We start from the raw sequence: 120057 nt of genomic DNA on the forward strand, positions 1-120057 counted from the left end.
CACTAATCATCAGAGAAGGGCAAATTAAAATCACAATGAAATATCACCTCACACCTGTCAGAATGGCTATGAATAAATCAACAAACAACAAGTGTTGGTAAGGATGAGGAGAAGAGAACCTTCGTGCACTGTTTGTGGGATTACAAATTGATACAGCCACTATGGAAAACAATATGGAGTTTCCTCAAAAACTTAAAAAAATAGAAGTACTTTATGATCCAGCGATTCTACTTCTGGATATTTGTTGGAAGAATTCCAGAACACTAATTAAAGAAGACATATCCTTTTGTTCATTGCAGTACTCTCAGTGGTACATAAGGCCTGGCCAGAACATATCTAGCTATGTAATATGAAAAATAGAGACACTTATTGAAGGTACCAAACACAAGAAGCATTGTATGTAGGACAATGACACCTCAGTTCCCTTCAAAGTTATGACCTTCTTGAGGAAATCTGGTTTAATGGTAGCAGTTTGAATCAAGTCATTAGCAACTGCAGCACGATATTCCTTCTGCTCTGGTAGCAGGAGCTGCAGAATTGATTTGCCATGACAAGTGTCATGCCGAGATCCTGAGTCAAAATCTTGAGCACGGTGGTAATTGGAATCCCCACATGAGGTTCTAGCTCTCGCGCGGTCAGCCACCGATCTTTGTTGATTACAACCCACACATGTTCAACATTCTCAGGTGTTCTCCTTGTTGCAGGCCTTCCAGAACATGAATCACTTTCAACAGATTCTTGACCATCTTTGAAGTGTTTGTGCCACACTTTTATTTGCTCTGCGCTCATTGCATTGTCACCGAAAGCCTTCTGAATCATCTGAATAGTTTCTGTGAAGGAATGTTCAAGCCTAATGAGAAATTTGATGCAGATTTGTTGCTCTACTCACTCAGCCATTTGAATTCAAGGGCCACAGAGTACATGTGCTCACTCAATGGCATCTACTGCCCCCGAAGTTGTTATTGTTCACGTGTTGTTATTGTTCACGTGTGAACATTCCGGTCTACTCTCTTTGGCTGCCAGGTTACGTTGATGTTGTGTAAACTGTTCTTGTTATATTAAGAATGGCTGGACTTTTTCTGGGCATGCAATGGAATATTACGTGGCTATTAAAAAAAGTGAAATCTTACTATTTGTGACAACATGAATGGACATAGAGGGTGTTATGGTAAATGTAATAAGTCAGAGAAAGACAAATACCATATGATTTTTCATATATGTGGAATCTAAAAAACAAAATAAACAAAACAGAAACAGACTCACAGATACAGAGAACAGGTTGTCAGGAGGGAGCGGGGATGGAGGGCTGGGTGATAAAGGGGAAGGTATTAAGAAGTACAAATTGACAGCTAGAAACTAGACACAGCATGTAAAGTACAGTATAGGGAATATAGTCAATAATATTGTACTAATTAACTATGTATGGTGCCAGGTGGGTACTAGATTCATCAGGGTGACCACTTTATAAGTTATATAAATGTCTAACCACTATGCTGTACACCTGAAACTAATATATTGAATGTCAACTGTAATTGAAAAATTAAAAAAATAAAAAGAATAGCTCTTTATGCAACCATCAGGCTACAAATATGTTGTCTTTTGCTTTTTTACCCTAACATTCTTTTCATCCCAAAGTTATATCTTTTTTGAAAGTCTAATTCATTTCCTTTCAGGCTTCTGGGTTTTGTGTCTTGTTTAGAAATGCCTTCTTCACTTCAAAATTATTTTGTGAAATTACATGATAATTTCTCTTAGTGTTTTCCCAAATTTTTTGTTACACTTAAGACTCTAGTCTATCTGGAAATTATCTGAGGAGAGCCATCAGCTCTAATGTTTGTCTTTTCTAACCTCGACTCCGTGATCAATGATCCAGCTTCCCGGGAGTTTCAGAGCAATCCAGGTTTCCCAGGTCCTTGGAGATGTAGCTGAACCTGACTTTATTGACACATTGTTGGTTGTGACCTTGGACCCCCTAAGTCCTCTCCTGCTCACTGAGTCCTTGGTCCAGACCCCAGGGGAGCATCTGGGCAGACTCCTTTCCTGAGGGACACGTGGCCCTGCAGAGATCTGGATACCCATGTGTCTCGGTCATGGGCTGCAGCACTTCCTCTGTAAGTTCGGCCCTGGCTCTCTTCCACTCTACCTCCGCCCCCGACCTGTGCGCTGCCTGGCCAGCTCTTCCCCAGCAAATTTGCATCACGCAGCCGAGGGAGGGCTCTGGAGGACTGCTTCTCCGAGCCATGGTCCGCTCGGCCGCCCCCCTGCTCCTCCTGGCCATGACTCTCCCCCTGGTGGGGTCACCAGGGGCCCAAGCGTCCCAACCTGTGAGTGAGACTGAGGTAAGGACCCCGGGAAGGTCTGCAGAGGCAGCACTGAGAAGATCCGGCTGTGAGAGGCAGAGGGATGTGTGGGATGAAATGATAGGTGGAGGGGAAAGGGCTTCCCCAAAAGGCCGATTTGTTATAGGGTCGCCGAGAGTTCAGTCTGTATTCCAGAATGTGGGGACAGCTTTGTTTCTTTATTTGCATCCCTGGGAACCTCAGGGATGCCTGCTGCACTTTGGATAAAGGCTTTTCCATCCAAGCTTGCAATTTAAGCACGAAAAGAGGAACTTTCCAGATTTGGGGACCATTGGCATAGAGGAGAGGAGAGAATCTGAGGAAAGGCAGCCAAGTCTAGATTAGTACATTTTCACCTGTGTTTGCTCCCACGTGGTCTCTCTATCTCTATCTCCACCCATACCCTTATCTAGAACCATATCTGTTTTGGGGTAGACATCCACATACACACACTATTTTGAGCAAAGGGGGTGTTGGTGAGGAGTAATTTACAGGAACCGGGGACTAAGGGAAGATGCTGCCTCCGCTCACCCCAGTGGCCAGTCCTGTGGAGGGAATGGAAGTCCCCAAGCCTCTGTGCCCCAGCCAGCTCTGCCAAGCCCTCCCCCTGGATCTCCAGACCCAGCCATTTCAATTAGCCTGGAGGCACAGGGACAGGAAAATTCAGGAAGGAATTAAGCAAAGCATGTTGACTCTCCGGGGTGTGCCTGGTTCCTGGGTTCAGGCCCTGGCAAGTCCCTGGAGATGCCTCCCTTGAACCTCCTGCCAGAGGAACCTGCCAGAGCCTACTTCCCCCTCCTGATATTCCACTTAATTCCATACAAAAAAATAATAATAAAACATTTTTTTTAAGAGGACCTTCCAAGAAACTGTGTCACGCCAGCAGATTGGCCAGGCTGGCCACTGGGCCACTTGGGGAAGAAGGTGTCCCTGAAAGAAACGTGGGGTCAGCTTCTGCTCAGGGGTTTCTCCTCTGTGCTCTGTCCTAGGGACCCAGTCAGGTGGGAGGGGAGCCTGGGCAGCAATTGGACCGAAACATTGGAGCAGGTGGTGAGTGGATGGACGAGGAGCGGGAGCAGCGCGTGAGGGGAAAGAGAGCCCCCGGAGAGGCCGCGGCGTGGGGCGGTAGGTGGACAGAGAGGACCGGACCTGGCACTGGCCAGGCAGACCCACCCCCCGCTCTCTAGCGGTGAGGCCTTGAGAAAATCACTCATCTGTGAGAGCCTCATCTATAAGAGGGGGGTTGTTGGGGGGGTGTCACAAAACAGAGTGTTCCACAGCTGGATGAGGAGTGATTGTTCCTGGGCCCTGACTGGGCCTGGACGGGCTATGGGGAGGCGGGACCTGCTCCTGGCAGTGACCTGCTAAACAGGGGGAACCGGCCCACGGCCTCCCTGCCTCTCCTCTCCAGCCACGCCCCCTTCTCCTGTAGAATCAGTCCTGGCCTCCGGCTATGTGCGGCTGGACTTCTCCGACGAGACTTGGCCCGCCGCACTGTCCAGGCCCCTGACTCTGCCTCCTGCCTCCGCTTCCTCTGCCCCAAGAAGCCTCACTGGCCTCAGCCTCACGACAGGTAAGGGGGAGTTCCACTGGGCCCTGCCTCTCAGGGCCACCGATTGCGTGGGAAGGGCAGCTCAGAGTGAAGGGGACATGGGCCTCCCAGCCCTCCTGCAGCCCGCTTGCCGGAGATGCTCCCTATTTCCTGGAGGGTCTGCATGGCCCAGCTCCTTCCTCACTTTCCCACCTGACAGGCCCTTCCCCTCCTGCTCCATGCCCCCATCTTCTAAACAGAGGGCCCAAGGGGCAGATGATGGGGAAGCTGGACTTCTCAACCCCGCCCCCAGATGCCTTCGGGAGTGATGACCTCCATTCCTTTGAACCCTAGCTGAGGAGGCAGCTCCGGGTTGCTGTGACTTTGGGATTGTTCCAGATACCCAGCCCCAGACCTCTCAGGCATCAGGCTGTGGCTGGTACCGCCGAGGTGGCTTCTCAGACAGCCAGCTCACCTCTCACTCTCCTTCTCTGTCACAGAGTGTGCCACCAAGCCTGATGGACTTGCCTACTGTGCTTGCCTGTCTGGGTACCAGTGGAATGCCAGTGTCTGCTCCCGCCACGATTCCTGCCAATTCCTCCACAACCACCGGCCCTGCGGCTGCCTTGTCCTCAGCCCTCCAGAAGCTGGGTACTGCCAGCTACTGCCACCTGGTGAGGAGAATTGAGAGCTTGGAAACCAATGGGCCCAAATGAAAGAAACCTCTTGTGTTTTTTCCTCGCTGACCCTGCATCTCTGCCAGCTGGCCCAAGCCCAGTGGCTCCCCTGGGTGGGGGTCGGGGGAGACACCAGCCGTCACAGCAGATCACAGGCCCTGGGCTCGGAACCTGAGAAGTGAAACTAATGAACAGCAGGGCTCTGGAGACATACCGACAAGGAGAGAAATTTTCTTGCTGGGAGAGTGGGGGTCCTAGGTCAAAAAGGTTCCCTGTTTGGTTCCCAGTGACAGATGGGGTCTTCCACGCTGGACTACAGCAGCCACACTCCTCCAGGGACAAAATAAAATTAAAAATACTAGGTGGGGAGGGAGCAAGGAGGGATGGGGGTCAGAAGGTGAGGGAGTGCCACAGCCTAGCTGCATGGGGGCCCGAGAGTTCCTGCTGCAATGGCCCCCTGTCCTCTGCCTCCTTTCAGTCCCAGGCACCCTGAGCCTGGACTCCTGGCTGCAGATGCCTGGCAACACGCTGAACTTGACCCTCCTCACGAGCCACGAGACCACCAACCTGAACTGGTTCCTGCAGCGCCACATGGGGAGCCCCAGACCCATCCTCCTGCAGCCAGGGACACATGTGTCCCTGTCATCTAGCCAGGGCCAGACTGTCCTCAGCATTGTCAACATCTCCCATAAGTGGGAAGGTAGCCAGCCTGTCCTTCCCGCCTCTTCTCTCCTCCTTTCCACTTCCTCCTCCCTCTCTCCTCCTTCCTTCTTTTCTCTTCTCCTCTTCGTCTCCCTTTTCATCTTTCTGTTTATTCATTTTGGAGAAATAAAGGCTAAGCATCCCATTGATGTGAAAATTCATAAGGGAAGAATGCTGAAAATATAGCCTCAACTTTAACTGAGAACAGACGAGTACTTTTCTTCAAGCTGTTGAAATGGTAGGGGATAGTGAGGAAGGGCCTCTCCTAGAAGGAGAAAGTTTCATTTTATTTATTTATTTTTTTAAGATTTTATTTATTTATTTTTAGCGAGAAGGGAAGGGAGGGAAAAAGAGAGGGAGAGAAACATTGATGTGAGAGAGAAACATCAATTGGTTGCCCCTCCTGCATGGCCCAACCTGAGAACAAGCCTGCAACCCAGGCAAGTGCCCTGACTGGGAATCGAACTGGTGGCCTTTCAATTTGCAGGATGATACCCAACCAAGTGAGCCACACCAGTAAGGGCAAGACAGGTTCACTTTCAAATTCATGGCTACAAGCTAATAAAAAAGGGTCAGGAGCCTCTTCTCCAGATCTCTTCTTCCTCCTAGAAGTCCTTTTGGGGGCAGGGATCTTTCTTGCTGAGGTTAAGCAGAGACTAGACTAAGAAGATCCTGTGTCTGCAGGTGAGTACAGGTGCTGCTTCGAGGCCCAGGGATTCAGGTGGGAACTGCACCAGGTAGTGAGGGTGCCCCTGCAGGCGGCAGATGTGACTCGACTCCCGGATCAGCTCTCCATCTCCTGTGCGGCCTCCCCTGGCTTCCAGCTGCGCTGCTGCATCCCCCCCACACCTCTGGGCTACCTGGCTTCCTGGAACCTTGGCGAGGGCAGCGAAGGTATGCAAAGGGGCCACGGTCAGGCCGGGGTGGGGCAGAGGCTGCAGTTCAACATGCGAGTTCCAGGTCCAAGTCCAACACAGTGTTTACGCAATAGGGAAGCGATTTTCAATCTTTTTCACCTCATGGCCCACATCAACTAATTACTAAAATTCTGTGGCACACCAAAAAAACATATATTTTGCTGATCTGACAAAAATATATATAAACTTTTGATTCGTTCACACCAGACAGCTACTGTTGGGTTGGCTGTTGTCATTGTTATATTGGGCAGTCTAAGGGGAGCGAAGTCAGTGCCCCTGACTAGTCAGGTGTTACAGGTTTTAAAAATTCCTGTGGTACACCGATTGAAATTCTCTGCGACAGAGCAACCCCAATTTTATCGATACAAGAATAACCACGTGAGTGTCGATAACTTTCTGCCAAATGCTTTTATCCATACCATCTCCTTAAACTCTCTGGGGTTCATTTAACGACAGTTCCATTTTACAAATGAGGAAACGGTGGCTGAAGTCCCCAGGCTAGTTAGCGATCCCCAAGGAACTTCACCAAAATCCAAGCTTTGCTTTCAGTAATTTCATGCCCTCATACTACTCTGCTTTTGCCCGATGTTTCCTCTACTTCTGAAATTGCTAGAAGGACTGAGCCAGCCAGCCTGGGCCTTCGGGGTCAAGGTCTGCCCCTGGTCCCGTGACTGACGGCTCTCTTCTCCCATCCCACCCTCAGCCTCCTTACTCAACCAGCCAGATGACCAGTGCCTTGTGCTGGCCATTCAGCATTGCCCGACAGCTGACACCACATACACTTGTGACCTGCAGAGCCCAGGACTGACCCCTCTCAGGGTCCCCATCTCTGTCTCCATCATCCAGGGTACGTGGGCCTTAAGGTCCAGCTGGCCGACCTCCCACTGGCCTGCCCTGGGAGCTCCTCCTTGACATTTCGCTGCCCCGGGCAATGCCTGCCTTGGGTTTCTGCCCAAGGAGCAGCTCAGCTAGACTGCAGTTGCTGAGCTCTCCCCAATGTCACTCTTCAGATGAAGACACTACCTGCCCTGAGGACTCCTCAGCTGTTGCCTGGAACGTCACCAAAGCTGGCTACGTGGCACAGGCCCCATGTCCTGTGAACAGGACGGGCATGGTGAAGAGGACGTGCGGGCCTGATGGAGTCTGGGGACCCATCCACGACAGCTGCACAGACAGGGGGCTCCTCGCCTTGTTTCAGAGAGCCCAGGTAGAGCTTCTCGCCCCGCTGCCCACGTGGTCCACCCTCCATGACCTGCCCCTTCCTCACTCAGGACCCAGCTTTAGAATCCTTTCCTCCTGAGGCCCAGCCAGAGGTTATTCCGCTTCTCTGACTCGGAACCCTAGCAGAGCCAGGAAGTAGGCATGGGGGCCCTAGAATGGCCAAGACTCTCATGGCGGGGAGGGCACTATTCCCAAGCCTTCATCTGTCAAGGGTCCCTTCCACTAACATTGGTGTCAGCTGTACCCACACGGCTCACTCTGCGTCCTGATCCCCTGGGTGGGGCGGGGCTATGGGGAGGAAGGAGCTGGATGGGGGAGGAGGTGGCCCCTCTCTGGTGAGGACTTGCTCCCCCCACACTGGCCCCACTCCTGTCGTCTGTCCCAGCTGCTGTGGGAAGGCCAGGGCTGCCCTGCTGAAGAGGTACCAGAGAGCCTGGCACAGCTGCTAGAGGAGACGGAGGTGGTGCGCTCGCCCTCTGACTTACTGGCACTGCTGGGCACCATGACATACCTGGCCAAGGTGGTAGCAGACACCAGAATGCAGCTTCACCCCAGTGCCCTGGAGGTAAGCTCTCGGAGCCACGGCAGGTGCCAGCTGGGTAGAGGGGGCTCGAAGTTTTTCACCTGTGGGCACTTCTGCCCCTCTGACATCACCATGGGCTGTCAGACGACAGACCATTCTAGAGTCTGAGTGTCTGCTCCAGTGGTCCATCTCTGCTCTTGGACACCAGTCTCTAAGGCCATGGAATGTGGAGAAGACTTGACGCCGAGAACACAGGGGAGACTGAGGACGGTGTGTGTTCACAAGAGTTTAGGGTATACATTCACACACAGATATGTGGGTATGACATGAATCACCCCTACACATGAGCAAGCACTCACAAGGACCTGCATGAAGACACTCAAACACAATTGGCTTTGCTGGAGTCCCCTAAACCAGCTCTCAGTGTAGGCATCTGCTGGTGACCCGTAGGCTGCAGCCAGAAGAACAACTAGGGCCTATAACACTACACACCCGTCGTGTCTGGGAATATGTATTGCACGTTGGTGTTCAGACGTGCGCGTGGCTCTCTAATTCAGGACACTGTGCCCTCTATCGCCATTCCTACTTTTCAAGCCTGTAGGGAGTCAAGAAATCGAAGAAGACCCCCTGAGGGCCTCAATGACCCCTAGGGATGGCGGGGGAAGAAGTGTTGTCAGATGGAGGGGTGGGATGTACTTCAGGAGACCACGTGCTTGAAGATGCTCCCGTGGTTAGCTGAACAGCGCCTCCATTCTTCCTATCTAGAAACGCTCCCTTGAGAGGCCTACCTTTTCCCCGCTTTCTCTCCAACCTTAGGCCTTGCAATGAACGAGGAAAGGTAGGTCTGGGGGCCTCTGTACCCTAGTGCCCCCAGCTCAGTGCTGTGGGCGCTCGCAGCTGGGACTCATCTATCTCTCTGTTGGGTGCCACAGGCTCTCCTGAAAACCACTGACAAGGTCCTAGACATGGACAACAGTTCCCTGTGGACCACGGCCCAGGTCCAGACACCCTCGGCGAGCTCAGATCTCCTGCTGGCTGTGGAGACCCTGGCGTGCAGCCTGCGCCCACAGGATCACCCCTTCAGCTTCGGCTTGCCCAACGTGCAGATGCAGACCCAGCTCCTCAGCCCCACGCTTCCTGCTGACTACAGAGTCTCCTTCTCCACTCAGCCACCTCTGCAGGCACAGATCCTCAGACGCTCACTGGCCCCCCTGGTTACTAGTAACAATAACATCACAATTACTAGCCTGGTGCTGCGAAAGCTGGACCACCTTCTACCCTCGAACTATGGGCCAGGGCTGGGGGACTCCCTCTATGCCACTCCCGGTCTGGTCCTCGCCATCTCTGTCATGGCAGGTGGCCAGGCCTTCAACAAGGGAGAAGTCATCATGGACTTTGGAGATAGAGATAGCACCCTTCACTGTGTCTTCTGGGACCACCATCTCTTCCAGGGCAGCGGGGGCTGGTCAGAGGAAGGGTGCCAGGTGCAGGCAGCCAGTGCCAGCCCCGCCACCCAGTGCCTCTGTCGGCACCTCACTGCCTTCTCTGTCCTCATGTCCCGACACACTGTTCCAGAAAACCCCACCCTGGAGCTGCTGAGTCAGATGGGCTTGGTGGCCTCCATTCTGGCGCTGCTTGTGTGCCTGGGTGTGTACAGGCTGGTGTGGAGAGTTGTGGTACGGAACAAAGTTGCCTACTTACGCCATGCGGCCCTACTCAACGTGGTGCTCTGTCTGCTGGCCGCAGACACCTGCTTCCTGGGAGCCCCACTGCTTCCCCCAGGACCCAGAAGTCCACTCTGCCTGGCCGCTGCCTTCCTCTGTCATTTCCTCTACCTGGCCACCTTTTTCTGGATGCTGGCTCAGGCCCTGATGTTGGCCCACCAGTTGCTCTTTGTCTTCCATCAGCTGTCCAAGCGCCGAGTGCTCTCCCTCATGGTGGTTCTTGGCTACCTGTGCCCCATGGGGTTTGCAGGTGTCGCCTTGGGCCTCTATCTACCTCGAGGGCAATATCTGGGAGAGGGGGCGTGCTGGTTGGATGGAAAGGGAGGGGCGCTGTACACCTTTGTGGGGCCGGTGCTGGTCATTGTGGGCCTGAATGGGCTGGTACTAGGCATGACCATGCTGAAGTTGCTGAGACCTTCGCTGTCAGAGGGACCCCAGGTGGAGAAGCGCCAAGACCTTCTGGGGGTGATCAAAGCCCTGCTTGTACTCACACCCATCTTTGGTCTCACCTGGGGGCTGGGCCTGGCCACTCTGCTAGAGGAAGCCTCCATAGTCCCTCACTACATCTTCACAATTCTCAACACCTCCCAGGTGGGTGATAACCAGGTGGCTGTGCTTTTGCTGTTTTAGAAGTTCTAAATCTCTGCCAGTCCCTTCTCAAGGCGGTGTCATGGTGGAGCAGAGGAAGTATAGCTTGGGAATTTTTTTTTTTAAGATTTTATTTATTTATTTTTAGAGAGGGGAAGGGAGAAGAGAGGGATAGAAACATCAATGTGTGGTTGCCTCTCATGCACCCCCTGGCCCACAACTCAGGCATGTGCCCTAGACTGGGAATCGAACCTGCAACCCTTTGGCTCGCAGGCCCGCACTCAGTCCATTGAGCCACACCAGCCAGAGCAGCTCAGGAATTTTAGAAGGCATTGGTTTGGGTCCCAGGTCCTCCACTGACTAGCTGGATAACTTTGGACAACCCTCTCTGAACTCTGGTTTTCTTATCTGGGAAATAATACCTGGTTTTGCCAGAGAAGTCAGGGAATTGTCAGTATCCAACCCTTTGATATCCCCTTTGCAACCAGAGCAGTAAGAAAAGCACCAGAATGGTCCTGTGCACCAGTGATGCTGATGTACGGAAGCCCAAGATGGGAAGCCTCAGAACAAGAATTAGACAAGAGGACAGAGGCGAGGGAGGAGGGGAGGAAACCAGCTGATTTCGGTTCGGTCCTCCTTAACTCACTTATCCCCATCTCCCTCTTTTCAGGGTGTCTTCATCTTATGGTTTGGTTGCCTTATGGACAAGAAAGTGAGTCTATGTCCTAACCACCTGACTCCCATCCGAAGGCGGGGGGCTTTGGCTGCATAACCAGGCGTTTCTCTCTCTCTGCAGGTACAACAGGCTTTACGCAGACGCTTCTGCCGTGCCCCACCCCCCAACTCCACCATCTCCCTGGTGAGTCGCTGCCTTCAAATCCTTCATTCTCCCCGAGAGCAGCTCAGAAGCAGGTGATCCACAGCCCTTCCCAGAGGAGAAGGGTGCAACTAGAAGCTGAGAGCAGATTGGGGTTGTTTTCTAGAATGAGGCTGTTCCAGGCTCAAGCTCTCCACAACGCAGAACGCAGCCCAGTCAGAAATGTTAGAGTCAGGTTCCCCGGTTCCTGATGACAACCTGGGCTCCTGGTGACTCTCTTGTCCTGGTTTTTCCATCTGAAAACCTGCCCCCAGTTACTATTTGAAGGGAAGAGACAGGATCAATACATGGCAGGCCTCACTGGAGCTGAGAACAGAGTGCCTAGAATTACTGCGGCCCTCGAAGCAGGGCAGGTGAGAATGTGAAAATGGACACAACCTCACCAAAGACAATAATCACCCTGCCACTGGGCCTTTTCCTCCCTCCCTAGGCCACAAGTGAGACCCACATCCTGGAACACAGCAAAGGAAGAAGTGAAAATGCCAGGTGAGGATGAAGCTTTCTTGGGAGCAGAGTGAGCAGCTTCCTGGCAAAGCTCTTCACAGACAGCTCCTCTTCATACGCCTGTCCTAGCCTGAAGGGTGGAAAACAGCCTTTGCTGGGGTCGACATTTCTCAACGAGCTGAGAAGGTGAAGGCCTTAGACAGCAGAGATGGTAGCATCTACTATTGCTTTCCCAAAAACCTGGAGGGAGTTTAACCACCACCGACTCTTGACTCAGTTCACTCTGAAAATTCCTTTACACACTGTCAAATATTTAATTATCCTGAAAAATCCTTGTGTTTCTTTTTTCAAGATTTTATTTATTTATTTTCAGAGAGAGGGGAAAGGAAGGAGAAAGAGAGATAGAGAAACATCAATCAGTTGCCTCTTGCATGTCCCTAAGCTGGGGACATGGCCCGCAACCTAGGCATGTGCCCTGACTGGGAATCAAACCAGCAACCTTTTAGTTCACAGGCCGGCACTCAATCCACTGAGCCCCACCAGTCAGGGGGGAAAAAAAATCTTTGTTTTAAAGGAATTAGCATGAGTGAGCTCGTTGACCAGAGGAAGGGGAATATGCCAAGGTGGGGCAAGGTCTCCATTCCCCAGCCCAGAGCGTCAGGGCAAGCTCCCTCATGGGGAACCACATGTAATAGCCACGTCCCTCCAAAGGAGTGCAGGCTGTGTGTCTGCATCCCCCAGGACCGGCCTTGACCCAATGCCCCGAACCCCTCCCTCCCTGCTCCTAGAGCTCCGCCCTCCCGAACACCAGGCTATGCTCCCATTACTCACACTCATCTCCCTTGCACTCACCTGTCCCCACCCCTAAACGATCCAAGCAGGAATAGCGTGAAAAACTAGCTAAAGCTCTCTAATGAATAAACCTGACTTTGCTGCAAAACTAATGAAAATATCAAAGTTCAAAATAATTACAAGTAAAACCATCTCAACCAGTTTTTAACTAATCAGCAGTTTACGTTACAGATATAGTTGATAAATGGTTTTAACTCTTCAGTGATTTCTGATTATTCTTTACAGTTACGAAGAAAGGGTGGCTTAATTGACAGGAACTGTGATCTTCCAAACATTAGAGGTGAAAGGCAGAATTTGGTTTGTTTATTGTCAAAGTTTACAAAAAGGTGAAGTCAATGAGCCCACTTTCTTTAACCTTTAAAAATATCAATATAAAATTAAGTTTCACAGACATATGCATGTATTACAAAAAGTCACTGATATGAACATATTTGTAAGAAAGCGTTGTTAAATTTTAAAATAGAGAGAAAGGTACCACAGGCTGCTAAAATTTAAGAAAAGAAGACAACAAACACATTTAAAAGTGACAGGATCAACCCTAGCTGGTGTGGCTCAGTGGACTGAGTACCGGTCTGCGAACGGAACGATTGCTGGTTCCATTCCCAGTGTAGGGCACATGCCTGGGCTGCAGGCCAGGTCCCCAGTAGGGGGCGCGCGAGATGCAACCACACATTAATGTTACTTGCCCTCTCTTTCTCCCTCCCTTCCCTTCTCTAAAAATAGATAAATCTCTAAAAAAAGAGACAGGTTCAAGCTAAGGCTAGATATAGAGAAGAAAGATTTAAGAAAATCCTCTATCAGACACCAAGACATCTAGCTGAATTAATTTATGAGTTCACAATAGATAATGACAGGATTCTGAAAAACTTTTAAACTAGATAAATGACAAAATTCTGATAAACGAATCTTTGTTAATTACAAATTTCATGAGTATTTTTATAAAAATGGAATGGGGACTTTTCTGTTTAAATAAAAATGAATACTACATACTGTTGAAAATATTTTTCTTACAAATGCTATACCTTCATTTAACAATTTGTGTGACTATTTCGATTGTGCATAAACGGGCCCAAATATTTCTCTAAGTGGATTTCATCATTCTTTCACGTAGAAGGTATCTAGTCGTCAGGACAGTTGCAACATCTCTATGCCTGGGGCTTGTTGCAGCCCCAGGGGAGGCAGGTGGCCACTGAGACAGCAAAGGCTGCCTTGCTGGTTTCCCCGGCAACACAGACATGCCTCAAGGTCACTGTCACTTCATTAGTATATCAGTCTTGAGTTTTTTAGTTATAAAATTATTTTTGGAATAATTCAAACAATACACTTCAGAAGCAGCAGAGACTCTTTTTCTGAGTATGCTTTGTAGAAGTATGTTCTCATCTTCCTTCTCAAATGATTGCACACACTCAAGTGCAAGCTCTGCTGGTAGTGCACGCACGCACACACACACATACACACACACTTTAGAATTAATAAATGAAACGGCATTAAGCCTTTGTTCCCTTGTCTCACCATAAAAAGAAAAAAAAGGACTGAAAAAGAAGGCTCTGGAAGTGATCCTTCTTTTAATAAGTGAGATTTAGCAGCAATTCCATTTCTAACAAGATGGCTTAAGGAAATAAGTAGGCATGTAAACAGATAAATGTACAAAGGATGTGCATTTCAGTGTTTACATCCTCAGAAAAGAGGCACAAGTTAGGATATATCCACACAGAGGAACGCTATGTGGTCACTAAAAACGATGTATTGCTGTATCTACTGACATGGAAAAATATTCTAGACTATTTAGCGAAGAAAACAGAAGGGTCCCAGAACAGCATTGTACTAGACAGTTTTGCTCCACATATCCAATAAATACATGTGCATTGAAAAGATAGCAAACTATTAATAACGGGTATCTTTAGTTGATTTTTTATCTTCTTACTCTATAATTATTGAATTCTTTCACAATAAGCATGTGTTTTTATATTAGAAAAGTAATAAAATGATTTTAAAACATTCCCTTTGAACATTTTGCATATTCAAAAATAGAAACCTGTGCCCTGGCTAATGTGGCTCAGTTGGTTGGAACGTTGTCCCATAAACTGAAAGGCTGGGGGTTCAGTCCCCGGTAGGGTCGCATACGGGAGGCAACTGATCAATGTTTCTCTCACATCGGTATCTCTCTCTCCCTCTCCCTCTCTCTCTCTCTCTCCCCCCTCTTTTCTCTCTTTGGAATAAAAAAAAAAAAAAACTTGACAAGCAAAAAAACAAAATGCCCTCTGGAATTTAAGTTTGTATGGAAGTGTGGACATGAGGGGTTCCTGAGAAAACTTTGAGCCCCTTATTTGGAGTTATTTGGGTCAATTGTTTGGTCACTCATGCTCCTTTAAGCACAAAAGGGAAAGGGGCTCCTAGTTGAGTCAACCTGTCTTAATGCTTCTCTTTCACAATAACGTTCTCGGGATAGTATTTCTACTGTTTTGGTCCTTTCATTCCCACATCCTCCCATTTCCTCTCAATCAGCGATTTTTTTTTTTCCTTCACTGAAACAGCAGCCTATAGCAGCTCAAGTGCCAAACAAACCAGAGGGGACACAGGCAGAGGGACTTCTGAACCATCCGTTAAAATCTGAGAAAGGTTAGGAGACCTTGATACTGCTTCTCAAGTCCTTCAAGACAGACCAGAATTTGAGAGACTTGGAGGAATCGGCATAGCTCAGAAAGGATAGGGGGGAAAGATAGGCTGAGAGCTAGGATTACTAGGATTCTTCTCTCTGGAAAGATAGAAGCAAAGAGGGCAAGAATTTTTGTCTGTTTTATTGGTTGCTGCAGGCTCAGCACCTAGAATAGTGCTTGATGCATAACACTCAGTCAATAGGTATTTGCTGAATGAATGAGCTATACGGACCATGGGAAGAACATGAACTTTTACTCATAATCAGACCATCAGAAGCAAACAGCTGGAGCAGGGATGGGCCAAAGGGAAAGGCAAATCTTTTGAAGTTTTAATGAAAATGAAAGAGGATGAGGGAAAGTAAATGCTCCACTCCCAAATAAATTATTTGGTGGAAAAAAGGATCTAATTAAAGCTTTACATGAAAAAAAGAGACACTTAAGTTGGGGTCTTTAATATCACCTGTTTATCGAAGAATGGAGGCATCTATAGTATAACAAGTGATGCCAATGAAAATAACGTGGCTTACTCTTACATGTATAGGATGTTTTGAAGTAGTATGTAACCGGTGCAAAATTGGGTGAACCTATGACCAGCCTGGGAGCTGCAACAGAACTTGAACACACTGAAGCTCTGCGCTCCTCTCCAGTCCAACTCCATTGCCCCTGCCCCACCGGTGACCTCTGTTCTGGACATTTCCCTTACCTTTTTTCCTAAAAATTACTTTTAATTGTGGTAAAACACACATAAAATTGATGACTTTAACCATTTATAAGTATACAGTTTAGTAGTGTTGTAAGAACATTTACATGGTCATGCAATCAAGCTCCAGGACTCAACTTTCAAAACACAAGCCCTGTGGACATTGAACTCATTCTCCCTCGTCCAGCCCCTGGCAACTACCCTTCTACTCTATGTCTCTATGAATTTGGCTACTTTTGATGCCTCATGTAAGTGGAATCACACAGTAGTTGGTTTCTTTGTGTAGGGGGGCTTATCTTAGCATGTCTTCAAAGTTCATTCATACACATGTGACAGGATTGCCTTCCTTTTTAAAGCTGTGTAGAGTTCTATCATATGCATATTATTGTGTTACTTTCCGTATGAGCAACTCCAAACCTACGTTTGCCCCACCCTGTACGTACATCTTGTTGACATTTGGGTTGCTTCTATGTATAGGATATTGTGAATAACGCTATAAACACAGATGTAGATAACCTCTTTGAGACCCTGCTTTCAATTCCTTAGGGTATACGAGTATACCTAGACATGAAATTGCTGGATTATATGGTAATTCTACTTTTAGTTTTTTAAAGAACTGCCATACTGTTTTCCACAGTGGCTGTACCATTTAACATTCCCACCAACAGTGCACAAGCGTTCCAGTTTTTCCACATTGTCACCAACGCTTGTTACTTTCAGGTTTTTTGATGGCAGGCATCCTAATGGCTACTATCATTTCCCTAATGATTAGTAATGTTGAACTTCTTTTGATGTGCTTATTAGTCAGTTGTATACCTTCTTTTGAGAAATAACTATTCAAATTCTTTGACCATTTTAAAACTGTTTTATTTCTAGTTAATTGCAGGATTTCTTTAAATATTCTGAATATTAACCCCTTACTGCATATATGACTTGCAAATATTTTCTCCCATCCAAAGGTTGCCTTTTCACTGTCCTACGATGCAGTTAATTTTGATGAAGTACAATTTATATATTTTTCTTTCCTGTGTTTTTGGTGTCATATCCAAGCAATCAGTGCCAAATCCAATGAAACGGGAAAATCCAACTTTTCCTGTTTTAAGAGTTTTATAAGTTTAGCTCTTATATTTAGGTCTTTGATTCATTTTGAGTTAATTTTTGTATATGGTGAGAGGCAGGGGTCCAACTTCATTCTTTTACATATGGATATACAATTTTCCCAGCATGATTTATTGAAAGGACTGTCTCACCCCATTGGTTTGTTTTTTTGTTGTTTTTTTAAAAATCATCACCTGAGGAAACATTTATTGATTTTAGGTTGCGGATTTAACCCCTGGTCAGGGTACGTATGGGAGGCAACCGACAACTGTTTCTCTCTCTTTCCTTTCCACTTTCTTTAAAATCAATAAACATATTTTTTAAAATTAAAAGAAATTAGATTTAGTTCAGTTGAGCAATGGTGGGAGTGGGGGGAAGGAGGTGTTATTCTAAAGCAGGGCCCTCTATTCCTAGCAGCCTCATGGTTGACAAAAATGGTTCAGTTACAAATGAAGATTCAAAGGCAAAATCTGCCCCTAAGCCAAGAGACCTTTTGTCTCAATAAAAAAATAAGGCAAATAGTTCTCCAATACATCTCCACTTTATTTAAAGGTTAACCAACATAGTATTTATGTATCTAAACATTTACCATAAGTTTTCAGTGATGTTTATATTCTGAATTACCTTTCCATAATTAAGTTAATTTAGGCACATTGGTTTGTATTTTATAGAAAACACCTGGCTTTAGGTCACATATAGGAACGAGTATAATCTGCAAATGTTACAAAGATGATTTCAAATTTTAGCTAACCTCTTTTTCAAATTTCAACCGCTTGTTCAGTCTTTAATAAAAATACAGAGCAAAAACAAATGCTTAAATGTAACACCTGTGAGATTCTGGTGACTAAGACATCCCTGAAGGAGCAGTAAGCCGTGATTATTGGAAAGCTCAGAACTCTGCCAAGGCTTAATTGCAAAGTATTTAACAGAAGGCCACAGATTTTGTTTTCCTAAGTGGAGCTAAGACGTCATTTAGTAATGCATTGAAATGGCATTGCCTAGTGTGAGTGTTGCACAGAAACTCCAGGCCACAGCTTCTTGATCTATTTTGGATAAGCTTCCACTATCATTGCATGGCCCTGTGAAGGAAAAATAAGTTCCATTAGAGCAATGAACTATGAATCTGGCCAGTACGGAGGCATCAGAGAACAATAGGAAAAGTACAGGCTTTGGAGTTTGATGCTGGCTCTGCCATTCAAGTGCTGTGTGATCTTGGGGAAGCCATTCTGAACCTCAAGTTCATCTACAGAATTGTGCTCATGGTGCCCACTTCATAGTGTTTTTGGGAGCACAAAATTAGGTAGCATATAATACACACACACACTTCTATACATATAAACATGCATACATATATACATCAGAGTCTGTCTAGTAGAGTCTGATTGCTAACAGATGCTCCGTAAGTGGTTGCTATAAAAATGAGAAGCCACAGGGGGCTTTCTTAGCTGCACAAAAATAAACATAATATTATGAATACCAACAACAGTAAATTTCTGGATTAGAAAACTGAGTCTTTGAAAGGTTAAGTTACTCATCCAAATCCATGACACTATTAAATAACAGAGCCAGGATTTGAAATCAGGTCTAGATGATTTCAAAGACTCTCCTTCACTATCCTACTCAGATGAAGATGATCCAAGGGCCCCCAAAGGTAAGAAGGTAGAAAGATCCTTCTCCAGCTCTCTGCACAGTGTTGTGCACTAGTTATCTCCCTAGTTGAAACCAATCATACAAATTTATAATTTCATGAACCTAAAACCTATCTGATAATCACGGTCATTCTATCTTTCGGACTGTGATTAAATCAGTTAATAATAGCCTAACTAATGCTCGGCTACTTGGTTCAATCCAGTACCCATAAATATTTACTAAGGAACTATTATTTATAAGGCACCAAGTTGAATGCTGTGGTGGTACAAAGTTTTGTTTGCTACATGGCATCTGTCCTCAATTTAGTATACACTATCACTCAAAACAAGTCACTAAGTACCGTGATACAGGGACAAGCAAACAAAAAAGAACGGATGGAAAGGTTTGACTGACTTGGGATTACTAGAAGGGCTCTGATAAGGCAAGCATTTTCTTCTCCAGCTTTATATAAAATGCATTGGTTTCATGTCCAAAATCTTTCAGATGGCTCTAGATCAGTGGTTCTCAACTAAAAGTAATTTTGCTCCTCACCCTCCCCAGAGGACATCTAGCAACATCTCGAGATACTTCTGGTCGTCCCAACTACGTATATACGGGAAGGAGGCTTTTGCTATTGGTATTCAGTGGGTAGAGACCGTGCTAAACATCTCACAAGACATAGCATAACCCCCCACAACAAAGATTAGCTGGCCCAAAATGTTAATACTGCCGAAGTTGAGAAACTCTTCTCTAGATTCACAATGGATTCCTCCTCTGATCTAGTCACGCTTATATCACTCATTTGGCTCCTGATGAAACAATGCCAAATTTAGTCTAATTTCTAAGATGCATCATCTTTTTTCTCACTATACTATAAACTTCTAGAAGGTACTGGTTATTAGTCTTTGTTCTTCCACAAAAGCATCTAGTATTGTGTTGTTTATGCTCTATGTGTGAGATAAACCAATTAGGGAATAAGTACTGCAAACTGAAGGACATGAAGCTTTTTAACCATGTACTGCACACAGCGCTATGCGCTGGATATCTTCTTCATTTAAGCCTGGCATACAAAGCTGAGAGGGAGGACTCTGGTTCTAATTGACTATGGCTTTCTGTAAAGGTTACACAGATTAAAAAAATGCTTTTGATCATGAAGTCTAAAGTGTTCCAACCTATAAATAACTGACCCCTTGTTTCTTCAAAGTCTCTGAAGAAAAGCCATAAAAGCGTAAAAATATAAAATGTTTATACTTTTACATATCTAATTTACTTATCTTGATTAGCAATAGGAAGTTTCTATAATCTGAAGGAAAATCAAATCTGTTTCCATCAGAGTTTAAAAAAAAAAATTACAGCCAGTATTCTTTTTGGATTTTACTCCCAGAGTGAAATGCTATAGCAGGTAGGAAGCTGTACCTGCCTGTACCACAAGTAAAGCAGGTAGAAAGAAATCTGTAAAATAATATAATTTCTCCCAGTTAAATAGCAGTCAGCTATCCAGAGGTAAATTAATTCTCTAATTAAGGTATTATTCAGTTCTCGAGAAAGATAGTTTACCTCTTAGAGAGATTTTGTAGAAAAGTTTCATAAAGATAAGTGACTAGATAAACAAATAGTTTTATTATTAATGAAGAAAATATATTGAAGTGTGAATAATCAGTGGTAAGGGAATTATAGGTGACCTAATTTTTTTCTATATACTTTTATATTTTCCATAATTACCATAAAGAGCACATATTACTTGTATTTTTTAAAATGTAAACATTTTTTTAGGGAAAAAAAATAGCTTGGATTTAAACAGCATCTTCTTTCCAAAGTAGTATCAAAATTAAAGTTGTACCCCACCCTCCAAAAAATAGGCTGCTTTTTTTTCTGGTTCCATGTCATCAGAAATATTACTCTGAAAATGTTTCAAAATAAACCAAATCAAATATTCTTGGATGAGCTGGGTTCTTCCCCCAAGAAAATGACTTTCCAGAAGCTCCTGTGAAGCTGCTGTGACATACCTGCCCTCCAGCGGCACACGCAGCCACTAAGCCAAACTGGCCGCCTTCCTTCCGTAATCTGTTGGCAGCTGCCATGACCAACCGACAGCCAGTGGCTCCAAATGGGTGTCCGAGGGACAGTGACCCACCCCAATTGTTAAACTTCTCCAAGGGAGGTGATCCAACCTGGCTCACATAAAAATAGACACAAATATAAAGATGAGTTTACTAAAGAAAAGAATCAGACCAGGCCATTAGAAATAAGAAGTAACAGAACTGGAGAGAAATAACTAACAAGATATATCACAAATTATTTTACTGCAAAAATTTCTAGGTAAATCCTGAAAGCCAAGTGCCCATTTATTGTTTGTTTTCTTTCCTTTTTTTTTTTTTTGGTGGGATGTGTTCACAGATTTCATCTCAGTGCCCCCAAATTTATTTATGTATTTCATTTCTTTTTCATCTAATATCTGAATGGGAAGAACAAAAAACCTAAAATTTTGCTTTTATTTTTTCCTAAAGAATTTTGCGACTAAGAGACATATCTAAGGAAACACAAAATTCTTCATAAGAGAAGTTCTCTACATCATGTTTTTACTGGCAGGTAACTAAGCTCCAAATATTAAAGTGCTTTGGAAGGTCAAGCATATTTTGAATCAGAAACTTACCTTGGTTTTTCTACCCATGTAGTTTTGTGCAAACCAATCAGAATCCATGGCTTTTAAATTAGCCAAAATCTGACCCTAGAAGGGAAAATAATTCAATAAGGACCTTTTTCTTAATGTTTCTCGAGGCTTCCTTTTACACATGAGTTATCTAACTCTAAAGCTGAGCAAATTTTTGAATCAGTTTTCATTGAAAATTTCCTAAAGAAACAATTTGGTACTTTTAAAGGGCCTTCCTTACCTTTAAGAGACAGCTGCAAAAGGCATGACTTTTCACACTTAACATGTGGCCCCAGATTCTCTCCCTTATACCCCTCCCCTGCCAGCAGTGCCAGCGCTTCGCACGTAAAGCTCCACGTCCATTTTATTCCTATTACAAACCACACCTTATTCTCTCCCACAAACGCAGACTCCATTTATTATTACAGTTCTTTAAAATGACTTACTGAGAAAGCTTCATGAAATTCAAAAACATCAATATCATTCATTGTTAATCCTGCCCTTTCTAGAACTTTTGGAGTAGCATATGTTGGTCTGAAAAGAAAAAATAAGTAGTAGGTAAAAACTTTAACTTTTAACCTAGGAGCTCCTTCACATTCCCCAATCTGAGCTCTACATAGGTACTGAAATACCCTCTCATCCACAGACTCTACTGGACAAATATTAAGTGTTGGGGATCCAACAGTGAGCTGAACAGACATGGCCTCTGCTCTTATGCAGTTCATATCATAGGGTCAGGGAAACAAATAATAAACAAGTAAACAACAGAAAGACAAACTACTCATGTGAAGAGCTAGAAGAACAGAGTTCAAAGGCCAAATCACAGGAAAGGGCATGGCTAGTCTGAAGAACATAATGGAAGCCAGTCAGCACAGAGCCTTGGGAGGGAGGGGGGGTAGTCTAAAACGAGGCGGCTTTTGTAAAAGGCTCTTCTGGAGACTGTGTAGCAGAGTGTGTAGCAACATGAAAAAATACTTATACATGTTAATAAAAGAGGAATACAAAGTTATATATGTAGATAACTAAGTAAAAATTACAGGAATAAGTAGACAGAATCCAAACTATAACATGATACACCAACATTGCTTCTTGGCATCTTCATAAGGACAAGTATAAAATGATACACCAGCACAGAGGACTATTACAGTTTTTTAAAAAAATCCAACACACAAACCAATTATAAACTCGGGGCTTAGCATACTTTAGAATCTGTATAATAAATACTTGTGATTATGGCCCAAGGATAGATACACTGTCACCTACCCAAGTAAAAGCTGATCCTTTGGATCTTGAGACACGTACACAAAATCTCTGGGAAAGAAAGGAGAGGTTAGCTCCAGTAATAAAATAAAGAAACCCGAAGTGATTTATTTCAACATTTACTTTACCTCAGATATGCCTTCGGCTTATAACCCATGGCTAGAGCTTTTTCCTCTGACATAATCAACATTGCAGATGCACCATCGGTCTAAAATGTTAATCAGAACAATGACGTTAAATTCTTCGGCCTGTCCGGAGGTCCTACTATAGCCATCTTCTTCTATGTTCTGTTCCTGAACCTACCAACTAGTTACAGTTATATGGTGATTCTATATAACAAAACCTTTTCATTTTCTCCATTACTAAGTCACAATTCAAATATCTACACTACAGAGTGTTTGACCCATTTTTGGAGGATGTTCAAAAAGTACCATAATTGCCACAATGGACAAAGAGAGTAAGTATAAATACATATATATTTAGAAACATGTATTTATAATAAACAAAAGTTGTTTGCTTTTGGCACAGAATATCAGTAATTTTAGGCATTAAAACAATTTCTGATTTACTTATTTGTTTGTTTGTTTGTTTGTTTAGCTGCTTCCTGCCTGTGGCTTCTAGGTGATATTCTTCCACTAATAGTTCCAAAGCAAGCAAACCAGTGGAAGAAGAGAAACAGGCAGGCGGCTGAGAACATGAGAACCATGGTCTTCCCTCTTTGGAAACAACCCTTATGCTTTTTCCTAATTTATAACTGAGATGTTGGAGAACAAAGAGGTACCACTGGAAAAAAGCCCTTTACCAAGACTTCAAAAGAGCTAAAAAAAAAAAAAAAAAAAAAAAAAAAAAAATCCAAAATTCCATAGAAAAGGGAATTACTCTGTAGAGCTTATAAAATAAAAATAATTTCTACCACATTGTACCATATTGGTGTAACTCAGTAACGCCGAAGAGACCATGCAGGCACCACCAATAGGGCGGCCACAGAGCCTGGAAACATTGCTTATTATACATAGTGCGCAGTTGATGGACATCACATTAATACGTTCAATGCACCACTGTGCAAAATTGAAATGGATATGATGCAGCACACAATTCCAAAAACCCATGTATCTGTTATGTATTGCCTCTGATGATTTGTATTTCTGGTTTTCAATAAATAAACCTGCACACTCCAGAAGTAATCAAGGAGCTTCAGATCTGCAAGAGCGTAGCCCACACCGTATGGCCCTGTGATCGATCCAGTTTGGTTTTGGAAATGATCATCTAACCAGTCCTTCACCACTTGGGCTTAACGGGGTGGTGCTCCATCCTGTTGGAACTACTCCAGGCACCCTCTTCCCCTAGACCAACAGCAGCCATTAAACTGTCACTTACCCAGGCCAAATACGTCGAACATTAGCCTATGTTTCTGGACGTTATGTCCAGGTAGGGAAGCTACATTATAAAAGAAACACAGACCAGGTGGACTATATTCAGAAGATTAAACCCAAGGTGGTAGGAGAAGGGAAATCACACCTCACAGGCAGAACAGAATGAATAGGGATGATTAAATGAGGGAGAGCCAAAATACAAGGAAGGGTAGGAAGCTACCTACAGGTAAGTAAAATAACAACATAACATGAGGGTATATTTATTTCATGATAGGAAAATAATTTGGGAATATAAAGCATTATTTTCTAATAATCAGAGCTAGAAGAGTTATCTTGTCACTCTGCTCACTTTCCATGTCTTATAAGACTCCCCAAATTCATATCTCCTATGTTCCAAAAACACCTTTGCTCTCTAATCTCCTTGATCTTTCATTTGCTATTCCCTTTGCCTAGAATGCCTTCATATATTTCTTCAAATGGCTTGTACTCTTCTCTCAAGATCTGCTTCTCAAGTATTAACCTCCTCTGAAAAGCCTCTTCGACTCCCCCGAATACGTTATCTTCTCCAACAGCCTACCCTTAGAGCCATCACAGTGCTTTCCCACTCTATTATAATCACCTGCTCTTTTTTCCTCCAGTGCCTCGCACAGGCAATCAAAAATTTTTGACTGGTTAAGTGTTTGAAGACAACAGCCTTTTGTATCAGAACAGTGGCTGGACCAGATGACTCTAAGGCCTTAAAAACTCTGATTCCATTTGAACATTATCTTTTTAATGAATATATTTTTAAGCCTCTATTTTTAATACAAACAGATAGGCCTACTTTAGGTTTTTCTATAGAGAGTACACAAATATAAAAGCCACCAGTAAACACATAGTTACCAGGAAAGAAGAATTTGCAGCTGTCACTGTGCCATAGGGCTTGATAAACGCAGGTTTTAGTTTGCCCATCTGCTCCAGGGAGGAAGGACGAATGCCATTATCTTTGGTAACTGTATCTTTTCCTATAAAAATATAAACTTTTTAACTCTAAGGAACTACAAGCATTATATATCTTCTCCAGAGAAATTAGAAGAATAGCCCTGGCTGGTGTGGCTCAGTGGACTGAGCATGGGCCTGTAAACCAAAAGGTTGCAGGTTCAATTCCCAGTCAGGGTACATTGTCTAGGTTGCAGGCCAGGTCCCCAGTTGGGGGTGTATGAGAGGCAACCGATCGATGTATCTCTCACACACTGATATTTCTCTCCCTCTCTTTCGCCCTCCCTTGCCCTCTCTCTAAAAGTAAATAAAATCTTAAAAAATAAGAAATAATAATTATAAGAACAAAAGAAGTGTAAACCATACCTATTAGCTAAAAAGAAAATCTTTTACAGTTATCAAGATATTATCAAATTTTAACCTAAATCCATAAAACATTAGGAAAAAAAATCTAAGTAATTTAACAAAAAAGAAACACCCTATTTTCTTAAGATAGTCATTCACATTTGGCTATTTTATACAGAAATCATATAAATGAAGAAAAAAATAGGCATGTACATAAGAACTAAAATATATCAGGAAGATATAAAAGGAGGCTCATATAAAAACTTCTCTTTAAAATGTTTACCTATTGTGGCCCTGACTGCAGTGGCTCATGGGGTTTGTCATCGTCCTGCAAAGCAGCAGGTCGCCAGTTCAATTCCCAGTCAAGGCACATGCATGGGTTGCAGGTCACGTTCCTGGTTTGGGGGCATGCTAGAGGCAACCTATCGATAAAGAGAGGGTTTCTCCCCCTCTCTTTCTCCCTCCCTTCCCTTCTCTCTAAAAATAAATAAATAAAATGTTTACCTATTGTTACAACATAAATTGAAACTTGAGTCCAGGTTTAAGCATAAAGGCTGAGTATTTTGGAAACTGAACCAACGTATTAGCTGAAAAGCCTTTTGGGGTTTTTGGAGTTTTAGAAGCCATTCAGACCTCCCCAACAAATATCATGCAGAAGCCCCCTTCACAAAGTAGAGCCAACTGTTTTACCTGGGACTTTGAAGGGTATAACATCAGAAAGGAGTCCTTCATCCTGTGCCTTCTTGGCCAGGCTATGCGAACGCAGTGCATACTCATCCTGTTCCAGTCGAGAAACAGCAAAGGCAGCAGCCAGTCGGTCTGCAGAGTGGCCCATGGTCTCATTGGTAGAGAACTCTGTCACCCCAGGGAGCTGAGAAAGGAGCCATATGGGATCAGGTACACAGTTAACAGGTGTGATACCACACCCAAGCTTATTTAGGGAAGTTAAAATCTACTATCAATCAAGACCAAGAAAGCGAAGCTCTAACACAGCATCTCTAAAAAAAGCTTACAAACTCAAATTTTCCAACCATTACCTTTTTTGTTCCCACCTTAATCATATTTCGTTAACTGTGCCCTGTAACTATCAGGGTATAAATGAACCTATGCTGCTTTACCCAATTCTAAATCTCAGCAGCAGGCTGTTTTGGAAACACAAGTCTTTATGTAAGAGTTCACAAGTCTTACCTCAGGTGCTAGGAAATTCAATCTGAATTTAGAGATTAAAGATAGTCGCTGACCCACAGTCTTAGCCTTATTGAGATCAAGCATCATTTTCCTCATTTTCCTTGAATGACGAATAGGGATGTCGGACATTAACTCTACACCACCTGCCACGATCACATCGGATTGGCCAGAAGCAATCAAGCCAACACCTACAGGACACAAGTCAATGGATACGAACATTTTTCACAGAAATCAAAAGGCCATTGACAATTTAAGCTTCCCAATTTAAAAGTTGTATGACAGTCATCAGCATTGTACAACATTTGTAATTAAGCTCTTTATCTTTTCAGAGGCATTAAAATGATTTTTTAAATAATTAAAAATACATTCAACACACTAGAGAAAAACAAGTTTCATTCAGGCCACATGAACATCTGGAAATATCCACAAACAAATCATACTCTAAACCAGAACCTTCAGCACAGTTCATATGCTCCCAGTTTTAGTTTTCAGATATTTTTACTGTAAAGAGAATTTCAATTTCTACTATAAGCCAAAGAAATTCTGGCTTTTGAGATGTAAGGCAGCCCCCTTCCTCTTTATGGCCACTGGCAAGCATTTCGTTATTTCACCTGGGAGTGACCCCCTTCTGGGTACAGTGAACTGCCCCAGTTGCTGCCTCTGGCTTCATTCCCTGCCATGAATGGGGCAGGCGGCCCAACCTGGCCTTCATGTTGCTGAGAGATCACAGGAGCACCATAGCTTTCAGATTTCCTATCTTTTTACCATAAGGATTGATGCTACAAAATGTCCCACAGTTTTACTCAAGTTTGTTAGGAGAATTTGTAACTAATAATAAAAAATGCCAAGCTGTGGGGAGAAAGTAGAAGAGAGCGCTGCACTGTCTAAAGCAGTGACTTATCACTATGGCTATGGTGGAGGGTGGAAGGCCACAGTCTCCAGAGCAAAGCATCATAACCTCCTCCTCTAACTTAGAAGGTTATAAACCATTCATGCCTCAAATTCAGAAGCACCCCCTAGAAACATACTCCTCCAGTACAAATACAAAAATTTAAATATTACCTTATTTTTTAAAAAACACAAATTCAGAGATTTGTGTCTACCATTTACTTCTGTTAAGAGTATTTTTTTAATGATCAAATCAAAGACAACAGAGAATTACCGTGCACCTTCTGCTTTCAGAAAAACATACCTGTGGTCATGGCTTGATTGGCAGAGATGCAAGCCATGGTGACAGTGTGAGCCGGAGTCTTGTCAGAGAAGCCAGCTCCAAGGGCAGCCTTCAAGGGACACAGTGAATGAAATGATCATATTACATGTAAATGATGCTTTGAGCACTACTTCTCTGTGTGGTGAGTCAGGAAAGGGTTTGATTTTAATATTCTATATAGTAATATTTAAGATAAATCATGCCCATCACAGAAGTGTTTTACTCATGTTTCGTCTAGCTATTAATTGATAATCACTCTGCAAAACTCTTGGTAGGAAGTTTCCAGCATGGTATACAAACCTACAACATCTCATCTGGTTTCCTAGCAATGCTTTGCTCAGAGTTTTCAAAGATGTCAATAATTTGATTTTAATGTATTTAAATGTTCAAATAAAGTAAACCTGTTAAAAACAGTTGATGAAATGGTAAAATATATCATAGAGTGGGGTCCTCATGATCTGAGTTCCTACAGTTCAAAGGCTTAGAGCAAAAGCTAAAGTCATCAAACATGAAAATAACTTACGAAGACCTGGCCACTCATAAGCCTCCCTGCCAATGTCAAGTCAAATAGGGAAACTGGCCAAATATCCAGGAGGTCAGGTCGATGAAAAACTTTGGGAAAAGTTCCTGAGCCACCAGTGAGCCTCTGACAAGTAAGGGTTAGACCAGTTAATGCCTCACAGACAAAGCTGGTCGGGAGGATGACACAGGGGGGCTTCCAAAGAGAGCAATTTGAGGGGCCTCGAGAAAAATGGAGACCCTATGTCAACCTTACAAAAATGACCTTTATTATAATGGCACAGTAATGTTAAACATGAAATGAGCACATCTATTATTTTATGATACTACTTATGGGGGATAGCCAATAAACCAATCAATGCCGGACTGCATGGTTTATGTAAAATGAGTGCATAGGTGCAACAATAAAATACTTTTCATAATATTAAAGGGTCACTGTAAAAATAACTCTCAACTCCCCAGACCCCCACCATCCCCACTATGAAATTCTGATCTCCATTAGGGGAATTAATTTTTAGGGGAATTAATTTTTAGGGGCCTTTTGTGAAACTATTTATCCTCAGAATCCAAGCTCTCCTATACTTTGGTAAAATAAACATGTTCCCAAAGTCTAAATTAAAGAGGTTCAATGTTACTTCACTGATTTTTATCTTTATATTCATACTATCTCTACACTATTTACCACAATTTATAGAAATATAAATATGTTACAGGACTGTACATGCCACATGACCTTACGCTGGTCTTTCCAGGTAGGTCAGATACCAAGTGACCAACCGATTTTGCTGAAAACTACCTCCTGCCAACTGCACATTAGCCTCTCCATGTAAACCAATCCAAAATGAAGAGAAAGGCAACTCTTCAGGGGGCGGGGAGAGCTGCTCAGTGGGGCAAGTGTAAAGGGCACCCAGGTCATAAGAGCCAATGCTCACAAGGTCCTTCCTAGCCTGTGTGACAACACCCTTGGCTCCAGCTGACTCTCAGGACAGAAGGAGCTTTAAATAGAAGTGGTTGCTGGTGAGCCTCATCCACATGCTTCTTCTATTTAAAGTCTGAACAGCTCTGATGGCAATCTTAGGCTCTACACAGTACACACTAAGGAGCAAGCGGAAAGGTGCCTCTTAGTTAAGTGGGAGAGCAGGGAAATCTGCTTCAGTCAAGTCAGATTCATGGGAACCCAGCCCCAAAAGTTTTTTAGGATTCCATGTAAATTTTGTATAAATATAGACAACAAATTCTCCAGCTGAAAGTTATGTCAGCTTTTAGGTTACACATCTCAACTCAATCCTTCCCTGCAGCCACTGCAAGAATTCCCTGGACTGCAATGCAACTGGTGTCAGTATGGGGCAGAGAAAAGGAATCTAGCTCATGTCACTCAACAGCTGAGATCTGCATATGGATGTAAAGTTTCCAGAAAAAAAATTAAGGGAAAAACATTATGGCTTTAGAGTTAGAATAGAATAGAAATATACAGAAAATTGAAAGTTTTCATATTTATTTTTAGGTGCTCTTATAGGAGTCACTTTGTTTTTTCAGAATATAAAAGTTGAAAATGTATTATGAATAGCTTGATGCACCGATAAAATTATTATATACAGCCATGGCTGGTGGCTCAGTGGATTGAGTGCTGGCCTGCGAACCAAACGGTCACCGGTTCAATTCCAGGTCCCCAGGAGGGGGCACATGAGAGGCAAACACACACTGATGTTTCTCTCCCTCTCTTTCTCCTTCCTTTTCCCTCTCTCTAAAAATAAATAAAATCTTTTTTAAAAAGTTATCATATACAATACACTTGAAAATGTGAAGGCCCACCCTGGCTGGTGTGGCTCAGTGGCCTGCGAACTGAAAGGTCACAATTCGAGTCCAGTGAGAGCACATGCCTGAGCTGAGACCAGGTCCCCAGTTTGGGGCATGTGAGAGGCAACTGGTCAATATTTCTCACTCATCAATGTTTCTCTCCCTCTTTCTCACTCTCTTCTCCTCTATCTAAAAGTAAGTAAAATTTATTAAAAAAATTTTTTAAAATGTGATGGCCCAGGGAAAGCATAAAAATCAAAGGAGCGGGAAAAAACTCTTCGTGGCTCCCTAACAACATACAGCTGATTTTTGTGGGCTGCAGTAACGCCAGGCCCTTGGCGGTTAGAACATTTACTGACAGGTAAAAAGGTGGGGCAGAACAAATACTTCAGTTCTGCTCATTCTCCCTCCTCTGAGCTGACAGTGTGGAGCACTGCCCTTACAATGACACTGAGCACAGTAACAGAGCAGGTCTGTCATTATCTTAATTACCCAATAAACCCTGCATGGAGCTATGCCAACTAGGGCAAAAGTAAACTCCTGTAAAACAATTTTTTAAAATCTACCTACGTGTCTTTTAGTTCATGGAAACAAACGAATAAACAAGGCAACCTCCAACAAAATCCATGTCATAAAATGAGCTCTTTGCAAAATGTTGGAAATATTAAGTTAATTACAAGCTATGCTCTAACATTAATAAAAATCACATCAGCCACAATCTGCTGTAATCTTTATTTTCCTAACAAAACAGATAGACAAATTAACATTTCCCCAACCAGCTTGACTAACTGATTTGATTTCTGTATAGTACAAATATATACTACTATAGTGTATATCATTTGGTTTATGGTACAATTCTTTTAAATATTGAAAAACATTCGTTATTCAAGTTATAAAATCACATTGTAAGTCAGATACAACTTCACTTAATGGACTTTAATAGCATTTTTTTAAAGATTTTATTGATTGATTGATTGGTTGATTTTTAGAGAGAGGGCAGAAATATCAATGTGTGGTTGGCTCTCGTGCCCCCAGCTGGGGACATGGCCCACAACCCAGGCCTGTGCCCTGGCTGGGAGTCGCACCTGTGACCCTTTGGTTTGCAGATTGACACTCAGTCCACCAAGCCACACCAGCCAGGGCTGGGTTTTACAGTATATTCTATTAGCTGAAATACAAATTGATTCTCCTATCAATCTCTTTAAACAATATAAAGTTTGTTTTACTCACCTCTCTAGCCAAATTGCTTGTTTTCACTTCTTGTATAACTGTGCCAAAGATGATATAATCAACAACTTCCTTTGGGACATTGGTGCGTTGCAATAAACCCCTGAGAACAGAAATTCAAAGCAAAGAAACAGTTAACACATCAAGGTAGCGCAACAGATCTTTTAAAACACTATGGTTCTTTCAAAAAGTTAACCTTGAATTTAAAAGAGTACAAACTGTATCTTTTCCTTAATTTGACAAGCATGTGGCTGGCACTTTATCAAAGAAGACATGAATGAAAGAGTGATATAAAAGGTTAACATGTGATGCTCAACTGGCAATGAGAAGTTATACAGAAAGAATAAAAAATAATTTGGAATAGGATAAAACAAATAAGTAAACATAGTAATAGTGGGAACCAAGTGTTCAGTCAAAAGAGACAAATAAAATAAAGTAAAAATCCCAGATACATTAAATTTAACATAAGTGTGTTAAATATAAATATGAAATGTCAGTATAAATATATACATATTTCTAGATCTCCCCACTGATAGAAACTAGAAGGAACAGGTATGAGCACATCCTGAACTCAGACTTCGTTCTAAATGCCATTCCCCATTAAAGGAATCAGAACACTTCAATAAATGACTGAGACCAAGGCTAAGGTAGAGAGAGTATAAAGTGAACCTCATTGATCTATTTGTGCTGAAAATAGGAAAGCACTCAGAGACTAATGGGACCATATCAAAAACAGGAATATAGGTGTACAGATTTGTCAGAACTCATCAAACTGTACTTTAAAATTTGTGCATTTTATTATGTGCAAATTATACCTCAAAAAATAATATTACACTAAAAAAAGGGGGGGCACAGGAGCCAACCTGAAGGAATTCCAGCAGTTAAAATGTGGGATAATCTGGGCTTCAAAAAGAATGACTAATCTTGACTATAGCATAAGAAACAAACAAAAATCCATAAGTCCTCATTATAAAAAAGCAAAACTGTTCTTTATAGAAAAATACCAGCCAATAAATGTAGGAGGAATAACAAAATTAGAAAAATCACAACTTTGTAATAACTGATTCAGGCAAAAATTATCAATAAATGCTAAAACCATTTGGTGAAAAGTTATTGGTGAAAAGGACATTCACATGGTGCTAAAATAGCACTTTATAGATCACTTACTAATTGCAAAGGGGAACATGTTACCTTATTTTTAAAATTTGGCTGTCTGAGCCCCACCATGACCATGGGATTAGATTTAGCGTCACAGATCATGTGCCCCTTCATATGACACAATACTCGTATGCTTTAATCCATGAAGTGTTCTTACCAAAAAACAAATGAAACAAAACAACAAAAAACCACATTTAACCTGAATATAATAAAGCCTTGAGATCTACAGGAAATTCATGGAGGAAAGTTAAATATCACTATGAGAAAACATCAAGAGTAAGGGACATTTATAGAACCGCTAGCCTGGACTTTTCAAAAAGTCACTGTCATGGAGAAGTGGGTGGAGGGAAAAAGAAATTTTCTAAATTAAGAGACTAAAGAGACATATTCACCTGTAATATGAACCTTCATTGGGTCCTGGTTTGACAAAAACTATTAAAAGACAAGACATTCTCAGAACAATTGAAGGGGATTTAACTATGAACTGGATATTAAAAATTATCATGCAATTACTGTTATTATCTTAGTATGGTAATGGTATCATGGATAACAGAGGTCCTTATTATTTGGAAATAAACACCTAAGTGTTTAGGGCTGAAGTATTTTTTTAAAGATTGATTTATTCATTCATTCATTCACTCATTCATTTTTATAGAGAGGGGAAGGGAGGGAGAACGAGAAGGAGAGAAATACTGATGTGTGGAAGGAACATCGATCCTCTCACACGCCCCCAACCAGGCACCTGGCCTGCAACCCAGGCATGTGCCCTAACTGGTCATTGAACCAGCAACGTTTTGGTTTGCTGGACAATGCCCAAGCCATTGAACCACACCAGTCAGGGCATTTATGGTTTATGGCTAAAGTATTAAGATGTTAACAATTCACTGTCAAATGCTCCAAACTATATGTTATAGATACAGCAAATATGGCAAAATGATAACAATGATTAAATCTAGGCAGAAGGTATATAAACATCCACTGTATTATTCTTTCAATTCTATTGTACATTTGATATTTTTAAAAATAAAAAGTTGAGGAAAAACATGCAAATCACCAGCCTGGGACTATAATCAGAAGTAGGAAAATAAGCTGGCTTTGAAGAAAAAAGATCATTTTTATTTTTGATATGCTGAGCTAAAGGTGTCAAAGAAAACAGGTCAGATTAAGATATTTGTGAGTCTTCTACATTAAAAAAATGATTAAATAAATGAGATTTTTAATAAAAAACATGTACACAGAGATATGCAAAGCTCTAAGAGCTGAAACTGGCTAAATACCTTTAAAAAAGAGAAACAGGAAGAATTTCTAGTTTGGGGTGGTGTTTTTTTTAAGTAGAAAAGAATCAGTTAGGAGATGGAAGGGAAATCATAAAGGTATAATATTAAGAAGTCAAAGGAAGACAATTTCAAGTGGCAGTGTCAACTCCTACAGAATATAAAGAGACTAATACCTGTGAAAAGGTTGGTACATTTAGTGATCACAAAGTCACTGCTACTAAGAAAAGCTTCCAAAGTATAGTTACTATAGATATGCTGAGCAATGGGAGTAGAAATGATTACTATAAGATTAAGAAGAATAAATAGAATAGTAAGAAAAGATGCTCTGACTGGTGTGGCTCAGTGGATTGAGTGCCAGCCTGCGAACCAGAAGGTTGCTGGTTCAATTCCCAGTCAGGGCACATGCCTAGGTTGAGGGCCAGGACCCCAGTAGAGGGTGTGCAAGAGGCAACCACACACTGATGTTTCTCTCCCTCTCTTTCTCTCTCCTTTCCCCCTCTCTAAAAAAAATAAAAATAAAAATCTTTTTTAAAAATGTACTTTAAGAAAAGAGAAACAGCTGTTGCTTTCATTCTTTTGTTTTTTTAATCCTCACCCCAGGATATGTTTATTGCTATTAGAGAGTGAGGAAGGGGAAAGAAGGGGAGTGGGGGGGGGGGGGGGGGAGACAGCACGCACTTGAGAGAGAGAGACATTGAAGTGAGAGAGAAACATTGATTGGTTGCCTCCCATATGTGTCCTCACCGAGGATCAAACCCACAACCTAGGCATGTGTGTGCTGTGATCAGGAATCGAACTCAAGACCTTCTGGTGTACAGGTTGACAGTCCAACCCATTGAGCACCCAGCCTGGGATGCTCTCATTCATTCTTCAAGTCTGGCAGGAACAGAAGAAACAGAATAGATGGGCAGAAAGGTCAACTGAAGGGTTTTTTTCAAACTAAGAAAAGACCTATGGCTGGTTGAAAACACAAAGGCAAAGAAAGCATTAATGGAAAATGAATGAGACAATGCCTTACATCCACCAGCTGCTTGAATTTGTGTAGCACGTATGGCTAAAATCAAGAATAAATAGCCTTGGTTGGTGTGGCTCGGTGGATTGAGCACCAGCCTGCGAACAGAAAGGTCCCCAGTTGGATTCCCAGTCGGGGCAAATGCCTGTGTTGCGGGCCAGGCCCCCAGTTAGAGGCATGTGAGAGGCAACAATCCATGTTTCTTTCACACGCTGATGATTCTCTCCCTCTCTTTCTTACTCCCTTTCCCTCTCTCTGAAAGATTTAAAATCTTAGGAAAAAAAAAGAAAAAATGAATCATGTAAAAGCTTATGTTTTCTTACTGCATAAAAGTTAATATATCCTACATATGGAAATTCTATTAAACATGCTAGTTCAAGTGTGAAAATTGAAAAAAAGTGCTTTTAATGAAACCGGATTTACTTACGAAAGTGCTGCTCTAGCCAAATCATGTGACATCAGGTCTTTATATCTGAGAAAAGAAAATAAACAATTTAAACTCAAAGCCTAGAGTTTTACTAAAATCTTTTTCATTCTATTTGAAATAAGTAAAGAGATTCTCCAACATAAGCTGCTGCAAATGCATTTATCTATACTACCTAAGGCGGTCCAGCACTTCAGGTGAAGATGCAGTGTGACTGCTGCTCCGTCAGCCTTAAAAATGTGGTAAACCTTAACTCCGACTGAGCTAAGAATTTAAACAAATCTGCCCAACATCTTACTGTTCAGCATGACATATGTTAAATATTCTTTAAATACCACCTTTTCAATTCTCCTGTTTAAAATATTTATTTATTTATTTATTTAGTGATGCCTAAAGAGGCATGAAGGATATATTAGGACATTTCAAGAATCTTTTAATATTGAAGTAATTTGAGATTTACAAAAGAAATGCAAAGATAGAACAGAGTTCCTGAAAACTCTTAAATCCCCTTCCTCTAATGCTAATATCCTATATGACCAAGAAGCACTTGTCAAAACTAAGAAATTAACATTGGCATAATACATTCGCTAAACTACTAACTTTACCTGAATCTCACCAGTTTTTCCACTAACATCCCTTTACAGTTCTGTTCCAGAATCTAACCCATGCATGTTGTTGTCATGCCTCCTCAGTCTCCTCCAATCTGTGACAGTTTCTCAATTTTTCCTTGTCTTTCACGACCTTGACACTTGAAGATTAGGGTTATGGATTTGCGACAAGAATATCACAGAGGTAAAGTAGTTTTATTGTTTCATATCAGAGTGTACAAACTATCAATATGACTTATTAATAATGATGTTAACTTGATCACTTGGCTAAGATGGTCTTTGTTAGTTTTCTCTACTATTAATATTTTGCCTTTTCTTTACTCAATTTGTTAGAAGTGAGTCACTGGTCTGGTCCTCATTCAAGGGGAGGAAAATTAAGCTTCACTTCCTAGTGGAAGAAGTAACAAAGAATTTGTGAATGTATGTTAAAATCACCATAGTAATTAATAAATATGTTGGAGGGGAGAGTGGTAGAGGCTATACTACTATCTTGTTTCTTCTTAACATTTCTCACTAATTTTAGCATTCATTCATAGAGCTTGCTTGCAGCAAAGCAAAAATGGGGATTTATTTTCCTACTTCTTCTATATGTATTAATTGAAATCCATCTATAAGGAAGACTTATCTTTCCCTCTCATCTATTTATTTATTCAATCATTTATTTATGTCAGATTGGACTTGTGGATGTTTACTTTATTCTTTGGGTTATGATGCAATAATATCACAATTAATTTTATTAATCAAACTATTCCAGCTTTGGTCATTGGAAATTATTTCAGGCTGGTCTTGCGTGCTTTTGACATGCAGCCATCCTCTTTTTTTTTTTTTTTTTTTTAAGCACTTCTTGCCATGGCTGGTATGGCTCAGTGGATTGAGCACCAACCTGCGAACCAAGGGGTCGCCAATTCATTTCCCAGTCAGGGCACATGTCTGGGTTGCAGGCCAGGTCCCCAGTAGTGGGGTCACAAGAGGCAACCACACATTGATGTTTCCCTCCCTCTCATTCTCTCTCCCTTCCCCTCTAAAAATAGATAAATAAAATCTTTTAAAAAAAATAAATAAATAAGGCACTTCTTTACATTCTGGCACAACAAGGCGTTCCAGGCTCCTCCTGCATTTTCTCTGGCCTAGACCGAGTCATTCTTCTAGGGCGCCCAGCCCCTTTTATTGAAAAACAAGATCTAGGTGTGAACTATGTTTATTTAAATGTCAAAAAATAAATCCACTTTAAGCCAATATTTAACCACTGGATTAAATTAGAAGATTCATTCTTAAGTTCCTGAAAATTAAAACCTAAAAATCCAAAAATGTTTTTATTTTCACTGTAAATCACAGAAGAATCATTAGTAGTTTTCCAATTTTTTCCAGTTCCCTCAAATTTAGAACAAAATAATTTGGGGACAAGTTGTGTCAATTTTTAAATCATAAATTATTTTTTTGTTTTACAATCTTTATTCTCATGCTCCTGTGCCCCCCTCTTTCAGGATGACTGGCAGACGCTCATGTCCCACCGCTGGAGCCTGCTCTCAGGAATGTTTCCCAAATGCCTCGCCTCTTAGGAGAACCTGTTTTAACAAGTATCACTCCAGTTGAAAGCGAAGTTTCTTTAAATTGAACAGAAAAAGATATTTTTCCATCTAGAAAATGATCTTCTAGTACAGAAGACTTTTTTTGTCACCTCATTTACAACACTAGTAATATCACTGAACTATTTGTCTTCTTTATAAATTTTCTCGTCTATATTATTTTTAGTCACTTTTGTCTTTATATGAACATTGTGTTAAAATTGTTATTCTTCCTTCCCTATTAACTAACATTTCTTACATTACTCAAAGTTTATTCTCTCTACCACTAAATAGCTCATGAACTTTTTCTTTTTTCAATCAGGATCCTTAATTAAACTAAAACATAACAATAAACGACAAAAGGAACAAAGCTTATACTTACATGCTAAATGCCACAAATCAACCTTTATGCAAATACTAATTTATTGATTACCAAAAAAAGTTTAAATAATTTAGCAGAGTGTGTTCACACTTTTTAACAGCTAGTAAAATAGTTGGAATAAACATCTATAGAGTATACAAATAGCCCTTCCAATAAAAGTCTTCCAAGCCAAGAATTTTCTCTTGAGTGAAATTTCTCTTTACTGCTGAGTACAAAGAGGATCCCACCTCCTCACCTTCCTGATGCTAAAGCTTCAGATTCTTTTTCTTACTGCTGTTGTGTCACTACAGGAAAGGTTATAGAAACACTGTTAAATGGGTTACTATATTGAGAAAAGAGGGTAAATGAAACGTTGCCACCATTTTCTATTAGAAAGCACTCTCTAGGTACTAAATCATCAGTTTAAAAAATGAATGTTTATTGTCTGTGTATGTATGCCCATAACACACATGGGCATGCATCTTTCACAACTGATGGTATCATACATGCTGCTTGGCATCTTGCTTTTTCACACTTAACATATCTTAAACATCTTTCCATATTAGTACCTAAAGATAGGTCTCATTATTCTTAGCAGATGCCTAACATTTCCCAGTGTGTTTTTAAGTTCATTATGAAAGTCTATTATCAGCTTTGGACAGACGGCACTTCAGTTGGACACAGAAAAGTCTAAGAACTACAGTTTGGTTCTCAGGAATTTTCAGGCTGGTCTAGCATCATTCTGGTTCTATTAATATATTCTTGGGGTTGTGCTATGCCAGAGTTTAGACCAGCCCATCGACTCCAATTCTGATCATTTCCAAGAGACCAAAGCAGCGGATTAATGACCCCTCAGAATGCCATGGGCCCACATCCTCAGTATTCAAATTTCTGAAGAGGCACAGAAACAATGTATGTATCTCCAGATAGGAAAGGATATCTCCACTGAAGCAAGCTATCTGGACCCACACTAGGTTTTCAAAATAGGGCTAGTTCAGTCTAACACTACACTAGGCCTGTTAAAGGATGAAAAATAAATTTGCCATATTATGTCGCCACTGACTTGACTTACTCGGTATTAATTTCTGAAAACGTTACCTATATATTAATTAGTCCTCTAACAACAATATTGCCTACTGGGTTACATTTACAAGACCACTTTTAAGTGCCTTAAAAGAAGAAATGAATAAACTATGTGAAGGTGATGGATGTATTAATTAACTTGACTGTGGTAATCATCTCACAATATATATTAAATTATCACATGGTATATACCTTTTTTAAAAAATCATAGCCTAAAAAGAAGGGAAAAAATCACAGCCTAAATTGATACTGTTTTTCTGTGGCAATAATACCTTGATAAAGTTGGGGGGGGTGGGGGACACAATCATTTAACACTTACGAAGTGCCTGACAGCAAAAATGGAATGCGAACACCATCAACCACCACGATATTTCTCAAATTGGGTTTTGCCAAGGTTTTCTTCGATTTAGTCTGGGCAGCTTTAAGACAAAGTTCAAAGAACTATTAGTTAACATATATGAAGTCAGATGACTTTTTACATTTCTAAAGATAGACATTCTAAGAAGAATCACATTATTCAACTCCATTCACCAAACCGCTTACGTATGTTGTTATGTGTGTGTGTGTGTAAAGACTAAGAAACTGACAAACATTTGTAAGTTTCCAAACAGTATTTAAGGTAAATACACAGATTATTCCTAATGGTGAGGGTATTTATGCCATTGATAAAACTGTTTTTTTTTAAATCAACTATTTAACAATCTATTGATATCAATATCACACTGACAGCAACCAATTTGACAAATAAGCCTGTCCTTATAGAAGTCAAAATAACTGATGTCGTTTACCCTTTACATAGCTTAATATTCTTGCTTTTCTATAAATAAATATGGTATCAATGTGAATGAAAAGGAAGGGGTAAAACAAGAGATTTTGTAAAGGAAGGTATTTTGATGATCAATCAAACATAGAAAGAAAGGAAAAAGTAAAACAGGATTGTATAGGAATCTTAAGAGACTAAGTAAACCTAGCTACTCTTCACTGGAAGAAACACGATCTCATGTTTAAATACGCTATCTTTCAGGTGATGAAGCGACATACAGGTGAATGTGTCCACTTGACAGGTAGCTAGAGATGCAAAACTAAAGCTCTGAAGAAAAGTGAGATGTAGATGGGAGAGCCATGAAATATTTGCAGTTTTGAATACAGAAAAAAAGTAGAGACATATTCTGAAGTGCCTGCTCATCCACAGCCCCTGGTAAAGGGCTGTCCTGCTACAGTCTCTGCCAGAAGCAGCCACATACACCGTATCTTTAAGCCTACAGCCAAAGTTGATTAGATTCAGGATGGGTAATGGACCATGTAAAGTCAATCTACAGAGCAGTCAACCAGTAACCCATGTCATCTACCTCTAAGTGATAAGCTGTGCTTATCACTCTTTCTCTTAGGAATCTAAGCAAAGAAGCATAGAGAGAAATACCACTTAGTTGAAGCTGAAAGGAGGCCATGAGGAAGAACGAGGGCTTTTCTTGGCCCAAAACTGTGGATTACAAATGACTTCAGTGTACCAGTTTGTCCGAAAGCTGAGAATGGACTTTGGTAACTGGATTCAAATGAAATGAAACATTAGTTCTATTCCATTTAGATTGTTTTGTTCATATTTTGAACAAACAGTGACCAACTTAAAAATAAATAATGAGCCTCAGTCAAGGTTAACAAAACTAGAATTGTTGTTTTTTAAGAAAAGAAACTAAAACACAGGAAGTAAAGTGACCAGTTCAAGGCCACACAGCCCAGAAAGGTAGAACTGAAACAGAGCAGAGGTCTTCTGAATCCTGGTAAGGTGCTTTTTCTGTTAAGTTATCACCCACAATAAAACCAAAGTCAGAAGTAATAGGCTGATAAAGGACCTGGTGAGGAGAATACGGTATGAATTTGTTAGGGTGTTTTTAGCATTGGCCACTGAAGATACATGCCTACAGCAGTTCTGCAAAATATGTTTTCAACAGTGAAGATGTCTAATTCACTGGGTTTACCAAAGGTCTAAATGGCCATGAAAAATCAGCAAATTTCCTTACTTTTTCACTTCACATTGACCAAACCACCTTCTTGTATTACCTAGTTTTCCAGTTGTCCCTACTTCCAGAAGGGGTCCTCTTGTATATGGGACAAAAAGATAGTCATTAACAGAGAAGCCTGTCACTAACTGCAAATTTAAAATGTTAACTTTTGATGGATCTCTTCAAAATAAAAACCTGCACGGTTAAAGAAAACACCAGTAAAATGAATAGGGAAACAACCATATGGGAAAATATATTTGCAAATGATACCTCTGACAAGGGTTAGAGCTCCAAAATATAAGGAGAGCTCACACAACTCCATTCCAGGAAGACAAACAATCCAATGGAAGAACGGGCAAAAGACCTGGACACCTCTCCAAGGAGGACATACACGGGGCCCAGAAACATATGAAAGGTTGCTCAGCATCACTAGTCATCACAGAGATACAAATTATAACCACAATGAGATACCACTTAACACAGGTCAAAAAGGCCATCATTTACAAATCAACAAACAACAAGTGCTGATGAGGCTGTGGAGAAAAGGGAACCCTAGTGCACTGTTGGTGGGAATGGAGACTGGTGCAGCCACTGTGGAAAACAGCATGGAATTTCCTCAGAAAACTAAAAATGGAACTGCCTTTTGATACAGTGATTCCACTGCTTGGATTATACCCTAGGACACTGAAACACCAATTCAAAAGAACCTGTGTAGTGTACCCCAATGTTCACAGCAGCACAATTTACAATAGCCAAGCACTGGAAGCAACCTAAGTGCCCATCAATAAATGAGTGGATCAGAAAACTATGGTACATTTACACTATGGAATACTATGTAGCAGAAAGAAAGAAAGAGCTACTACCCTTCGCGACAGCATGGATGGAACTGGAGAGCATTATGGTTAAGTAAAATAAGCCAGGTGGTGAAAGACAAATAGCATATGATCTCACCTATATGTGGAACCTAATCAACAAAACAAACAAGCAAACAAAATATAACCAGAGATACTGAAATAAAGAACAAACTGACAGTAACCAGAGGAGATGGGGGAGAGGGACGATGAGGGAAAATAGAGGAAGGGTTGTCAAGGAACCCATGGAGAAAGCCAAAGGAGGTAGGTTCAAGGGTGGGAGGCAGGGGGAAGATGGAGACAACTGCACCTGAACAACAATAAAAAAATAAAATGTTAACTTTTGACTACAACAGATTCAGGAGTGTTAGCTAATCATCTCCAGTACTAACAGCCGGTGGCTGAATAAACTGACCAGCAATGTCCATGGAACCTCCATAACTCCAATCAGGCTCCAAATCCCAGAACGCAGCCTCTGGTCAACTTCCTTGAGACCAACTCTACACCATGGGATATCATTATTGATTGACCTTACATTATTTTAACTTAAAGGCAATAGAGACATTCATGTTGCTCATAAAAGGGGGAAATCTGGTAAATTAGTTCTGGTTTTTATTCAGAATTCACAAATCTAGAATCTAGAATCTAGAATCTAATATTCATATCAGAAATGTTTTGGACCCTGGCGGGGTGGCTCAGTTGTTTAAGAGTATCATCTCTATAGGCCAAAGTTGCCATTTTGTCCCCTAGTCGGGGCACATACAAGAATCAACCAATGAATGCATAAATAAACAACAAATCAATGTTTCTCTCTCTCTCTCTCAAATCAATACATTAAAAAATTAGATAAAAATCAATCAGAAATGTTTATGTTACAAATTACTGTACCTGGGGCAGCCCATAGCTGGGAGGAACAACTCAGAGGTCTTATAGCTGGAAGACAAAATAAAGTGTTTATGAAAAGCATTACAATTTAATGTCTGTGTAAGATGCTTATAAATTCAAATCTAATGTTAAAAAAGAAAGAACAAACTCAACTTACAAAATCTGAAGGCCCATTGTGATGTACTGGGAAGGTTTTTAAAAGTGTAAGTCAAGATGGAAGTCATTATGAAATCTGAAAAGGACGAAAACATATCCTGGGTTATTTGAGTAATTTGTGGCTTATATTGTAGTTTATGATCTTTGATAACCTCATCCATGACTACTATAAAATACTGTAAAATTTAATCTATTACCAACTACCCTTCCTCTAATGTTATTATAACTACATTGATACAGCTTTTATAGCATGCATATTATCATTCTAAGCATTAACTCATCTAATCCTAACAGTGACCTGTGAAGTAGGCATGTTTATTACCCCTCTGTTAAGAGATGAGAAAATTGAGGCATACACGGGTCGGCAGCTTACACAAAGATCCACAGTAGTAAGAAGCAGAAGCTACCAATGTTAATTTCCTTATTTTTAACTTTGTATTGTGATTATACAGAATGCCTTGCGATAAGTATTTCAAGAGAATACATGCTGAAGTATTCAAGGATACTGCAGTATAATGTCAGCTACTTTCTCTCAGCTGCTATAAGAAAAAAGTCCATGTACTGCACTTGCTACTTTATAAGCTTGATATTGTCTCAAAATAATAAAAATGTTAAAACCTTATATATTGAAAATATTTAAAATATATTAACCACTTCCCTAAATTCCTAAAATGAGTTCCTACAATCAGTAAGAAAAAAAAAATGGGCAAAGGATATGAACAGACTATTCACAAAAATTAAAATACAAATGGATTAGATACCTGAAGAGATGTCCAATCTCACTGCACGATAAAACCACAGAGACAATATTTGACAAATATTGCCAAACAAAGACTCAAATGTTTGATATACACCATGTACTAAGAGTATACACAAGCAAGTATTTGCCCATACTGTGTATTTTGGTGCAAACTCTATGGAGAGCAATTTGGATATTAACTTTCAAAATTACAATTGCACCTAACTTTTGGATCCTGCAATTCCACTTCTACAAATTTACTTCAGGGGTGTTTTTTACATGCATGTGACATTACCTATGTCATCACTGTTTGTAATAACAGAGTAGGGAATTAAGTAAACCATGCTTCAATCACCCAATGAAATATACAGAAGTAAAAGCAAATAGTTACATACCAATATGGTGATCATTTTTAACCTGTATTAAGTAAAAAAGCAAGGTGCAAAATAGTGTGTACAGCCGCTATCATTCATGTTAAAAAGAGGAAAAATGATATATATATTTCTGTATAAAACATCTCTGAAAGTAGAAATAAGACATTAAAATAATGGAAGGCTGCAAGGAAGGAAACTGAGTAACTAGGGGACCAGGTTTAAGGAAGACTTGTCATCGTACATTTCTCAGTTTTGAAATATGTTTTAACCTTAAAAAAAAAAAAAGGTAAGAATAAATTGGCAAGATTTGCCTATGAAGGTTGTGGGAGCCCACCTCTAAGATACCCCCCAATAAAATAACCTCCACTTTTTAGAACTCACACCCTTGTATAATCACCTCCCACATTGTACCAGTTGGTCAGTGTAAGGGAAAGAGTGTGTGAGAAAGAACGGCACGCTACTTCTGAGATTAGGCTATAAGAAATACTGCAGCTTCGGTCGTGGCCTCTCTTTTAGAGCACTCGCTCCGGGAGAAGATAGCTGGCAGGGCTCCTCCTGAGTCAGCCCTGTGATGCAGCTCACATGGTAAGGAACTGCTGCCTTCTGCCAGCAGCCACGTGAGTGAGCTTGGAAGTAGACCCTCTAGCACAGGCAAGCTTTCAGGGGACGGCAGCCCTGGCCAACATGCTCACGACAACCTCATGAAAACTCTAAGTTAGACTAACACGCCCGGACAGATGGCTTAGCTGGTTGGAGCGTCACCCTATACACAAAAAGGTTGTGGGTTTGATCCCAGGCAAGGGCATATATGGGAGGCAACCTAACAATGTTTCCCTCTCTCTCTCTCTTTTCCTCTCTCTCTAAAATCACTAAATATATCCTCGGTTGAGGATTCAAAAAAAATTTTTTTTTAATTACAAAAAAAGATCAATGCAGTTAAATAGCCCCCAGAAACTGTATGATAACAAATTTTCATTGTTTTTAAGCTGCTACATTTTGGGGTAATCTGTACACAAATACAACAAATAATATAAAAGCCTTGTTTAACTTCTCTTAGGTCTCTATAGACTAAAAAGAGAATGCCCAATGGCTTTGAAAAAGAAAAAGAAACACATTTATCCAAACATGTGGATTGGAAAGAGATGAAGTAATCCAAGCTCTAAGATCACCAGCCTAGAGAAATTCAAGGGACTCTGGCCAGAAGACACAAATGGACCCATGAGATGGGCGCCACTGTTTCCAGAAGCTACATATGATGCCACATAAGCCTGGTATAAAAATTTCCTTAAGTTCATCATGAACTAAAATTCATGAAAACAGTTAAGAAATTGTTGATAAAGAAAAGAGGGGACTTTGCTCTAATAGATATCAAAACTTTCTATAAAATACCAGTAATTCAGCAGTGCAATTCTGGCACAGGAATAAATGAAACTGCTCCACAGAACAGGAATGTTGCAAGTTTAGAAGCATATTCATCTATATGAGGATTTAGTATATAAGGAAAACATTTCAAATAAGTGAGAGAAAGAAGAATTATTCAATAAATGTGTTGTGGAAATGACTAACCATTTGGAAAAAAATTTACGTCCATAACTCATAAGTACAAATAAATTCCAGAAGAATTAATCTAAATATCTATCTATCTATCTATCTTAAACTATAAAAGTACTCAAAGAAGATATAGGCCATCATGGAAAAGAATTACTAAGGGATCTGATAAAATACACATTTACAATATCTACACAGCGAAAGATACTGTAAGTTAACAGGAGAAAACAGATTCAGAGAAAATATTTGTCACATGTAAAACACACAAAGGATCAATACCCACATTCCATAAAGAACTTCTACAAATTATAGGAAAAAAAGAAACTCTATAATGGAATCTGTGTTCTTCACAATCAGAATAATTTCATTCTCTTTGCCAAGATCATTGGTTCAGATGATCAGGGTCTAAAACAACCCTGCATGTATTGCCTTAATATTGGTATTGATATGCAACAGTCGGTCTGACATCGAAGTCCTCTGCCTGGAATTCTGAAACACAAATTTTTCTTTTGAGGCTTCTGGCTACAGCAATTAGCAAACATGGGGAAAAAAAGCTATCCTAAGTTAGAGCTGATTCCCAAAGAGGACAGAGCCAAGAATTTCAGAAAAAGAAACTACAGGCCTGATTGAATCATGTCCTAAACCCATCTTCCCATTTTACCAATAAATTCCTTTTACTGGGCCAGTTTGAGTAGAATTTGCTCTCATTTGCATGTGAAAAGCTCCTTCATGATACATGATCAAAAGGGAAAATGAGTAACTCAGAGAAGAAATACAAATGTCAAATAAACAAAATTTTAAATATTTAACCTCAATAATTTTTAAAAAATAATTAAAACAAGGGTTTTTTGGGGCTTATCAGAGTGGCAAAATTTAAAATATGGTTAATATACAATTCTAGTAAGAATGGATCTATTTAAGCACTTCCACATACAATTGATAGAATAAACTGCTAACACTTTCTTGGGAGGCAACTTTTAGTTATCTTTCGAAATCTGAACTGTGACTTTCTAAGCCCCATAATTCCTCTTATTGGTCTTTAACCTGTAGACATATTCAAGATATATGTGTAGCATACATGGACCTCTAGCCTATGGAAATACTTGATATGTTCATTGTAGCATTGTTTACATTTGTGGAAAAGTGGAACTAATCTAAATGCACATCAGTAGAAAATGGTTAAATAAACTTTAGTACACTGAAACTAATACAAAACAATATTGAATGTAAATTGTAACTGAAAAATAAAATTTAAAAAATTATAGTATAAACATACCAGGATGAAATACTGTGAAGCCATTTGAAAGGAAAATGAAACATAATGATATACATGTATATACTGACATGGAAACATATCCACTATATATATCAAGTGAAAAAACAAGCTGCAAAATAGTATGTATAGTAAGCTCCATATGACATAAAGAGAAAAGAAAGTCCGTGAAGCTAAGAGCCTATAAATGGAACAGATAAAGAGGAGCTTTTATTTTATATTTTTCTTTCTTCCAAATTTTTATAATGAGCATTTTAAATTTTTACGTACAATATGCCAGGTTTAAAATCTGTATTTTAAAATGTTCAAAAAATAAATATCAAAATGTTAATAATTGTCATCTGAGTGGTGGAATTATAGGTGTATTTTTCTTTAGACTTTTCCATAGTTTCTGAAAAAAAAAGTTACACGGATTATACATTCCATCCATAATTAAAAAAAAAATTAGGAAAGATTTCAGAAGAAAAAGGGAATAAGCTAACTACCCTATGAGAGGGTTGACTCTTATTGTCATTTGCTCTAAGCTTTAGGAAATAGACATTTTGACCCAAGGATTTGGGGAGCATGGAAACTGTGGTACAAGGTTCTACTGAACGTGGAACTAAGGAAAGGTGAATGAAGTTGCAGGAACCTGGGTGCAAGGGAAAGAAAGAAGGGGTTACCCAAGTAATGAAAACGGGCTGAATGGCCTCCAACAGCTCCTGAGTTCTTCATGAGACACAATGTAATTAATGCTTAAGAGCACAGACTCTAAAGCTAGACTGTCTAAATCCAAATCCTTGCTCCACCTTAGCTGTGTGGCCTTAATCAAATTCCTTAACCTTTCTGTTTTAGAATTAAGATGATTCTTCTATAAAATGTATCTGTAAGATGTAGATAGCTCCAGTACTTACCTCACAGGGTTGTTGTGAGGAATTACTAAATTAATATATATAAAACATTTAGAATACCTGGTACATAATAAGGGGCATACATGTGTTTGCTATTAATATTAGTGGGTGGTGTATTTAGTTTCCTTCTGTGTAAACCATAGTGAGAAGCCTAACTACCTTAAGGCAGTTCACTACTTATTGAGAATACAGGGAACAAAAACCTCCAGAGCCAAACTACAACACATGGGCCTCTAGCCAATAATAGTTGTTACATTCTTAAAGAGTTGCAAAACAAAATATATATATATATATGACAAGAGATCAATGTGGGTTTGCAAAGCCCGAACTATTCACTGTGTGGCCCTTTACAGAACAAGTTTGCCACGCCTGGTCTAAGTGCTACAAAAATCTTGTAAGTTAGGGGGCCTTTGGAGGTCAGCAAGAATCCTTTCTGAAAGAGTAAATAATCACCGGTTACCCAGGTTCTGCTTAAAGTGCTCAGAGTGATGGAGGGTTCGCTATTTGACCTGAGTTTTAAACAGAAACCTCTCTTTCAACACTCATTTCAGTCCCAACTTCCCTGCAGATTCCCCCTGCCCCTTCTTGCTTCCTCTCTTGTGGAACTTTCAACGTGGTGAGCAGTGAAACTCAGAGTTATGTCTGAATCCTGGCTCTGCCACCTACCAGAAAATTTACGTGAACTCTCTGAGCCTCCCAAACTTCACCTAGAAAATCCATATAACAGGAATTTTGGGATTATGAGGATTAAGTGAGATGGCGTGAAAGTGTCCAGGGGCCCTCAACGTTACTTGGCTTTGCGAATTAATCAGCTAATTTGAGGACTCAAACCCACCTTTCCAGCACAAAAATAACTATTATGCAATGCTGAGCTCTAGACGAGACGTTAGGGACAAAGGCTCTAGTCCTGTTTCTACCACCTGCGGCCCGGGGTAAAATCACTCACTGTGATTCAGGGGCTTGGGTTTCCTCGCCAATAAAGTGAAAGGAATGAATGACCAGAAAAATAAGTGGCCAGGTCCCTTCTGGGTTAGAAAATCCTCTGAAGCACTAGATATATTCCTCCGAACTGGAAGGAGGAACGTCTCCTTCCACAATCGAGTCCCGAAAGGTCAAAGGACCGAGTCCCACCCTTGGTGGCAGAAATCGGGGTCAACCCGCGGGCCTGAGTCTCTACAGCCACTACAAGCAAAGTAGGTGAAACAACAAACACTGCCACGTAGCTCAGCGTTTTAAGCCGACATCCACACAACAAGGAGTTCGTTCACATGCGGTGAAAAATTAAAACATAGGTGACACCGCTGTTGGGAGCTACAGACAGAACCCCAGGCCAAGTTAACTGCACCAACTGCTTTGGTCCAGGAGATGTCGGTTGAGGAATCTCCTTCCGCTGGCTGGAACTCCACTCCCCCTGGCAGGGGAGGCAGCCGCAGGCAATGGAGCGGCAGGTGGGAAAGAACTTGGTGGGATCTTGTTAAGGGGGAAAGGCCAGGCGGAAAGCCAAGCGCGCCCTTCGTCTCACCTGCGTTCGCGTTCGCGTCCGCTCAAGCCGCCAAAGCTGGCAAGGTTCGGGCCCAAGTGACAGAATGCGAAAGGACCAGGAGGCGGGTCCCGCCTGGAAAGGACCCCTCACGCCCGCGGGCGGGTTCCGCGGGCTTCGCGGGCCTTTCGGCTACTCCTCGGCCGCCTGACTGAAAAACTCAGCACTGTGCCGCCTTCTCGATCGGCCTCCTCCCTTCTAGCAGAGAAAGAGTCCTTTACGCTCAGTAAGCCGGAATCGAAGAGTATGTTTAAGGGGCCGGTGGCAACTTAACGTTGGAGTTTTAGTCAGGCAATGCGTCGGACGCCTTCTCGGGGCCAGGCTCCGGAAAGAAAAGTCTTCTGCCCGGCCCCTAGCACTTGAACCTTATCCCACTTTCGTCCTCTCCTGCTCAAGATGGTGGCCTCTCGGGCAATTGGCAGCCTCAGACGCTTCACGAATGCCTCCAGGACGCTCCGTAGCCCAGGTGAGGCCTGGCTGAGGGTGTCAGGGAGCCCCGGACAAAAAGCCTGGGGAGAGTGGGCGGCCTCGATCCCCTGTTTCCCACTCGCTGCAGCCTCCCTGTCCCCGCCTGGGGCCCCAGCCCAGAATGGGGTGGGGGGGGGGGGGTGGGCGGTGGAGATGCTGCCCGGCGACCTGATCTCTTGTGTCCTTGGAAAATGTCTGTCACTTCCTTTCTCAGGACTCCCGAGTCCTACATTGATTTAAGGCTTCGTAACCCCTAACGTTTCTGAGTCCTGTCCACACCGGTCAGGCACTTTCTGCAGGTCTCCCTCTGGCACTTTTGGGCTCACGCTCCCCTGATGTTCTTTAATGATGGCCTTAAACCTGTCCCTACTAGATCGGGAGTTCCAGGACTGGGACACTCCAGTCCGTCACTCTTTATGCCTCCACGGCAGCTTGCCTGTAACAAGAGCTATCTTAAAAACTTCTTGGATGGAATTAACCAGCCTTGCAAATGACGGCCACTGCCAGCTCCTTTCCCTCAAAACCGTTTTCTACCGTATTTTAATAGGGAGCTGAAGTGTGCAGTTCCAATAATCCCAATCTGTTGAATTTCAAGGGAAGATTCTGCAACTTGCTAGAGGGAACATTTTTTAAAACATGCAAACACGTGTATCTAATGAAATAAAATGTTAGATAATTTTAAGTACGCTTTCTATTCTTGTTTCTGGTGATAACCGGTTATCTTGCATTAGCTATACCATCTTTCTTCAACCTGGTGGGGAAAGCGCGAAAGTGGGTGATTATGGAAATTCAAGCATTTTCCTCTCATCTCAAATATGTAAGGTGAAGTGTGACTTTTTAAATCATATATTGTTCTTAATACCGATTACTTCATTAGAAATGTAATGAATGATTGTAACTCACATTTCTTATTGTGATTTCCATCCCTCTACCAAACCACAGGAGTAGCATACTGATTTTAGACAGGTGACTGGCTGGAGTCTCCTTTTACTTTTAAGAGCTTCATTTTAAATGATTGAATCCTTTTTTGTTTTCTTATTTCAACCACTGTATTTTTAGTCTGCACAGGACAGTCGTGTGTGTGTGTGTGTGTGTGTGTGTGTGTGTGTGTTTGCGCGCCAATCATAATACAATAAAACTGAAATGTAAAAATTGGTAAAAGAGATTAAGAAAAAAGAGACCCATTCTCTTACTCTTCACATAGTTACTGTTAGCATTTGGTCTTGTTACCATCCAGTTTTGTTTCCTGTTTTCCATGTTTATTATTTAACGCTTTAGAAAAACCAAATGTATATTTTTGAATTTGCACGTACATTGGTTTTAAGGTACTTCTTATGGATTAGCAGCTGAGTTGATAATCGGGTCTTGTGATTTCTAGTCATTAACTGCATGACTGGGCAAACACCTTACTCTAACTGCATTTTATTCTCAACTGTAAAATGGATTTACTTTGAAAGGAGTAATAGCATGATAGAGTAGTCTGGATTTCAATCTGGCCCAGTCTTTCACGTTTTGATGATCTTGGGCAATTAATTTGTCTTTTTTCCATTTGTGAAGTGGAGAATAATCTCACCTTGTGAGCGTTAAAGAGGTTAGTTATTCTAGATGTAAAGCAGTTTTTTAATGGAGTAAGTGCTCAGTAAATGTTAGCTATTATTAACTTCCTGCCCTGAGGAACTATGATTGTATATATCTGAGAATTTTTTAAAGTAATTTTTATGTTTTACATGTATAATTAAAAGTTACAAGCTTAGTTTTTCTATTTTTAATACACATACATACACACATACATTTTCGCATTATGTTTTCACCAATAAGACACTATGGCTCATTATAGATATTGCACCTTTTGATAGCAATTTACAAATTTTGAAAAAACGTTTAGAAGTGAACTTAAAATTCACTACACATCTAGATTGCCATTTAGACCTAATAGAGGGGTCCATCACCCTGCAAGTCTGTGCCAAGACACTGCCAAACATTTAATCAGATTATGACATTTACAATATATAATTAAATTCTCTTGAAACTGATTTGTAATTTGTAAGTTTTAAACCATTCCTTTTGTACAAGTGCTAGAATTCTGAATATGACTGTCAAATGAAAATCTTATCTTGACCAAAGTATCTTGTTTAATTTCTACTCCTACCCTAAATCTAAATTCCTAATTATATAAGTGGTAAAATGTTTTCACAGGAAATGGATTAGAGGCAAGTACTTTAAAAGACGGTATATTTAAATTTAACTCTCACTTCCTTAATCCTATTACATTCTTGATCCCATTTCTTTGAATGTTGAGAAAAACTGTTGATTGTTACAACCAGTAACATTTTCATAATTGAAATTTGTGTCAGCACAGTCTAACTTTTTCAACTGTTATAGTCTTAAATCTTGTAGGTGTCTTCTTTAGTTACATTCTTAAAATGATTAAAAAGTGGGACAAAGGTTTCTCTCTCTGTTGCTGGCATAGTAGATATATAGGCTAAAGGTCACACAGCTGCTCTAACTAAGCTCTGAAGGAAGGGTGATAAATACAGACGATACAGATTTCAGATGATGAAAAAGCAAAGAAGGGAAGCATATCATTAGTGAAGTAGAGGTGCAGGGCATTGAGGAGACAGCGGGCTTCTCTCAATTTACTTTGGTGTAGCACTGTGACTTACAGATACTTTTACGACCACTATGTAACTTATTTCTATTTTTATAAGAACACTGAAATGCACTAAAAGAGTTGTGTGTGGTCAGTCAGCTAGTAAATGGTAAACCTGATGGTTGTGATTGAGCCATCATGTTTGTATAATGGCTCCAACCTCTCCCATACAGCCTTATTTTGAGACTCTATGGACAATGATCTCTCCCTTCACTGTGAAAACTTTGACAGATGTGTGTAGGGAGGAGTTTTGACTTTCAGGTCCTTTGTCTTTGCACTAGAGGAGGCTGACTTGGATTGCTTAAAGAAGAAATGCAAAGGAAACCAGAGATCACATCATTGTGGTTCTGGTGCCATCTAAACAGTTTTCTTTTTAAATAATGTTGCTTTGCCTTTCAAACCAGCAAGATCCTTGGCTACTATTTGTGGTCTTCTTCTAATCCACTCCATTATCAGTGGGTTCAAATCAGTAGTTCCCATGTGCCCATATGTTTGCTGTCTACTTCAGTTAACCTTTTTAAAAAATATAGGTGCCAAAGCTCAGTCCCCTTAAATTCTGATTTTGTGATTCCAGGGTGTCTGTCACCCAGGAATTTGTGAGTATATTTGAGCCTCCCGCCTGATTCTAAAACCCAACATAGTTCTGGAATCACTTTTCAATACTGCTCTGGGAATCGCAGACCAGATGGATAGTTTGGCCCTGTGTAATAGTGCTCCACTCCAGAAGGATCCCCGCCTCTTGATCACATATAGTCCATTCTAACTTCGAAATTGGTTGTGGTTCTAAAGTTTGTTTCTAAATCATGTGAAAGTAGTTTTGGTAGAGTCGATGTTTCAAATCACATTTAGGATACCATCATGGCGTAAAATAACCAAGATGGTTTGGTTTTATTGTCCATTGTCCTTGATTACCGTTGCATGCTAAGGCAGAGTCTTAGCCTCTGGTTTGCTATGCCAGATAAAGGTAGGGGATTTAGAGAATGAGAGAGTAGGCGCAGAGAGAGACAGGAAGTCACAGGCTTATGGAAAAGTGGTAGGGATTTTAACTTTTATTTAAAAAATAATAGTACTCCTAAATTAGCAGACATTCCACCCTCCCCTAAATTTTGTTTGTGGATTCCAAGATTATATAGCCCCTAATGTAGCCCAAATGCAGCATATTTTGGTGAAAATTAGAAATAAAAAAGTTTTAGTGCCCATAATAAAAACTAAATAATATCTGTGGAAAGCTAGAAGAGATACATGAAGGAACCACTGGACATTATTTAAGTACTGGTGCTTTACTGCATTTGCTCTTACTTTAAAACTTATGCACGTTCCTCGGTGCAGGTGTTTCATGTGTACTGCTATTACAGTTGTCAAGTACTAAGTACTATACTTATTTTTAGACCCAAAGAAAGAGAAAACTTTTTCCTAAGATTATTGGACAAGATTTGGAAGATGTGTGTAGGGAGGAGAAAGGAGTTAAAGAGGTGCATAGATGTGGTTTGAGGTGGACCCTACATGTGGAAGGCAAGGGAAGGAAGAGCAGGGTGTTTTTTGAAAAGATTGGAGGTTGTAACTAAGGGATGATACCTCTGCACTAGCCGCCAGGACAGCTTGGCTGCACCCCAGAGCAAGGTGTTTAGATGAGAGCATAGCGAATGTGAGCCTTTAATGCTAGAACAGAGGGAGGGTAGTGCCCAGAAAGAACTTGGAATTTTTCCCTAGACCTCCCCCATGTCCCTTACCTCTACCCACAGTCCAGATTGAAAGACCCTCTGTTGGGACTTCTCTTGTGATGGTTTTTGCTCAGAAGGTCCTCTCAACAGCATTGTGCTAGAAAACCTTACGAGGTAACATGGCTGGGAAAGAGGAAGGAGGGCAATCAGGCTTCGTGATCCCCAAGGTCGGAGTATCCTTGGTGATGCGCACGTAGACTTTTCTTGTTAGAAATGCTTAAAATAACAAAGTGTGATGCGAGCTGTTTTATTTATAATAGTCACTAGTGCCCCTTGATTTTACTTTTGATAACACTGGGAACTCCATCTCTCCATAAAAATGCAAGAAGATGTGGCCGAAGAACATGGTTGAGATACATTTGGAATACATTTGGAATACATTTGGAACTGACGTTATGGATTGCTTTGTACATAACTTATTTCTTAGTGTATACAATTCCTATCGGTGCCATAACAAATTTCCTCAAATTTGGTGTCTGAGACAATACAGGTACTAATTTATTCTCTTATAAGTACCGATGTCAGAAATGAGTCTCGCCAGACTAAAATCAAAGGTGTCGGCAGGGCTGCATTCATTCTGGATGCTGTGAGAGAACATCTATTCTTTTGCCTTTTCTAGAGGCTGCCTGCGTTGCTCAACTTCAAAGCCAGCAATATGGGACTATATAAGTCCTTGTGGTGCCGTCTCTCTGCTTCTCTTTGCCTCTTTCTCCCTTTGCGGTTACATCGGCCCCAATTGGATAACCCAGGATAATCATCCTATAATTAAGGTCAACTAATTAGCAACCTTAATTCCCCTTTGTGGTGCAACCTAGCATATCTGGAGATGTGGACATCTGTGAGGAGCCACTCTTCTCCCTCCCACATTTGGTATCCAAATAATCGGTTGGCCTGGTAATTGAAACACAAAAAGATGTGGTCGTGGTCACAATATGGCCTAGAGCACATTGTTCTAATTTTGGTTTTGTTGTTGTTGTTGTTATAAGTTGCACTTTGTTATATATAACAGGCACTACAGAAATACTATTTCGTAAAATAATTTTGAAATCTTTTTTTTCTTACAGGTTATATCTGCCGCAACTTTACAAGGTCCTCTGCTTTGCTGAGTAAGTTTAATTTCTTATTAACACGTTTACATTGCTTTTTAGATTTATTTAGTAATAAAAATGTTTACAAATAAATTTTCCTTTTCTTTTTAGCCAGAACCCATATTAACTATGGCGTCAAAGGGGATGTGGCAGTTATCCGAATTAATTCACCCAATTCAAAGGTACCTACTTTAACTCACTGCAGTTCATTTCCACTAGCTACATTCATGAATCCAGTCCTCACTTAGAAAGATGGAAATCCACCAGGTTGGCAGTAATCTTATATATGAATTTAGTTTTGACAGTTAAAGTAGTTTGACAGGTTGCGAGAGGTAGAGAGTTTTCTGAAGCAGAGGTCCTTGTGTAAGAATTCCTTCTGCTCTTTCGCCGCTGCGGCAGTAGCCGTGAGAGTGGCTTAGGCCTCAGAAGAGACTTGCCTCCGGTGTCCTCCGCTGCGGCAAAAAGGTCTGTCTGGTTGGACCCCAGTGACACCAATGAAATCGCCAGTGCCAGCTCCCGTCTGCAGATTCAGAAGCTGATCAAAGATGGGCTGATCATCTGGAAGCCTGTGACTGTCTATTCCCAGGCTCGATGCTGGAAAAACACCTTGGCCCGCAGGAAGGGCAGGCATATGGGCATAGGTAAGCGAAAGGGTACTGCCAATGCTCGAATGCCCAAGAAAGTGACCTGGATGAGGAGGATGAGAATTTTTCGCCAGCTACTCAGGAGATACTGTGAATCTAAGAAGATTAACCGCCACATGTACCACAGCCTGTACCTAAAAGTGAAGGACAGCGTGTTCAAAAACAAGCGGATTCTCATGGAACACATCCATAAGCTGAAGGCGGACAAGGCTCGCAAGAAGCTTCTGTCTGACCAGGCTGAGGCCTGCAGGTCTAAGACCATGGGAGCTCGCAAGCGCCGTGAAGAGCGGCTTCAGGCCAAGAAGGAGGAAATCATCAAAACTCTGTCCAAGGAGGAAGAGACAAAGAAATAAAACTCCACCTCTCTTACCTGTGTACATAGTGGCCTTGGCAATTACATGGGTCAGTCATTAAATAAAGTAGCCTTCTGTACCTGAGGAAAAAAAAAAAAAAAGCTTTCTAGTTGACGTCAGGTGTCAGATTAACATCAGGGATTAATAAAACTAACCTGTTACAGTGTAAAATGAAGATTTATTAGGTAAGAGTTGACTTATTAAATAAGAATCAAAGCACAAGTGTTGTTAATAAGAATAAAATTAGCCATCTTAACTATGAGGTTATTTAATAATGGTTCCTTCATTACCTGCCTAATATAAGTTATTATCCATAAGTTAGCTGGGTTAAATATGGTTGTTCACCTTCCTGAAGTACCTGAATGACTCAGTGGAATTCACATACTGGAGGTCAAGTTCTGTTCAAAGTGGAGTTTTGTTTTTGACAATTTCAGCAAAGCATATAGCATTAATCCAGTCTTTTGTAAGAAGAGCTTTATTGCTGGAGATTGTGAAAACCCCTCCTAAAATTGGTGTAAAGATTTTACATTTCAGATATCTTGTTAGCAGAGGCCTAGAGGAAATGTGAGGACCTAAGATGGAGGCAGTGAACAATATTACAAGTTAAGGACAACACCAGATAGTTCCCCTCTAGAGTAAGTCTTGGCGCCCACTGACCAGTGATCCAAACAACACGTAGCTATGATAGGAACTTTTAAAACTAAAGAAAAAAATACTTGGTGTTATTTTTCAAACGCCAAAATAACTACTTTTAACATTTAACCCAGTTTCGACAGTGTTTATGAAGTTAAGATCATACATACTATATACCTAACTTTGATTCCTTTTTTTCCCTTAATGTTATGTAAAATTTTTCCATGCCAGTAAATATCTGTAGACATACTTATAGCCTGTGAACTCTTAGGAACACAACCTTGAGTTCCTCCTTTGAGTAGACCTATTTTTAAAGGGAGAGTTGCTTATAGCCGGCCAAAGCTGCCTGCCTATGAAGCTGCTGGGTATTTGATTTTTCTCCCCTGCTTCCCTTTCTTGCTTCTCACAGCATATTTCTAATGGATAAACATATTTCCTACCATCAAAATAGCAGCGAATAGTGACTTACACATCTCGTTATTCAAATTTAAACCCTTAGACTTACATATTCTTTGACAGGTAAATACACTGAATAAAGAACTACAATCAGAGTTCGTAGAAGTAATGAATGAGATCTGGGCAAGCGATCAAGTCAGAAGTGCTGTCCTTATCTCGTCAAAGCCGGGCTGCTTTATTGCAGGTGCTGACATCAAGTAAGTTTTAATAAAGTTGATTTTGAAAGAGTGGGGCTGGTTGCTTATGCTATGTAAGAGTAAATACAGACTTTTCTTAAAGAAGTTGAAAGCAGTTCAGATTCCTGTTTGAGTAGAATAAAAAATACTATAAAATTAAATTAACAATGAGATGCCACTTAAAAGTTTGAAAATATGTTAGCAAGGACTTGAGGAAATGAGAAAGTTAATATATTACTAGTAGGAATGCCAGTTGGTACAGCCACTTTGGAGGCAACTCAGCAGCATTTAGTGAAATTGCAAAGGCATGTGTCATAAAAATCTAGTGATTCCTCTTCTGGGTATATATGCTGGCGAAATCATCTGCTTCGTATTTAAGAACCGATATACCAGGATGTTCAATCTGTGTAGTTTAAAATAGAATTTGAAACAAGCTAAATGTCGGTCATTAGGGAAATGGATAAGTAAAATGTGAGACAGTCACATGATAAAGTACTACAAAACAGTTCGAAGGAATTGACTAGATCCAGAACATAATATTAGATCTCAAAAACATAATGTTAAATTTTTTTAGTAAGACAAGTTACAGAATGATTCACACAGTATATAGTTTATGTAAAGGTTTTTAAACCATACAGGAAATACTTCTTAATATTATTTATGGACACAAATAGGTAGCTGGTCTGAACAGACACACTACAAACATGAACATGGTTGTTTCAGGGTAAATGGAATGGCTGAGAAGTTTGTCAACGAGGACTTTACTGATGCAGCTAATGTTTCTTTCTTTTTTTTAAATGGTTGACTATATGCCTCTAAAACTTGTTTAGAGTTCTTTAAAGCATATATAAGAAGGAGAAGTGCTATCTTAATGTTAGTTTAATGGGTTAAAATTTTAACAGTTAATTTAGTCAAAACATGGGTATTTGTTATTCTTTGTACTTTAGCCAATGATAGCTAATACAGGCTTAATAATTTGTACTTAAGGTGTTAGTGTATTTTTAAACCTTGCTGTACATTGTGTACCCTTTGTATGTAATTAGAAATTTATAAATATTCTGTTTAATTTTTAGAGGAAACAAAATTACCTGTATCAGATGCTTTGTCTTCCAGCTCAGCTATTTGAACCTAGTGAGACGCTGGTATACCTGGCAGTACGTAGCCACATCCGCAAGAAAATACTGCAGCTTCCATGAGGCTAGTTGAGCAATTCCCAGCATATAAAATGACAGAAAACTAGCTGTTTTTGGTCAAAAGTACAAAATTCACAGCTTAAATGTGTTCAGAAACAAAGTAGCAAATGAAGCAAACTGAAATTGAGGAACACTGATTACACTATTGTAGCAGATCTTTTTTAATCATTAGGGGATCTATTTAAGATTTTAGATCACGCTAAACAATTTGAAAGCTTTCTTTTTCTGCTATTTGATTGCTGTTTAAACTGAAAGCTACCTGCCAGAAAAAAATCTTTAATCTATTAGAAATACTTACTAGAAGATGTTTTTCTCATGTTCAGAGCTTCGTAATGTAATGATTTGTTATAGAAGTGAAAATAAGTTGTGCAGCACATTTTGTTTCATGTTCTCTGGCTCCAAAAACAACACTCGATAAGAGAGATGACATCACCGATGCCAGTGCTGAGGTGGAACCATATTCTTCAACTTCTGAGCATTTGAAGACTCACCATCACAGACTGACATAGGATAAGATGAGGATATGGTGCGTGAGGTGTTTCACAAAGTAGGCTATAGTTTCATCTTTGATTTTTTTTTTCTCTCCTCTGCTTTCATGCTTACTGCAGCATGATAGCCTCTTGCAAGACCCCTCAAGAGGTAACAGAAATGTCACAGGAAGGACAGAAAATGTTTGAGAAACTTGAGAAGTCTACAAAGCCTGTTGTGGCCGCCATCAGTGGGTCCTGCTTAGGAGGAGGACTTGAGGTATGCGTTTGTGACCAGTCACTGCTGAGCTCATCGGGAGGCCTCGCCCGCTGTAGGGTGTCGGACACTCTGTTGCCTGAGAAAGGTGCTCGGACAGTCAGCTTGCTTTTTATTTATCGAACTCCTGGATTTGTTTTAATCCTTATTCTCATGGCACGGTGCATGTGAACCAAAGTGTGGTGTTTTCATTTATAGGCTGAGAAGATCTCTACTAGGTCTCTTAGGTCACTTTTGAGTCTAAAAATCTGGTTCAAGGTTGCAGGGCAAAGATTCGGAAGTGCAATTTATGCTCTTGACCTGCTTAAGCCTAATGGAGACACACAAAGCGTAGTACACACTTAAGTGCTCTGTGAGTAGTAAAGATGGTAAATCATAAAAGATTCAGGAGAAGAGATGCTTACTAGACTAAGGTACGCAGGGAAAAAATGGAAGAGAAAATAACATTGATTGAGCATTTATCACGTGCTGGGCTCTATGCTAGACACTTTCACAACAATTAATTAAGAAAACCTGGTTCTTAAACGATAGGCAGAATTTGATTAACCAGAGCGTTCCACATAGGGGGATGTGTGAGCAAATACAAGGAGAAGTGAAGCCTATTAGGACGTCAGAAGTAGGCCTGCTTGATTGAAAAGTAGTCTCTAGGGTACAGGGCTTCTTAACCTGGGGTGCATAGACAGTTGTGTATGCTTTTTTCTACTGGGAACTGCCATAGCTTTCAATGGATGTTTAAGGAAATCTGCAACCCAAAAAGAGGTTAATAAATTAAGGGAAGAGTATGAAATAAGACAGGAAAGGTAAATTGTAGAAAGCATCAAATGCCAGCCTCAGGAATTACAGTTTATTTTATGGGCACTTTCCTGTTCTAAAGAAGTGATCTTTCACCCTGACTGCTCTGGCTCGGTCAGTAGAGCGTTGACCCACAAAGCGAAAGGCTGCCAGTTTGATAGCCATTCAGGGCACGTACTTGGGTTGTCGGTCCCATACCAGAGGCAACCCGTCGATGTTTCTCTCGCACATCATTGTTTCTCCTCTCTTTCTCCCTCCCTTCTCCTCTCTCTAAAAATAAATAAAATATTTAAACAAGAAGAAGAAAAAGCAGTAGTAGTCTTTAGAGTCTCACAGATCGTAAGATGTTATAAAGTTACCTTCTCTAACATTCTAATTTTCTTTTATTTGTTTGAAGCTTGCCATTGCATGCCAATACAGAATAGCAACAAAAGATAAAAAAACAGTATTAGGTACCCCTGAAGTCTTGCTGGGACTCTTACCTGGAGCAGGAGGCACACAAAGGCTACCCAAAATGGTGAGTTTAAGACACCCCTGTGAACTTTAGAACCTTGGTACTTACACGCCCCTTTAGATCTATTTTCGTTAATACAAAAGGCATAAATATGCATATTCATTGTAGAATTTAGAAACCAAATAAAACATGAATATTTAGGATCAATAACAGATTTTTATTTTTGGTATTTATTTTTTCAATTCTACTTTTAACTTTTTCAACTTCTTGATTACAACTATTAATCAGGGTTCTTTGTTAGTTTGTGAAGAAGAATGAAAATAAGTAAGATACATGTCTTGCCTCTCTGGTGCTTATAGTTTAATCTGTTCCTTCTGTGCACAGTACCATCTTACTAGTTTTGCAAATCCATGGGTCACATTTCATAAAAAATAAAAGGGGCAGACCTTTCCCCTGATTTGGATGATCTCACTGTATTCTACAGAACCAAAAGAGACCCACTGGAGTCTTGAATTCTTAAGGAGAGGGGAAGGACGGTCAGACCTGGAGGTTGCAGAGCAATCTTAATATCAGACTTCAGGGCTGGCCGAACCTCCTGGCTCTGGCACTGTAGATTCCTCAATGAAAACAAGGCTCAGCAGAAATGCTCCCTGGAGGGAAGTTAATATGAGGTGGGCACAAAAAAATAGGAAGGCTTTATATATTAATTTCCTGATAATAAAGAGTGTGCATTCCTTCATAGGAGTTGTCCAGAGGGTTTATCGAAAGAATGATTAAGCCAGTGTGCGAGTAGAAAATACTGCCGAGTTTCTTTTGTTTTGTTTTATTGTAATTGGTATTTGAATGTTGCTAGGAGCCATTCTTCTAGATTCTACGTACGAAACTCTTAGCTGGGTTCAGTTTTTGTTAAGCCTAAAATTCTTTCTGAAGACATTGTCAAAACTATCAGGTTTCTTAGAGTCTCTGATAGTTCCAGTAGAGGGATTTTAAATATATGCATGACAAAGAAGAAACTCAGAATGACATGCATACACGATTTTAGGATACATGAATTATTTCTCCACCTTATTTATTCTATTAGACAGAAATCTTGCATATTGAATTAAAAGAAGAGATATAAAGACATTTTTGCTTCAGCTAGAATTCTAATCCCAGAAGTTACCTAAATGTGTATCAGTATGTTAAACTATAACTGATTGATAAATAGTATAAAAATTTTGTTTGCCTTTTCTCATTTGAGTATTTATTTTGCTCAGTCCAATGATTTGTAAACTGTAATTGTCACTGATATTTTCTTCCCCTATGTCCTGATCCTTGCTTGCGTGTTAGGTGAGTGTACCTGCTGCTTTTGACATGATGCTGACTGGTAGGAACATTCGTGCAGATAGAGCAAAAAGAATGGGACTGGTTGACCAATTAGTGGAACCATTGGGTAAGTGTTAGCATGCCTTAGAGGTGGGCCTTATCAACTTATTTATTTTCTTAAGGAGTTAATATCTTGAATATTGGTTAGACTGAAACTCCAAATATTGAATGAGTCATCATTTTTTCCTAAAAATTTTAATAGTCATTTCAACATCACCCCAGTTCTATTTTAATTTATTTATAATTTGGACATCAGGAGTATAGAATTGAATCATCATTATTTTTGGTTATAAAATTACCTGTATCATTATCCATGATAATGCACCTTCATTTTTTGTTTCTTAGTAATATAACAAACACATGAAACAACCTGAGAATATTAACAATAATTGTCACCTACTGATGTGCTGTTTCCCTGCATATAATTTCTTTGCCTCCCCTCTCCCAAGGAAATCACTATTCCAGATTGTGTGCTCATCACCTCTTTTATTTCTTAAAAATCAGCATTATGGAGATGTAATTTGTATAATAATAAATGTACCAATTTTTGAAGTACAATTTGAGTTTTGACAAATGTATGTAACTGTAAAAATAACTGCAGTCATACAATAGAACATTTTTATTATGTAGTTTTTTTGTGTCTTTCATTTAGTATAATGCTTTTGATATTCATCCATGTTGTTGACTATATCAGCGGTTTGTCCCTTCTTATTCCTGACAGTTATTCCACTGTATAGATATACCATAATTTGTATAGCCGTTCACCAAATGATGGACAGTGAGTTGTTTCCAATTAAGGGCCGTTCTGAATGTGGACATGTATTTCTTTTTTTTTTTTTTTTTTTTACAAATATCAAAGAGTAGATTGACTGGACCATATGATAGATGTGTGTTTAACTTTTAAGAAATTGTCAAGTTCTTTTCCCAAAATGGTATACCATTTTGCATCCCTACCAGCATTATGTGAGAGTTCTAGTATAGTCCCCAGCCACTTTGCATGGTCATGCTTTTTAATTTTAGACATTTTAATAGGAGTATAGTATTCTGTCATTGTGGTTTTAATTTGTACCTTCTTAATCAGCAAAAATGCTGAGTTTCTTTTCATGTGTTTATTTGCTTCTGTGTATCTTCTGCTGAAGTGCCCAAATGTTTTACCCATTGTGTTTGATTAGAATTTGTTTTGTTTTGGAGTTTTCAGAGTTCTTTGTATATCAGGATACAAGTCCTTTATGAGATTTGTAGTTTTCAAATATTTTCTCCCTGTCTGTGACTTGTCTTTCATTATCTCAGAACAGAAATTCTTATTTTGATGCAGTCCAAGGTCCTTATTTATGGATCGTGCTATAGATATTGCATCTAAGAAATCTTTTTCTAACAAGATCACAAAGATTTTTCTCCTATGTTTCCTTCTGGAAGTTTTGTAGCTTAGCTCTTTCATTTTGGTCTGTGATCCTTTTCAAATTAATTTTTGTGTATGGTGCGAGGTAAGGATTGAGGGGTTTTTTCTTTGTTTGTTTTTTGGCGTGATAATATCCAAATGTCCTGACACAATTTGTTGAGAAGACTCTTCTTTCCCCCATTGAACTACTCTGACACCTTGGTTGAAATCAGTTGACCCTCTAAGTTTGAATCTATATCTGGATTTCCAGTTACCTATATATCTTTACCTAAGCCAGTATCACACCATCTTAATTATTGTGTTTTTGTAATAATACTTGAAATCAGATAGTATGACCCTCTCCAACTTGGTTCTCTTCTTTCAAAATTACTTCGCCTTTACTAGTTTCTTTGCATTTACATATACATTTTATAATCATCTTGTCCCTATCTATAAAAATACCAGCTAGGATTTTGATAGACACTGCATTGAATCAATGTGTCAGATGGGGAGAATTGACATCTTTAACATATTGAGTCATTTCATCATAAACATGGCATGACTCTCTAGGTCATCGTCAATTTCTCTTAGCAGTCTTTTATACTTTTCATTGAACATACTTGCACATACTTTGTTAAATTTATACCTAAATATTTCATACTTTACTTTTTTACTTTAATTTCTCATCATTAATTACTAATACATAAATGTAATTGATTTTTATACCTAGACCTTGTATTCTGTGGTTTTGCTAAATTTATTCAGTTCTAGTAGCTTTTCCTGTAGATTTCTAAGGATTCTACATAAATAATCATGTTGTCTACAAATGAAGACACTTTGGCTTCTTCTTTTCCCATCTGGTTGACATTCATTTCTTTTTCTTACCCTACTCAGATGGCTAAGATCTTTAGTACAATACTAGGCAGACGTGGTGAAAGCAGCTGTTGTTGACTTGTTCCATCCTTAGCGGAAAGCATTCACCCTGGTGCTGTAGGGTATATGGCGTTAGCTAAATAGCTTTTTCATGTACGCCCTTTATCAGATTGTGGAGTTCCCTTTTATGTATATTTTGCTGAGAATAGATGTTGAATTTTGTCAAATGCTGTTTCCGCATTTATTGAGATGATTGTGTGGGTTTTTTCTTTTCTTAGGCTATTAGTGATATCAGTTACCCTAATTTTTGACTATTGAACTAGTTTTGCATTCCTGGAATAAACTCCACTTAGTCATGATGTACTAAATTGTTGGCTGAATCAGCTAAAATTTTGTAAAGGATTTTTATGTCTGGTTATGAGAGGTGTGGCTGCAGGAGTAATTTTCTTTCCTTATAATATTTTCACCTGCTCTTTTTATCAAGTAATGCTGGTTTCATAAAATGAGTTAGGAAATCTTCCTTTCTATTTTCTGGAAGATTTTGTAAAGGATTGGCATTATTTCTTCCTTAAATCCTTCCCAGAATTCACTAGTGAAGTTATAGACTTGGCGTTTTCTTTTCCGAAGGTTTTTACCTCTGAATTCAGCTTCCTTAATAGATACAGGGATATTTGGGTTTTCTGTTTCTTGAGCGAAGTGTGGCTGTTTGTTTTTCAGTGATTTTGTCTATTTCATTTAACTTACCAAAGTTATTGCAATAAAGCTTTTCATAATACTTCAAAATTATCCTTTTAATATCTTTATACTCTGTAATGGTGTCTCCTCCTTCATTCCCGACATTGATAATATGTGTTTTCTCTTTTTTCCCTGAAGAGTCTGGCTAGAAATTTATTAACTTTATTGATCTTCTCTGAGAACCACCTTTTAGTTTCATTGATTTTTTTTTTCTGGTATGTTTGTTTGCTATTTATTGGTTTCAGCTATCATTCTTTCAGCTTGCTTTTAGATTTAATTTACTCTTTCTACCTTACATCATTGATTTTAGGCCTTTCTTCTTTTTAACATAAACATTTAAAGCTATAAATTTCCCTCTTAGCTCTGCTTTATCTGTGTGTTTTAATGTTATGTTTTCACTTCCATGAATGTCAGAATATCTTCAGATTTTTTTTTTGTGATTTCTCCTTTGACCCATGTGTGATTTAGATGTGTGTTATTTAATTTCCAGATATTTGGGGTATGTTTCGGGTGTCTCCCTGTTACTGATTTCTAGTTTGTTGTGGTCAGAGCACAGTGAGCCCTTATCCGCAGGTCCCCGACCTGGGAGTGCACAGTTCCTGACTCACTCACCTCCCAGCCGCTGGCCTGACCTGGCGGCTGTGCTGCGAGTGAGCCTGGAGCCTCTGGCTGCCTGGAGCCTCTGGCTGCCTGGAGCCTCTGGCTGCGGCAGGCGAGGCTTTGCCTGTCTGGGACTGACAGGAGCCTGATTTGCATTCCAGCCTGCTCTTCATTTTTACAGGACCAGGACTGAAACCTCCCGAGGAACGGACAATTGAATACCTAGAGGAAGTTGCGATTACTTTTGCCAAAGGACTAGCTGATAAGAAAATCTCTTTGAAGAGAAACAAGGGATTGATGGAAAGTGAGTGTTGTTATAAAACAAAGGCAGAGCTTCTTTCCAAGAAGTTTGATTTTATTTGCTATAAATTTTAATGAGAAAGAGGTAAATGAATTATTTCTTAGAAGCATAAAGCCATTCTTAAGGGGTGCAACAGCTCTGTTCTAGGTTAAGTCCTGAACCTTGCACTGCTTAGTTAAAAGCATTTTTTAAAAACTTTTTATTTTAAAAATGTTAAACATTAGACCCAGCTCTAGCATTTATCAACTAATGAACCTACGTTTAAAAGAGTACTTAGACTGAAATTTAAATTTTGTGTCAGAGTAAAGAGCAGTTCTTTCAGATAGCTAGAACTACTGCATCTTTATGGAGTTTACAGAACTAACAAGGATTCACTTAGTGCCAATAAGTATCTAAAAGCATTTTACCTTACAGAATTGACATCGTACGCCATGAGTATTCCATTTGTCAGGCAACAAGTTTACAAAAAGGTGGAAGAACAAGTACGAAAGCAGACCAAAGGCCTTTATCCTGCACCTCTGAAAATAATTGATGTGAGTCTTTTTTTCCACACTCTCAGGCTTCATGTATTTTCTCCCTTTGGAGAGCACAGTACTCTTGATTGCCATTCCGTGCAGTGTATGCCAGTACAGAAATTCTTAATTCTGCTATTGAAGTACTTACCAAAAATAAGGGAAGAATATAGCAAGCTGGAGGGATTCATGTAAACGGGTGTATTTGGGGATAATCAGTGCTGGCATACTTATTAGTTGGTGAATTTAAAACTGTCAGTTATAAACCAGGATGGAATTTATGTCCTATGAGTATAACAAGGCCAGTAAAATGCTGAGCATTTATAAAAAGGTAGTTGAAACAAAAAGTGATAGTTGTATTCTGTCCTTAGTCAAAACCATTGTCAGTACCTACAGTGTCTCGTTGACTTCCTCATTGCCATAATTATTAAAAAGATGTAATGATGTTGAGAAGTTCTGAAAAGAACAAAGAGAATAGGTGAAACGATCATGGGGTTGAAGAAACTTTTTTCTAAAGGTAGACTTTAAAACAAAACTCTTTGATCTGCAAAGTCTAAGATTAAGAGAGCATAACAGAATTGGAGAATGGATTAGTGAACAGACAGATACATTTTTGAGCAGAAGACACCAAAGTACATAAATATGAAACATGATCCCCTATCTCCATTCGTTTCCCACTCTGGGCTGGGGAGATTAGACATAGATATGTGGTAAGGCAGATAACAGTGTAAGTGACATTATAAAGCAGCATAGGATTTTTGCCAGATAATTGGGATAGAGAAAAACTGTGAGGTGCACAGAGGGAGATCACTGTGAGCCAGAGAATCATTAAGAGCGGACCTGCACCCTGAAAATTGAGTAGAGAATAGGTGGCGGGGGGAGGTAGTCGTTCCAGGTAGAGTGGGGGTTTTGAGTAAAGTTACAGAAGGTGGAAAACAGCAGGCTCTTCAAGGAACCTTAAATGAGATCAGTTTTTGTACGAGGACAGTGAAATGTCTGCAGAAAGGCAGGTCAAAGCTAGATTTTAGAAGGTTAGTCAGTAATGAATTAAGAAATTTGACCTTTGTTCCATATAGAACATAGAGAACCATTTTCATGGTAATGAGTAAAAATGGATTAGAAAGAAACAAAGTAGAGTAATGAATTGGGAAGCTGTCTTGGTAACCCAGACTTGACATTCGAATAAGACCCTGAGATATGATAGTAAAAATATGAAGGTAGTAAGAGACTCACCAAAGACAGATATGAGTTAAGTTTTAAAAGTGTCCAGTGTAGATATTTGAGGAAATTCCAGTATCAGTAGTATAGAGGAAGATGCTAATTAAGGATTTAGGTTTGTTTGTTTGAATTTATCATTCCCATAAATTACAGTGATTGAGTACAGGGTCATTTCTTCATCTTTTCTATTTGCCATTGTACTTAAGATAGAAGTTCCCCAAATGTTGAACTGAATTTCAAGAGTCCACGATTAATGTGGTGAGCCAGGTGAGGTGCCTGAGGAAGAGTGCAGAGAGGGGCAAGGGGCCGAAAGTGGAACTGGGGATCTGCCTACTTTCAGAGAACAAGTGAAAAGCTGGACGGGTAATTTAAGTGGCCTTGGGAAGGGGCGAAAACAACTTTCTCTGACAAAATAATAGGATTCCAAGGTGATGAGAAGGTGAAGTTTGAGCTGTGGAACCTCTTTGTTTTCCTATTCTGACTTTTTTTATTCTATTTATTTCCTTGCATTTTATTATGGGTTTGGCAGTAGCCTCAGAAGCAGAGGATTAAGTCAGCCTTTAGTGACCAGGCATTAAATCCTCATCTTTCACTCCAGTCTAGCCCTGAAAAACTAACAACCCTGGCTGTTTTACTCAGCACTCTCATACATCTCGCCAAGCCACTCCAATAATGAACAAGTACTTTGTATGTTTTTAGGTGGTAAAAACTGGACTTGAGCAAGGGAAAGAGGCTGGCTATCTCGCTGAATCTCAGGTAAAGTTCCTTCCTTCCCATTTTTTTATTATTAAATTCAAGAAAACCGACGATCTGAAACGGTACAAAAGAAGAAAAAAAGAAAAAGTATCCAAAGCCTAGTAAAACTTTTTCTCCAGTAGTTATCATTTCCTCTGATTAATCTCAGCAAACAAGTAGATGCAAGAAAGCCCTGGTGGTCCCAGATATTGGAACTTGCTCTCAGGAATGAAGGTGTTGAATGTAACTAGAAAGAGCAGGGGCAGAGTTACAATCCTATCAGAATGAACAGCTTGGACATTTTGTTCTGTAGTCAGACTGGTTTTGTTGTGATAAAATGAAAATATTGATAGATAAGTATAATCCTTACTTGTTACGGCCTGGAGATAAACTTTGAAGCCCAGCCTCTCTTTGGTGAATTAGAAAATGAAAGGAAATGTTCTGTGCCCCCTAAAAAAAGAAGAGAAGGGCCGTGGGAGCCAGCCTTCCCCCTTCCACTGTTGGAGTTGGCAATTTAAGTGGTTTGGGTTGTTTTTAAGTTTTAAGCAATCATTGAAGAATGATGACTCTTTGATAATAGGACAAAAGGTATGCGAAGAGCTTAGGACAAGTTCAGACAAAACATGTCTTGTACTTTATTGCGTATTGCAGTGTACCTCTGATTCCTTCTTTTCTATCATAACTTGCTGGGCATAGCCATATGTAGAGGAAATGTGAAGCATATTTTATGAATCAATAATTGTCCTCACTGTGTGTGTTATACTCAGTATTTCCTGTTTATTCTGCTTAGCACAACCCATTAAGTTCATGAGCGCTTATGGATTTCTACCTACAGTTTGAAAATCACTGGTTTGTTTATTTTTTCTTTACTTTTTATCTTTTTGCAAATCACTAGTTTATTGAATAAAGCCTACTCAATAAAGATTAGTAAAACATTACTTCTGTAGAACATTGTTTCATGTTTTATTAGGGCCTGATAGCAACTTTATTAGAGGGATTCCTTCTTCAAAATACTATTTGAAACCATGGAATTATATCAGTAAATGCTAGTAATATTGCTGATGACAATAACTAACATAGAGACCCTAGTCATTTTACTGGTATTCTCATTTAATCCCCACCATACTATAAAATAGGCATTATTTTTCCAGTTCTGTAAGGATGAGGAAAGCTTCCCACCTGGGAAATGACAGGGCCAGGATTCAAAACCAGTTCTGCCAAGCCCAGGCTCTAAGTCTTATCCTCCTCCCCACAAGGTTGAGACTTGTTCTCTGTAAGTGCTTAAATTACTTTTTAAAGTGGAAGGTACTGTGTGGGCTAGAGGCCAGTGGAGAGGGAACTGGAGCTGGAAGTCATACTGCTTTGGTTCAGTTTCCATTTTTGCTACTCGGAGGCCATGTGACGTTGAGCAAGGTCACTTCATTTTTCTGGACCTCCTCTTCCCAATCTTCAAAAGGAGAGGGTTGATTGGGAGGATCGTGAAGGTCCATTTTGGCTTTGTCACTCCTGTTCCATGACAAGGGCTACCACAGCGCTGGTGCAGAGAATGGCAGCACAGTTCCGTCCAAAACCTTTTCAGAGCAGCAGTTAGAAAGCGCTACAGGTGAGGGAAGAAGGGACAGCCGTCGGAGACAGGCTCCTACAGCACAGGCGCCACCGCGCCCTGAGGAGCTGTGTTTTGTGCCTTGCCTCTGCTCCACACTCACTGAACCAAAGGAGTCCTCATCACGGAGACTCTGAAGTTCTAATTTTTCTTGTTCCTTTCTTACATTTCAGAAATTTGGAGAGCTTGCGATGACCAAAGAATCAAAGGCCTTGATAGGACTGTATCATGGTCAGGTGCTGTGCAAGAAGAATAAATTTGGAGCTCCGCAGAAGGAGGTTAAGTAAGTTAAACTGTACCTAGGAAGCCCTTGTGGATCCCATGGTGTGCCGAGCTTGCAGATGTCTGTGGTGATCTGCAGAGCTAGGTTTATATCTTCAGTCTTGCCATAAGCTCCTTCTGTCCTGAGCACAATAGACGCCCATTCGTACCAGGAACTTTTTGGCTTTCAAAGTTCTGACTGTGTTGAGTTTTCTCCAGCCATCTCTGATGGTTCCTGTGGAGGCTTTCTTGTGTCGCCATTCATGTTCCCTAGAAGTCTGGTTAAGGTGCCCCCTTCCCAACCTAAACACACACAATACCCTGTGTAATGATCTCGCCTCTCCCTGTACCTTGAGATACCATTTCTGGGAACTCACACTTCTTCCTCATTAAAAAACATAAAACCACATTCTAATTTCTGAAGTCTTGTCCTTTTTGCTTACAACCTAAGCGTTTGAGATTCTACTTGCCTGTTTTCATTATCTATTCTCTTCAGTGAGCCTTTCAACATTAGGCTTCCTTAATAGCTCTTTAGCATTTAAATTTAATAATGCCCCTGAACTCAACTGTCTCTCTTAGTGGCTCTCAACCTTGGCAGTGTTGCTCCTGAGGCAACATTTGACAGCGTCTGGAAATTTCTGGCTGTCACAACTGGGGAGGGAGGGATACTACTGGCATATAGTGGCTAAAGGCCAGGGATGCTGCTAAACATCCCAAAGTTCAGCGCTCCTACAACCAAGAATTATTTGGTACAGAATATCAATAGTGCCAAGGTTGAGAAAATTCTAGACGAACTACAGTGAGGGACTTAAGAGTAGCTAATGTTACTACCTTCTCTATCCCTTCACCTTTAAAACGATTTCAATTCAAAATAGAAGGTAAAATGGATAAGAAGTCTGGACGAGGCAGCTGAGAGGGCTGATTTCCAGGCAGAATGTGAATTGCAGTCCTAACTCCTTCTCCGGCACACGTGGTGACCAGCATCAGCCTGGCTGCAGTTCTTTCACATAACACTGACGGCGTCCTGCATTCCGTGGGCGAGGTACATTACTTCCGTGTTGCAGGAGGATGGCAACGGCCGCTTAAGTCTGCCTCTCTTCACAGGTCCTGCAGAAATCAGAGAGTAACAAGGACAGCAGGGCCACCCGTTCCCCGTGCACAGCATAAATAGAGGACAGCTAATGCCACTAATTTCTGTTATATAAGAGCAAGAGACCGCACTTTGCAATAGAAGAGGGTACTCTTAAATTTAGGAACCTAATTAGCCACTCCAGACTCCTGTTCCTGTCTGCACATAACAATAAGAATTATATGCACCTGGAGAAGGTGGTGTTGTGTACCAAATACACAAAAAAGATAGACAACAACCATATAAAACTAATATAAAAATTAAAAAATGAAAATCAAAATACTTAAGCTTATGAAAATTCTCCCCGCAAAGAACATCAACCAATGAAGAAGAAAATTTATAACAGAACACTTCCAATCTTGAATTAAATATCCTTAAACAAGCATTTGCAGATAACAAGGAAAAAAAATCACCTGAATCAAAATTTAAAACTCAAAACTAAATGGATAGAAAAACATGATATAAGAGTTGACCTAACTGGGGAAATAAATTGAAGGAAAAGGTAACATCATCTTAGAAATGAAAAATAAACTGTACCCAGGGCAGAATAGGTTGAGTTGAAAATTTAATAGAGAACATTGAAAAAAGGGTATGCCCCTTCCTGATTTCCCAGTCGTGGGTCATTTATCAAACAAATTTTAAATTTTGATGCAGGAAATGCGTCAATCTTTTTTCAGCCCAATTTATATTTCTCTACCTTATTTTCTCATTGCTATCCCAACTATTTTAATACTCACCATATAAAAATTTTTATTATTTTAAAACTACATTTGAAAGATGCTCCCAGGACTTGAAATTAGGTTTCCTTTTGGGTTTTGGATATGATTTTTTTTATTATAATAGGAATTATTAGGAATGAAATTTTATTCTGCATTATAACTCTCTTTTAGATCTACCGTGCTGTGAACTTGGCCTTCTGTTATGAAAGAAGTTGTGGTGGGGGGGGGATTTTTTTTTTTAGTTACTATGGAACTATCCATATCGTTCCAGAACTATGGAAAACTACAAAGAGTAACCAGATATGACCTCTGGCCTCAAAAAGCTTAGAATTTAATTGAAGAGACACAAATCATGGTCATGAAGCCATTCCAAAATACTGTAGCATAAGCCCGGTGGTCCTGACAAGCTCGAGAGGAACTCGGGACTGGAAGAGGCAGGACTGTGCGTGTGTGCAGGTGTCGGAGGGAGGGGTACAGTCTGGGCACTGAGACAGCTCCAGGAGACTTTTGAGCTAATCAAAGTGAGGGTGATAGAGGCCCAGATTTCAGGAGAAAGGAAAGCTGACTGGAAAATGGTAAAATCGCTAACAAAGAAGTAGCTGGAAGAAGAGCAGCTAGTCTGGGGGCATGTCACTGTATTTATTGGGGTGACATTAATTAATAAAATTATATATAGGTTTCAGGTGTCCGTTCTAATGGGTAGGCCAATTCTTGCAGACCTAATGGATTTTTGCATTTAACTTAGAAAATTGTTTATTAAACGTGTATTTTTATAGATAAAAATTATTCGAAATGCCTTACTGTTGCGCCTGCTTTAGTTGGTTTATTAGATAATAACTTGGGCAGTCTCCCGCTTGTACTAAAATGATTAAAATTGTTTATTGAAAGCCATACTGTCCTTGCCTTTCAGGCACTTGGCCATTCTTGGTGCGGGACTAATGGGAGCCGGCATTGCCCAGGTCTCCGTGGACAAGGGCTTAAAGACCACACTTAAAGATGCTACGCTGGGCGGCCTGAGCCGAGGGCAGCAACAGGTGTTCAAAGGGTAAGCCTGCCTTCCGCCTTCGCTGGGAGTTAGAATGGTTTGGCGGGGGTTGCTGTCACGGATTCCTCTTTCCTGAATGTAATGAATACTACATACTCCATAGTTAAGTTTCCTTTGAATTTTTGGAAACACTAAATCTTTCCTTCAGTTTGTGTTGTTACAGGTATTATAAACCATTAGCATCATTTTAGTCTTTGAGTGCAGGAAAAAAATTCTATTAGATATTTTAAAATGCCATTTATTTTATGGTTTGATATCAGACTAGAAATGGTGGTGTTTGTGAATTTTGACAGTTTCCGTGGACAGCGCGGTATGGGCGCGGAACGCTGGCACAGTGGGGCGGTCTCGGGGGGAGAGGGCTGAGGTTAGGGTGTGAGGGGTGCGTGGTGACTGCGCGCTGCAGGCAGGGCCGGCAGGACTTCCGAGCCTTGTATTTCGGGACTGGCGTGACGGTAGAGACCCAGTCAGTTGATTCGGTTCCGCAGTGTCTGAGGCTTTATGAGGCTGTCTCCATCTTACTTCTGAATTAACAAAGAATATATATTATTCTCCCTGCTGCTCGCATGTCCCCTTGCCCCCCACGCACATGCCGCATGCTTTGCAGCGGAGGAAAGGGGAGCAGCAGCTTCACCAGACCAGGAGTTGGCTTCAGCTCCGCTCTCTGCTCCTCTTTAATGGACTAGCTGGCTGCACAGAGACCATCCTGCATGTGACTTTCAGCAGAGTGAGCATTTTTTGTTTCTTAAATGGATTGTGTAGCTTAAGCATGGTTTTACCCCTTTTCTGCAGAGAAGCTAATATGTTGCTACCTTCATGCTTTCTAGGACCTGGCAAGTTTAGTCATTTTGGCAGATTATTTAAGATGGCAAGGAGTTGGAGTGCACATGTGCTAGATGCCAGCATTGCCCTGAGACTAGACTGCAGGCATCCCGATACAGCATTTATATAGTCACCTCAAGAGAAATTGCTGCTGTTAAACAGCTCCCTCCCCTTGATCTCTCTTGGATCCAGGTATCCTGGTTTCCCTTTTACCTTAGAAACATCCATTTCTGATGAATGCCGCTTGGCATACTGCTGACTTGGGATCTGCATTTAGTCTCATTAGGCATTAGATTTAGAGCAACTAATAATATTTTGAATTCTGGCCAGCATCTTGGTTGCTGACTACTGACATGATTATCAGGAACCAGGCATTTTGAACCCATACTTTTAAGGCTTGAGTACTTCTTTGAACTTACCTCATGGCTTTAATTTTTTCAAGAGAATTTTGTTTTAATAAAAATGTTTACTTTTTGAGCTAACTCCTTCCCCTACTTAGAAAGCAGGTTTATCACTAAAATGCAACTATCTTGTGGCTTTAATTTTTCTTTTGGTTAAGGATTTAGTGAATGGGTTTTAGCTTCATTCTTCATTCAAAGGAAAGCTCTAAGCCATTTATTCTGAAAATGTAGTCAGATGAAAATATGAGAGAGCCTGTTTTCCTTGGCAATAAAAAATAATCAAGTAAATGCCTGAGTAGTAAGAATCCTTTTTAGCTCTCTGTGAGAAAGAAGAAACCTTGAGTTAATATTTTATGTAATCAATACAGTATATGCTGTTAAGCATTGATTGGGAAGCAGAATAAGAATATAAGAAATAATTCTTGGTCTCTATCGCCCAGAAAATTATAATTACAGAATAAGAAAACAATACATTAGCAAGTATAAACCCATAAGGCCCAGGACATGGCTTGGCTCTTTCCCCTGTTGTAGGTAGACAATGGCCAGCGCCGCTCTTTTGTGTTGCCATTCTGTATTCATGTTCACTCCTCTTGGCAGATTTAACTGTTTAATGAATGAAACAGTTCGTATAAGTTGGGCACTTCAAGGCATCTTTTAATAGAAAGAATGTGGACTTGGAGGTTACCAGTCTTTGAATCCTCGCGCCCTGTGTAGCCTAGTACCCAGTTATTTGACTGCATGTCCCTCTGAGCCTTTTTGAGCAACTGAGTTCCCTTGAAATGGGAGCGGTACCTCACAGAGTTGGTGGAAAACTCAGAGTGTACTGTCTGGCCTGTGGACACTCAATAAATGTTAGTTTCCTACTCCTCCCCTCTGACTAGAAATGTTTTTTCTAGACTGAATGATAAAGTGAAGAAGAAAGCTCTGACGACATTTGAAAGAGACTTCATTTTCAGCAACTTGACGGGGCAGCTTGATTACAAGGATTTTGAAAAGTCCGACATGGTGATTGAAGCTGTGTTTGAGGACCTTAGTCTGAAGCACAGGGTGCTAAAGGAGGTAGAAGCGGTAAGTAAGGGCCTGGAGCACTTGAATCCTGGTGTCGCATGTGGGGGACGCAGAGGTGACGTTTTTAAAGGAGCTATAGAAAACTCATGGCTCTTTTTATAGGGCTATTTGTGTCCCAGCCTAAGTTTTTCTGTGAGCTCATTCGCACTGCATATGTTGTAAAGGTCAAATCTAAGTCCTACAGAAAGAAAATCAAATAGCTTGTTACCCGAAGTACAGGCTATGCCAGCCTTCTCCGTCCCACAGTCACCCACACACGCAAACAACCTCCCGGAGCACGTAGCCAGATGCGTTGCTATTTGGCGTTGGCCGTAAGCCATAACCAAACTTCTTCAGGTCTTGGCAGCAGAGAGGGGAGAAAATTTCTCCAGGCAGGATTCAAATGCCTGTTTGTGGAAATACTGCTTTGGTCTTTGCTCCAAATGCTTTACATAGCCAGTCCTTGAGATGGGATGACATGAACAAAACAAAACAAGAAAGGAAGAGTCCAGAAAAGAAGAAATGGCAGAAATCTAGGCATGAGCTAGAGCCAGAGCCTAGACCAGCCTACAGTTAGATACACAGAATGTGGGTTAATAAATGATGAAAACAAAATAGCACTGACTTGGCAGCACGCCAGGTGTCGCAAGCAGCGGGCTGCACTCCTAAGATACCTGGCCGTGGAGACAGCCCCTGCTTTAAAGACTGAATCTAAGGAAGTTCAGGAACAGGGACAGGCAGCTCTGTTTGGGACAGATGCCACCTGTGAGATACAAGTTCCAAAAAGTCTTTCTTTAGACAAAATGTAATGTGGGGTTTAGCTGAGGGAGGAAATTCAGAGAAGCTGGTAGATTTGTGTTCCTTCTCTGTGGGTGGCATTTCAGCCTAGAAATGCAGACGATGTTCCCAGGGCTCTGCTGAGCCAGTGACAGGTAGACTGTGAGAGCAGCAGAAGCAGACACAGCGAGAGTGGGGAGGAGAGCAGTTACCAGCTGACTAGGTGATGCTATTCGCTTTTGGAAAACCTGAGTTTGGGAGGATCAGAATGGAGAAAAGTGTGTTAGGTTTAGCAGTTGGGAAGCCAGTGGTCAAGGAAAAGAGAGAGACCAGATCAAGAGAAGTGCAGACCAGGAACAAATCAGTAGAGTAGTTCCATTGGAAACATAGAGGTTAAGGGAGAAGAGACGAGGCAGGGCCTCGGAGGGAAAGAGAAGTAAAGCAGAGCGGGAAGGCACTCGAGGAAAGTGACCAGAGAGAGACGAGAAAGGGAGGATTCTCAGGGGATCGTTGATTTTTAGTGGATAGTAAGAAAAGAGATGCCAGCTTTGGGTAGGAAGCTATGACGAAAGGTAAAATCCAAAATGTTCTGTATATTTTAGTTTTTTATGTAGCATGTCAGGTGCCTTTACTTTTTTTGGTGAAGCTAGTGGAAATCACCCAAGGTAGGAGATAGTTATTCAGAGAAGACAAGAGTGAGTCTTGTTAGGAGATCATCAAGTTCATCTTCTCATCTGTGTTTTCTTTGTAAGAAAAATTTAAAGTTATATTTACATGACACTTTAAGGATTTAAAACTTCTCTTCCTCTTCTCAGAACTCCTTAGACACTCTTCATAATGCTTGTCTCCGGACCCCTCATGGTCTTGGTTGTTCCTCTTAGTATCTTCATCATGTCCCAGTACTCTATGGCTGCATGACAAGCCACTGTCAAAACAGTTCCCAATTCTGCGCTTTGGGAAGGGCTGAGTAGCCGCGCTGGTCCTTCACTCTGTGGTTTCGCTCAGGGTCACTCAGACGACTGCGTGCGGCCAGAAGCTTGGTCGGGGTCCCTCAATGCCCCTCCACGTGGCCTTCCTCTCCTGGTGGCCTGTCCTCGCTTACTAGACTAGGCAGAACTGATCTGTAGCATGGCTACTGGCTTCCAAGAGAGCAAAAGCAGAGGTTACGGGGCTTTTAAGAGTTGGGCCTGGAATGGGCATAGTCACTTCTGCTGCGTTCCATTGGTAAAAGCACGCCACAGGCTAGCCCAGGTTCAAGGGGAGGGGAAACAGACTCCTCTGGCCGGGAAGACAGCCGGGCATATAAAGGGAAGAGCTGATTGTCGGCCATCTTTGGAGACACTGGTTTGTTCTTCATAAAAAATTTTACCACCAGCCCTGGCTGGTGTGGCTCAGTAGATTGACACCAGCCTGCAAACCAAAGGGTCATTGGTTCGATTCCCAGTCAGGGCACATGCCTGGGTTGCAGGCCAGATCCCCAGTAGGGGGCATTCAAGAGGCATCCACACATTGTTTCTCCCTTTCTTTCTCCCTCCTTTCTCCTCTCTCTAAAAATAAATCTTTAAAAAAATAATTTAACCACCAGCATTGGACACTATACCCCCGTATTGTAACTTAAGACTACATTAGCTTTCTTACAGCCATGGTCTGCTATCAACTCACCTTATACTTATAATTAACTAAAGTTGTGTGATCTTTATCACAGTCTTACTGACAATTCATATCTTGTTCATCAGGTATCTACCCAGTTTTTTTTTGTTGTTTTTTTTTTTAATTTTAATGCAGTACTTTACCTTTATCCGTGTTGTAATTGACCTCATTTTACATTCAGCTTTTCAGCATGTTAAAGGCATCTCAAACCTTGATTCTCATCTTTGTTGTTAGGATGCTGCTTGTCCCAGATTTGTGCAAATGTGGCAGGTGTGCTTTCCATGGTCTCCCAGGCATCTGAGCACAGACATGAATAAGTTGGAATCACGGACAGAATGCTGAGAGGGTCTACATTAGAGACTCTTCTCCAGGTTGATAAAGCTAATAGTTAATAGTATTCATGTACTGGAGATGTAATTATGGTGGTGTATCATTTTTTAGGAACACAGTGTATAAAATGAGACAGGCATACCCTTTATGGCTTATTCTTTCAAAGGTGAAAGGTGGAAATGTCATAAAGCCTTCATGCTTGAGGGCAGATCCAGACAAGAGGAGGTATTTACACCCATGATGGCTCTTGAGATAAATGAGATTTGATTCAAGGCCATCTTTGCAGTGTTTATCTAAGGTGCCATATTTACCTGTTGAGACATGGTCTCCAGATTAGGGTGAGGCGACTGACTTTATGATGGGCTATAACCAGAAGGCTAAGAGGGAAAGAGAACAAGGCCAGCACATCCCCCAGCACGGGTGCCCTGCGTAACCTTAAGTGTCGGGCCAGCGGTGTCTGCTGTCCGAGCAGTTCTGGGCAAGGCGGAGGGCTGGGCCCAGGTGTCACTCATTGGCCTCACTTGGGACCCGGGTCATCTCGCAGACCTATTTGACACATTCTTAAATGCTCTTCCGCTGCAGGTGATTCCAGATCATTGTGTCTTTGCCAGTAACACATCGGCTCTCCCAATCAATGAAATCGCTGCTGTCAGCAAAAGACCTGAGAAGGTAAATTCTGAAGAGAGAAGAACCCTTAAATGTTTTAGGGCTTCAGCCTCACTGATGAAGGCGAAGAACATGAGAAGGGGCTGGTGTGGATTATGAAGCGGATGGGGGTGGTGATGTGTTCTCCAAAACTGGGCACAAAAAATCTAGTACCATGACAAGGGCACAATGCAGGAACAAGTGACATATGGCTAAAAATACCTTATAGGCAATTTGCATCCCCAATGGGTATTACTGTGCAGGCTTAGACCATGAAGCCTACCTTTATTGCAATTAGATATTGAAAGATAGGCCCTCAGAATTGATGTTCTAAAATATCACTTCATCTACATAGCAGACTCTGGGGACTGTCCAGGGAAGGTCTGGTTCCGATCCCACGCTCAGGAGCGGAGGGTCGGGGCGCGTGGTGGGATGTCCCCTACGCGAGGTCGCTTAGACCTTCGACCAGGCCGTGAAGGGGTGGGTGTGGGTGCGCTTTCAGCAATTTGAAATGAGGCCTAGAAATTTATCTTTGGCCTTCTGCTGTCCAAGGTAAAACACTTGTAATCGAGGGAAAGTAAAAACACTCAAGGAGAAATAAGACACCCCACCTCAGGAGGATCCAGTTGGCCTCATCTAACCAGAACCTGCCAAGAGCAGGCAGGAGGTAGAAAAGACTGTAAGAATTTGAAAATGTTAACATACAATCCATGTACTAAGAACACAAAACCTTCCTTATTCCTATGTTAATAGCTGGCTAATGCAGGGTAATCTTGTTTCCTAACACACAGTAGATTAGGGCCTGGTAGAGGCAGGCACAGTGATGGCAGGAAAAGGTCACAGGGAGAAGTGGCAGCTGATAGTGTGACACTAGAGAAGACATAAAAGCAGTAGAAAGGCCAGTGGACAGTCTAGCCAGGTCTCATCACTCAAAGCCCCTCCGTAGCAGTTAAAATCAGCCAAGGAGACCATCGGCGTTCCTGGGACACCAGCACCTCCTTCTCCCCAGTGGCATGGAACAAGCAGCCCACTTTGCCCTCTGGCCTGCGGGTGTTCTGGGTAACTTACTGCCTGCTGGCCTTGTAGCATTCACACACAAGGACGGCCAAAGGGGCACAAGTAGGGGGACCGGCCATCTGCCCAGGTCTGGCGCTTTCCGCCTGCCCTTTCTTCCCCCTGAAAAGCCAGACCCTCTCACCGAAGCCATCAGCATGACTGAAAGTGGGAGCTTCGCTCTTCCCTGATAAATCTAATTTTGTCATTTTCGTAGCATTGTTGGTAAGATCAGTCGCCTGTAATGAAGAGCCCCAGAAGCAGATGGAAGAGGAGTTCTGTAAGCTCTCTGAACATTTTGAACTTTTGATCAGAGAACCATGGAACCAAATCGCTTGACTATAACACTAAGCACTGTTCCTACATCACAACTGCCTTTCTCTCCACTGCTTTCCCAGCAAAAAAAAGAATGCTACCTAAGTTTCCTTCCCAGTGTTCAGTCTGTTGGCTATTTGTTCCCTTGCCAGGTGATTGGCATGCACTACTTCTCTCCTGTGGACAAGATGCAGCTACTGGAGATTATCACAACCGAGAAGACGTCTAAGGACACAACTGCCTCCGCTGTGGCCGTGGGGCTCAAGCAGGGGAAGGTCATCATTGTGGTTAAGGTGAGGAGCTGTGTGCAGAGCGGCAGATCTGGAAAGATTTTATTATGACTCCCCATACCGCCAGGCCTGTTTATAACTCCTCTGCGGCCAACTTTAGATGTGATTTCCCCTTGGTCGCCTACAATGTGGGTAGTGATGCTGACCGTACCACCAGGTCAGGGTCAGAGTGGGGAGTATCTGGGACGTGGCAGGTTCCCCCAGCCATTCTAGATCTTTCAGGCAGTTGTGAAACTATGTGCTGTGTTCTTGGATTCAAGCCCTGCTGCCCTGGCTATGGCTTCCCTTCCAATCTCATTTTAAGGATTCTGATTGAGGTTATAATTGCCTTGAACTTTGAAATGGTATCTGGGGAAGGGAGGCTGCTTTCAGACTCAAGTAGTACCCACAACATAGGGGCCACTAAGTTCTCATTGTCTCCCTCGGCAGGACGGACCTGGCTTCTACACGACGAGGTGTCTCGCACCCATGATGTCGGAAGTCATCCGAATTCTCCAGGTTGGTATTGCTCTTGGAGTGTCAGAGGCATCGTCCACTCTTTCACCAGTACTCCGCACTGGTAATGTCACGATGAGGAACAGCTTCCTTCTAGCGCACTAGCTGCTGACTCTTCTCCAAGAAGGCCCTTTTGTGCCCTCCCTGTCTGCAAGTGGTGGGAAGTCATTGGCGGCAGAATTTTAGCTCTGCTCCCTTAGCTTCCTCTCTGCTCCATTGGGCCAGAGGCCTCCTAACAGGCCCTTCCGTGCTGTTTCTGCATCCCGTTTGAGGCAGAAACCATCAAGAACAGGTCCCGCCTGGTCTTATTGGTGCTACCTCTGCTCCTGTGCAAGCCGACCCCTGCAGTGGCCGTACAGGTCATCCACTGAGCACTTAGACATGGGGATCCTGGGGCCCTGTGGCCTGCTCCTTGGTAATGTCTCTTCTCTCAGCCATGGAAACCAGCCCTGTCCGCCATGGGATCTTGTTGCTACTGAGATTCAGAATTGCAGCCAACAAGGAAATGAAATATTGGTTCGTCTCTAGACTTCCTTAAAGGGCTATAGGTTGGGGAAGGTTGACACTTTACCCATGCGACTCCTGTGCCTCTTGTGTTTCGGTGCTGGCCGGGTGGCACCCAGAAGAGAAATGGGTGTGGCACAAGGCTGTTCCTGAAGGCGAGCACAGAGAGGAGCCCTTGCGGGCAATCAGGGATGGCCTTCCCCTGAGGTCCCTGCTTCCCTTCCCACTCAGGAAGGAGTTGACCCCAAGAAGCTGGATTCCCTGACCACGAGCTTTGGCTTTCCTGTCGGTGCTGCCACACTGGTGGATGAGGTTGGCGTGGATGTAGCAAAACATGTAGCAGAAGATCTAGGCAAAGCCTTTGGGGAAAGGTTTGGAGGCGGAAGCCTAGAACTGCTGAAACAGATGGTATCCAAGGGCTTCCTGGGTGAGTAGCCTCAAAGAAACATGACGGGTGCCATAAATCAAGTTCTGAGCAGTTTCTTGAGACCAAAGAGTACAGAAGGCCCCTGTACATTTCCTAAATATAGATCCCACTATCATGGGAATTTCAAAAATGATTTCATGACCACCTCTCCTTAGCCTGGGCTTATAGATTGTGGACAAAAGGCAGAACTCCGGCCTCCTGAGGCTCTGCCGCCACCTGGCCCAAGTTTCACCAGGCCAACAGGCATTTTCATCCTGCCTCCCGTACGTCTGCGCTCCTGCACTAGCGAGCTTGCATCCGGGGTTTACCGTGTTACCTGGCCACCTATGTGCCGAAAGTAAAACCTCTACACGGTAGCACACAGCCGAGGCCCACCAGAGAGGTGGCTGTCTCTTCCGGCGAAGTCGCAGAGGAATCAGTACTAGAGCCTGGGCGTCCTAGGGCCTGGGGTTGCGTGTCGATTAACACTAATGTCCCCCATTGGCCTTTCCCATCCAGATACACAGATTTCCAAGAAACGATCTTTTTCCCTTCTGTATGACCTCATCTGACAAACACTGGATTCCTAGGGCCAGCTAGGTAAACAAATTTAGGAGTACAGAAGAGAGGCGGGAGCTTCACAGCCGACTAGCAAAGAAAACATTTCTCAGGCCCAGGCTCTGAGAACTTCTAACTCTACCTTTCCTGCTTCTTTTAGGTCGCAAGTCTGGGAAGGGCTTTTATGTCTACCAGGAGGGTGTGAAGAATAAGAACTTGAATTCTGACATGGATAGTGTTTTGGCAAGTCTGCAGGTGCCTCCTAAGCCTGATGTGTAAGTCAGTTTGAGTGGCATGGAAACATTCTCGTCAGCCCAGAGCTTCTCGGCCCCTCCTCCACCTTTGTTACGATCACCATGCCTGACCGAGAAGACGCCCGATGCTGGTGCAGCGCTGTGCACTTCGGCCCTTCCGTGCGCCGTGTCACCGCCACCATCGAGGGTGGAGACCCCTGCTCAGCCTTCCCACTGAAGGCCCCAGAGAGCAACTCAAAAGACCGTTATCCTAGGCCCCTTCAGGCTCCAAACCCTTTATTATCTGTACTTGACCGCTGCTCATGTCAAGAGATACTAATTTTCTACCCTGTGGCAGGCCCTGATCTAGGTAATCAGTTTCGGGCTAATTAGGGCAAGTAGCTCTGCAAAGTCGTCTTTCCAAGGGAAAGTCTGGCTTCCCGGCTGCACCTTCTCTCGAGTCAGAGGCTGGTCCTCATTCACATGTGGCTCCTGGTGACACTCCCCACCCCCACTCCTCCTCTACCTGAATGTCTCTCCCTGTTGACAGCTCCTCTGACGAAGATATCCAGTACCGCTTGGTGACCAGGTTCGTGAACGAGGCCGCCCTGTGCCTGCAGGAAGGGATCTTAGCCACCCCTGCAGAGGGAGACATCGGAGCAGTCTTTGGGCTCGGCTTCCCCCCCTGCCTTGGAGGTTGGTCTCACCAGCTGGGAAGGCAGCTTGCCCTGCCCCAGAGCTCGTGTCGTTGCCTCCCTCACCCCCGTCCTATCTCCCCCTCAGGGCCCTTCCGCTTCGTGGACCTGTATGGTGCACAGAAGGTGGTGGACCGGCTTAAGAAGTACGAGGCTGCCTACGGAAAACAGTTCACCCCATGCCAGCTGCTCATGGATCATGCCAACAGCCCAAACAAGAAGTTTTACCAGTGAGCGGGCCCCATGCCCCGCTCACTCACGCACGAACCCCAACTGCTGGCCGCGCTGGTTCTCCGCCAGACTGGCATCTAGATATTCAGTAACCACAGGAAAACAAGCTCTGACCTTGGGTGTGTGCCTTGATTAAAGTGCCTTCAGCTCTGACGGTCTCTCCCTCTTGATGAAGTCTGGCTGTGTTTACACTTCGTGTCGGCAGGCGGAACCCACCGTCCTCGTGAGTCTGTTAAGCCCCAAGACCCAGAGTGGCAGCGTCACTCCCAGGAGGCCAGTAGTGGCCAACGGTGCTGAGGGCAACTATGCACTTGGCCAAACACAGGATAACAATAAAATCCAAATGTATTTATCAGCCTCCCTGCCTGCCTGTTCCTCTTTCTTGTATTTGCCCTTCTGGTTGAAATGTCTCCTTCAAGGGGTGAGCTGGAATAAAGCCCTATGCGTTTGGGAGGTGTTGAGAGAGTTCTAAGCAGCACCTGAAGAGAGGTAGAGAGAAACTATGACGACGGAAGGTGGTACTTCATGAGGCTAAAGCCTTAGACCTGGCCGTATTTAAACGCTTTGGGCTGGGCCTCTGCTTTCAGTGGGGAAGCGGCCCTGACTGACCGGAGCAGCGAAAGTGCAACAGGTGTGGAGGACCAGGGTAGAAAACAGACTTCCCCTGACGGCGTCTCCACACTGCTGTTTTACCCAGGTTTTTCTCGGTGCGACGTTCACATCTGCTCTTTAGGATGTGTGTGGGGAGGCTGAGATCAATCAGAGGAGATAACGCATTCCTGGTCAGCACCCGCTGGCACCCCTCAGCTGAGCGTGGAGAATTGCTGTATCGTGATCAGGCAGCGCGGGCGAGCCCCGAGGGCTGCCGCGTCGGCCCGCCGCTGCCTCCCCCTGCAAGGGCCCCCGACTCCCCCCGGCCCGCAGTGCACAGCCTTCCTAAGCGCGCTCTGGCGGAGGCGGTGCCCCGCCTGGGTAAGCCGCACCGGGGGCCCTCAGCTCCGTCTGGCAGGAGGATCCACGCTGAGTGTGCAGAATCGTAATTCACGTCCCATCATTCTGCCTTAACGTGGAAATAGTACCAGGCCCGCCTGCCTCTGTGCCAGGTGCAAGTACCTCAGGTATTGCCTGGTCCGGTTCTGTTGTTGGGACTGGCAGGCAAGGACCTTTAACTCAGGCTCCACTAAACACTGACGTTGGTTGCTAGGAAGCCGGGCTCTAAAACAAACCCCCTGAGCCGGGGTTTTCAGGTGACCAGCAGAAGGAAGAGAACTGATCCTCCACACCACGGCCATTAACAGGCTTCTGAATGCGGGGCTCTGAAATCCTAAGGCAGGCGTTCAGTCAGCGCAGGCAGTTGGACTTGGGCCCTGGCTGGTGGCTCGGAACTGTGAAGTCTGGTCTTCCCACTCAGCAGCACTAGGTGAGTGTGCATCCTCCTGAAACAGTGGTGGGAACTGAAAGGTCCCTGGGCAGGGGCTTGTGAGGCGCTTTCAGCAGGGAGTGGGCCTGCACTACCAGCTGCCTCTGGGGACCGTATGAATGGGCCACATACACACCCTTCCAGAGTCCTCTCCTGCTGGAGGCATATCCGTTGTTCCTCCAAAGGAAGAAGGCAGTTGACACCCAGAGTCCCACTCGTACTACTCTTCAGCGGCCTGGCATTTATTTCACTAGTCCTTGAGGGTTCATTCAGTGATGGGCAAGGAACCCAAATGTCTCCACTCAGTTACTGTGCTCTATTTCCTGACTCCCGTCCCCTGGGAGCGGAGGCAGCCTGCTCAGGGCACAGGCACCAGCATGGCTTGGCTACACTTCACACAGAGAGTAAATAAATATCTAGGTTGGCTAGGTAAGGCAGAAGAGAAGGCTGGTGCCTCGGCGGCCTGGCACTCGTGGGCGTGAGAAGTGATGTCGTCCTGGGCAGGAGGGACGGGGAAGGGCAGGGGTATGGGGAGTCGTCCACAGAGGCCAACCCGCTCTGGGTGCCAAGTAGAAGACCATGCTCAAGATCCAGGGCACCCACTGTCACCGCCTACTCTGAGGCACATGAGCACTTGCAGGAGGACTGAGCTCCAGGGCAGAAAAGCCACTGTGCTTTTCCCCAGCTGTCTCGGCTGCACCGGTGACTGGAAACTAGGGGAGGACAGCAGGTGTTTGCCAGAGTCAAGGGGTGGGGGCAGGAGACCGGTGCAGGTGGGAGTCCCTGGAAGCCACTTGCCCCCAGGATCGAGGAGCAGCTGACTCAAATCACCTGCTCTTCCATGGGGTCTTCGCAGACTGGACCGGACCTGGCAGGACGGAGGGCCTATTGCATTGAGCTCAGGGCAGAGGCCTCCCTGACTAGGTAAGAACGTCAAATGCAGAGCTGTGCTCTTTCAGTCATCGTCACGAACCAGCACTCGGAGGTGGAGCCTCGGGGTGGGTGGTACGGGTTTGTACTTGATGGATTTGTGCTCAGGGCCAGGAACCTACCCATGGTGGAGCTGGGGCGGGGGGGTGCGTGGCAGAGATCCCAAAATTGGCACCCCAGCTCAGGCAGCTTAGGCCAAAAGCCTCCAAAGCAGAGGGAAGAGGGCACTTGAGGAATCTGTACTTAGATTATGGACCAGCTTCCCTCCTCTCTAACCTGAACCTACAAACGTGAGAAGTGCAAGGTGTTTGTGAGGCTCTGTCGCAAGGGCGTGGGAAGGTGTTAGGTCACCACGAAGGCCATCTTTTGACCCCACCATGGGCATCGCAGCAAATGCCTCGCCCGGTCCAGGTGCACACTGGGGCCCCCGTCCTACCCCCCATACTCTGCACGCTCAAAGGCCAGCCGTCCCCATGCAGGGGCCTGGCCCCAGGGGACCCCACTTCCAAGTGTGTCTCCCCTGGATGCACAGAGTGGCTACCTAGCATCCTCAGTCTTGGCAAAGATACCCCCTGCAGGCAGGGCCTGCGCACCTGCAGCTGGCAAGGGCCTATGCTGGCATTCCGGCTGCGCAGCCCCAAGCTGGGAAGGTCAGATCTTGGGCCGCCAGCCTTTGATGAACTGCATGATCTTCTTGACCTGAAGCTTGGTGAGGTGGAAGTCGTCTGCCAGGATGTCCTCACTGAGCTGCACAAAGATGCTGCCATCGATGCGTTCTCGGGCGAAGAAGCTCACCACGTCCTCCGAGAGCCCAATGAAGCGCAGGCTGCGAGAGACCTCCTCCAGCGAGAGCGCAGACAGGTCGGCGGGTGGCTGCCAGGGGGCATCCCGGACACCCCAGCCTGTAGCCCCATCCCGGGGGCTGGCCGGAGGCCCTTCTAGGCGCCCTTGGTTGAGGAGGAGTCGTGTGCCCCCTGCCTTGGGCCCCTTCAGGGCCGCTGGTGACAGTGGAGCAGACACCTGCCGCAGCACTAAACCTTCAGGCTCAAAAACCTTGGGAGGTCCAAGTGGTGAAAGGTGGGGTCCAGGCCCAGGTACCCCCGCAGCTCTGGGCTCCTGACAGCGCAGCACCTCAGGCTCTGGAGAACCGCCCTGGCCCAGCTCAAAGGGGTCAAAGGGCTCCAGGGCCGGTTCCTGCCACTCAGAGGAAGAGGAAGAGGAGGTGGGGCAGGAGGAGGTGGAAGCAGCTGAATAGGCCTGGCCTGGCGAGCCTGGGCCTGGGGAATAGGCAGGGCTGGAGGTAGCCACGGCACCTGAAGTGGTTGTGGGCCCAGAAGAGGGGGCCGCTGCGGGGCCTGAGGGGTAGGCAGGCCCGGAAAAGGGGTTGAGAGCTCCAAACGGAGCAAAGCGTTTCTGGGGCTGAGCGGGCTTGAAAAGCGGCGGGCAGCCGTGGTAGGTCTTGACAGGGGTGTCGGCCCCCAAGAGCGGCGCCGCCCGACTGCTCAGGGGCTCTGCGAGGGCCCGCGAGGCCTGGCTGGGCTGCGTGGTGGAGGGCAGGGGCCCCGTGGGTGGGCGGCTGGAGGACTCGCCCACTTTGCAGTCTCCCCAAGTGCATGGGTAGCAGTAGAGGGAGTAGGCATCTGGGGACGGGGAGCCACTGCCACTGCGGGAACCCGTCCTGTGGGCAGAGAGACAGACACACGCGGAAGGGTAAGGCAGAGCAAGAGGGGAACGCGACAGGGCCACCCACGCGACACTGCAAACCGCCGCTCTGCCAGCTCACGAAGGCGGCCACTCTGATCGCAGTGACGCTGGCCCGTACCCAGCCCTCAGGGCCCGGGGCCCTCTGCGGTGGCTCTCCTCTTTCTCCTGGCATCCCCAGCCCCAGGAAAAAGTAAATGAAACTGAATTACAGAAAAAAATTTAAATAGCAAGGAATATTTCATCCCATGGCAGAATTCTAGTCCAGAATGAGCCAGAGCAATGTTCCCATGCCGACCTCACATTTAGGAAAGAAGCAAACTGAAGCAGTACAGTGGAGAGGAAGTGGCTGGGCCTCAGGCCCCCCAAACCCAGTGCCCTCCCCCTCAGTACTGCTCAGACACTTGCCCCCCTGAACCCTTAGCCTGAAGGCTCCCTCTTCCTCGGCACCGACTCCCTCCCTGCCCTCCCCTGCCTCCATCCACCACTACCAGGCAACCCAGGGCCAGGAGGAGGAGGGGCTTACCCATCCTGGAGGCCGGAGGAGTAGTAGGAGAGGCTGGAGCTGGGCGACTGGACAGGCTGGAGCTTAGGGAAGCGCGGGGGCACTGGGGGGCTGCCAGAGAGCCGGCCACTGCCACTGCCGCCCCGGGGAGGCACGGGCGGGGCATTGAGCAGACGGCACTCCTCCTTCACCTGCAAGCAGAGAGCTGTGACTCTCTCTGTCCCTTTCCCAGCTCCTCGGAGACTGACACTTTGCCGCGCTTTGCCCATCACCTCACCCCCCCACCCACCCCCTCCACCCCTTCTCCTCTCTCCAGCCTGTTTCACTCATCAGGAGCCCACAACACATACAGTCTTCTGCTGCCTTGGAAATCCATCAGGAATGTAAGAAAAGAATATGGAAAAGTAGGTTAAAAAAACAATCATCTAAAAAAGAAGAAGAGGGAAAACGCAAGGGTGGGGGGAGAGGGCAGAATTAAAGTAGTTGTCATCTGCGCTGGCTGGTGTGGCTCAGTGGATTGAGCACCTGCCTGCAAACCAAAGGGTCCCGGGTTTGATTCCCAGTCAGAGCACATGCCTGGGTTACGGGCCAGGTCCCCAGTAGAGGGCACGATAGAGGCAACCACACTTTGATGTTTCTCTCCCTGTCTTTCTCCCTCCCTTCCCCTCTCTCTAAAAATAAATAAAATAAATAAAGTAGCTGTCATCTGAATCCCTTCCCTATAGGTCAGACACTCAAAGTGGACTCCATGGGATGTTAGTAGGTGTTGTCCACATTCTGTAGACAAGTGCGGCGGGAAAATTCTGCATTCAACACAGATAAGCAGGTTTCCTTAGTGCGGGACTTCTCACAGCCCTTGCTATGCCAATGCCCTGCAACTCCTAAGTGAAGAGGAGCCGAGGGCTGAAGTCCCACACACATTTACTGAACTTACTTCACCACAGAACCTTCCTTTTGCTAGACAACTTAAAAGGCTGTTCTGTGGAACCTTCTGAGTAACGTTCTACACTCATCGCAAGTTTTCTTTAGCTAGGGACCTACTGGCATCTCTGTCCCACAACTCCCAACGCCGCGGGCCCTGGAAACGCGAACAAGTGCTCTGGCGACCCTTTCCCGTTTTTCTTCTTCCCTTCCCCCTACATCGGCCACCCTCTGTCACACACTCCAAGGGCTGGACGCCCAGGAAAATTCACTTTTCAGACCCAAACGGAGCCTCCTGGCTGGTCCCTCCCTGGAGAACAGCGACAGAGCTCAGCGGCCTGCCCTTCACTGTCGGCCCCTCGACGCGTCCACTCACCGCCTCGGATTTGGGAGGCACGGGAGGAGGCTGCGTCTCGGGCTCCACGCGTGGCGGTCCGGCAGCCCCGAAGGAGATGAGGTCAGGCCCCGGGGGCGGCCGGGGCCGGCCCTCGGCGAGGCCTTCGGCCGCCTGGTGCGCCCACAGCTCCTCGTAGGGGATCTCGGCGGGCGAGGCGGCGGGCTCGGGAGCGCCGGCCCAGTCGGGGCTCACGTACTCCTGGTCGCCTTCGCCGGGCGGGCTAGGGGCGCGGGCGGGCGCGGGGACTCGCTGGGGCGCGGGCAGGCAGAGGCGCGCGCGGCGCGGGCTGGCGCAGTCGTCGGCCAGCTCCGCGGGCGCCTCGCGCACGGCAGTGGAGTACTCGTCGGGGTCGAAGCGCTCGCGGCAGTAGGAGGCGCTGTCGCGCACCAGGCGCTCAACACGCGGGTCCCCGGCCAGCAGGCCCTGCGGCAGCGCGAAGCGCGGCGTGTCGGTGAGCAGCAGGAAGTGCAGGGGCGCCGGGCCCTCGCGGCGCAGCGCCAGCCCCAGGACCACGGTCTTGGAGATGATGCTGACCAGCTTGTAGCAGTGCCCCTCCCGCACCGGGTGCAGGTCGTAGGGGTTGCGCGGCGGCCGGCTGGGCACCAGCACGTTCACCGGCAGCCGCACGCGCTCGATGATGGCGCGCACCGTGTGCTCGCCCTCCTGCATTTGCAGCTCCAGCGGGCTGCGCGTGCTGAAGCGACCCTGGCACTGGAAGGGCAGGCTCAGGCTCTCGTTGGTGCGGTGGTTCATGCAGATAAGGCAGGGCATCTTGCCTTTGATGGGCCTGGCACCCCCGCCCGCGGCCCCTGCGCCCCCCGGCCCGCCCGCCCCGGCCAGGGCCCCTGCCCGGCCCAGCTTGCGCAGCAGGGTGGTGAAGCGCGAGCGCTCCTTGGTGGTCTTGGCGCACAGGATCTCGGCCTGGCCCATCAGAGTGAGCTCATCGCCCGCGTGCAGCGTGAAGTTGTACACCTCGCTGTCCTCGCTGAACTCTCCCGACACCACCTGGGGATCCCAGAAAAGGCGAGGCCTTAGCCAAGGCCCCAGGGAAAGCCAGCCCTGTGAGGCCCTCTGGGATCCAGGAGGGCAGCCTCGGGGTTTCCCAGGGCTGAGGCCAGATCAAGAGCATTTGATTGAGGGGCACAAGGTGGGGGCGGGGTCAGGGACCCTCGTTCCATCCTTGAGAGGCCACATAGTGGCTGTGCAACATTAAATGAGTTATCTCTGGAGGCCTTAGTTACCTCATCTAATAACACTTGGAAGAGTTGCTCTAAGGATTAGACTATATGTATAGTGACATACTTTGAAAATATTCAGTAAGTGACAACTTTTTTATCATTATCTCAGTAATGTGGATGATAATGCTCCATCCATTCTAGAAGGCCACTGAGAAGTGAATTGATGGATAAGAAAGGGTTTGTAAAGAGCTATTATTGCACACAAGTAGAGGGCCGCTTGCATTCTGCCCCCACGCCCATTACCCCTACTGGGGGACAGCTAGGACAGGCTTCCTGAAAGGCCTCTAAGTCAGGGCAGGACCTTCCCCACACTTCCTCCTGCTTCACCACCTTTTGCAGGAAGTTCTTCCGCCCAGTAGGTCACCCAGCTCCTTTGTCATGGCCTGATTTTGCCTAAAGGAACTGTCAGAAGTCACCACATGATACCTTCTACCTCCTGGACCCTGAGGCAACCCTCCAGCCAGGGTCAGAGTTGCTCTGAAGGGAAGGGGCAACCTGGGGCCACCATGCCTGGTGCCAGAAAGACTGACCTTGACACTGAAGGTGATGGCTTCCATCACAAAGATGCGGTCGGGGAAGACGCTGGCCACCTCCTCCACGCTGCTGAAGTACCTCACTGGCTCCCGCACGTCCCGGGCCTGTTCCAGAAGCTTGAACTTCCCTGCACAGGAGGAAATGCAAGCCGCTAGGGTGGGCCTGCTTGCTGGGGTCCTGGCCCGCATCCCAAAAGACCTCGTGGTCCCTCCTTATTGCTCCCCTCACCTCGGCCAGCCTCTCTGGAACTTGGGTGGGCAGAAGGGCAGATCTGCGCCAGTGTGGTGTGGAAGGGGCTGGTTGGCTGGCTCAAGCCTCAGCAGGAGGTGAGCACAGGCCCCTAGCAACCAGAGCCCTCTCCCTGTGGAGAGCTGTGGCTGTGTGATGAGGCAGGCGTTCCTGCCTTCCCAGAGACACCCAAGTACAAACTGGAATCCAAATAAATACTTGGACACAGAGCTGCCCTCCGACCAAGCATCACCGCGGCACTGGGGATGCTGGCTCCTAGCTTGGTCCCAGACCCGCTCTGACTCTGTATGACCCCAGACAAGTCCCCTCCCCAATCTGGGCCTCCAAGTCCTCATCTGAGGAGGTTGTGACAGATGGTTCTGGTCCCCACCTGGACTGGCTTGCTGTGCATCTGCCTTGGGTTGCCGAGGCACAAGACACATGGGGCAGGCTGAGGCCCAAACTTAGAGGTCCGGGGAGAGCCACTCTGCCCCCGGCTCTGTTCCCAGAACCGGCCCTCATCCAAAATTCAGCTCCACTGTCCCAGAGGCCTCTGATCTGAGCCCAGCAGAGCCACCTCCCACAGCGTAGGCCTTACCCCGCTGCCACCTAGCGTTCTGTAACTGCACTGGCTCCGCGGATGCCTCCAGCAGACCCAGACCTTAAGAAATGGTGATAATCCATAAGGCTAACACCCCTGGGTAGCTGTCTCACCTCACCGGCCACACACATTTTATGTGCCCACTACATGAGCACAGGGACAGGCTGTGCACTGCTCTGACGTCTGGACAGATCGTTTCTTCTCAGGCCTGACGCAGAAGGAAGAGAGTCTTGTAGAGGTGAGGGGACAACAGGCTGAGAGAAGACAAGGTGACTCTAGCTTCTGCGGCCTTCCTGGTGGTCGCTTCAGTCACAGTCTGTTCATTTGCTCATTCCACAAGCGTCCATGGAGCACCCACCCTGCGCCAGACACTGGGCTAGGCCCAACAGAGGCTGCCAATCTGGGTAAAACATAGGCTGTTCTCGACGAGTTCCAGATGGAGTAGATATGGCGACAGTGAGCACCCAATGATGGCAGGATGTGACAAGTGCTACAACAGACTTGTGACAAAAGAGCTAGAGGACTGCTGGGTTGGGGGAAAGCTGCCTGGCAGTTTGAAGGGACCTTAAGAACGAAAAGAGTTTCACAACACGCCTGTGGCCAGTCCACGTGGAAGAGAATGAGCACAAACGGAATCACAGAAGCGGGCTGCCTGCCCCAAATGGTGAGCGCCCAGAGGGCGGGGCCCGGACGGGAGGTGAGGTAGTCAGCCGCTGGGCTGTGAACGGCTCTGAACGGAACGCCCAGAGAGGCCCGTGGAGGGAGGCTCGCCAGGCTGGGGCGACTCGCGAGGGGCCGCTGGGAAGAAAGGGACTCAGCTACCAGCCTGGTCAGAAATGGAGCCAGCGGAGCTATTAAGCAAAACTGGAAACCCAGAAGGAACAGGTTGTGGGGCTGGGGCTGGGGCAGCACAGACTGAAGGTCACAGGCCCACAAGAGGCAGTAGGATGGTTCAGAGAAGATGGAGAGGCTTAGCCCTTTGGGGACTCCCTTCCCAGAAAAATGCTCATAGTGACCTCTTAGCATGAACAAGTACCATTTTGTATTCAGTGCCAGGGGTTCCTGGAGCCCCCAAACCCAGCCAGAAACCAAGACTGAGATCCACCCTTCCCCACAGCACACGGGGTAAGGAGCAGAGGGCCAAAGGCAGAGCCGGCAGCATCAACACCTAGGAGCAGGAAAAGAACTGAGAGCCAAGAAAAAGAAGGGGAAATGCCCAAGAGAAAGCAGGGAGGAGAGGCCCGGGTCTTGCCCTGACCACTCGGAGGCCCTGGTGGGAAGAGGCCCGAATGTGCCACAGCCCTGGAGGGCAGAGGGGCAAACCAGGGAGAGGACCTGGCCCGGAGCAGTGGTCTGAGGTCAGGGAGCAGGAATCAGGGTCCTCTGCCATCCAACAGTGAGTGGTCCCCTCCCCCACTGGGCCTCCTCCCCCATATCCGCGCACCCCCGCCCTCCACAAGCAGCCAAGCAGGGAGAAATGCCCGCTGCCCCCTGTGGGGAGAGCTGGAGCCAAATCAGGGCTGGAGCCAGGGAGGATGTGGCAGGGAAGATCGATGTAACCATGGTAGCCAGCACCACCCCCTCCGCTGCAGCCTGGAGCCCAGCACCGGTCATTACTGCCCGGAGGAAGGAAGGGAGACCTCCCGGGAGTGATGCTCCGGCCCCTGGAAGCCTTTTCCTCCCCCTGCAGCCCCTCCAGGGGCAGCTTCCTCTCCTGCCTCCATCTATGTGAGACCCAAGGTCCCTGAGACTCTAGGGACCTGCCCAACCCAAGTCCACCCCTCCTCCCTGCCCTTCGTTCTCAGAACACAACCTCGCTGGCCTGAGGGCCCTTCCAGCCTGACAGGCTTTGCCTATCACCTCTGCGCCCAGCACCTGACCCGAGGCAGATGCTCCATAAAGAACGGTAGGTAAAGCACTAAGTATGGGGTCAGGACAGACCAGGCTGAATTCCAGCTCTGCCACCCACCAGCTCTATGACCCTGGGCAACTCACTCAATCTCTCTGGGCTTCCATTTTCCCATCTGCAAAATGGAAGCATGCTACTTAGCTTCCAGGGTAAGTCTGCCAGGGCTCCGCAGGGCCCTCGGCAACGCTGGGGAAGCAGTTTGGCCCGGCAGGGCCTGTGCGTGGCTGTCTCAGGGATGCCAGGTGTCCCCATTCCCAGGGCAGTGGGCGGCCTGAAGCCTTGAGTCCCCCACTCTCCTCCCCATCCCCGCCTTGGTCGTGGCTCTATCCGCGGTCCAAGGCCAGCCGCCCCTGCCCACCCACACAATTATTAATTCATCAAGAGGAACCAGTTCCAAGCTGTGCACTCAGCTCCCTCGTTAACCCACCAGCCGGCCAGCCCCTCCCCCTCTGAGGGGGCCTCGACCTCCCCTCCCCCATGCGGGGAGGCCTGGCCACCGCAACGACAGGGCTGGGCGGCAGCGTCCCTGCAGCCAGCTGTCACCCCATGGCCACGCTGCGCCCGCACACTTGGGAGCACCAAAAGGCAGGGGGAAAGCGCTGGGAGCCCCCTGGACCCATGGTTCTCTAGATGGCTCTGTGCCTTAGTGTCCCAGATTTTTAATGACACAAACAAAATTGTCACGATCCCTTAAGTCACATTTCGGTCGATGAGGACTATTCCTAAATCTTTGCTTTTTTTATCCCAAGAAGACGACCTGGGACCTCTCCCTGGGCCCACGGCAGATACCCAGGCTGGGAAGATCCTAGCTCCGGGAGGCCCCTCAAGGCTTCAGGCCCAGGACAGGGCCCAGTGCCAGGTCAGAAAGACACTTGAGAGAGTCGCCGCACCTCTTCAGTGGGGCGTTGGAATGAGCAGGGCAGTGTAAAGAGCGGGAGCATGTAGAGCTCAGTCCTGTCCCACGGGTTAGGGGAGACTCAGGCTGTTCCCGGAGAGGGAACAGCGTCCCCGTGAGGAAGAGACTATGAGCCTTCCCCACTCAAAGGGGTCCCAACCTTTGTTGGTGGGCGGGGCGGGAAGAGGAAGGGATACCAGTTAAAACAGAACTGAGCTTGTTACTGAGGTTCCTGGGGTCTGTTTCCTTCTGAGAGAAATAGAGGTGATAAATTAAATGGAGTTTCATCAATGTAAAATGAAAGGGCTGTACTTTGTTTTTTTAAGAGCATAATCCTTTCTTCAAACAAAGTCTTATGTAGGGTGTCACCACCACATACAACAGAGAACAAAGGGAAAGTCCATTCGCATAATCTTATTTAAAAGTCTAAAAGTTTAACATTCTAAAGTCAATCAATGAAAACAACACGTTTAACACTAAAAGTGGGAAAGACAAGATTAAAGCTTTAACCAATGTCGCCCCAATAAATTCAATAAAAGAAGAAAATAATAATAATCAAAGACGAAAGCTGATGCGCGCAGCCAGATTATTAGCCTGAGCATCTCTGTGTTTCTGAAGTTTTCTGGTTGCGCGGTACTGGGAGGGGCTGGCGGGGTGTTCTCTTCAAGGGTCTGTACAAAATAGGCAGCTCCAGGTTGGATCTGTAGCAGTTTAATAAGACTATGGGTACTTTTTAAAATCAGCTTAAAATCTATTTTAAAATTAAATGTGAATCAAAGGTTTGCAACCAGAAACCGGGGGCTCCGCACAGGAGTATGAACACTGGGCCCTAACTCAAACCCTAACGCTAGCCCTAGCCCTAACCGCAGCCCTGCCCTCCCTCATCCCACAGCTGCCCCCAAGCCTTCCCTACCCCCACCCTCCGGCCTGCCACCCCCAACAGCTTTACACCATCTGTCCCTGGCCGGCACACCTGGGTACTGCAGGGGGATGTCAATCTTGGGCCCAATGACGTAGTGGCCTTCCTCCAGTGTGTGGGCTGTCACGGTTGTCCACTGGCGGCAGGAGTGAATGAGCAGGATGTCTCGCTCGCTGACACCCTCAGCATACTCCCCTGGGAAGGGAAAGAAGGATGGAAGAGGAAGGAAAGGAAAAGGGAACAGTAGGAGGGGCAGAGAGAACAGGCAGGATGACCTCCTCACCTTCTCACCAAGGCCCTTCCCAGGGACAGCTCCCATGACCCCTGTCCAGTCAGCAATGCGCTAGGAACAGGCGGACTGCCAGCTGCGGCCTCAGGGCCGGGGCAAGCCCCTGTCTCGGGGCACAGGCTCCTGGTGGGGCCCTAGAACCTGCCCAGCCGCCGTCCTGCATTCACCACTTGCTTGGACTGCCCTCCGTCCCGGACCCTGTGCTGGGCCAGGGCCTCCGGGCACATGAGGCCAGCCCCTCGCCTCCAGGACCCCTTGCGCCCGGGGGAAGTGGGAAAAGATGTGAACAAAGAATACAGGCCAAGTGTGAGGGGCTGCGTGGAGGGTGGCGGGGCTCACGGAGAACAGCAACGAGCTGAGAGTGGGGTGAGGAAGGGAGACTTCACTGAGGAGCAGACACTTAAGGTGGGCCTCAGAGACACCCGCCATGACAGTAGCAGAATTCTCAGTCCCCAGGTCAGTGGCTAGCCCAGGCAAGGGGGATCTGGTTGGAGGAAGAGACAGAGACCCAACGGCGCTGTCCTCTGCAGGTCCCAGCTGTGGGGGCTCCCCCAGAGCCACAAGTCACTTGGACCAGGAGAGTGACAGGGCTTAGAGGAGCTGATTCGTGGGTCTCTTAGGGGCAGCCCCTTTCCACCCACTGCCGCAGGGGTCTTCTGCTTTCAGGGGACCTCAAAGGAGATGCTGTTCCTCGGCCCTCCGTCAGCCCTTCAGGCTCCCAGTCTCTGGAACACAGTGATGACTGCTGCAGAAGGGGGTGGGTTTAGAAGCGGGGAGGCGGTAGTCCTGGGGGGGAAGCTGCACTGGGGCAGAGGTGCTGAGAGGGGCCTGGGCCCCTGGAGCCTCCAACCCCAGCAACGGTTTCCAGGGGAGCAGGCGGGGCTGGCCCAGCTTCCAGGAAGCTGGTGGAGCGGCCTCCCGGCTGCAGCTGGTGGGCAGGGTGGGGGTGGGGCTGCCTCCTTCCCAGCCCCCTCAGACACAACTTACTAAATGTCTGCCATCCGCCCAAATGGGAAACGGTTTGCTCTGATGGCTGGATGCTCCGGGACGTGGGGGTGGGGGTGGGGTGGGGGAGGGGAATGCGTTCAGGGCTGTGGGAGGCCTCGCTTTCCCACTGTGTGTTTGGGGGGGGCGGTTCTGTGCCTTCCTCCTGGTTCAGAGGAAGCTCTGCTATTCTGCAGCCTCCTCTTACAGCTCTCCTAAGGCCCAGCCCACCCTTCTGCACACCCACAGACATGGGTCATGGCCACTAACAGTTGAGCCAGCGCAGCCACCTGGCCCACAGTGAGAGGGGCTTGTCACTCCAATGGCACAACTCAATCCTATGGTCCCACTAAGGGGCCCCTCCAAATGCATAGGCACACAGGGACCTTTAAGACTTCAAGACACACTTTCGATCACAGATTCACGGTCCCACAGCCACCGCTGTCACAGACACCTGGGCCATCACACCAGTTGCTCATTCGCTCATTCATTCATTCAACGGGTCAGTCCGGCCACAACCTTTGTTAGGCAGGATGCCCCCTTCGCGGAGCCTGCAGCCCAGTGCGAAGACAACGCACTAACCATCCTACCAGGTGCGCACAGGAGGAGACAAGTCAGGGTGCCGGAAGTACCAAGGGAGCCCAAAGGAGGCCTGGCCATACTGGGGCGCTCAGAAAGGACCCTCCCCGGGAGGCAGGGATGCCTAGAAGGACGTGTGGGAAGGGGCCCCGCATATGCCATTCACACGCGGACATATGCACCCTTAATGCAGACAAGCACCGTCTCGGGATCCCACGCTCACGATCCAGAGAACAAGAAGCGGGGCTGCGGGGTACCCCTGTCCCACCGCCCGGATACGGTCACAGCCGCTCCCTGTGCCCACGCCGGGCCGCCGCGGGTCGCAGGAGGGGCTGCCGCCCCCGCGGAGAGGAGAGAAGAAGAGGCTGTGGCCGCGGACCCCATTAGCATTCAGGGAAGCGAGTGTGCCAACGCGGGCCAAACCCCTATTCTTCTCACACACAAAACCCCCGGCCTGGCTGCCAGCCCCGGCTCCTGCCCCTCCCCCAGCCAAGCAGCCCCCCTTCCCGCACACAGTCCCCTTGCTCCGTGCAGCCTCCGGGCGTCCCCTCTCGGGCCCCCAGGCGAGGTTCCATCATCAGAGCAACCCCGGCCTCCGGGCCCCACGGCGAAGTGGGGCAAGATGTGGGGGGAGGGCTGGGGGCTCCAGGACACGCCCGGAGGGAGGGCTCACCCATTAGGGCCTCTCCTCGGGGTGGCCTGCTCGCCCGGGCCCAGAGGTGCTCCCGGGGCGCGAAAGGAGGATGCGAGAAGGGTCCCGAGAGGGGCTGGGGGGCGGCGGCCGTGGGAAGACAGAGTCCGCGGCCCCAGGGAAGCGGGGGGTCTGAGGTGAGAGGTGGGAGACAAAGGGGCGGAGGGGGCGCGGCCCAGGCGGGGATCCGGGGGTGGCGAGGGAAAGGGGCGCACCGACGGGGCGGCGCGGACGCGGGGGCTCGGCCGTGCTCCCAGTTCCAGCTGGGCCGGCAAACTCCGCCCCAGTCCCGGTCGCAGGCCCTGTCCTAGTTTCTGTCCCAGGCCCGTCCGCGGGGCGCAGGACCAGGCGGACCCTCGGCGGGTGGGCCCCCGGTCGCCCGCGGAGATGCACAGGAGCTGCGCGGCGCCCGGGCGGAGCGGGGGCGCGCGGGGGCCGCTCCTACGGTCCCGCTAGCACCACCTGCCTGGAGCGTCCTCGGCTCCCCCGCGGACCCCGGCCGCCCTGCCCAGCACCCCCGGTACCTGGCCCGAGGCAGGCGAGCGTGGGCAGGCGGCAGCGGCTGACGATGAGGTCGAGCGGGAAGGCGACCATGCTCCAGCGCAGGCCGGCCAGGCCGGCCGCCAGCTTGTCCATGGCATGGGCGCCTCCGGGGCCGCCGTCCCGGGCCCCCGACGGCCAGTCCCGCGCGGCCGGGGTCCCGCGCCCGCCGCCACCTCCTGGGGCCGCCGCGGCGTTCCCCGCCTGCCGGCCCGGCCGGGCAGCGGGCGTCACGTGGCCGGACCCCCGCGGGGCTCCGGCCCCCGCCCCTCGCCCCACCCCCGGGCCGCCGCCGCCGCTGCCAAGTCCCGCCTCCCGCCGGGCCCGCGGCCCGGCCCCAGAGCGAGCAGCCAGGTGACAGCCGGGGACCGAGCGTCCGCGGCGAGGGTCTGGAAAGGAAGCCGAGAGGCGAAGCGGCATCTGCGGGGTCGCAGGGTGGGGATGGGGTCCCCGCCCCGCCGAGTGGGTCTGGGTCCCCTCTCCCTGCGGTGGCGTGGCCTCCAAGGGCCGCCGCCCAGCCGCGCCCGATCCTGCTCCACGTCCCACGGCTCCTGCCCTGAATTCAGCCACTGCGACCCCAGCAGCGGTAGCTGCCCCTGGGACCTTTGTCATCTCCAGCTCCACAGCTCCCGGCGAGGCCACCGCATTAAACCTCATTTACTGACGAGCAAACGGAGGCTCCAGCGACGACACGCGGCCGCGGGGGCCTTGAACGCAGGTGTGACTGCACATCCTACTGCCTTCGCCGGTCGTCGCCGCCACCTCGGCCGCCGCCGTGGAGCGCGTTCCAAGTTTCCAGCGCCCCCGCACGGATGGTCCCAAGTCCTGCGACCCCGCGAGCTCGGGCCCGGACAGAGCCCCCGGGAGGGAGGGACAGGGTGGCTCCCGCTCGGCAAATGAGGAAACCGGGGTGCAGGCGTCACCCTGGTGCCGTCCTCTCTCCGGGGGGGCCCCTCTCTTAATTTGCTCTTCCTTTTCTGTTCTATTCACCTCCTCCTTCCAAAACCCTTCTTGTCTTGGGCTCCGGAGCTCCCTTCGGGAAGCCCTTCCCAGAAGCTACGGTGGCCCAGGGCTCGGCCCCCGGCCTCAGGACCGCCTTCCCCTGGGGTGTCTCCGCGGCGCCTCTGCAGGCGATCGGGCCGGTGCAGGCCTGTCGCGGGAACAGCCAGCCGCGACGGCTGCGTGGCCGTCAAGAAGCTGCAAGGGCTCCGTGGACTAGTCCTCCGCCTCAGGAGCCCCGGGAGACTCCCCAACGCAGACGCACAAACCCCTCTCTTCCCAGGTGACTGACATCCCCCTGCCTATGACCCGAACCCCGAGAGAAATGGCTCCAGGTAAGATGAACACAACTTCTCATCAGGAAGAGACAGTTCAGATCATTGAACAGCGTCCATCTTTTGCAGAGAAACGGAGACTCCAAGAGCAGAGAAGCTCTGCTGCAAGATCACAGCGCCAGAAAGAAGCAGAGCCGTGACCCGAAGGCAGGCCTCGCAGCTCGTGCTAAAGCCCGACCCCGGCCGGGCAGGAGCGCCCGCCGCGGGAGGCTGAGCAGCTGCCCGCGGGCTTTCTCCGCTGTCCGCCCCGCAGAGCTGTGACTTGGGGTAACCTGGGTGGACAAGAGACCCAAGCCCACTTGGGTCTGTGGGGATGGGTACCCGAGGGACATGGGTAGAAGAGAAGAAATTAGAGAAATGTGAAAGGAAAGGAGTCTAGAGGAGAATAGAGGGTCTCTGAAGCGGGAGGTCGAGGAGGCAGAGTGAATGAAAAGGGGTCTAACTTACAGCCACGTTCCTCTCCCCTACCCTGAAGCCTCTCCCCTGAGAAAGGTGACCACACTGGGACTGAGAGGGAAGGATTCGTTTTCATAGCTGTTCTCGTAGGTTCCTTGGGATTCTCCATGTATAAGATGTTTAAATAAAAAAAGTTTTATTTGATCCTCTCCTATCTGGATGCTTTTTACTTTGTGCCTAACCACACTGGCCAGGGCCTCCAGTCCTATTTTGACCGGGAGAGGCGAAAGTGACATCCTTGCCTTGTTGCTGCTCATAGAAGGAAAGTGTTTGGTTTTTCACCATTAAGTACATGTTGGCTGTAGGGTTTTTATAGATTAGCTTTATCAGATTGAGAAATTTCCTTTCTATTCCTACTATTTTACTGTTTTGTGTTCTCTCTCTCTCTCTCCCTCTCTCTCTCTTTTGTTCCCTGGTTCTTCTATCTGGTACCTTGTGTAAAGTTTTAGCATTTTTTTCTTCATTAAATTTATTAGTGTAACATTGCTTAATAACATTATATAAATTTCAGGTGTGCAACTTTATAATCTGACATCTGTATACCCCACGGTGTGCTGACTACCCAAAAACTAGTCCCCTTCCATTAGCTTGTCACTGTATATCTGACCCCCTTTACCCTCCTCACTTGCCCCCCAACCCCTTCCCTTCTGGTAACCATCGATTTCTTGTAAGTATCTATGAGTTTGTTTGCTTGTTTTGTTTGTTTGTTTGTTGCTTATTTTATATCCCAGATATGAGTGAGATCATATGGTGCTTGTCCCTTTTCTGTCTTATTTCACTTAGCACAATACTCTCAAGATCCAGCCAAGTTGTCACAAATAGCAGTATTTTATCCTTTTATGGTTGAGTAGTATTCGACTATATATGTAGCACATCTTTATCCCATCAGCCATTGAAGGACAATTAGTTTGTTTCCATGTCTTGGCTATTGTGAATAATGCTGCAATGAACATAGGGATACATATATCTTTACGAATAAGTGTTTCCAAATTTTTCAGGTAGATACTGAGAAGAGGGATTTCTGGGCCATGTATTTGGTAATTCTATTCTTTTTTTACTTTTATCAATATTTATTTTATGCTGAATTTCCTCCTAGGCCATACATTTTTGTTTCTTTAATTTCTTCTGGGATATCTTACTCTTCCGTGCAACCTCGACTCTGGTTCAGGAGAAATCTGCTCTCTTTCTCAGCAGGGTCATCTCCATGTGGCAGGGAAGGCCCATGCATGCATTGATCTGCCCATGAGCTCTCTAAGTTCTGTTCTGCATCTTAGGAGCTGTATTCACTTGGACATGCCCAGTTACCACAGAATCTACATCTAAAGCCTTAAGTTCAGCACTACTCTGCAGTTTTATGCATGTACAGCAAAAAATTTAGCATTCTTTTTAGACCACCGACCCTGTGTCCAGCCCTCATTTGGCCTGCATGCACGTACCAGCTCCACCACTGTAGCAACGGGATGGCACGCGTTGCTTCTGTAAAGTGACATCTTCCAGATACTTAGTGACTTTTCAGATATGCATACCTTTGATGACCTGGCCAGTTTCACAAGTGTTCTTAAAGTGAACACGAAGATTTGAACCTCTTGATCTACATGATTTTTGTGGTGTTTTCTGGGTCAAGCGAATAGCAAACCATTTTCAGAGGTCACCTTTGACCACTTTCAGGGCAGAGCCTGTTCCTTAATTTCCTTAACTTTTTTTAATCCTCCCTTGAGGACATTTTTTTCATTGCCTTTTTTAGAGGGAGAAGAGAGAGAGAGAGAGACATCAATGTGAGAGAAAAACATCTGTTGGTTGCCCTCTGTACACTCTTGGACCAGGAATTGTAAACACCAGGACCAGGGATGGAACCTGCAACCTAGGTATGTGCCCTGACCAAGAATCGAACCTGCAACCTTTCGGTTACAAGATGATGCTCCAACCAACTGAGCCGCCACACCAGCCACCAAGGTATTCTTAGTTTTTTGAGGGACCTCCACACTGTTTTCCATGGTGGTTGCACCAATTTACATTCACACCAGCAGTGTCCGAGGGTTCCCACATCCTCACCAACACGTGTTATTTCTTGTCTTATTTAAAACGGCCATTCTAACATGTATGAGGTGCTATCTCACTGTGGTTTTTATTAGCATTTCCCTTGTAACTAGTGATGTCGAGCATCTTTTCATATAGCTGTTGGCCATCTGTATGTCTTCCTTGGATCTTTTTTGTTTGTTTTTTTAAAAGTCTATTTTATTTTTCTATTGACTTTTGAGTGAAATGCTTTTTTCTCCCCCTTTGGGTAGTTATTAAAGGAATTAAAGGAATTAAATTTTAACTGTCTATTAGAGTTAATGTTATACTGCTTCATATTAAACATAGAAAATATGTAACATATAGATCCACTTATTCCCTCTCCAATATATTGTATTTAGTGCTATGTGTAGTACATCTACATATATTTCCTTAACCACACGAGACAATGTCCTTATTCCTTTAAAGAGTTACACAGCCCTGACGGATGTGGCTCCATTGGTGGGGCCTAGTCCTGCAAAGTGAAAGGTCACCTGCTGATTATAGGCTGGAGCACATGCCTCGGTTTAGGGTTCAGTCCCTGGTTGGGGTGTGCATGAGCGGCAATCAATCAATGTCTCTCTCTCACATCGATGTTTCTCTCCTTCTCTCTCTCCCTTCCTTCCCCTCTCTCTAAAATCCATAAGCCTGCCCTCAGATGAAGATTAAAAAAAAAATAGGTTCCATTTGTTGATGTTCAGCCCTTATCAGGGTACGTCACTGGGGCTGGTTTCCTTTTTCCTCAGGTCTCTACACTGGAGAACAGCTCATTTAAGATTTTCTTTCTTATTTCTGTGGTGTGTTATAAAAGCCCTTAAAATGCTGCAAAGGAGGAAATAACCACAATTTGATTGACCTTTGTAATCTACCTAATGTAGCTCATTATGCAAGAAAATACAGAAAGGACCCCCCTATTTAAGGGGATTTTTTGCGTGTTTATATTTTATCATAAAAAAGAGAATGTTATGGGGATAAAGGAGAATTGAAACCCAGTCCTCACCTACAGATTATTCCTGGAACGCAGCTTCTTAAAAATAAATAATTCATGAAATAATTATTTCAGGAAGCTAGAATTTTAAGTTTTGGTCAACAGTGCTGAACATAGCAAATCAAACTATGCCTCTTACAAGCTGGGCATTTTTTAATGGATATGCTTTATTTTCAAGTAAATAATGTATGTTCATCTGAAACAAATAAAGCATTTGACTCTAAGTAGTATTTTAAACTTAAGAAAAAAGTAATAAATGATCATGTTTTATTCTTTTAATTACCTCATTTTTAAATCTGTAAATTTTCTTCTAAGCCTCACACCCACTAAGATCTTTTTTTAAAAGATTTTAATAACTTATTTTTAGAGTGGGAAATATCAATGTGTAGTAGCCTCCAGCGCGCCCCCTACTGGGGACGAGGCCTGCAACCCAGGCGAATTGCCCTGACTGAGAATCCCACCGGCGACCCGTTTGGTTCCCAGGTGGGTGCTCAATCCACTGAGCCACACCAGGCAGGGCCCATGAAGACGTTCTTTAAACTGAAGCTTCATTATCCTTTTCATCTCCTGCTTTTAAGTGGTGCTGTTTATTTTCACAACATGACAACCTTCAGAATCCTTTAAAAATGACTTCATTCAGATTGTTTTCCATGAGAGAGATTTTTGTGCTAGTTGTCTTCCATACCATTCAGAACCACATTTGCCTAAACAAACGTTCCAGATGGACTTGGTGTCGTCTGGACCCAAGGACAGTGAACGATGAAGCAAAACCATAAAAATTGTTCAATATCATTTGTGTAAATCAAGTCAATAAATTAACTGAGGATCGAACAGATTTGCCTTTGTTTGCTGCGACAGATTGTCCAGTAATCCCAATCCGAGAGTTGAAACAAATAGATCAATGGAAGAAAATAGAGAACCCAGAAATAAACACACGAATATCACAGCTGATTTTTTTAAATTTTATTTTTCAATTACAGTTTAAATTCAATATTATTTTATATTGATTTCAGGTAATCAGCTGATCTTTGACAAAGGAGCAAAGGCAATTTAATGGTGAAAGAAAAATAGCCTTTTCAACAAATGGTATTGGAATAAGAGGATATTCACATGCAAAAAGAATGTAAAAATCTAGACATGAACATTACACCCTTCACAAAATTAATTCTAAATTGACCCTAGATCTAAATATAAAATACAAACTATAGAACTTGTGAAAGATAAAATCTAAGTGAACTTGGGCTGGGCAAAGACTTCTTAGAAACAACTCCATAAGAACAATTCATGAAAGAAATTGATGTTAGACTTCATTAAAATTAAAAACTTCTGCTTTTCCAATCTGAGCAATAGATAGAGCTTGGACAATATTCACGGATCAGAGTGTTCGCTTCCTTCCCCAGATTTAAGATCTGAGCCTGTCAGAGGTCAGAACAGGAAGGGGGGGCAATGGGGGACACGTTAAGGACTTCAGTTTTTATTCTGAGTGAGATAGGAAGCTCTGAAGTATTTTCAGAAGAACCTCGCAGTGACCTAAATGTCTTCAGGATCATGCTGTCCGCTGTGTCGAGACGCGCCTGTCGGCGAGGGAGGACACAGACTTATTTGGGCTCTTTGGTTATTAATTGCTTGGACACAACAGCAGGAGGGCTAGGGAGAGCCGTCGTGGCGGAGAGACCTGCTGGGCCGTGGGCATAGTTAAAGGTACTACCAATGGGATTTGCTGATGAGCTGGGCGTGAGGCGTGGGAGAGATCTGAGGATGGTTAGAGCATTTGGAAGGATAGTGCGGCCCCTTTCCTGAGATGGGGAAGCTGTGGGAAGCCTTTCGTGGGGGCAGTCGGGAGTTTGTTTCAGGACGGCTAAACCAATGGCGAGTCACCAGGACATACGTGGCGTCTAAAGACATGAACCTGGAGGAAGGTGTCTGGGGCGTGAGCGTAGATGAAGTGGCCCCAGAGCTGAGTTCTGAGACACCGCAACCCTTAGAGGTGGAGAAGATGAGGAGGACACCGGCAAGACTGAGGAGGATGAGAGAGGCAGGCAGAAAGCAGTGGCCTGGAAGCCGGGCAAAGCAGGTGTTTCAGGAAGGAGAGGGATTAAGCAAGCCAATGTCTCAGATTTAGCACTGCTGGGACCTTGGCCAGCGCCATCCCGACGCGTGGTGAGGATGAAGCCCCGATTTTAATGGATGGAAGAGGGGGTGCTGGAGAAGGATTGGAGATGAGTATATGGACAGCTGCTTCAGGGAGCTTGCCGTGAAAGGGAGCAGAGGGATGGGTGGGCACTGGAGGCGGTGGGGTCTGCCATCAAGGGAGAGTGTTTTTATTTTTGGTATTAGAGCTACTTCAGCATGTTTCCAGTTGTCGTTTCTCCTCCTCTTGTGTGAGATGCTGTGCCCTTAAAAGGGATTTCCCCTATAATAATGTACGTCAACTATAAGAGGCAGAGAGAAGCAGGGAGAGAGAGAATGTCCTCTATTCTAAACTGGGATTTGGGACCACTTCTCTAGAAAACATTTTCTTTCAGAATTATCCGCTCAGTTTTGTCAACACGGAACACTTGCCGGGAGTAATGTCCTCTTTAATCACTGTAGCCAGTTAAGAAAAGGGAAAGTCGAGGGTTTTCGCCCTGCTTTCTGCGTCTCAGCTCCTCGAGTGTGCGGATTCATCAGAGCTGGGGAGGGAAGGCTTCAACACCACAGTGCCTGCGCTTTGTTTTGCTAGTTCTCCGGTGAGCGCAGGGGCCCGTGGAAAAGTGGAAAACAGCCTGGCCGGCGAGGAGAGCTATCTGGCCGCCCCAGCTCAGGCACCAGCAGCTGCGGGGTCAGGAGCTGTGGTGTGGCATCTCCGGGTGTCTGTAAATTCGTGCACTGAAACGATTTCTAACTGGCCTGTTTGTCCCTTAGATTTTCCTTGGTTTGTTAGAAAATGACTAGGCATTTAAATTTACATTTATCTTGTATTTCTAGGTGTCTGCAGCGTGCAAAGGGAGCCGGTGGGGTTTATTACCAGACTTACAGCACTGCTGTATGTGAAACCTGATCAACCGTCGTTCGCTCGCTCGCTTGTTTAACATTATTTTTCAGGCCCCACTCTGTGGCAGTGGCAGTTACCTGCTCTCGGAGAGCCTTCTCCCTGTCTGATGGAAAGCTTTCCGCATTGCTTGCATGTGGCCCATCAGCTGCGTAACACACACATCAGTACAACCTCCCGCACGTGTGTTCCTGGAGACCGTGACCTCCAGTTGCTCCCCGGACGCGCAACCTCCGGGCCAGCTGCACAGCCCTCAGCGCTGGTGCCCTGGGGCTCAGGAGTCCCTCTCTCTCAGCATGCTCTTTCATTTTGCTGAAGTGTGTCCTCTAACAGGGTCCCAAGCAGAGGAGTGAGGGCAGAAACATTCACATGAATACCTCATTTCATGTTTGACAGGTGATTTGAATGAGAATAGAATTCTACATGGAAAAATCCTTTTCACTCAGAATTTTGAAAATATTCCCCATTGTTTTCTAGGTCTCTGGATTACTTTAAGAACATTTATACCGTTCAGCTTGCGATTCTTTGTGTGTGACCTATTTTTTTCCCCTGTGGATGCTTTTTTATTTTTTTAATCTTTTACCCTTGAAGTTCTGAAGTGCCACGATAACATTCCTGAGTGTGCGCATACTGGGCCCTTTCAATCTGGAGACTAATCCTCAGTTTGGGGACGTTTTCTTGTATTCTCCCCGATAGTCACCTTCCTTCCGTATTCCTATTTTCCTTTTCTCGACTTCCAATTAATCAAAGAAATTCAGCCTTTGGATTGGCCCTCTACATTTCTTATCAATTCCTCCTCGTTTCCATCTTTCTTTTTTAGTTGCTTTGTGTTTTACTTTCTGGGATATTTCCTTGACTTCTATCTTCTAACTCTTCCGTTGAACTTTTTATTTCCACTGACAGCTTTTGTTTTAGTGAATTATATCTCATTCTTTGTTTTTGTAGCATACTGTGCTTGCCTTATGGATTTAATGTCATGTCATATCCAAAAATATTAATTAAAGTGAGTTTGGGGTCTTTCATTGGTTTTCTGCATTTTTTTTCATTTCCCTTCGTGTTAGTTGTTTTATTCTCTCTTTTATGTTAATATGAAGAACTGAATGTCTGACTGAATGCAAATATCTGCTACATCTGGGTGTCAGGTATGGGAATTTTTATGTTTTATATACTTTTCTATATGTTAGATGATTTCATATATATGCTTTAGGTCGATTTGAAACTTTAGGCATGTTCATCCATCTTGATAACAGGCGACCTTCAACACAGAATGATCTGCAATGAGCTGGCCTTTTAGTTGGTAAACCTCCAACCAACCATGTTAAGTCTTTCTCTTGGGCCCGGTTCTCCAGAGAAGACATTCCTAATTCTTCTACCTAGCTACATAATTCTGCCAAAATTCTGGGGAAGGGAGAAGGAGCAAATGTGAGGAGGCCATCACTTGAGAAGGCGCTGTGGACTGAACTCCTCAGTCTTGGTCCAGTGCCTCCTCTCCACTTTGCCCCATGCCTGGTGCCCTCGAGCCTGGAGGCTCTGTCATTCCGTTTCTGCACACAGTAAACCTCTAGGAGGGGTGGTAGCAACTCCTAGCTGCAAGCAGTGGGAAGGGACACCTGGAGATGCCATATTTAATGCAGACTTTCTACCCACCCCCATTTTTAACCTACTGCCTGCCACATGCCTGACTTCCCAGTGGCAACCGATGCCTCTGAATGTCGGAGCTCTTGGGACTCAGCAAATTTGCTCACCTTTTATTGGCATCTTCCCTTGAGACATTTAGGCTGTAACTTCCGTCCTACAGCAGTTAGCTCTGTTTTCCACCTCCCATTTTGTAAAGATTTTTATTTATTTTTAGAGAGGGGGAAGGGAGGGAGAAAGAGAGGGAAAGAAACATCAATCAGCTGACCAGGAATCGAACTGGTGACCTTCAGGTTTGCAGGCCGGTCCCCATCAATTCTTGATGATGGATCTCAGACTGATGGGCTCAGAGGAAGTTTGAGGTGACGCACTGAAGACATGCAGTTCCCAAGAATGGTCACAAGGTGGCTCAATGACTCTATATTTAATTTATAGTTAATCTCTATACCCACCCCTGCCAACCTGCAACAGTTAAGGGTACTGTGTTGGTTAATCCAGCAGAGGCAAACCACAGAATCATAAAGCATTTACCCTGGATTGAGTCTCCGAGGGCCTTCTAGTCTACCTCCCAGGACCAGAGATCCACAGGACACAATCCATATATCCTGTGTCTGGAGATAGTAGGAATAACCTTGGGCTTGCATTTTAAGGTTCTTTTAAAGTTATATTCAAAGCTGCTTTAAAATCAGAATACAAATGTGAGTGCAGGAAAGTGAGGGCCAGGGTGGGAGCAGGGAGGCCAGCATCACCCCTGCTGAATGTGCCAGACAGAAGGAAGCAGAAAGTCACTGGTTCACTTACCCCGTGTCCCAAGCTCCTGCTCCGTGGGCAGACCTGCACTGGGCGTTGTGAAGACAAAGCAGGCAAGACAGGGTCCCTGCCCACCCAAGTGTACAACCTTTTAAGTAGATGAGTCAGAGGACAACCACAAGGACGGAAGTCCGAAATAAACGCCCAACGCAAATGTAGGTCAAATGTGCTCTTATCAGTACGGAGAAGGGAGAGGTCACTTCCTGCTCAGGAGTGGGGAATATCCTTGCTGGTGGGTCTTGGGCTGCCCTTGGAAGAACGGTATAAAACAGCCCTTCTCAAGTTTAATTCTAGATTCTAATTCAGTAGGGGGGTGGGGGGTGGTGTGTGTGTGTGTGTGTGTGTGTGTGTGTGTGTGTGCGCGCGCGCGCGCGCGCTGAGATTCTGTATTTCTAACATGCGCCCAGTTGATTCCAATGTGGCTGAACTGGAGACCGCACTTTGGCAAGGGTGTGGGCCTCGATTCATGAACTTGGCCACACATGGGTATCATCCAGGAAGTTAAACACAAACAGAAAGCAAAAAGCCACAGACACACCAGCCTCACACTAGAGATCCCGTGTTAATTGGGCTGGGGTATAGCCTCGGCACTGATATTTTTAAGAGCACTTCCCAAGTGATTGTTTTTAAAATTATTTTTTAATTTTTCAAGTGCAGTTAACATACAATATTATATTAGTTTCAGGTCTACAATCCAGTGATTAGACATTATACAACTTACTAAGTGGCCGCCCCGATATATCTAGTACCATACTGTCTGACACCGTACATGGTTATTAGAGTATTACTGACTATATATTTTATGCTGTACTTTACATCCCCGTGGCTATTCTGTAACAACCAATTTGTACGTTCTTAATCCCGTCACCTCTTTCACCCACTCTCCCAACCCCCCTCTCATCTGGCAACTATCAAAATGTTCTATCTATGAGTCTATTTCTATTCTGCTTCATTATTTGTTTTTGTTTTTGTTTTTAGATTCATTTGTTGATAGATATGTATTTATTGCCATTTTGTTGTTAATATTTTGTATCTATTTCTTTATTCTTCTTAAAGAACACTCTGTAACATTTCATATAATACTTGTTTGACGATGACGAACTCTTAATTTTTTCTTATCTGGGAAGCTCTTTATCTGCCCTTTGATTCTAAATGATAGCTTTGCTGGGTAGAGCAATCTTGATTGTAGGTCCTTGCTTCTCATCACTTTGAATATTTCTTGCCAATTCCTCTTGGCCTGCAAAGTTTCTGTTGAGAAATAGCTGACAGCCTTATGGGAACTCCCTTGTAGGTAACAAATTGCATTTCTCTTCCTGGTTTTTAAATTTTTAAAAAATTTATTGATTGTATATGTAGGTGAGAAAGACACACACACACACACACACACACACACACACACACACACACACAGAATCGTTGTTGTTTCACCCATCCATGCATTCATTAGTTGACTCTTGTACGGGCACTGACTGGGGATGGGACCCACAACGCTGGTGCATCAGGACAATGCTCCAACCAGCTGAGCTACCCAGCCAGAATCTCTTGCTGCTTTTAACATTCTCTCTTTGTCTTTAACCTTTTGTATTTTAAGTATGACATGTCTTGGTGTGGGCCTCTTTGGGTTCATCTGGTTTGGGACTGTGCTTCCTACACTTGTGTGTCTATTTCCTTCACCAGGTTATAAACGTTTTCTGTAATTATTTTTTAAAATAGGTTTTCAATTAATTGCTCTCTCTCTTCTCCTTCTGGCACTCCCATGATGCAAATGTTGGTACTTTTGAAGTTGTCCTGGAGGTTCCTTACACTATCTTCATTTTTTAAATTTTTTTTTATTTTTGTTATTCTAATTGGTGTCTTTTATTTATTTGCTTCTTTATATTCCATATCACTGATTTGATTCTCATCTTCACTTATTCTACTCCCTGTATATTGTTCTTTCAGTCAGTGTATCCTTCATTTCTGACTGGCTCTTTTTTTAGTTTCCTTGTCCTTTTGTATGCTGTCGAAGTTCTAAATTCTACTACTCTTGTCCTAAGTTCATTGAGCATTTTTATAACCAGTGTTTTGAATTCTGCATCTAGTAGATTGCTTGTCTCCATTTTGTTTAGTTCTTTTCCTGGAGTTTTGTTCTCTTCTTTCATTTGGGATGTGTTTCCTGGTCTTCTCATTTGACAGCCTCTCTGTTTGTTTCTATGAATTAGGTAGAGCTGCCATATCTCCCGGCCTTGGTAGAGTGACCCAATATAGTAGGTTTCCTGTAAGTACCAGTGACCCAGCTTCCCTGATCACCCAAGCTGGGCACTCCAGTTGCTTCCCCCCCCCCACCCCCCCATGTGGGCTGTGTACTCCCTCCTGTTGTAGCTCAGCCTTCATTGCTGTTGGCATGTCAATGGAGCGGGGGGAGGGGTTATCCCCAGGCTGATCCACTGCAAGGACTGACTAACCACCCACCCCTGTGGAGGATCAGCTGTGCAAGGGCCCGTCCCACAGAGCTGGACGTACTTCAGCAGGACTCTGGTGTCTGCTGAATCCGCCCCTAGAGTGTGTTGCTGTGGAGGTGGTTTTGTGGTGTTTCATTGCGCTCTGAAGCTGTCCACCAGGTGCACTGGCTCTGGGGCCTCCCGGGAGGTGCAGGCCAAGGTCAGCTGCCACTGTGTTCTCTCCAGGGCCTCCCGGCTTGAGCTACCAAGTGGTTTGCAGCTGCCTGCTACCGTTGCTGGGCTTGATGGTGTGCCGAGGAGAGGCCAAGCTGCAAACCACAGGCGGCTGCTGCTACTGTCAGGCCTGGGGCCTCTTAGCGAGAGGTATGGGGCAGGCTGGAGCCAGATACTAACCATTTCAGAGATTTTAGGAAAGTCTGAAGCATGAGCTCAGGCCAGCCATTCATCGGAAAGGCACTGGAAACAGCTTGGGTGGTCTTGAAAGTCTGGTGCGGCAGGGTCTCAGGGAATCACCAGGATGGAGCAAACAGTGATAGCCAGGTTGATGGAGACTCAGGTATGGCGCCCACCTGCCCTCTCCGTGGGGGAAGGGCTCATCAAAGAAACAATGGCCCCTGCCAGCACTTCTGCTTGGGAGAAAGCTGTCTCCAGCTCTTGCCCTGACACCAGACACTTCAGCCCCTCCCTGTATGCCTCTGGTGCCTTTCAAGCTGCTATCCCAGTGCTGGAGCTCAGAGGGAGTGAGTCTGAGTAAATTCAAGCACAAGCCCTTTAAGGGGAAATGCCTGGGACTCTGGAAGCCCTCCATCCCACTCAGCTTCAATTCCCATTGGTTTTTTGCAGCCAGAAGTTATGGTGACTTCTCTTCTTGGCACTGGAACCCTGGACTTGGGAGCCTGGTGTGGGGTTGGGACCCCTCACTCCTCAGGGGGTACCTCCACAGTTAAGATATCCCTCCTGATTTTTACCTACCACACATGGGTGGGGGACCAGCCCCTTCTACCAGTCTCCATGTGGCTTCTTTAAGTCCCTAGTTGTAGGACTTCCATTCACCTAGATTTCAGGCAGTTCTGAACGATAGTTGTTCAGTAATTAGTTGTAATTTTGATATGATTGAGGGAGAATGTGAGTACCGCAGTCACCTACACTGCCATCTTGACTGGAAGTTGCCCAAGGTGATTCTTATATGCAGGTGAATTTGAGCATCATGAGCAGAGGGGATATTTGTCATTCTTTTTGTACAACCAGCACACAAATCCTCCACTGTAGCATCAGAGCTCACCCCGCACTACTGATCCGAAGACGAGATCCTCTTTCCCCCACTTCCCTGGCATATGGAACTCAGGCATCAACTCTGGGTTTCAGCAACCAAGCCACCCCAGATTTTGCAACAGAAAACTACTGAAAGAAGCAGAGGCCACACAGTATCAACCTTATTAACAAGGATTTTGCATTGGCAGCAGCTATATTGTTTCCAGAGGTAACAGTGACAATTCTTGGGGCATGATGCTCAGCGGCAGGGAGTGCAGGGCCTCAGCTGTTTTTGCTAGGCCTGACTTGAGCTTTGGTCTTGGCTGCACAGACTCTGAAACTGTTTATATGGTCCTGAAGATTGTGAACTACACAGTATACTTTTAAACACACACTGAGTCTTTATGCTTAAATATAATACAAAATTTAAAACCCACATAAAACCAATGTGTAGATTAGTGAATTATAAGACAAACACCTTTGTAAACAACAACCATGTCAGAAGACAGGATTCAGTATCCCTGAAAGTCCTTCCATAACTCTCCTGCTATTTATAACTCCTCCCTCCCTGCTAAAAATATCCCTATCCTGACTTTGAAGGTAATTGTTTTAATTTTCTTTATAGTATATTACCTCTGTGTTTTTCTGAGCACATAATGGTTTCGTTTTGTGCTTTTTTTCTTTTAGTCCTTTGTTAATTTACATTCTCTTTCTCTCCCCACTAAAATTTAAATGTTGAAACAGTGAATCAGTTGTCCTGCAAAATGTATCAGTCTGGGTTTTTTACTTGATGTAGTTTAATATGTTCCTCTGTCCTAGTATTTCCTGTAAATTGGTAGTTGGAAATAAAACAGAGGTTTGATCGGAGGTTTGACACTTTTTGGCACAGCCTCATCACAGGAAGTATTGTGCTTGCGGTCCTAAAGTATGTGTCTGGATGTCTCTCTTTTGTTGGATCTCTCTTTGTGATGCTAGTAGCCATTAATCATTTCTAGACCCATGAATTCACTACAGGTTGCAAAATAATAGAATTCTATGATGTCTTATTTGTTTTATTTTTGGCCACTTTATAAAACGTTTTATTTTGCGAGAGAGAGGAGGGAAGGAGAGAAGGAGAGAAACATTGACTGGTTGCCTCTTGCACAGCCCCAACTGGGGACCTGGCCTGCAACCCAGGCATGTGCCCTGATTAGGAATCAAGCCAAGCGACCTTTTAGTTGGTAGACTAATGCTCACTCCACTGAGCCACACAAACCAGGGCTATTTTTTCTTTATTTTTTTGTTGGAAAACTCTGTACAGAACCATCACCTTGTTTACTACAGGAAGAAAAACTTTCTCTACCCTCTTAGGGGCAGTGTTTGGAGCCTTACAAATTAAACTGACAAAGAACAGATCAGCAGGAGAAAAACAGATTTTTATTAACTATGAATCTGGGAGTTCACAGAAAAATGTGCCTCCTAGAACTTGGGGCTTATATACCACCTTAACAGGGACTGGGGAAGGGCAGAGAGGCACTTCGCAGAGAACAGGCAACTCCTTCCAAGAGGCTACGGAAGAAAGGGCATTTAAAACACAGGACTTTTGGGAAAGATAACTGGACCCTTCGGAGAATAGATAGAACAACTTTGAGACAATGTTTTTGGGTATGGTACCAATCTCCCCAAGAACAGATAGGAGTTGCTCTCTTGGAGGTGTTTTATGACGAATTAGTTCTTTTGGGAGGTTATGCTTTTAGGCAGATAAAGAACTTTGGGAACTCAAATCCCTTCAGCTCAAAATAATTTATATACCACAATAGCTTATTCTGCTCCCCCTGCCCCCCACTGTGTAGTTACCAGTGGTAAAGTGCATTTAGGGAAGTGTGGACCCAAAGAGGGTTCTATGCAAAGCAACCTCACAGGGTGACCTGATCGTAAATCCTTAACGGAGCAGGTCATGGTGGGTAGTCATGCCCCACGCATATAATTTATTTAGTGAAAAGTTTATCTTTGCTTTACGCAACTCCTGTCCGTTGTTTTTGTGACCAACTTTGAAATCCTTCTTTTCAGTCCCCTGAAGTAAAACCACCCTCAAAAGAGCAGTCTTAACTATCCTGTAATGCTTTCTCCCATCTTCCAATCACCCTCCTCACTTCCCTCCAAAAGCATGATAAAAGCTGATTTATTTCAGTGGGGAAGGGGCCCAGACTACCAGTCTTCACAGAGCATAAAGTGGAGCCCGTGTTCACCGGCTACTGAAGGTTCAGCCACTGCTCTCAAACTGGCTTGCACACAGCCTTCAAGTTCCTGCTGGTTATTTTGGAGTTCTGACATACATCACAGGCCCCTTTGCTTCCCTGTTTTCCTCTGCACAGATGCTGCTATTGTACAGCTCCTGTTGGCCAGAGTTTTGTCCCCAGGCTGTTTGGGGGGTCAGGGGACTACCCCGTCAACTAGTTTTGCTGTCCTAGTTGCTGTTCTTACGGATTTGTGCAAAATGAAAAATCATGCCACTCCCACCTTTGTATAAAAACCCAATTTAAATATCCTTTTAATAAATGTTCTCCACTGTTTAAATGAGCCAAAGTTAGACTTTACCATTTGCAGCTAAAGAACCAAAACTGTTGCAGAGGAGTGTTAATAAAGGGGGGGGAGGAGCAAGGCCTCTGTTGCTGGACCTGTTTTGAGGCCTACGAACAGCTGGGTGGGTTTGCGTGGCACTTTGGTTGAAAGTCAAGGCTGTGACAATGGGTTGGGGGCTGGAGAAGGTCCTCGACTGTTGGATCCCTGACAGGTGCTTGCTGTAGATTCTGGAGCAGGAAATGGGGCGTTCAGAAGATGAACATCCTGACCTGTGCAAGGTGGACCAGCTGATCCGTCAGGAAATTACCGCCGTGGTCCAGAAGGAAGGTTCAAGTACCAAAACCGGACAGCGGGAATGCCGGGGGGAAGACGGAAGATAATGTAAGAAAACCGAACAGGACTAGGGGACCGTGAGGGGAAGAGCCTCAAAGCTGAGTGATTAGAAAATAAGTGCAAAGATATTCATGTAACCTCCGACATGAGCGACCTAGACCTGGAAAAGCCATGCCTCTTCTAGGAAAACAGAACTTAGCCTGTGCTGGTGAAGAGGGATGAGTGATTAGCCTGCGGTCCAGTGCTCACAGACGCGGCAATGTGGACACCGCAGGGAGAGGCGCAGGCAGCAGCCCCGCACACCACAGGTAACTTCAAATCTGCCTCTCCTCCCAGCCAGCTCACCTGCAGGAGGTGCGGCTCAGTATTTTCATCCAGGTAGTTTCACCCCAACATCTGCCTTGAGAATCTTCCAAACCTAAATTGTGTTTGATGATGTGAAATTTAGGAGGCTTTAATGGAATCCTGCAGGCACTTCATAAGAGGCACAGGTTCCCCTCTGCGCTGCCCGGGTAGCTCAGTTAGTTAGAGCATCATCCAGATACCCCGAAGTCATGGGGTTCGATCCTCCATCAGGGCACATACAAGAATCAGCCAATGGAAGTATAAATAGGTGGAACAATGAATCGATGTTCCTAAGATATATAAAGAAATGGCCTCTCCTTTGAGTCTTATCATTGTCATAGTATTATCAGCTCCGCTTCCTGCACTTACAGTGTCCAAATGGGCCCTTTTTTTAGCACTGAAACCCTGCACTTCAAGCACTCACATGGGAAGTTAATCTTGGGCTGACTACTCTCTAGTCCCAGTCAGAAGACCAATTGAGACCATTTCACAATCTAATGAATATGTTAATTACCCTTTCTTTCAGAAGCAATAAACTGTCTATATCAAGCCAGATCATGATAAAACTACAAACCTAGACTTTGTTATTTAAGCTCCTGGTAGAAATGTCACCATTGATTTACAATTTACTCTTGCATTTTTACTGAAATTTTTAAAAAATGAGCAGCATATGAGTAAATTTATGCATTTTTATGAATTTGCGTTGGAGACATTTTCACTTTGTAAATGACCCTCCATGGTAGAAATTGATGAATTTTATGCTAGAAATTTCCCATCCTTACCAATTGTCAATGCTCTCCTTCACTGGCTGCAAAAGGAATACACCACCTCTCCTCCTCTCTTGATGCTGGAAATCTCAGACCTAAACTCGGTGTCCCTTTAGAGCTCGGAGCCTCATCTTCCCCTCCATGACTCTTGACTTTCTATAGAGTCCCACTGCACCACTAGTCTTGATTTAAACTTCTGAAAATCCCTCCGGGAAGCGGGCATAAACCATACGCAGCTGCCTTCTTTCCCCTCCCCTGTATTGAGTTATTTTACCACTATTACTCAACAAAGACCTTTTCAGTTAATCCTCAGAAAGCCAATGAAGACAATTGTGAAAAGCAATGGCTTTTGCTACTTTCAGCCAAAAGATGGTTTGGAGGAGGAGGAAATGTAGAACTGGCAAGGTAGTGAGGGGTAATAAGGTTTAAAGCAAAACAGTAGTAAACTGAGCTGAATACTTTTCAAGGGCGTTACTCTCGTAGAAGGTACGAGTTAGACTAAATGGTAATATTAAGACTACACTCTACCATTCTATCTTGCTGTTGGCTCTGGCACATGTTTATTACCCTGATTATACTCATTATGATCAAACCATAGGAACTTATCTTGAGAAACTATGAGTGAACGTTCCCTGGTGTTAGACTTGGTTTCAGAACCCAACTCCAGCACCAATTGCCTGTGCAATCTTAAAAAATTAATCTTATCTTTGTACCTCAGGTACTTCACCAGGCTGATGACAACAGGACCCAAAGAACCCGAGTGGCACAGCACCCAGCAAGCTCCTGGCAGGCGACTCTCCCCTTCACATAAGCCCTAGCGCCCTGCAGTTTCTCTCCCAGCCTGTCTACACTTGTTTTCCTCACACTGCTGCCCGGATGGCTTACCAGGTGTCCCAACTGCCACCACACTGTCCAGGTGGACTTACGGTTTCTCACATCAGTGTGTTTCTGATCTGCTGGAACACAAACAGCAGAAAGACACCGATGTTTCTAAGCCTCCTCTTGCCCTTAACCGATCAATCTATGTCATCCAAGAACCAATTCATGTCCCTTCTCCCTCGAAAGCCACCCCAATTATTCTTGCTCTCTATTCTTTCAAGTATTTCAACTGGACTTGCTCTTCTGTTAACACAGTACTTAGAATCCGGATCACAACTATTTGGCTCTTGTGTATGTGTAGCTGATTATTAACTGCTTTTGCTTCCTAAGATGGATCATACATTTAAGGGTAGAGACCACCTTCTCTTTTCGTATGCCAGTCTCAAAAGCACAATCACAGGCCTCCCCACAGATGCCAAAAAGCAGATGCATGCTGGGAGTGAACGGGGAAGCATTAGAAATACTCCAGGTGATTCTGAGAAACACTGCAGTACGAGAAAACCTCTACATACCATCCTTTCTGTAGAATCTTGTCAACAAATCTTTATTGACTAACAAGGCCTTAAGACAGAATTGAACACTTCCTTCCACAATACTATACATAAAAAAGATGTCTCATATTATGGTTCACAAAAAAAGGTAGCAAATACCTTGTTTTTCAGCTAAGAATCATTGCCAGAACGATTCGCCCTCCTCACCAGGAGTTTGGCAAGCCCGCCTCCGCGCCCAGTAACCTGCGGGCTGCAGCTGTTTAGCCTCTGGTACATTCTAGTACAGCAGCTAGCTGGGAAGTGACTAGGATCGTGGTCTCTTTTGACACCAGGATTATTCTGCTTTACTGTCCTAGAGATGTCTATTTTTTAATGTTGTTTCTTACCAAAGATAGTTTTTGAAATTGCCTTCCCAGTTTTCCCAAAGTTATTTCCCTTCTATTTCTGCCCTGTGAATATTCATTCTGCATTATTTTTCCACAGTAATCCTCGATTCTTCAACTCCATAAATAAATGAAAACCAAGCCACACAGTTGGAAATCAAGTTTTGTTTTTATATGAACAGAAGAAGACCATCTAGAAATATTTCAGTTTATTTAAATTGTTAAGTAGAATATGAAACCGAATTTGTAGCTAGTACCAGAGAATGGACTTAACTGTTTGGTATTTAATGAGAACAGCTTCTACACAGGATCCCAAGAGACTTACAGAAAAAGGGGCAAAGCCCTAATATTAAGCAAATAAAACTCATGTTTCAAACAGGTTTTACAAAAATTGATTTATACTCCATTTCCCTTTTTTTTGATATTTAGAAAGTGCAGATTTAACAAAAGGTAGCCATATCCTTTCTATGTACAATGCCGATTATGCAAACAACAAAACTGTCAGTCTGTTACCCACAAAATCCCAGTGCTTATTTAGCTCTCCAACCTTAAGTCACTGAATTGAATAAGGAGTAAAGGTTAAAAATAAAAAAGCTACTGCCACATTCCAGATAAAGGAAAGCAACAAACACACCAAAATTAATCTAACAACAGTAGGTTTAACCTTAAAACTTTTCAAGAAGCTTAACATCATTTCATTATTTTTTTTAGTGGAAAATTAGGGATTATTTGGCAATGCTGCTTTTACTAGTAGTAAACAATGATAAAGTGTGTGTGTGTGTGTGTCTGTGTGTGTGTGTGTGTGTGTGTGTGTGTCTGTGTGTGTGGAGCTGAGAACAACCACCAGTGAGGCATATGAAATTGCTTTTAGGGCACTATCTGAAAAATTCATGGATGTTTGTAGCAGATATGTCCCTACATTGTTTATGTGAGCCAAGACGGCATTAAAATGCTGTCCACAACACAGAAAGACTTTTCAATGGAAGCTGCTGTCCTAAACTCAGCCTCTGCTAGAAATGAATCATGCTATTCACAATTATTTCAACAAAGGTATCATCTTAGGATGCTAGCAGCGTAGCAAACTTAACTACCCTATCCTAGTGATAAGCAATGAAGCAGAACTAGAAAAATGAAGTGGAAAAGGAGGACAGGGTTAGAGATAGCTAGAGATCTGATCTTTACATGAAAAGCCTTTTTGTCGTCCTTTTTTCTGAATCCATGGTAATACAAGTTTTCCAAAGGGATGAGAAGAGATTACTTACAATTAGTAATACACTAAAGTATGTCTAAATCTTAAGGTAAAGATAACACTGAAAAAGTGTTCTTCAAAGGCCAAATCTCAATATATTTGGCAAATATGTTAATAAATTTCACTCCTCCTTCCCATCTTTTTTTTTTTTTTTTTTAAACAACCTTTGCTGGGCTACCAAACTGCTAGAGGAGTTGCCAAAATAGAGACTACCCAAATTTAGGTCAAAAATTTATTCTAGGAAAGTGAATAGGCAATATACCTAATTAGAAAGACAAACCACAACACCCTCCAAACACGAGTGCATGCAATTAACTCTTCCATTTCATAAACTCAATGGTTAAGGGAACAAAGAGGGAAGAAGAGGAACATGAAGTCAAAGAGCAAATGAAGGAATCTGGGGCAGAAATTTTAGGGGAGAGACAAAATGAGGGGAAGACACAATTAACTGACATTTGAATAGTAGGCAGTTAGAATTTGCTTTCAGTTTACTTAGCAAGTTAAATCAGTGCTTTATGTTAAACTTGACAAACTTACTAGTTTGCCCCTTTCATTTTAAAATAACTCATACCACGAGGTGGTGGGGAGGGAGAGGCAAATAAAGCAGCATGCAGGAAGACAAACACAAGGAGAAAGTGGCCGAGGAGGAGGACCAGTGGCAGGAATAGTTTTAAATATCAAGGCCACTTAAAATGAGACTC

General features: G+C 44.4%; 4 protein-coding genes and 1 pseudogene across 4 annotated transcripts; 3 read left to right on the forward strand and 2 right to left on the reverse strand.

Moving 5' to 3' along the window:
- The first annotated feature begins 2240 nt into the window (after positions 1-2240).
- Positions 2241-11589, forward strand: ADGRF3 (adhesion G protein-coupled receptor F3). The gene is made up of 13 exons (XM_054566345.1): positions 2241-2324; positions 3329-3389; positions 3772-3912; positions 4371-4547; positions 5002-5247; positions 5934-6143; positions 6870-7013; positions 7177-7373; positions 7773-7952; positions 8843-10225; positions 10893-10934; positions 11019-11081; positions 11530-11589. Exons 1-13 carry the CDS (start codon positions 2241-2243, stop codon positions 11587-11589), a joined length of 2988 nt encoding a protein of 995 aa, XP_054422320.1.
- Positions 11590-17372: 5783 nt separating this feature from the next.
- HADHB (hydroxyacyl-CoA dehydrogenase trifunctional multienzyme complex subunit beta) lies at positions 17373-48858 on the reverse strand. Its single transcript, XM_054568873.1, has 16 exons — positions 48753-48858; positions 42408-42482; positions 42254-42298; positions 38834-38933; positions 34901-34945; positions 31030-31129; positions 27466-27553; positions 26274-26461; positions 25776-25956; positions 24645-24766; positions 22518-22597; positions 22393-22440; positions 21576-21663; positions 21133-21207; positions 20486-20650; positions 17373-17929 (listed from the first exon to the last, which is right to left on the reverse strand). The coding sequence occupies exons 2-16, from the start codon at positions 42472-42474 to the stop codon at positions 17894-17896; spliced, it is 1428 nt and encodes a 475-aa protein (XP_054424848.1). The 5' UTR covers positions 42475-42482; positions 48753-48858; the 3' UTR covers positions 17373-17893.
- A 243-nt stretch (positions 48859-49101) lies between these two features.
- On the forward strand, positions 49102-83417 carry HADHA (hydroxyacyl-CoA dehydrogenase trifunctional multienzyme complex subunit alpha). Its single transcript, XM_054568864.1, has 20 exons — positions 49102-49236; positions 54674-54715; positions 54809-54879; positions 56847-56980; positions 58761-58899; positions 60086-60205; positions 61472-61574; positions 65275-65397; positions 65809-65927; positions 67824-67880; positions 69636-69745; positions 72482-72616; positions 74733-74904; positions 78223-78309; positions 79806-79946; positions 80373-80441; positions 81174-81369; positions 82067-82181; positions 82690-82835; positions 82923-83417. The coding sequence occupies exons 1-20, from the start codon at positions 49167-49169 to the stop codon at positions 83066-83068; spliced, it is 2295 nt and encodes a 764-aa protein (XP_054424839.1). The 5' UTR covers positions 49102-49166; the 3' UTR covers positions 83069-83417.
- Positions 54950-55769, forward strand: LOC129067878 (60S ribosomal protein L19-like; annotated as a pseudogene).
- A 2363-nt stretch (positions 83418-85780) lies between the features above and the next one.
- Positions 85781-98442, reverse strand: GAREM2 (GRB2 associated regulator of MAPK1 subtype 2). Its single transcript, XM_054566350.1, has 6 exons — positions 98331-98442; positions 95318-95458; positions 90708-90838; positions 88919-89944; positions 87643-87812; positions 85781-87093 (listed from the first exon to the last, which is right to left on the reverse strand). Exons 1-6 carry the CDS (start codon positions 98440-98442, stop codon positions 86067-86069), a joined length of 2607 nt encoding a protein of 868 aa, XP_054422325.1. The 3' UTR covers positions 85781-86066.
- Positions 98443-120057: the final 21615 nt, after the last annotated feature.

Source organism: Pteronotus mesoamericanus, unplaced genomic scaffold (assembly GCF_021234165.1).
Source record: "Pteronotus mesoamericanus isolate MK-2021 breed Mesoamerican mustached bat unplaced genomic scaffold, CSHL_Meso_final contig_101, whole genome shotgun sequence".
NCBI lineage: Eukaryota > Metazoa > Chordata > Mammalia > Chiroptera > Mormoopidae > Pteronotus > Pteronotus mesoamericanus.

Excerpts from the sequence above, each read along its gene's own strand:
- ADGRF3 (XM_054566345.1), top strand. The coding sequence starts at position 2,241 with ATGGTCCGCTCGGCCGCCCCCCTGCTCCTCCTGGCCATGACTCTCCCC. Across the intron at positions 3,913-4,370 it reads TGGCCTCAGCCTCACGACAG|AGTGTGCCACCAAGCCTGAT; the intron begins GTAAGGGGGAGT and ends TCTCTGTCACAG. Across the intron at positions 4,548-5,001 it reads CCAGCTACTGCCACCTGGTG|CCCCTGTCCTCTGCCTCCTT; the intron begins AGGAGAATTGAG and ends TGCTGCAATGGC.
- HADHB (XM_054568873.1), bottom strand. The coding sequence starts at position 42,474 with ATGACTTCCATCTTGACTTACACTTTTAAAAACCTTCCCAGTACATCA. Across the intron at positions 26,462-27,465 it reads CAATCAAGCCATGACCACAG|GTGTTGGCTTGATTGCTTCT; the intron begins GTATGTTTTTCT and ends TGTGTCCTGTAG. Across the intron at positions 21,208-21,575 it reads AATTTCATGAAGCTTTCTCA|GGTCAGATTTTGGCTAATTT; the intron begins GTAAGTCATTTT and ends TTTCCCTTCTAG.
- HADHA (XM_054568864.1), top strand. The coding sequence starts at position 49,167 with ATGGTGGCCTCTCGGGCAATTGGCAGCCTCAGACGCTTCACGAATGCC. Across the intron at positions 56,981-58,760 it reads ATTGCAGGTGCTGACATCAA|CATGATAGCCTCTTGCAAGA; the intron begins GTAAGTTTTAAT and ends TGCTTACTGCAG. Across the intron at positions 69,746-72,481 it reads GCTCCGCAGAAGGAGGTTAA|GCACTTGGCCATTCTTGGTG; the intron begins GTAAGTTAAACT and ends CTTGCCTTTCAG.
- GAREM2 (XM_054566350.1), bottom strand. The coding sequence starts at position 98,442 with ATGGACAAGCTGGCGGCCGGCCTGGCCGGCCTGCGCTGGAGCATGGTC. Across the intron at positions 89,945-90,707 it reads CCATCACCTTCAGTGTCAAG|GTGGTGTCGGGAGAGTTCAG; the intron begins GTCAGTCTTTCT and ends TGGGATCCCCAG. Across the intron at positions 87,094-87,642 it reads TCCTCCGGCCTCCAGGATGG|GACGGGTTCCCGCAGTGGCA; the intron begins GTAAGCCCCTCC and ends CTCTGCCCACAG.